The sequence below is a fragment of the Pseudorca crassidens genome, chromosome 5 (genome assembly GCF_039906515.1).
Source record: "Pseudorca crassidens isolate mPseCra1 chromosome 5, mPseCra1.hap1, whole genome shotgun sequence".
In the NCBI taxonomy this organism is placed as follows: Eukaryota; Metazoa; Chordata; class Mammalia; order Artiodactyla; family Delphinidae; genus Pseudorca; species Pseudorca crassidens.
The window spans coordinates 25859224-26003402 of record NC_090300.1 but is presented as its reverse complement, the minus strand read 5'-3'; the positions used below and the strand labels follow the sequence as shown (position 1 = coordinate 26003402).

At 37.4% G+C, this 144179-nt stretch overlaps 1 protein-coding gene and 1 long non-coding RNA gene across 4 annotated transcripts; one reads left to right on the top strand and one right to left on the bottom strand.

The window, feature by feature from the left end:
• Nucleotides 1-28908: 28908 nt before the first annotated feature.
• Nucleotides 28909-143079, bottom strand: PLOD2 (procollagen-lysine,2-oxoglutarate 5-dioxygenase 2). 2 transcript variants are annotated; one of them, XM_067737574.1, is made up of 20 exons: nucleotides 142770-143078; nucleotides 102003-102094; nucleotides 99003-99139; nucleotides 87239-87402; nucleotides 83800-83912; nucleotides 82208-82271; nucleotides 80876-80973; nucleotides 59372-59473; nucleotides 55390-55515; nucleotides 53586-53707; nucleotides 50192-50296; nucleotides 47653-47778; nucleotides 38467-38608; nucleotides 37249-37311; nucleotides 36134-36247; nucleotides 33511-33576; nucleotides 32322-32426; nucleotides 31004-31150; nucleotides 30769-30894; nucleotides 28909-30608 (listed from the first exon to the last, which is right to left on the bottom strand). In XM_067737574.1, exons 1-20 carry the CDS (start codon nucleotides 142882-142884, stop codon nucleotides 30453-30455), a joined length of 2283 nt encoding a protein of 760 aa, XP_067593675.1. In that variant the 5' UTR covers nucleotides 142885-143078; the 3' UTR covers nucleotides 28909-30452. The 2 variants fall into 2 exon arrangements, with proteins under 2 accessions (XP_067593675.1, XP_067593677.1); XM_067737576.1 differs by lacking the exon at nucleotides 37249-37311 and having other exon boundaries at nucleotides 142770-143079.
• Nucleotides 106777-134612, top strand: LOC137224733 (uncharacterized). 2 transcript variants are annotated; one of them, XR_010943484.1, is made up of 3 exons: nucleotides 106777-107080; nucleotides 108548-108652; nucleotides 134459-134612. It is a non-coding gene; the product is annotated as an uncharacterized lncRNA (long non-coding RNA). The 2 variants fall into 2 exon arrangements; XR_010943483.1 differs by lacking the exon at nucleotides 134459-134612 and adding an exon at nucleotides 110601-115471.
• Nucleotides 143080-144179: the final 1100 nt, after the last annotated feature.

The window sequence follows — 144179 nt, the reverse complement described above, 5'->3', positions numbered from 1 at the left end:
AATGGCAATACGAAGAAGATGTAATTATTGGTTTGCCCAGTGAGAATTACAGACTTTTTGAGATGAAAGAAAAGCATCACAGAGCTCACAAGCCTAAATCCCTTAGGTCACAAACCGAAATCCTTGCTGAGGTCAAGGACATGTGTGGGTAAGGGTGGCCCAGTGGGGACTGTGGCGATCAGGAACACATGCGCCCCTTGTAAAATGGCAGGACCACCACTTAGTTCTAGCTGGTTCTCCCATGTGAGGACCCAGGCTCTGCATTGCCAGGTCTTCTAATTTCTCATAAGAAACAGGAAACACAGAGTTATATGTAAAATAACCTAGTGTAGTTTGATTTGATTTGATTTGATTTATTTATTTTTAATAGACAATTTTAGAGCTGATTTCAGGTTAATGGCAAAATTGAACAGAAAGCACTAAGATTTCCCATAAACCTCTTGCTCCTACACACGTCTAGATTCAAAGGTCTGATCCCTAAGATCATGTTATTTCCAGTGTGTCAAATGGCTTCTCAATTCCAAATGCCCATCAACAATTTTTTTAATTAATAAACTTTATTTTTTTAGGGTAATTTTAGATTCACAGCAAAACTGAGCAGAAACTGAGTGGAAAGTACAGAGAGTCTCTGTCTACTCCCCAGCCCCACGCATGCATAACCTCCTCCACATCAACATCGCCCCGAAGAGTGGTACATCTGTTATGATTGGTAAACCTACATTAGCCCATCATTACACCCCAGAGTCCATAGTTTACATTAAGGTTCACTCTTGGTGTTGTACATTCTATCTGTTTAGACAAATGTATGACATATCATTATAGACACAGTGTATTTTCACTGCCCTAAAAATCCTCTGTGCTCAGCCTATTCATCCCTCCCTCCCCTCAACCCCTGGCAACCACCAATAATTTTACTGCCTCCATACATAGTTTTCCTTTTCCCGGAATGTAATATAGTTAGAAGCATCCAGTATGTAGCCTTTTCAGATTGGCTTCTTTCACTAGTAATATGCATTTAAGTTTCCTCAGTGTCTTTTCATGGCTTGACAACTCATTTCTTCTTTAGCACTGAATAACATCCCTTTGCCTGGATGGACCACAGTTAACTTATCAATTCACCCACTGAAGGACATCTTGGTTACTTCTAAGTGTTGGCAGTTGTGAGTAAAGCAGCTATAAACATCCATGTGCAGGTTTTTATGTGGATATAAGTCTTCAAGTCATTTGGTTAAATACCAAAGAACACAATTCCTGGATCACCTGCTAAGAGTGTGTTTAGTTTTGTAAGAAACCACCAAGCTGTGTTCCAAAGTGGCTGTACCATTTTGCATTCCCACCAGAAATGAATAAGGGTCCCAATTGTTCTACCTCCTCGCCAGCATTTGGTGGTGTCAGTATTCCAGATTTTGGCCATTCTAATAGGTGTGTAGTGGTATCTGTTGTTATAAGGAGTTTTTAAACGTTCAAGACTCTTTGGCTAAAAGACCAAGAAATGTTTATATTGCTTAAACCTCTGGCTTAATTTAATTAAGACAAGGAAGGAAGGAAGGGAGGGAGGGAGGGAAGGAGATGGAAGGAGGGAGAGAAGGAAGGAAGGGGAAAAGGAAAGAAGCAAAAAAGGAGGGTGAGGGCTATGTGAATCAAATAAACCACATCTATGGGCTACCAGAGTTCTAATTCCATTCAACCTGTCAGAGATAAGGAGCTTGGCCAGGAAAAGGGAAGAGCTCGGTGAAGATCACGTACTTAGTTTCTGATAGAGCAGTGATCATGTTAGGACACAGGTTTCCTTTTTCCCACCTCAGTCTTTCCTGGCTTGTGCAGTCAGATATTTTCACCAAATCACACTGAAATTCTTACTTTGGCAGCAGGCTTGCTTGTGTGCTTCTCTCTCCTTAGCAGCTTGGTTGAAAAGTCTCCAGATAAACTCCAGCTCCATAGCCGGCATTGCTCTGGTCCATCAAGTAAATCCTCTCTCAATCTGGGAGGCAAGTTGGAAAAGAAGGTTAAACCCTGATGTTTTACAGAGGTTATAAGAGTTGGAGTCAATGCAACTGAAATCTTCACTCCATGCTGGGCCTAATGTTTTGGAATCTATGTCTTTTCTTTCTGTTAAACATTTTCAAAGTGTTAGTGCTGAGCTGACTATAAAAGCTTCTCCAGGAATAAGATTTAACAAAGATCTTAGGTTTTTTAAAGTACCCTGGCTTGTGCAGGAAACTTGGAGTCAAAGATTCCCTGAAAGAAGCAAAGTTCTAAGTAGTCAGAAGCATAAAGATGCTGCGTAAAATGAAAAATTTTAAAGGTCAAAGGGATAGAAAGGTGAAAAAATTGAGAGGGAAAAATCATATGCCGGGATAAATAAGAATTTAATGCTCTTAAGGAGTGATACTATTGTACTGAATTATAAATATGGCTCAAAAGGTATTTTTTTGGGAAAGAGATCGCTTAATACACCTTCAGTCATACACAGGAAAAAGAAGTTTTAAGGCAGTATTTGAAAAGTAATTACATAAAAATAAGTGGAAAAACGTCTACAATTTGTGGTTATTTCAATGTCATAATCACCCAGTGCCATGTGTCTGCTTTTTACTCTAAAATTGGCTCTTTCACAGTATTTTGCTTGGTGGATTTCTAGAGATTCTCACACAATCACAATTATTTTTAAGAATCACGACTACTATGAATCATAAATATTTATATTATGCCTAATTTTATTTTTTAAAAAAAGATGTTTACTATCTAAATACATGAGAGAGTTGGGGAGGGCTCTGTTTTATAACACTAGAAAAAACTTGGTGATCCCTGGGAGCCCAGATTGCTATTTTTCTCTTAGGAGCTGATGTGGTTATTGTCATCAGCAGTCTCCTTCAAAAACTGGAGTTTTTGTGTGTGTGTGTGTGGTACGTGGGCCTCTCACTGTTGCGGCCTCTCCCGTTGCAGAGCACAGGCTCCGGATGCGCAGGCTCAGCGGCCATGGCTTACGGGCCCAGCCGCTCCGCGGCATGTGGGATCCTCCCGGACCAGGGCACGAACCTGCATCCCCTGCATCGGCAGGCGGACTCCCAACCACTGCGCCACCAGGGAAGCCCAAAAACTGGAGATTTTGATAAGAACAATTCAGAGCTATGCATAAATGAAAAATTCTTTCATGTGCTTTCAACCACCAGAATTTAATTAAACATGGTTCGTATGTTTTGTATTTTTTTAATCAAATCTGAAGCACTGTCTGCTGTAATTGAAAGCTTTAGTCAACAAGATCAAAATTTTGAGCGGGGGAAGACATACGTGTAGCGTTTACTATTAAAATTGAAGAAGAGAGGAAAATAAATGTCGAAGTAATTTGGCTTTGAATTATTTTTCACTTTCACTATAAGTACAGATACAAGTTTCCAATAATCAAATTCATTTTCAAAAATGTCATTACTATAGAAGAACGAATACGTGAATATATTTCAAAATTCAGGATCCCTTTCATCACATCTCTCTAGCAGAGTCTTTTCTTTCTTGCTTGCTTTCCTATTGAGGTGGCCCAAGATCCACCTGTGTGAGAAGGATGTCACTTCCTAAAATGACTACAAACATGAGGCCCTCCCCTCAGCTCCTCCATCATTGAGAAGCTTTTCGCCCCCATCCCACAATTCCTTGGCTTCTGTCATCAGCTGTAAACCCGTGGAGACTGTTTTATCTTATGCTCTAACAATCTTCCTGGTGGTGGGGTGTTACGGGGGGCAGATCTCATCTAACCCCCATGGTGGTAAATAGCACCTTTATACTGAAGATTCCCACATCCATCTCTTTTAAGGAAACCCCTCTCCCGAACATAGACTTATACATCTAACTGCCTTAAAGGCACCTCAAATTCAACATCAGTGTCTTATAATTTTCTGCATACAGGTCTTTTGTCTCCTTAGGTAGGTTTATTCCTAGATATTTTATTCTTTTTGTTGCAATGGTAAATGGGAGTGTTTTCTTGATTTCACGTTCAGATTTTTCATTATTAGTGTATAGGAATGCCAGAGATTTCTGTGCATTAATTTTGTATCCTGCTACTTCACCAAATTCATTGATTAGCCCTAGTAGTTTTCTGGTAGCATCTTTAGGATTCTCTATGTATAGTATCATGTCATCTGCAAACAGTGACAGCTTTACTTCTTCTTTTCCAATTTGGATTCCTTTTATTTCCTTTTCTTCTCTGACTGCTGTGGCTAAAACTTCCAAAACTATGTTGAATAAGAGTGGTGAGAGTGGACAACCTTGTCTTGTTCCTGATCTTGTGGAAATGGTTTCAGTTTTTCACCATTGAGGACGATGTTGGCTGTGGGTTTGTCATATATGGCCTTTATTATACCGAGGAAAGTTCCCTCTATGCCTACTTTCTGCAGGGTTTTTATCATAAATGGGTGTTGAATTTTGTTAAAAGCTTTCTCTGCATCTATTGAGATGATCATATGGTTTTTCTCCTTCAATTTGTTAATATGGTTTATCACATGACTGATTTGCGTATATTGAAGAATCCTTGCATTCCTGGAATAAACCCCACTTGATCATGGTGTATGATCCTTTTAATGTGCTGTTGGATTCTGTTTGCTAGTATTTTGTTGAGGATTTTTGCATCTATGTTCATCAGTGATATTGGCCTGTAGTTTTCTTTCTTTGTGATATCCTTGTCTGGTTTTGGTATCAAGGTGATGGTGGCCTCGTAGAATGAGTTTGGGAGTGTTCCTCCCTCTGCTATATTTTGGAAGAGTTTGAGAAGGATGGGTGTTAGCTCTTCTCTAAATGTTTGATAGAATTCACCTGTGAAGCCATCTGGTCCTGGGCTTTTGTTTGTTGGAAGATTTTTAATCACAGTTTCAATTTCAGTGCTTGTGATTGGTCTGTTCATATTTTCTATTTCTTCCTGATTCCGTCTTGGCAGGTTGTGCATTTCTAAGAATTTGTCCATTTCTTCCAGGTTGTCCATTTTATTGGCATAGAGTTGCTTGTAGTAATCTCTCATGATCTTTTGTATTTCTGCAGTGTCAGTTGTTACTTCTTTCTCATTTCTAATTCTATTGATTTGAGTTTTCTCCCTTTTTTTCTGATGAGTCTGGCTAATGGTTTATCAATTTTGTTTATCTTCTCAAAGAACCAGCTATTAGTTTTATTGATCTTTGCTATCATTTCCTTCATTTCTTTTTCATTTATTTCTGATCTGATTTTTATGATTTCTTTCCTTCTGCTAACTTTGGGGTTTTTTTGTTCTTCTTTCTCTAATTGCTTTAGGTGCAAGGTTAGGTTGTTTATTCGAGATGTTTCCTGTTTCTTAAGGTAGGATTGTATCGCTATAAACTTCCCTCTTAGAACTGCTTTTGCTGCATCCCATAGATTTTGGGTCGTCGTGTCTCCAATGTCATTTGTTTCTAGGTATTTTTTGATCTCCTCTTTGATTTCTTCAGTGATCATTTCGTTATTAAGTAGTGTATTGTTTAGCCTCCATGTGTATTTTTTACAGATCTTTTCCTGTAATTGATACCTAGTCTCATAGCATTATGGTCAGAAAAGATACTTGAAACAATTTCAATTTTCTTAAACTTACCAAGGCTTGACTTGTGACCCAAGATATGATCTATCCTGGAGAATGTTCCATGAGCACTTGAGAAAAATGTGTATTCTGTTGTTTTTGGATGGAATGTCCTATAAATATCAATTAAGTCCATCTTGTTTAATGTATCATTTAAAGTTTGTGTTTCCTTATTTATTTTCATTTTGGATGATCTGTCCATTGGTGAAAGTGGGGTGTTAAAGTCCCTTACTATGAATGTGTTACTGTCAATTTCCCCTTTTATGGCTATTAGTATTTGCCTTATGTATTGAGGTGCTCCTATGTTGGGTGCATAAATATTTACAATTGTTAAATCTTCTTCTTGGATCGATCTCTTGATCATTATGTAGTGTCCTTCTTTGTCTCTTCTAATAGTCTTTATTTTAAAGTCTATTTTGTCTGATATGAGAATTGCTACTCCAGCTTTCTTTTGGTTTCCATTTGCATGAAATATCTTTTTCCATCCCCTTACTTTCAGTCTGTATGTGTCTCTAGGTCTGAAGTGGGTCTCTTGTAGACAGCAAATATATGGGTCTTGTTTTTGTATCCATTCAGCCAATCTGTGTCTTTTGGTGGGAGCATTTAGTCCATTTACATTTAAGGTAATTATTGATATGTATGTTCCTATTCCCATTTTCTTAATTGTTTTGGGTTCGTTATTGTAGGTCTTTTCCTTCTCTTGTGCTTCTTGCCTAGAGAAGTTCCTTTAGCAGTTGTTGTAAAGCTGGTTTGGTGGTGCTGAACTCTCTCAGCTTTTGCTTGTCTGTAAAGGTTTTAATTTCTCCATCAAATCTGAATGAGATCCTTGCTGGGTAGAGTAATCTTGGTTTTAGCTTTTTCCCTTTCATCACTTTAAATATGTCCTGCCACTCCCTTCTGGCTTGCAGAGTTTCTGCTGAAAGATCAGCTGTTAACCTTATGGAGATTCCCTTGTGTGTTATTTGTTGTTTTTCCCTTGCTGCTTTTAATATGTTTTCTTTGTATTTAATTTGTGACAGTTTGATTAATATGTGTCTTGGCGTATTTCTCCTTGGATTTATCCTGTATGGGACTCTTTGTGCTTCCTGGACTTGATTAACTATTTCCTTTCCCATATTAGGGAAGTTTTCAACTATAATCTCTTCAAATATTTTCTCAGTCCCTTTCTTTTTCTCTTCTTCTTCAGGAACACCTATAATTCGAATGTTGGTGCGTTTAATGTTGTCCCAGAGGTTGTGAGACTGTCCTCAGTTTTCATTCTTTTTCTTTATTCTGCTCTGCAGTAGTTATTTCCACTATTTTATCTTCCAGGTCACTTATCCGTTCTTCTGCCTCAGTATTCTGCTATTGATCCAATCTAGAGTATTTTTAATTTCATTTATTGTGCTGTTCATCACTATTTGTTTCATCTTTAGTTCTTCTAGGTCCTTGTTAAATGTTTCTTGAATTTTGTCCATTCTATTTCCAAGATTTTGGATCATCTTTACTATCATTATTATGAATTCTTTTTCAGGTAGACTGCCTATTTCCTCTTCATTCGTTAGGTCTGGTGGGTTTTTATCTTGCTCCTTCATCTGCTGTGTGTTTTTCTGTCTTCTCATTTTGCTTATCTTACTGTGTTTGGGGTCTCCATTTTGCAGGCTGCAGGTTCGTAGTTCCTGTTGTGTTTGGTGTCTGTCCCCAGTGGCTAAGGTTGGTTCAGTGGGTTGTGTAGGCTTCCTGGTGGAGGGGACTAGTGCCTGTGTTCTGGTGGATGAGGCTGGATCTTGTCTTTCTGGTGGGCAGGTCCACGTCTGGTGGTGTGTTTTGGGGTGTTTGTGGCCTTATTATGATTTTAGGCAGCCTCTCTGCTAATGGGTGGGGTTGTGTTCCTATCTTGCTAGTTGTTTGGCATAGGATGTCCAGCACTGTAGCTTGCTGGTCATTGAGTGACGTTGGGTGCTGGTTGAGATGGAGATCTCTGGAAGATTTTCGTCATTTGATATTATGTGGAGCCAGTGTCCTGAAGTTGGCTCTCCCACCTCAGAGGCACATCACTGACTCCTGGCTGCAGCACCAAGAGCCTTTCAGACACACGGCTCAGAATAAAAGGGAGAGAAAGTAGAAAGAAAGAATTAGTAGAAATAGAAAGAAAGAAAGAAAGAAAGGAAGGAAGGAAGGAAAAAAGAAAGAAAAGAGGGAGGGAGGGAAGAAGGAAGGAAGGAGGAAGGGAAGGAAGGAAAGAAAGAAAGAAAGAAAGAAGATAAAGTAAGATAAAATATAATAAAGTTGGGCTTCCCTGGTGGCGCAGTGGTTGGGAGTCCGCCTGCTGATGCAGGGGACGTGGGTTCGTGCCCCAGTCCGGGAGGCACGTTGTGGGCTGGCTGGGCCCGTAAGCCATGGCCGCTGAGCCTGCGCATCCGGAGCCTGTGCTCTGCAACGGGAGAGGCCACAGCAGTGAGAGGCCCGTGTACCGCAAAAAATATATATATATAAATATATATATATATTTATAAAATAAAGTTATTAAAATAAAAAAATAATTATTAAGAAAAAAAATTTAAAAAAAAACCCAAAAAAACGGACAGATAGAACCCTAGGACAAATGGTGGAAGCAAAGCTATACAGACAAAATCTCACACAGAAGCATACACATACACACTCACAAAAAGAGGAAAAGAGGAAAAAATCATAAATCTTGCTCTCAAAGTCCACCTTCTTAATTTGGGATGATTCGTTGTCTCTTCATGTATTCCGCAGATGCAGGGTACATCAAGTTGATTGTGGAGCTTTAATCCGCTGCTTCTGAGGCTGCTGGGAGAGATTTCCCTTTCTCTTCTTTGTTCGCACAGCTCCCAGGGGCTCAGCTTTGGATTTCGCCCCGCCTCTGCGTGTAGGTCGCTGGAGGGCGTGTGTTTTTCGCTCAGACAGGACGGGGTTAAAGGAGCCGCTGATTCAGGGCTCTGGCTCACTGACGCCGGGGGGAGGGAGGGGCACTGCGTGCGGGGCGGGCCTGCGGCGGCAGAGGCCGGCGTGACGTTGCACCAGCCTGAGGCGCGCCGTGCGTTCCCCCGGGGGAGTTGTCCCTGGATCACGGGACCCCGGCAGTGGCGGGCTGCACAGGCTCCGCGGAAGCGGGGTGTGGCTAGTTACCTGTGCTCGCACACAGGCTTCTTGGTGGCGGCAGCAGCAGCCTTAGCGTCTCATGCCCGTCTCTGGGGTCCACGCTTTTAGCCGCGGCTCACGCCTGTCTCTGGAGCTCCTTTAAGCAGCGCTTTTAATCCCCTCTCTTGGCGCACCAGGAAACAAAAAGGGAAGGAAAAGTCTCTTGCCTCTTCGGCAGGTCCAGACTTTTCCCCGGACTCCCTCCCGGCTAGCCGTGGCGCACTAACCCCCTGCAGGCTGTGTTCACGCCGCCAACCCCAGTCCTCGCCCAGCGCTCCGACCGAAACCCGAGCCTCAACTCCCAGCCCCGTCCGCCCCGGCGGGTGAGCAGACAAGCCTCTCGGCCTAGTGAGTGCCGGTCGGCACCGGTCCTCTGTGTGGGAATCTCTCTGCTTTGCCCTCCGCACCCCTGTTGCTGTGCTCTCCTCCGCGTCTCCGAAGCTTCCCCCCTCCGCCACCCGCAGTCTCTGCCTGCGAAGGGGCTTCCTAGTGTGTGGAAAGCTTTCCTCCTTCACAGCTCCCTCCCACAGGTGCAGGTCCCGTCCCCATTCTTTTGTCTGTGTTTATTCTTTTTTCTTTAGCCCTACCCAGGTACGTGGGGGGTGGTTTCTTGCCTTTTGGGAGGTCTGAGGTCTTCTGCCAGCGTTCAGTGGGTGTTCTGTAGGAGCTGTTCCACATGTAGATGTACTTCCGGTGTATCTGTGGCGAGGAAGGTGATCTCCGTGTCTTACTCTTCCGCCATCTTCCCGGAACTCCCCTATGCATTATGTTTTATTCAACATTCCATGTGCCTGTAACTTGCCAAATTTTCTTCATACTCACATTGAAGCACACCATGATATGTTTCCTGGATCATTGCTATATCTTCTTACCTGGGAATCTCTACTCCAGTTTTTTAAACCACTAATTTTTAAACCAATAATTAATTTCTGTAAGCAGATTGACCTTTAAAAAATGTAATGCTGACCATGCGCATTTGCTAAAACAGTTCAATAGTTCCCTGTGCTCTTAAGGTAAAGTCCAAAACCTACATGGTCAATGTGACTGTCCCTACCATATACCTCTTGGATACAAGCCCATGGACAAATGTTTCAAGAAAAAAGTGCAGTAGCTTTTTTCACTTATTATCACTGTCTCAGTTACCAATTTATTTCAACAAATAAACCTTGGTGAATTTTGATTAAACTATTATGTTGTTTTAATGAGTTTATACTGTGTACATCTTAGCTGTACTGACAGGTCCAGGGGTTACTGCAACTATACATGGCTTCACAGAGGCCCCAGTACAGTTCTTCCTTCAGCAACAGAGGCCCCAAGAGGCAAATGATAGCACATGCTATTGCTAAACATCAGAAGTTCTGCTTCCATTAGTATTTCTAATCTTCACCCCACCTCACGCTACCTTTCCTTCCTTCAGAAGTTGACAGAAGATAATTAGGAACACTCACTGACCCTCTATGTAAAACACACACACACACACACACACACACACACACACACACACACACAAAGTAAATTCCCCTGTGTCTTAGTTCATTTGGCTGCTATAACAAAACACTATTGACTGGGTGGCTTATAAGCAACAAACAATTTACTTCTCACAGTTGTGAAGGCTGGGAAGTCCAGGATAAGGATGCCAGCAGATTTAGCTTGCTTTCTGATGCAGGCACTTTTTAAAACAGCTTGTATCTCTTATCACAGATGATTAGCTTTTGAAAAACAGTTTCAAATTAAAACTAAATGAGACTTCTAAAAACAGATGTAAAGAGGTTTTGTAATAAAAGAATTGCTATCTTGACTATCCAAAGAAAATACAATCTCTTCTTGATTCCGTTAATCCTGAGAGTCTAAAACCCCATGTATTTTGTTCTATAATGCATGGAGGTACAATTTTATTGGAATGCAAGGCAACTCCACAATCTTTTTTTTTTTTTTTTGCGATACGCGGCCCTCTCACTCTTGTGGCCTCTCCCGTTGCGGAGCACAGGCTCCGGACGCGCAGGCTCAGTGGCCATGGCTCACGGGCCCAGCCGCTCCACGGCATGTGGGATCTTCCCTGATCGGGGCACGAACCCATGTCCCCTGCATCGGCAGGTGGACTCTCAACCACTAGGGAAGCCCTGCACAATCTTCAAAAATTCCTTTTTTCTAAAACATAGATTTTTTTTTTTTTTTTTAAATCCAGGGGCCAGTAGTCTAGGGATGATGTGGTGTTCCAGCCAGGGAAAGTTGAGAAATTGAATATTTCCACTTTCTGGCTTTGATAGTGGAAGGAGATAAGAAATTTGAATGGCTTTTAGGCAGCCTAAGTTCACGTCTGCCCATAAACTGACATTCTGGATGACTTGATGATGAAACAAATAAGGCACCCAAACTTACTCTCTGCAGATGAAATTCTTCTGCACAAATATGGAGTGTATTAGCCTTTTGTACTGCAGCTTTTCACAAAAGTTTTAACCCCTGCTTAAAAAAAAAAAGATGAACTATGTAAATTGTTTAAATAAAAATAAGCTAGAGTATTTACAGAGTGCTTTAAGTTAGCCAGATATTGGTCAGATGCTAGATATATCCAGACTTGACCCCAAATGTGACTTTGCTCTTTCTGTGGGTAAGCTCGAATTACTGCTCTCTATGCTTTATTTAACTTAGGCTTTAAGCTTGCACGTAATGGTAGTCTGTGCTCTCAGATTGCATGAATGGGAGACCCCAGGGCTGTCTGCGTGGCACAGACTACAAGCATATGGGGCTGATACATTTCTCCAGTGAGAAGTAGTGATGAACTAGGGCCATAATTAGAATTGGATTATAATGTGATAAAATGCGTAATGATTATCTTTCAAAAAGTAAATTCTTGATCAAAGTTCAGGACATTTGTGAATGCAAATCCCTCTACTTATGATCTTTTAAAGTTCATGTACAGATAAAAAGATTAACAAATCAATGACCTATTCTAGAATTATTTTTCTTAGTAGTGAATTTGAGATTCTAAACTGATTTATAAGTTAACATCCATACATTACCTTCAAGATGTCAAATTCCTCATTGTCTAAAGTTATATTGTCTTCATTTTCTCTTTTAATGAATATAGATTCTGCTTGTACTTTTTGTTTATATAAACTTATTCACACAAAAATGTAAAGTGGAAGAGAAAAATAATTTTGAATTATGTCCAATTTTGACCGTTACAGATAGGAAACAATTAGGAGTCCAGCAAGGACAATGAGGTTACATATATATAACTTCTTACTGTGTTGTGTTCCTAAGTTCTAAAAATTATTTTTAATTTTTAAAAGTAATTTAAATAATAATAATGATTTAATATAAATTAAAAACAATATTTTAATAATAATTATTTTTAACTGAAAGAAGCAGGAGGTGTAAATACATCACAATCAATAACACTTTTCTAAAGAACTGGGTTTTGTCTCTAGTATAAGCAATAGTACAAGTACACAGCCTGGATTTTCATGGTAATACCAGATTCTAAGAGCATCTTCTAACTGCTCTCACACTAATAGACCATAGCTTGAGAACTGAAGCCACAGAACACTTTTACTTGAATGGAACTTCAGAAAGATACCAAATACACATTGTTTTGTTTTGCATCTGTGTGTTTCTTTAAAGCCTCAAATTCCCTCAAAATACCTTTCTTCCTACAGCCACATGTCTATCTGTGAGCAAGGCTCTCAGCTTGACAGGTGATTAAGAGGGGGAATCGAGGTTTTGCCAAAGCTTAAAAGACTCATTCATTTTAAAGATGCCATAGAGAAGCATTTTCTAGCATGTGCTTACAAAATATAGTTCTGCATTTAACTATATTTAAAAGATCCATAGCAAAGAAAACAGCTCACAGACAAGTACATAAATCTATTCCTTTATCTCTTGAGAGTTCAAAATGTACATTAACCTATCTGAGGCTTCAAGAAGTCCCACAGTGGGGAAATCTATCTGGCTTTGTTTAACATGGGGGGGTCTCACCTTTCCAAACACTGTAATATTTATTAATGTGGCACTGTATATTGAGGAAATTGCCAAGAATAATAAAGTTGAAATGGGAAAAATTATTTTCAAATTATGTAGAAGTATTCAAAGGTCAATATCTTACCATGATCACAATCATAAGGTACTTTACAGTTTACAAAACACTTTCATATATGCCATTTCATTTTATTCCTATATATATCTTAGGAATTAGAAAGGGCAAGTATTAATAACACTCCCTTTGAAGATGAAGTAACTGAAGTTTACAAAACTTAAGTGAGGGTTCAAGTTCCTGTGAAGATGAAGTAAGAAGCTCCTCTCTGTCTCTCCAACCACATACAACCAAAGCCCTTGGCAAAATGCATGGAGTGGGCCACATCGGAACTCCAAGTAAATGGTAGAAGGTGGCTTGGGAAGAAAAGCAGAACTCAAAGTACAAGCAATCAGTGGGAAGTTTCCTTGTTTTATTCCTTTTTCATACATATCTCCTTGTCTTTGAGTCAGCATAAATCCCAGAATAGTGTACCAGGCATGGACAAAAAGAGTTCCAAGAGAAATGCATCTTCTTTTGTTCTTAGGATTGGGAAGTGCAGCCTCTAGAAGACAGAGAGAGTAGGGGTAAATTCCTAACGTTTTCTTCTTTCTTTCTCAGCTTTGCTGCCAGCAAGCCCCACTCCTGAAGCTGCAACCCTGTGGTGGTGGTGGCAGTGGCAGTTAGGTGAGTACCTGAAAAGAGGATAATCCTGCTCTCCAACCGGAGAAACGATGTGATCCAAAGAGCATAAAGGAATATCTCCATTTTTTTCTCTCTATCCTCCTGCCACTTGCATCTAGAAGCAGAAGCAAGCTCAGGACATGCATGCAGGTTAAAAAGACTAGCAGAGGACCAGGAAGAAGGAACCTGGGGAGCAAGATTGTTTGGGGAGACACTATAGAGAAAAAGGTGCTCAAGAAAAGGATTTCAAAACATTTTATATGAACCCTTTGGCTCACCCCTGAGCTGAGCGGTAGATATGACCCTAAACATTATACCAATAAGCTTTGAGAACTGATGCATGAGGTAGACTGCACTCAGGCCTCAGACTGGCCCCCATGAAGCACACATGCAGGAGAGAGCTGAATAACATTGGGAAGACTTTGAAAAGTATACTGACATTTGAACCACAGTCCACATAAGTCATATCAGAAATTGCAGCCAGCACCTGAGTCAATTGCTTACTAAAACAAAACAATAACAACAAGAAAGCATTCTCCGTAGGATCTAATCTAGACCAAGAGCACTGTAACTTAATATTCAAAATATCCAGTCCCAAATTATTCAATATATGAAAGAATCAGAAAGGTCTCACAAATTGTCGAAGGAAAGGAAATCAACAGACATCAACCTAATTATGAATCAGATGTTGAATTATCAGACAAAGACTTTAAAGAAGCTATTATGAAATGTTTAAAGAAGTAACAAAAAAATTCTTAAAACAAATGGAAAGATAAAAATTTCATCAGATAAATAGAGGCTATAAAGGAGAAACAAATGGAAATTTTAGAACTGTAAAATACAATCACCAAAATGAAAAAAACTTTACTAGATGGGCTCAATGAAGACAAGAGAAGAGTTAATGTACTTGGAGGTAGATTAGTAGAAATTATCCAATTTGAACATTAGAGAGAAAAAAATTTGAAAGAGAATATGAACAGTTTTGAGAAACTGAAGAAAATATCAGAAGGTCTAACGTTTGTGTTTTTGAAGTTTCAGAAAGAAAAGAGAAAGATTATTGTACAGGAAAAAATGTACTTGAAGAAATAATGCCTGAAAACTTTCCAACTTTGGGTAAAGACATAAGCTTGCAGATTCAAGAAGTTCAGCAAACCCCTAACAGGATAAACTCAAAGAATTCCGTGCCAATACATATCGTGATCAAATTGTTGAAAATCACAGAGAAAAAATCTTGAAAGCCATTAGAGAAAAATAAAGCATTACACGTAGGAGAATAACTATTCAAGTGATTGTAAGTTTGTCATCAAAAAGAAGGCAGTGGGGCTTCCCTGGTGGCGCAGGGGTTGAGAGTCCGCCTGCCGATGCAGGGGACACGGGTTTGTGCCCTGGTCCAGGAAGATCCCACATGCCGCAGAGCAGCTGGGCCCGTGAGCCATGGCCGCTGAGCCTGCGCTCCTTAACGGGAGAGGCCACAACAGTGAGAGGCCCGCGCACTGCAAAAAAAAAAAAAAAGGCGGCAGTGAAGCAAAACCAATATTGCACTGTAAGAAAAGACTGTCAACCTATAATTCCCTATCCAGTAAAAATAACTTTCATTCACAAATTAAGATGAAATAAAGACATTCTCAAATGAATAAAAACTAAGATAACTTATCACCAGAAAACCTAATATACAAGAAGTGCAAAAGGAAGTGTTTCAGGTGAAAGGGAAAATATACAAGAGAAACATGGAACTTTGGGAATAAAGGAAGAGCAACACAAATGGTAAACATTGCATAAATAAACAGACTATTTTTCATTGAAGTTATTTTAAATGGTTCTTTAAATTTTTTAAATGGTTGAAAGTAAAAATTATAACATTGGTGGATTGTTCAATGAACACAGAGTTAATAAATATCACAACTAAAATATAAAGGAAGATATGGTGGTAAGGTTTCTACATTTGACTAGAAATGGTAAAATATTAACTCTAAGTAGACTGTGAAAACTTAAGTATGCATATTGTAATACCACTGGAAAAGATACGAAAAGACATATTAAAAATATAATTGATAAATTTAAAAGTAATACTTAAAATATTCAAATAACCCAAAAGAAGGCAGAAGCAGTGGAATGAAAAATAGAAGGGACAAACAGAAAACAAAAAATAAAATGGTAGACCTAACTCTAAACATGTAAGTAATTAATTTAAAGATAAATGATTTAAACATGGCAATTAAAAGACACAGTTTTCAGATTAGGAAGAGGGTAACAAATATATACGGTCTATAAGAATTCCACTTTAAATATAATAATTTAGGTAGATTAAAAAGGAAAACAATGGTAATATATAAACACTAGTCAGAGAAAAACTGGAATATATTATCAGACAGAATAAACCTCAGAGCCAAGAAAATTACCAGAAATAAAGAGGGACATTGCATAATGATAAAAGAGTCAATACATTAATAAGATATAAAAATGCTAAATATATGTAACTAACAACAGAGCTTCAAAATATTAAAGCAAAAGTGAATAGACATGGCAAGAGAAACATATCAATCACTGTACTTGGGGATTTCAACACTCCTTTCTCAGGAATCATAAAGATACAGAAGAACTGAACACCACCATCAAACAATTGGACCAATTGACATTTGTGGAACATGTCATTCAACAATAGCAGAATACTGATTCTTCTCATGTGGACGTAGAACATTCACCTTCATAGACTACATCATGAGTCATAGTACAAACCTTAACAAGTTTAAAAGAATGGTAACCACACAGTCATGTACTCTGAACACAAACATCATACACTTACCATATGGCAAAGCAATCCCACTCTTAGCTATTTACTCTAATGAGGTATAAACTTATGGTTATACAAAACATGTACATGAGTGTCTATGGACATTTTATTCATAATCACCTAAACTAGAAATAACTCAAATGTCCTTTGATAAGTCAATGGATTAAAAAGCTATAATTCTTCCATATCATGGATTACTATTGCAATTACTATTACTATTACTGTACTATTGTACACAATGAAAAGGAACATGCAATAGTATTGATGAATCCCAAAGACATTATGCTGAGTGAAAGAAGCCAGTGGCCAAAGGTAACATGCTGTATGAGTCCAATAATATGACAACCTAAAAAAGGCAAAACTATTTGGAAGAACAGATTAGCTGATGTCAGCAATTAGGAGCAGGGGGAGGTTTTAACTACAAAGGAGCAAAAAAAAAAAAAAACCATTGCTTTGCTGTGATGTTCTGTTCTATATCCTGATTATGGTGGTTGGTACAAGAATTTACACCCATGTTCAATCTTATAGAACTGTACATCAAGAAAAAGAAAAGTTTAAAAAAAAACCTTGGGCTTCCCTGGCGGCGCTGTGGTTGAGAGTCCGCCTGCCGATGCAGGGGACACGGGTTCGTGCCCCGGTCCGGGAGGATCCCGCATGCCGCGGAGCGGCTGGGCCCGTGAGCCATGGCCGCTGAGCCTGCGCGTCCGGAGCCTGTGCTCCGCAACGGGAGAGACCACAACAGTGAGAGGCCTGCGTACCGCAAAAAAAAAAAAAAAAAAAAAAGTTAAAAAAAAAAACCTTAAGTGAGTTGCCGGGGATTATGTGACATTATGTGATGAATCAGAAGAGAAGGCAGGTTAGACGCTTTTGCCCTGGGCCTTCAAATATTTATTGAAAGAAATGAATTGATAAATGAAACAGCATCCTACTAGCATATGGCGTAATAGTTATTTCGTAATACAGTGGACCCTTGAACAACACGGGTGTGAACTGCGTGGGTCCACTTATTCCTGAATTTTTTTTTTCGATATGTACTAGCGCAGTACGTGATCTGTGGTTGGTACAATCCGTGGATGCAGAACAGGGGATACAGAGGGCTGACTATAAAGTCTTACTCGGATTTTCAACTGCATGAGGGTTGGTGCCCCTAATTCCTGTGTTGTTCAAGGGGTCAACTGTACATTTTTTTTAATTGGGATAATAATTTTTTAATGTTTTAAATAACATTTCATACCTTTCAACAGTCCTTCCTGCTTCCACATTCTCAGCCATGTTTCTCTCCCTAAGGGTTCCAAGTATATTTCTTTATCCTTCAGATTAGGTTCAGCAATATGACTTGCTTTAGCAAAAGAATAATATGGAAGTGGTGATGTGCCAGTTCCAAGAGTCCTTCTATGTTTCCACTTGCCTTTCCCTCTGTCATTGCCATGGGGGAAATATGCTGGGGTGAGACCATTGGGCCTGGAAGGGAAATGAGAGATTTACAGCAGGGAAAACCCCATTAAGCTGAGCCCAGGCAACTCATAGATCCATGAAATTAAATTATTGTAATTGTAAGGCACTGTGCTGTGGGAGTGGTTTGTTATGTAATCTTTTGTTTGGCAAAAGCTAACTGGCATGTTTGTAAAGCACAAACTGACCTCTAGTCCTTGACAGGATCCCAGTCTCAGGGTAACAGCAATGAGAATCAAGGTATCCAGGAAGGTGTTCAGACAAAACGAACAAGACAGTGGCTTCCCTGGTGGCGCAGTGGTTGAGAGTCCGCCTGCCGATGCAGGGACGCAGGTTCGTGCCCTGGTCCAGGAAGATCCCACATGCTGCAAGCGGCTGGGCCCGTGAGCCATGGCCACTGAGCCTGCGTGTCCGGAGCCTGTGCTCCACAACGGGAGAGGCCACAGCAGTGAGAGGCCCGCGTACCGCAAAAAAAAAAAAAAAAAAAAAAAAAAAAAGAACAAGACAAATCCAGTTCTAATAAATGAAGAGTATGATTTCTCCACAGGCTCAAAATAAAACTTGGTTAACAAATCTGACAGGAAAAAGTCAAAGCCAAACAGGCATCAGTGTTAACTCGTTACTTGACCTACTTGGGGCCCTTGAGCACAGACAGGATTAGAACTGAGGTGAGGGCAAGCAAGACTGAATCTCTAGATGAAGGTCTAATATATACAGATATAGAAAAAAAAAAAAGGGTGAGTAACTGGGCAGTGAAAAATGTCTTTGGGCAACATCAAGAGACCTCTGTAGAGTAACCTATTGTGTTTCTTCTTTTGTCTTGGCTCTACAGAGAGAAATAATAAGTTGTGTGTGCAATTACAATAAATATCTCACCACTTCCTCTAAATGTTTTCTGACCTCTTGTATCTTCATTTTGATGGTATTAACATTATTCCTCTGGACTATCCCTAACTCATTTTAAGTGGATGTGAAAAATACTATGAACATCAATGCATGATGCCTTAGCCTAAGAACTAGGTGCTTTCAAAACTGTACATCATGATCATTATCAACAATGTATTCAATATACCAAGAACAATGGGGGATGCAATGTGAGGGCTGCTCCTGGCCTTTTAAATAAAGGGCCAATAACATGGATTTTTAAGAAATTCTAATCTATTTTACTGCAATGCTTGGGCAATCTTGACCCAGAGATGCAAATTTAAATAACTGCAGTTGTTCCTCTTAATTCTTACTCAACACTGATTAATTTCAGATGTGCCGGACTCGTTTTCTGCTGCCAAACTTTCTAAAATGACATTCCTTTTAACAGCTGAAAGATATCGAAAGTTAAAGGAATAAAAGGTAGTTTATACCAAACGTAAAATAGATAGCTAGCGGGAAGCAGCCGCATAGCACAGGGAGATCAGCTCCGTGGTTTGTGACCACCTAGAGGGGTGGGATAGGGAGGGTGGAAGGGAGGGAGACATAAGAGGGAAGAGATATGGGAACATATGTATATGTATAACTGATACACTTTGTTATAAAGCAGAAACTAACACACCACTGTAAAAAAAAAATTATTTGGATATGCCTTGAAACCTAGTGTTTCAATAGAAAAGAACTCACAGAGGATTAATGCTTGTTTTGTTTGGAAGGACCTAGAATTTGGAAAAACATTCTTGTATCCCATAAATACTGGTCTCTGTCATCTGCTAACAATGATCATCCAAGTTTATTCATAGTATGATGTAGGATGCTCTTACACACAGTACAAATTATGCATAAACCCAACAATATAAGAAATATTAAATTGAAATGAGTTCATCCTTATACTTCTTAAAATTCCTTTCCAAACTTTTCTAAACATCTTATGGACATTTTAGTAGTTTCAGTGTTCTAGCTTTGTTGAAGATTGTTGAAGACTGACCTCACAAAATTGCATTTGGAAATTATGGGACTCCTATTATCAGAGATAATTAAACTGGAACAGAGCAAAAGTCCGATATTTTACATTCAAATAAAAAATTGCATTTGCATACAGGTTGAGAGAAGCCTCATTTAAGAGCAAAACGCATTACTGCACATTAAAATCACTGAAGCACTTTAAAAAATAGCTGTATTTGGGCCTTACTCCTGGAGATCCTGGTTTCTTTGGTCAGGACTAGGACGTGAGCATCAGCATTTTTTAACTGCTCCCCCAGGTGATTTTAATGTGCAGCCTGGTTTGAAAACCACTAATCTGGTGTTTTCTTTTAAATCATTGTGGTATAACCCCCTATATAAGATGGTAAAATCTTAGGCTTTACATCTAGAAATAGAGTGACCAGACCAAAGGAGGCAATCAGAATCACTGCAGGAGCCAGGTTTCTAGGTGACACACTGTCAAGTGCGATGTTGACAATGGAGAGAGAAGCAGAGAGCCACAGAGGACAGGATGATGAGATGGCTGTGAATCCTGAAATGTTTGTCTTGGAGAGCAGATTTAGGAAAACCACAATCCATTTGCATTGCTAACACATAGAAAGGGCGTTCAACTTAGTCTGTGCTCCTTTAGAAAGCAGAACAAGAGGCGACAGGAGGAAGTTGCAAGGGCAGCTGCTATCAGCTCAATATAAGGAAAAGCATTCTGCTAACAGGAGCTTTTCAACCACAGATGAGCAATCTGCAAACCCTCAAGCAGAGGTCTAGTGATCTGTCACGGACATGGGAAGGAAGCTGGACTCTGTGACCTTTCTTTCCCATTGTACAAATAACCTGAGAGAACATCTTGCAGCTCCATGAAATTTCTCAAATTGTGTCTGTGCTTTTGGAGCTGAAGAAACAAAAGACTGAGGGAACTCAGGCTATTGGCTGGAACCAAGGCTGTCTACAATCACGAGCTCTCTCTTCTTTGCGCGATTGCACCAAATCTTACTTGGCCATCTTACCATGGGTCAAGTCTCTGGACATAGTATACCCTCGGGAGAAATTGGCTATTTTTGTCTTTCAATATAAAAGACTAGGGAAGAGTCTGATATTTTAAGTGTGGAAAAGATGAAAGGAGGAGGCATAGGGGGTTGGGGGGAGAGAGGAAACAGTTGTGATTACTGCAGTTAAATATATGAAAGAGACACCCATGTTAAAAGGCATTAACTTTTTCCTATCGTTTTCAAATGTACATGTATAAACTTTAAGTCGAAGTTACAAAAGACAGATTCTAGCACAGTTAAGAAAATGCTCTGCTGTGTCTACGTCAGGATTCAATGACTTGATCATCACTGGATTGTAATGCAAAGATGATAAATCCTATCTATTAATCTAAATCAAATCTTTAATGTCAGGTACAACGATAGGCATGTTAAGAGACGCCTAATAAACATTCACTAAATAAAGTTTTCAAGTACAGTCTGGATGATCATCGACCAGGGAAACCTGAAAGGGGTTTGTTTAGGGTGAAGGCAGGACAGAGATTGGACTGCCTAGCTTTTAAGACCACTCCAATCTTGAGATTCTGTTGTTAGATGATACAAATTAAATCACTAAAACCTAAATTAACTCTAGGTTTTCATTATTTTAAAACCAATAGATACCTAAATCTATCTTCTTCAATTAAAATATGTATCTTTTTCTCAAACGTGTGATTGGTATATTAGGTAAAAATAAGCCATCTTGCAAGCCTGGAAACCTCAGTGGCTTAACATGTAAAACTTCTTTCTTTCTCACACATAGCTGTTGTGGGTCTGATACCCCTTCATGGAAACTCCCTTCCAAAGAGTGACTCAGGATCCAGACATCTCAGTATATATATGCTTCAAGGGTCGCTATAATGGGCTTTTAAACGTTTGGCCTTGGGAGTGATCCACATTATTTCTGGTCACAGGCCAGTGGCCAAAAAACAGTCACATGGCCCCACTTAACTACGAGTGGGTGGAAAATCTGGGAAGCACAGGGATGTTCAGGGAAAATTACATGTAACTGTTACAAATGTAAACCATCATTGAAGCTTTAGATTCTGGGCTACAAACATCTGAGCGCTCCAATTAATCATGCGACATGGACAAGTACACATTCTGCACATCTCCTTCTGTCCTCATTTTAGACTTTAAAAAATAAGGAAACATTGGAATAAATATTTACAAGAAAGTCTGCTGAAGGATGAAACTGTTTGAAAAACAGTGCACACAACATGCTTCCTCCCCAAAATAGAATCTGAAATCTTAAGGCCAAAACAAACACCCCAAATTAGGAGATGAAACCTTTCTAATCATTGGCAAGTTAGGTGGGGTTTATGTCCAGTTTTCACATCCTCACTTTGGACTATAATTAGATTGATTATAACTCCTTGATTTCATTGCTCTCTCCCATATCTGTCACTTTACACACTCGAATTCACTGTTTGTTACCCTTTTAACGTCTCAGATCTGCCAAATCCTTTACCAATTTTAAACTGTTAAAGATATCTCCTCTGTATTTGTATAAAAATACTTTTTCCCTAGTCTGTTTTATTCAAACTATTACTGACATGCAGTCAAGAAGTTTCTAAATTCTGTTTTTTCTTTCTGACATCATCCACATTACAGCTCTCCTAAACAATTCATTTTTTGAACAAATTCATTCAGGTCCATACTTTTGAAATTATAAAGTTTTAATTCCATTATTGATCACATTTCTAGCACCATACTGAACAGATGTTAAAATGTTGTTTGGTTAAAATCAACAAGCCACACCCAATGAGCAGTGTAATCTGTAACTATGGTAACAACAGTAGTTCCTGTGAGAATACACCTCAAGGACACACTCTCCTTGGCATTTAGAAATCCACCGTTTTCACATTTTTCTACTTTAGAACTATTTCTTAGTTTAAAGTGGGATGATAAAATATAGATTTTTTAGTCAGTATATGGATATAATGCTTTTGCATTTTACTAAAAACTGTTTTAAGATGTGTAAAACCAAATTCATTCAATTCAAAATATTTATTTAAAGTCTAGTGATCTAGTGATCTGTGACTAGTGATCTGTCACGGACACAGGAAGGAAGCTGGACTCTGTGACCTTTCTTTCCCATTGTACAAATAACCTGAGAGAACATCTTGCAGCTCCATGAAATTTCTCAAATAGTGTCTGTGCTTTGGGAGCTGAAGAAACAAAAGACTGAGGGAACTCAGGCTATTGGCTGGACCCAAGGCCGTCTACAATCACGAGCTCTCTCTTCTTTGCGTGATTGCACCAAATCTTACTTGGCCATCTTACCATGGGTCAAGTCTCTGGACACAGTATACCCTCGGGAGAAATTGGTATTTTTGTCTTTCAATATAAAAGACTAAACCTGCCAAGCAGTTTACTCATAAACTGACCATTCCCTGTCTCGGTCCTTTCTCACAGGATATTGAGGATAACAGTGATATGGGTTTCTTTTTATAACATCTTAGTACATCACTCTATCCAACTTGGGGCTGCCTACATATTCTTTTATTCAGGAACAGATTGTACAGTCTTTCTCAAGTCTTTACCTCACACAGCACAGCCAAAGAACACATAGATTTATTTTTATTTTTGGTCTGTTAAATTCAAAACTCCTATTTCCCTCAGGGATCATTTTGATTCAAATACAACAAAATCTCAGACATAAAATCAACTCCCAATTACTCATTCACACATATGAGTGCCTACTGTATGCCAGGCTCTCTCTAAAACTGAAAAGACTGAATAAGGACCAGTCCCTTCCTTCGAGAAACATGGCTTTATTGAGGAAAATGAAAGGTAAATGAACAATCCAGTACGTTAAGTGCTCAGGAAAGCAGGCCCAATTAGAGAGGAAGTATGGGCAATTATCCCTGTTTTGGTTTCTATTGCTGCGTAATAAACTATGCAGGACTTAGTGACTCAAAACAATGTAATCTTCCTCTCTCACGGCTCTGTGGGTTGACTGGGCTCAGCTGGGTGGTTCTCGCTTGGGGACTCACATGTGATTGCAGGCAGAAGTCAACCATGGGGACAATAGTCATCTGAAGGTTCGACAGAGCTTGATGTCCAAATAATTCACTCACATGGTGCCGGATGATGTAGTAACTGAGCTTCCACTGTTGGCTGGAGTGCTTTTATGTGGCATGGGCTTTTCACAGAATGGCACCTGGATTCCAGAAGTGCCTACGAGTGAATGTTCTAGGTGATCAAAGCCACTGGGTCTCTTCTGACTCAACTTGGAAGTTATGCAGAGTAACTTCTACTGCACTCCACTGGTTACAGAAGGCCCACCCAGGTTCAAGGTGAGAGCGAAGTGTGCAGAGATACGAATCCTGGGAGGCATGGGTCATTGAGGACCATCTTTGGAGACTTGCTATCACAGACACCAAACCATTGAGGTTTTGATCATAGGTATATTTTAAAATTTCCTCTCCTCTTGGCTCACAGAAGATCAAAAGGAAAGCCACCTTAGGACAATATGAAAATCAACGAAATTGCTCTAGACTTAGATGAGCAGCACCTGAATTCAGTGAAGCAGCCAGGGTGCAAGGCAACTCAAAGGAGGGAACGATGATCAAGAAGGATGTGGGGCAACATCTGAGTACGTGAGAGCTACAGTAATTTAGAACTACTCTAGCACACCTCCCTTCAATAACTTCAGCAGGAACAAATTCCCTTAATCCTCAAAAAACCAAAAGAGAACCTGTCTTCATTGCTGCACTTTACTAGCCCTGTGCTGATTATGAGAAAAAAAAAATCGTGATTTACCTTTCCCTGCCACAAAGGAATTTTTAAAAATACATTTGTTCTTTATAATCAAACCCTATGGAAGTTTTCTAAAGTCATGTAAGTTATTTTGTTTACTCAAAACCAATTACTGTATCAGTTGTAATTGAGTCTGACCATTTCTAAACTGATTTTATCATTGGCCCCTATTACCTAGTGAAAACAGATTAGCAGTTTCCAAAGTACATAAAGTATAGAAAACAACTTCATCAGTACTAACTGGGAATATGCTAGCTACCCCTTATTTCAGAATAAGGTATCCCAATTCCTCCTTTTAAAACACTGTGTTGTATCTACAAAAATAAAAAAAGGAATTCCTGAAAAAAATCACCCAAATTTATATCATTTTTATTTATGTTAGCCTTTAAGAAACATTTTGAAAGCATGAACCTTAAAAAAAATTTAAGGCTCTTGCTTTTTGCTTAAAATTTAGACTCTATTAGTTATCTACACTGGCCACAAGGTGGGGCTCTGATGTCACAATTTGGCAAGATTTGTAAAATGTATATTTATGTAATCACAAATGAAAATAAAAAATTTAATAGAATAATCTCATTTTTTAAATATGCACATTTTCAATTAATCAATTATCTAATCATTTATGATCAGCAGAAGAAAGTTATGCTCTAATTTGTCCATTTCTCACCTGGAAGTTAAGCTCTGTCAAATTTTAAAAGTCTCCTGAGTAGGTGCAGGATTTTATATCATTATGTGCTTTCCTTAAGGATTTTTTCTGCCATTTCAGATTACATTCCTAAAGGAAAAGTAACTGAACTTAAATCAGTGTTAAGAAAAATGTCTTTTAAAATTATTTTTTAAATTATTTTATAATTAAGCACAGAGAAGTTCATTACTTATTACAAATCTACATGAATTTTGTTTTTCTCCTTCTACATCCCTGAATTCTCTTTTTGAAATCTAATAGTTACTTTGGGATGAAGATAATTTGAAAGGAACAAGATTTTCCTTAAATTGTTGATAGCATGCATGATGTTTTCCATTTCTTTTGTTAAAACCATTCTTTAAGTTGATTACTTATTTTATCTTGTTAAATAGGCAGAAATTCTTTTCTAATTTTCAAGAGTTTAATCAGATTTTTTTAAGTCAACCATTTTTCAGTAAAGATAGAATAGCATGCTAAAATAATCATTGTTACTTGATTTATCACACAAAAAAATTACAGTACCTCAAGAATCAGCAAAGAACCTACTTTTCCAAATTAATATTTTCTAATTTATTTCAATATATTAAGAATAAAACAAAAATATAATTTAAAGTTTATCTTTAAAATTAAAAAGAAACTGTCTGGAAGATTTGAAATTTATAAAGTCCACACATCCCTTGCATATATATCCATCTTTACAATTTTCTAATTCTTTTTATTAGAATAATTTAGCAATATAGTACTCTGCATTTTAAAAGCATGTCTGTGTGTACAGTTTTCTTCTCTTTTCATTAGTTATTTCTTAGTGTATTTCTCTTCAAATTTAATCCAAAATTCATTGCTTTCATTGAAGAGCTTTATACATTTCCCCGGTTTCTCCCCAATGGCTTTTTCTTAATAAAGAGTTACACTAAAAGAAGTCTGTAGCTTGCTATTCTGAAAGACACAGATAAACAGTGCAGTTTGACAAAAGCTGCTTTCATCAAGTTTAAAGACTTTAATTTTCTGAAATAGTCAACATCTAGTCAAAGTGAGGTATTTACTGAGACTGACTCTCAACTGTGACAGAAAATTTTGTTTGGCTTTCCTGCAACTTGAAGAGATCTGTTGTATAGACCACTCCATATTCCAAATGAATGACATGCCCCAAAAATGTCATACAAGATGGGCTTTAGGGCTTAGCAAGCAGGGAGATTAAGAAGTGCATATGACAGACAGGAAAGTAGGAGTGAAGGAAAATATAAAGAGATTCTGTCATTAGGATGGACCACTCAGATTGTATGTTAACTGTTTTCCATATGTTTATTCTGTCGAAGGGTACTTGATTTCTTAGGTAAGTTACCAATACAGGTAAATTACTAGTGTTTTTCAAAAATAAAGCAGAGTGAAAAAAATTAATATACTGGACTACTACTAAAGTATCCATATTAAGGGAAGATATTCACATTGATTCCTATGCACATTAAGAATGAGAAAAAATGCCACCATTAGCATTTAAAGCCCTTTGGTAATATATGTATACACACACACTCACATACATGTACCCGCAGACACCAACAGTTACTATTGACATCAATACACATCAATTTATTGTAATTAAATTACATTCTCTTTTCTTTCTACTTTTTTTTTCTTTACAATTAATACACAGATGTATTTCCATAGTAAAAGATTTTGGTTCCTCAAAAACTTAAAAATTGTGATATGATCTAGCAATTCCACTTCTGAGAATATATCTGAAGGAAACTAAATCATTATCCCCAAAAGCTGTTCACATTCCCATGTTCACTGGACCATTATTTACAACAGCCAAGACGTGGAAATAACCTAAGGGTCTATCAACGGATGAATGCATAAAGAAAAAATGATATATATAAATACACACACACACACACACACACACACGCACATGCACACACACTAGAGTATTATTGAACCATGAAGTAGAAGGAAATATTGCCATTTGTGACAACATGGATGAGGCTTAAGGGCATTGTGCTAAGTGAAATAGGACAGAGAAAGACAAATACTGTATCATCTCACATATATGTGGAATTTTAAAAAACTGAACTCACAGAAACAGAGAATAGATTAGTGATTGCCAGAGCTGAACATGTTTCAAGCTATAGCTTTCCCTATCCACCTAATCCTGCCTGAGTTCCAGCTTTCAAATTTTTGACCTACTTAGGGAATTTGTCGCACTTTCGCTCATTAATTATGAATTGTTCTTTTTTTTTGTTTGTTTGATGAAACCTCCCCGGGAACTTCAATCAACACCGATGTCCTCCCTCCTCCTTCCTGTTCATTTATAGCAATCATTGCTTGCAAAATGCACACATTTTCATTGTTCACGTTTTATATAGTATTTCCTTATCTGATAGTCTTTGTTTATTAATTTAACTCTTTCTCCTACACAGATATAATCCTATTAGAGTCAAGGACCATTCTTACAATTCAGTTTTGTTTTCAAAACACTGCGAGTTGGGCTTCCCTGGTGGCGCAGTGGTTGAGAGTCCGCCTGCCGATGCAGGGGACACGGGTTCGTGCCCCGGTCCGGGAAGATCCCACATGCCGCGGAGCGGCTGGGCCCGTGAGCCATGGCCGTTGAGCCTGCGAGTCTGGAGCCTGGGCTCCGCAACGGGAGAGGCCACAGCAGTGAGAGGCCCGCGTACCGCAAAAAAAAAAACAAAAAAAACAAAAAAAAGACTGGGAGTTAGTGGAAAAAGACAGACCTTTGGGAGCCAGACAGATCTGTGTTTACAGACAACCTCTGCTTCTGCAATTTGCCCATTGTGTGGCCTTAGGAAAGTCATTTTATCTTCTTGAGATTTCGTTTTCTTCCATAAAATGAAGAGAATAAAACTTGTACTGTGAGATTGTTGTGACAATTATAGATAACCTACATAAAGTAGCTGGCCTACAGTAGGGACTCAATAAATGGCCCCAATTATTCTAAAACGGTGCCCAGCCCATGTTATGATCAGCACTTAGTAATACTTGATGAGTAATAAGATAATGATGATAGTTGATAGGATAACAGTAGGACTAGATTTAATGTTCAGGATAAATTGTTCTATTTAAAAGTACATTTCATATCATTTCATGACGTCTGGAAAAAGAGGAAAGGTAGAAAATGTGCTCAGCTGATTGCCTTGATCCAATTTCTGGCAACATAGCATGAGATTAAAATAGCTACTATAAGTCACCACCTACTACTGGAAAGAACTAGTATCTGGTTATGTCCTTCCTCTGAAGTGTACCACAAGGGACATTAAGCTGGCTTGCACTGGTAGAACTGTTTTTCATAACCAAAGTCTGTTCTGAATGGTTGGTATCCATGACATACCAGTATTTATATTTAGAATACCATCCTGAAGTATAGTAATATAATTCACAAATAATTATTAAAATATCTCTTCAATCAAGTTGATGGATAGTAGGAGTTTACTTTGGATATTAAGTGCCAATAAAGAACAAAAAGGCGATAGAACCCAACTCCTTATTTCCTAAATCCATCTCCCAGTAATATAACATCTTATTCATCACCATACCTTCAGTGCTTGGACCAGTGCCTGGCCCACAGTAAGGACTTGAAAAACACCATTGAGTAAATCAATATATATCAAATAAATATTTTTGTCTCTGTTTTCTCACTTGTAAAATAAGTTAGATGAAATCTCTCGTCAGTCTGAAATGGAAGATACTACAATTCAATTTGGAATTCAATAACTAGAATGTTTATTAAGTTCTGATATCAGTAAATGTACCAAGCAAAATTTAAAAATCACGGCCTATTGCATCCAGATATTCTTTCAGTATACTCCACCATATATTCTCTTCTAAAGCTAAATCACCAATAATAAAGAGAACAACAGAAACTTATTTTAAATTATTTTATTTTTCATAATTTTCTAACACATGGTGTTAGAAAAATGAAATTTGGCACCATGACTTAAAACTTTTTTTCAAGTTTAACCTTTAAATTAAAAACAGTAGCTACAATAAGAATATTTAAACCTCACTCAGAGTAATGGTAAAAACTCAAGTCACAAATTTTTTGGTGTTGGGGAATTTCTTAAAGTGGGATAAAAGGAAGGTAATAAAAAGAGTAAGAAGAATAGGGGCTTCCCTGGTGGCGCAGTGGTTGAGAGTCTGCCTGCTGACGCAGGGGACACGGGTTCGTGCCCTGGTCCGGTAGGATCCCACATGCCGCGGAGCGGCTGGTCCCGTGAGCCATGGCCGCTGAGCCTGCGCGTCCGGAGCCTGCGCGTCCAGAGCCTGTGTTCCTTAACGGGAGAGGCCACAACAGTGAGAGGCCCGCGTACCGCAAAAAAAAAAAAAAAAAAGAGTAAGAATGACAAAATGGAGACTATGCTGGGAAGACAAAAATGTGAATCACCCTCCTGAAGAAAAGAATTAGGAGGAAGACAAAAGGCAAAAGCGAAGAACAAAGGCTCACCAACTTTATCTTCCTGATATAAAATTCAAGTACTTAAAAACGTAAAAAGAGTTTTTTAAAAGAAGTCATAAAGTGTTACTACTAATCTCAATGAAATTTTCTTTTTCCTCATTATTTTCTAGAATAAAAAAAACAACAACCCTGTTTTGAGTTAAGGACACTTGCTGATCTTAAGTTGATACTTGATGTACTTTAAGAAATCGAAAGGCTCAAAAGCTGTCCTAAATCTAACATCTACTTAATATAATCTACCTTGGAAAATTCATCTGAAGGAACATAAGGCTTGATTTCTACTGCAAATGTAAAAAAATCTGTCTAACAATCTAAACAGAAATGTTTTCCACTGGATATGTACCTCAGTTATACTTTGTACTAAGTTTCTTGAGGAAAAACACTGTGTAATATTGTTCTTTGTATTCCTTCAGTAACTACTGTAAAAGGTACCTATATAGGCAGTCAAAAAAGCACTTACACAATTAGTTGCGTACAAATTCAGTTAGAACTCCAGTTTTTCAGCATTTCAAAAATTAAAATTTTTGAAATTTTCATGTATATCCATTTTGTCTACATGTTGATAAATAAAACTCTTCCCAGCCTTTTAATAAGAAAATATTATTAGTCTCATTTGTCACTTGTTCATCTGTACCTGAATACTTTATCAACTGAAAAACAAATTCAGAAAGTTGTTATTATTCTCAGAGACAATAAGGCATAGAAATAAATATTTGCTTTTACATTTTTTTTTCCTTTTTCTTCTTCTTCAATCTGTGTTTTAAGGCTCAGAGCAGATATTAAGAAATATCAATTTTTTATAAAAAGTTTTTCAAATGTTTGGCCCAAAGTGAAGTTGTTCTGTGGAAGTTATTTAAATATTCTTCTCATCGTCTCAAGCACAACTTCAAAGACATGTTCATGCCAGGCATCCATTCCAAAAGAAAACTGAATTCAATGAAAAGTAAATAACTTAGGGATCTATAAATGACACAGCGATGTATCTTGTTCCATTTTTAACAGGAAGTCCTTCATGCAAATGCGTGAGTCTCCCTGGATGCATGAAACTCCAGCCTTTTCTTGGTGACTCAATAGAGCAATTGTACCTTAGAAATTTGCATCCACCTCCCTAAAAAAGATAGACCAATAAATGTATCAACTTGTTTCATTTTTAATGAGTGATAAAATTCAAATGATGATATCTAAGCAGAATCTAAAAAAAATAAGGCAAAGCCCTTTCATAATGACATATTTCTTTTGAAAAATGTAAAAAAAAAAGCCATAATTACCTGAAAATCTTCTCCCACATTATTGAGCGCAATGTTGATGGTAAATGTAGAAGCGTCATGATGAGGGCGAAGAGAGCGTTGTCTTTCAGGGGAGTATTTTACTACGAAATTCAATAGTGCAAATCCCTAAAAGAGCAAAGTAAATCAATGGATTTGCTTATCAATAACAATATAAAATAGCACATTTGTGTAAAAACTGGTAGGAGGTAGGCAGCAGGAACGGGAGGATAATTACCTTAGTATAATAGCCTGCAAAGACCTTCAGCGTAACAGGCGCAATAAATTCCCGGATAAAATGAAGCCATACATTCTCCAGACCAATTTGCTTCATGTGGATATCATCAGTTGGGACATTTTCATAACCACCAGATATACGGCTATCCTAAAAAGAGTATTCATGACATCATAAACTGTGGTCTGTGTGCAAATCACACTTACATTATCTTGGAATTTTTTCAACCACAAGATCGTAACAGACAATAAAAATAACAGTTCAATTATGGTGTACCATCTGCTTTAATTGCGAAACTATCAAAATAACTTAGATAACATGGCTTTGCACATGTATCAATGATGAAGCAAAGTATTACAGAGTAAGACTGCTTTCCTACTTATTTAATAGATATGTGAGGTATGATGAGAAAGTAAATAAGATTGATTGCCAAAGCCTTCCCGTGTCCCCTAAAAAATGAGTGTTTTTACAGTGAACCTTCAGGCAGTCTTAGCTGGTGACGGGCATAGATTCTGTCTGTCTGCCACTTGGATTACCTGTCACTGAAAATAAACTTTCCCTGCCAAGTTCCTCACTTTTATTTTGTGGCACCCAAAGTCCTTCCATGATTGCTTTTCATTATCCTACAACATGCTGACTTCAAGCTCTTCCTCATACTTTGAACTTCTATCTTCCTGATCAGCTAACTAGCTGGGGAATATATAATTGAGCAGAGGCAGTGATATTCCAGAACATTCCACGAAAATTCCTCAGTACTGTGAAGGAACTGGCATCTGTGGGTTCTCAGAGGAAAAGAAATACCTTGAACCACCTACAGTAATGCTTTCAGCCAAGTCTTTGACTCTGAATGTAAATGCAAAACTGAATTACACCAAAGGCATTCAAACAGATTCCTCCTTCCTATGTCTACACACAAAAAAATAGCTTTGGCAGTCAACCACAGAAACTTTGTCTTGGTATTTTCACTACAGCTCACTGCAAAAATGCAGAGAATAAAAAGTGACCTTGGAGAAGAGCAGTGTCACACAACAGGCATTACCTTACCATCCCCTGCCAGGAGACACTGACCCTTAAGGCCTATCCAGTATAATTGGAGATGAAACTGAGGCCCGGATAGATTAAATGTTAAATTAAACAATTAGTACCAGAATTAGGCTAAAAACAAGAGTTCTCTTGACAGCCTTGGGTAGCCCCTTCATTTAGGTCTAAGACTCAGAGATGTAAGACAAAAAGGACAAGCCTCCTCTACCTTCTCTAAATATCTACACTCCTCCTTGCCCCACATACACATTTTAGTTCTTTGTGTGAAATGACAACTTACATGATGTTTTCCCCCAGACCACTGGCCATAATGCTCCATTTCTTCCACCAATTCATCACAGGCTTTTTCAGAAAATATAGGAAACCAAAAAACATCTGGACAAGGCTATATATAAAACATGGTATCACCATTAAGAGAATAACATTTTGTGTCTTTTTACTAAGAAATGGCATTTCAAAAGTACAGAATAGTCAATATTTATCTCACTTAGATGTCTTTTTAAGAAGTTTGCCCAACATTACTGACAGTACTGTTACAAACAATACTAGTTTGGGTTTTGGTTTTTTTTAAACAATTTCTAAGACTTTAATTTTCATTTATTTACTTATTTTGTTTGCATTTTAACATCTGTGCAATGAAGACGTGTCTTAGAGACACAGTTGGCCAGGCAGCCATAGCGATGTTGTTAATGCCACAGGGCATGTACACTTGGTCAGGCATTCATTCTGTCCTCACTTTGTGTGTATCTGTGTGTGTGCACATGCACACATTTAGTTGGCACTGTTGACTTGCCTTTTGAAACATCTTTTTAAATGATTTATACTACCACTCATTGAAATGAAATGCTATTATGTATACAGTGCTCTATAACATATATGCCTTAATAAGTCTAAAATAGCTCTTCCAATATGCATAAAATTAAAAATTCTAAGTGACTAGAAAATATTGCATCATAGTTTAATTGGCAGTAGTTTTTTCCTTTCTCATGGTACACAAAATAACAGCATCTCAGAATTAAAGACATTTTAGACACGTTACATTCTCTGAAATAAGTATTAGCAATAGCTTGGAACACTAACCTCAAACAGAGTTCATTTTTTAAAAGACCTCTCTGAGAAGAGACGTTTGGAGCTCAATTTCTTTCAAAGATAAACTTTCATTGAAAGAGGCCTACACCAGAGATCTGCCAAGAATTCCTTATTTTTGAGATAGCTATAACATTTGGGAGTATGCTAAAAAAATGGCATGATCTTAAAATTATTGTTAATTCTCATTTTTCTACATGTTTACAACTGTATGACCCTTAAGGCTGTAAAACTGGTAATTAAGTCATATGAATTTTACCTAAAGGATAAAGTTTCTCCACTTTCACAACATCTGCTGCTAAAGCAGTATTGCATTAATAATATTCCCTGCTGGAAAATATAGCAAAAATGCTCTACATATCATAGTAATTATTAAAACAAACCTGTTCAACTATATTTTCAGTGAAAATCTTCGAATAATCTCGGTTTATATACTTTTCCTTCCAGTCCTACAAAAATATCAATTGCACAGATTACAGCAAAAACCTTTTCATAAATACTTTAATAGAAAATATAAAGTACATGCACTTTAGAAATTGCTCAAGCAATTTATAAATGACTACATGTAGTAGACAAAGTGGGAATTTTCAGAAACCACAGTTTATGTTTTTTAAACTTTGCCTGATTCTATGTATGTTCACATCATTTTATGAATGGCAAAATTTTTATTTACGGACTTTTATAACTCAGGATTTTAAAATTTGAGTAATCTTATAGTCACTATATTTGTATACTATATTCTATGCATATAAATAGGTGTAGGTAAATATGTGTGTTTTAAAAGTGAAAGATAAGGAACATAATCCTACCAACAAATGTTCGTAAAACTCAATCAGTAAAAATTACTAAAATTCGTAAAAATATTAATCAACTTGGCCTTACTTATAATTTTGTAGTGAATTACTCTAAAATAATTTTGATTTTTTTAAATGTATTTAAAATTTCTGCCTTCAGTTTTAGATGTGTATCAAAGAATGATCATGGGGTTACTATTTCATATCTTTTAGTTACTGAAATTAAGGTATAAGACCATATATTGAAAAATAGCTCCTCTTCATACTAATTCATGAACCTGAATCTTCTCTTAGTCCAATCACTGACACGTAAGCCACACACTAAGATACATCAATTTTTGTCAATATCAGCTAAGGAATCCTTTTCCTGGGTCAAGTGTTTTATTTAAAAGCCCAATATTTAAAGGGTATATATTAAAATATGAGTCAATATCCAAAACGATCTTTTCTTACATATATTTAGACCATTTAACAAAATTCTTAATTTTCTCCTTGCAAAGTACAAATTAAGTGAGCAAACAGGAAAGAATTGAGATATGGGCTCAAAACAATTCCAATCAAAATACGTTTCAAAAATATTTGTCTGAAATATATCTTTTCAGGCCACAATTCAGAAGGGCTCTGATAATTTATTTGCCATTCTTGGTTTTGCATATCTCTGCTTACGTGTAACTCAGAAATTTTTGATATGGAAGAATAAAAGTTATCTTCAAATTCTTTAACAAATTTAATTTATACATAGTATATAATTATAAGGATGAAATTACTGTATTATCTCATTATTCCCTTTAATATTAATTGGTTCTCTGATTCCAAAACATGGGGGAAAATTAGCAGTAAATAATCATACATAACATTTCAGAACCTTTAAATATTTTTAAGTATCCTTTCCTGGCATCATTATAGATTTTTTGAAGTTAAAGAAACAAGCTCCTAAGATTTTACATTAAAGCATTAATATTAACTTTTCATTTTAGACTGCTTTTCAAATGTCATGGAACAAAATGACTTTACTAATTTCTTAGAAGTTCTGATAATGGGATAATCATTAAATATTTTGCTATGGGATACCCCTCATGAGGCATGTCAGTCAGGCTAATTTACCAAAAACAAAGCATGGAAAGAAAAGCAGTTCCTATTATTTCTGATATATTCATTGCATATTCAAATCTCTAAAGATTTGAATTCTCACACAAATATCTACAGGATATAACTTGGGAAATTTTTTTCAGGAAACTATTTATTACCCAAGAAATCAAATAATTCTGTCTCTCAAAATACCAAGAGATTCAGTGCCAAAGTAAAATATGTAATTCTACCCTCACCATTTAAAAAATGCCTCTTTTCAATTCTACTCCTGTGAAAGATGGAGATACGCAGCTAAAATGAAACAAAAGTATTTTTAAAATACCCCAAAAAAGTCAAAAGATATTCTTTTTCCTTCAACAGAGTTCCAGAGACCATTAAATTTACTATTCTCAAAAGTCAACTACTACAAAATAAAAGACAATTCTCATCAGGTGGATTGAGTCTTTGTAATTTAAAACTTTCACTATTGGGAAGGAGAAAACCATAAATAGTAGTATTACAGAGATTAGAGAGAGTATTTTCCCTTGAATAATTGTGCCAACTTGACTAAAGAAAACCAACCCAGTAAGACAAAAAAGGAATTAATGTCTACATGATTCAAATCTTTCAGAAAAGAAATAATTTTGGACTTCAAAAGGAAATCATTTCCTCAACTTAAGACTTTATATGCTGAATCCACTTACTCTGCAATTTTCTCTAGCTATCTTTGGTGTACATTCACAAAATTGTTATAAAAAACAAACAAAATGATAAAATAAAATCCATTTTCACAAACTAACTTTTTGAATTCTTTTCCTGAAAGTCAAAATGTAATATTGTCATACATGAGCTACTTGTAAACATTTTCCTCTGAAATTGTGATTAAAAATTTGTTGGAGTTTTTGAATATATAAACAGAGATATTGGGAGAAATCAAAGAAACTGATAATTCCCTTCCCCAAACCTCATGTCTTTAAAAAGAAAGTTCTTAGTCAAGAAATATAATTATGCCTTAAAAAATATAATTAAAGATACCTTTTTAAAGCCTCTTACCATATTTTCATATTATTAACCTAACTGATTTACATCCATTTAGAGTTATAGGAAAATAAGTAATAAATGAAGCTGAGCATGAAATACATACCACAGGATTTTCAAAAATCTGCCAGAGGTCATTGTTATAATGGGAAATATTATAATTGGCAGTTGATAATAGTCTTCCAAATTCATGTCTATTAGAAATGTACATAAACACACCCTATATGCCAAAAAATAATAGTATTAATCATCTTGGAGGAAAGTACAAGAACATAAATTTAACCATAGGAAAGATATACAGAAGATATTAATTTCAACTTTTATATCTCATTCAGGAACATGCATTTTTATTTTTCATATAAAACATGCATGATTTAAAATAAAAAATAAAATTTTCATTAATTATGAATTCAGACACCACACAAAACTAATTGATAGCACTGACACTCAACTGAAAAAAAGAAGAAGAACTGTTTTTGTCCCTTTCTCACTGGTCCTAAATGTAGACATCAAGGAAAAAGAATTCCTGTTTGAAAGCAGAAATATTTTTGAGACACCAAAGTGCACTTAATTGTACCTCTTTCGGCTTCTTTCCCTTTCAAAGAAGATATCACATTTTTAAACAAGAATTCAAAGATCAATTTTATTTTGTCAGTCTATTTCATACTTTTATTGTCCTGATATTTAGAGACTGAACACAGAAATTACTCCTGCATTATGAGGCAGCTAAAGAAAATCAGTCTCCTGTCCTTGCCCCAAACCAAATAAACGTGGCAAACACCATTAAGGTAAGGTTGTTTCTTTTTGTACCTGTTTTAATAGTAAAAGAGTTAGTTAGTAATAAAAAAAAAAATGGTGAAGAGTACCCAAATCTCATTTTAATCAGGATGTACTTTATACTTACTCCTACTTCTTCTCTCCCTTAAAAAAACAAAAACTGGAAAAACTAGTTAAAGTGATTTGGATTTAACTTTCTCATTTGTCAACCATAAAATCTAAATCAGCCCAAAGAACTAAGAAGTGAATATCACACAATGTGTACCCCAACATGCAAAGCACACACATACATATACAGATTCAGAACCAATGAATACCGACCGTTTACACCAAGCTAAAAGGAAAGAAGACTCTTAAACTTTACTTCTAGACAATATCTAGTATTTTAATTAAATAAATAAAATTAAATAAACCAAAACAAGTAAAAATAAATAAAAATAACACCTTTGGGGGCCTGAGCATTTGGAATGTTTCCGGAGTAGGGGAGTCTTTTTCCCTTTGTAAAGTCTAAAATGAAGAGAAGGATTGGGTAAGTTGACCTGCACACCCACTCTCTCAGGTATTCTTAGGTAAATAAAAATAGCAGCCTTTGATCAAAAGCTGACATTCTGAAATGTCCTTCACAGACAACATGCAGAACAAGCAAAGCTTACAGCGCACACAAAGAAACAACTCCAGCCCTTTTTTTTTCTGTTGGTCAAACATAAATCCAAGCTCATTCCTTAGTAGAATTTTCATTAGATACAAAATTAAGAGAAAGGAAAAAGGTGTAAGAATGGCCATTCCAGGATGCGCTGTTGAGTCAAATTAGCCAAACATGAGCACAAATTACAATCACAAGTACTGAGTATATTCAATATAACAATGGACATAAGTTTATAGGAAAAACAAATATATTCAAACAATACATGCCTTATTAAACCAGAAAAAAAGTACTTGCCAACTTTCCTGATTTTTTCCAAAATCACATTTGCTTATATAAATTTGAATAAAATAACCCAACCATTTTAAAACAGAAAACTATAAATGTTTTAAGATGTATTAACACATTTTGAAAAACAAACTATTTTCTGCAATCACTTAAGTTTTATCAAGAAAGTACATTTGTAGAATAGCAATGTATCATTAATTTTTCACATAGATTAAATAGACTACATGTTTCGATCCTTCTCCCAGATTAGTGGTAAGGAACCTACTTTTTGAGAGTATGGGGTTAATAATGATAGAAAAATTATGGACATTGACTTCAGGACAAAAGTGTGTTTTTCTTAAATGTGTAACTGATCATTTCACCCAGGCTTCATATAGTTAACTTTAATTAGGTCAGGTTTTAACTATTGAATTTCAAATGAAAGTAAAGGCAAATTCTTAAAAATGCAAAGCTGATTCGTAATAAATCTATGTTTATTATTGAAAATCTTACTGTTGCTTATGAGTTAACCTAAGCACCAAGCCTAACTTTTTTCAAGTTGTTTCTATAGGTAAATGTTCCACAGGTAAATTATTCTCCATAATTGCTTCCAGTATTTCAATACAGAACCAAAAAAATTGGCTAGTACTACAAATTAGAAAGAAAAAGGGCACTAAAACAAATGACACATCAACTGGGAAAGCAAGCCATCTTATAGAGACATTCAAGCAAGCCATTATTGTATACCCTACCATTTCTCTAGCATTTCGGCAAAGAGCCATATCAGGATCCAATTTATCACGAACAAAATAGTTCCTTTCATTCATCTCTGATCGGAGTGTCTTTCCTTTAATTAAGTACACGTTAGCCATGTATGGGACATTCCATATCCCTCTGAAAGTAAAGATAAGATGTTCCAAAGTACCACAAATACAAAGCTTTATTTTTTTAAAATAAATGCCTTCTATGTTTTTAAATTTTGCAGATATAAACTATTGAATCAAGTTACAAATGCAAACACATTTAATGATATCTGACACATATGTACACATATATATACATGAGATTACTTGGTAAACACTACGTACTATGAGATAAATCACTATCTCCCTACATAAACTTCATTTTAAGATTGAGAGATACACCAGAAATACATCTACGCGTGGAACAACTCCTACAGAGCATCTACTGAACGCTGGCAGAAGACCTCAGACCTCCCAAAAGGCAAGAAACCCCCCACGTACCTGGGTAGGGCAAAAGAAAAAACTAAACAGAGACAAAAGGATAGGGACGCGTCCTGCACCAGCGGGAGAGAGCTGTGAAGGAGGAAAAGTGTCCACACACTAGGAAGCCCCTTCGCGGGTGGAGACTTCGGGAGGCGGAGTGGGGGAGCTTGGGAGCCGCGGAGGAGAGCACAGCAACAGGGGTGCGGAGGGCAAAGCGGACAGATTCCAGCGCAGAGGATCGGGCCGACCGGAACTTGCCAGCCGAGAGGCTTGTCTGCTCGCCCGCCGGGGCGGGCGGGACTGGGAGCTGAGGCTCCGGCTTTTGTCGGAGCGCCGGGAGAGGACTGAGGTTGGCGGCGTGAACACAGCCTGCGGGGCGTTGGTGCACCGCGGCTGGCCGGGAGAGAGTCCGGGGAGAAGTCTGGAACTGCCGAAGAGGCAAGAGACTTTTACGTCCCTCTTTGTTTCCTGGTGCACGAGGAGAGGGGATTAAGAACGCTACTTGAGAGAGCTCCAGGGACAGGCGCGGGCTGCGGCTAGGGGTGCGGAGCCCAGAGACGGACGTGGCTAGGGCCGCCCAGAGCGGCTAGGGCCGCTGCTGCCGCCACCGGGAGGCCTGTGTGCGAACACAGGTCACTGGCCACGCGCCCTTCCGGGGAGCCTGTGCAGCCCGCCACTGCCGGGGTCCCGGGATCCAGGGACAACTCCCCCGGGAGAACGCACAGGCGCGCCTCAGGCTGCAACGTCTCGCCGGCCTCTGCCGCCGCAGGCCCGCCCCACACTCCGTGCCCCTCCCTACCCCCGGGCCTGAGTGAGCCAGAGCCTCCGAATCAGCGGCTCCTTTAACCCCGTCCTGTCTGAGCAAAGAACAGACGCCCTCCAGCGACCTACACGCACAGGCGGGGCTAAATCCAAAGCTGAGCCCCTGGGAGCTGTGAGAACAAAGAAGAGAAAGGGAAATCTCTCCCAGCAGCCTCAGAAGCAGCGGATTAAAGCTCCACAATCAACTTGATATACCCTGCATCTGTGGAATACCTGAATAGACAACCAATCATCCCAAATTAAGGAGCCCTGTGGATGAAAGGCTCTTGGGGCTGCAGACAGGAGTCAGTGCTGTGCCTCTGAGGTGGGAGAGCCAACTTCAGGACACTGATCCACAAGAGACCTCCCAGCTGCACATAATATCAAACAGCAAAAATTTCCGAGAGATCTCCATCTCAACCAGCACCCAGCTTCACTCAACGACCAGCAAGCTACAGTGCTGGACATCCTATGCCAAACAACTAGCAAGACAGGAACACAACCCCACCCATTAGCAGAGAGGCGGCCCAAAATCATAATAAGTCTACAGACACCCCAAAACACACCACCAGACGTGGACCTGCACACCAGAAAGACAAGATCTAGCCTCATCCACCAGAACACAGGCACTAGTACCCTCCACCAGGAAGCCTACACAACCCACTGAACCAACCTTAGCCACTGGGGACAGACACAAAAAACAACAGGAACTACGAACCTTCAGCCTGCAAAAAAGGAGACCCCAAACACAGTAAGATAAGCAAAATGAAAAGACAGAAAAACACACCGCAGATGAAGGAGCAAGATAAAAACCCATCAGACCTAACAAATGAAGAGGAAATAGGCAGTCTACCTGAAAAAGAATTCAGAATAATGATAGTAAGGTTGATCCGAAATCTTGGAGATAGAATGGACAATAGAATGGACAAAATGCAAGAATCAGTTAACAAGGACCTAGAAGAACTAAAGATGAAACAAGCAACGATGAACAACACAATAAATGAAATGAAAAATACTCTAGGTGGGATCAATATCAGAATAACTGAGGCAGAAGAACGGATAAGTGACCTGGAAGATAAAATAGTGGAAATAACTACTGCAGAGCAGAATAAAGAAAAAAGAATGAAAAGAACTGAGGACAGTCTCAGAGACCTCTGGGACAACATTAAACGTACCAACATTCGAATTATAGGGGTTCCAGAAGAAGAAGAGAAAAAGAAAGGGACTGAGAAAATATTTGAAGAGATTATAGTTGAAAACTTCCCTAATATGGGAAAGGAAATAGTTAATCAAGTCCAGGAAGCACAGAGAGTCCTATACAGGATAAATCCAAGGAGAAATACGCCAAGACACATATTAATCAAACTGTCAAAAATTAAATACAAAGAAAACATATTAAAAGCAGCAAGGGAAAAACAACAAATAACACACAAGGGAATCCCCATAAGGTTAACAGCTGATCTTTCAGCAGAAACTCTGCAAGCCAGAAGGGAGTGGCAGGACATATTGAAAGTGTTGAAAGAGAAAAACCTGCAACCAAGATTACTCTACCCAGCAAGGATCTCATTCAGATTTGATGGAGAAATTAAAACCTTTAGAGACAAGCAAAAGCTGAGAGAGTTCAGCACCACCAAACCAGCTCTACAACAACTGCTAAAGGAACTTCTCTAGGCAAGAAACACAAAAGAAGGAAAAGACCTACAATAACAAACCCAAAACAATTAAGAAAATGGGAATGGGAACACACATATAGATAATTACCTTAAATGTAAATGGACTAAATGCTCCCACCAAAAGACACAGATTGGCTGAATGGATACAAAAACAAGACCCATATATTTGCTGTCTACAAGAGACCCACTTCAGACCTAGAGACACATACAGACTGAAAGTAAGGGGATGGAAAAAGGTATTTCATGCAAATGGAAACCAAAAGAAAGCTGGAGTAGCAATTCTCATATCAGACAAAATAGACTTTAAAACAAAGACTATTAGAAGAGACAAAGAAGGACACTACATAATGATCAAGGGATCGATCCAAGAGGAAGATATAACAATTGTAAATATTTATGCACCCAACATAGGTGCACCTCAATACATAAGGCAAATACTGACAACCATAAAAGGGGAAATTGACAGTAACACATTCATAGTAAGGGACTTTAACACCCCACTTTCACCAATGGACAGATCATCCAAAATGAAAATAAATAAGGAAACACAAGCTTTAAATGATACATTAAATGAGATGGAGTTAATTGATATTTATAGGACATTCCATCCAAAAACAACAGAATACACATTTTTCTCAAGTGCTCATGGAACATTCTCCAGGATAGATCATATCTTGGGTCACAAATCAAGCCTTGGTAAATTTAAGAAAATTGAAATTGTATCAAGTATCTTTTCCGACCACAACGCTATGAGATTAGGTATCAATCACAGGAGAAGATCTGTAAAAAATACAAACACATGGAGGCTAAACAATACACTACTTAATAACGAAGTGATCACTGAAGAAATCAAAGGGGAAATCAAAAAATAGCTAGAAACAAATGACAATGGAGACACGACGACTCAAAATCTATGGGATGCAGCAAAAGCAGTTCTAAGAGGGAAGTTTATAGCAATACAATCTTACCTTAAGAAACAGGAAACATCTCGAATAAACAACCTAACCTTGCACCTAAAGCAATTAGAGAAAGAAGAACAAAAAAACCCCAAAGTTAGCAGGAGGAAAGAAATCATAAAAATCAGATCAGAAATAAATGAAAAAGAAATGAAGGAAACGATAGCAAAGATCAATAAAACTAAAAGCTGGTTTTTTGAAAGGATAAACAAAATTGATAAACCATTAGCCAGACTCATCAAGAAAAAAAGGGAGAAGACTCAAATCAATAGAATTAGAAATGAAAAAGGACAAGTAACGACTGACACTGCAGAAATACAAAAGATCATGAGAGATTACTACAAGCAACTCTATGCCAACAAAATGGACAACCTGGAAGAAATGGACAAATTCTTAGAAAGGCACAACCTGCCAAGACTGAATCAGGAAGAAATAGAAAATATGAACAGACCAATCACAAGCACTGAAATTGAAACTGTGATTAAAAAGCTTCCAACAAGCAAAAGCCCAGGACCAGATGGCTTCACAGGCGAATTCTATCAAACATTTAGAGAAGAGCTATCACCTATCCTTCTCAGACTCTTCCAAAATATAGCAGAGGGAGGAACACTCCCCAACTCATTCTACGAGGCCACCATCACCCTGATACCAAAACCAGACAAGGATGTCACAAAGAAAGAAAACTACAGGCCAATATCACTGATGAACATAGATGCAAAGATCCTCAACAAAATACTAGCAAACAGAATCCAACAGCACATTAAACGGATCATACACCATGATCAAGTGGGGTTTATTCCAGGAATGCAAGGATTCTTCAATATACGCAAATCAATCAACGTGATACACCATATTAACAAACTGAAGGAGAAAAACCATATGATCATCTCAATAGATGCAGAGAAAGCTTTTGACAAAATTCAACACCCATTTATGATAAAAACCCTGCAGAAAGTAGGCATAGAGGGAACTTTCCTCAACATAATAAAGGCCATATATGACAAACCCACAGCCAACATCGTCCTCAATGGTGAAAAACTGAAAGCATTTCCACTAAGATCAGGAACAAGACAAGGTTGCCCACTCTCACCACTCTTATTCAACATAGTTTTGGAAGTTTTAGCCACAGCAATCAGAGAAGAAAAGGAAATAAAAGGAATCCAAATCGGAAAAGAAGAAGTAAAGCTGTCACTGTTTGCAGATGACATGATACTATACATACAGAACCCTAAAGATGCTACCAGAAAACTACTAGAGCTAATTAATGAATTTGGTGAAGTAGCAGGATACAAAATTAATGCACAGAAATCTCTGGCATTCCTATACACTAAGGATGAAAAATCTGAAAGTGAAATCAAGAAAACACTCCCATTTACCATTGCAACAAAAAGAATAAAATACCTAGGAATAAACCTACCTAAGGAGACAAAAGACCTGTATGCAGAAAATTATAAGACACTGATGAAAGAAATTAAAAATGATACAAATAGATGGAGAGATATACCATGTTCTTGGATTGGAAGAATCAACATTGTGAAAATGACTCTACTACCCAAAGCAATCTACAGATTCAATGCAATCCCTATGAAACTACCACTGGCATTTTTCACAGAACTAGAACAAAAAATCTCACAATTTGTATGGAAACACAAAAGACCCCGAATAGCCAAAGCAATTTTGAGAACGAAAAATGGAGCTGGAGGAATCAGGCTTCCTGACTTCAGACTATACTACAAAGCTACAGTAATCAAGACAGTATGGTACTGGCACAAAAACAGAAATATATATCAATGGAACAGGATAGAAAGCCCAGAGATAAACCCACGCACATATGGTCACCTTATCTTTGACAAAGGAGGCAGAAATGTACAGTGGAGAAAGGACAGCCTATTCAATAAGTGGTGCTGGGAAAACTGGACAGCTACATGTAAAAGTATGAGATTAAATCACTCCCTAACACCATACACAAAAATAAGCTCAAAATGGATTAAAGACCTAAATGTAAGGCCAGAAACTATCAAACTCTTAGAGGAAAACATAGGCAGAACACTCTATGACATAAATCACAGCAAGATCCTTTTTGACCCACCTCCTAGAGAAATGGAAATAAAAACAAAAGTAAACAAATGGGACCTAATGAAACTTAAAAGCTTTTGCGCAGCAAAGGAAACCATAAAGAAGACCAAAAGACAACCCTCAGAATGGGAGAAAATATTTGCAAATGAAGCAACTGACAAAGGATTAATCTCCAAAATTTATAAGCAGCTCATGCAGCTTAATAACAAAAGAACAAACCACCCAATCCAAAAATGGGCAGAAGACCTAAATAGACATTTCTCCAAAGAAGATATACAGGGTGCCAACAAACACATGAAAGAATGCTCAACATCACTAATCATTAGAGAAATGCAAATCAAAACTACAATGAGATATCATCTCACACCAGTCAGAATGGCCATCATCAAAAAATCTAGAAACAATAAATGCTGGAGAGGGTGTGGAAAAAAGGGAACCCTCTTACACTGTTGGTGGGAATGTAAATTGATACAGCCACTGTGGAGAACAGTATGGAGGTTCCTTAAAAAGCTACAAATAGAACTACCATATGACCCAGCAATCCCACTACTGGGCATATACCCTGAGAAAACCATAATTCAAAAAGAGTCATGTACCAAAATGTTCATTGCAGCTCTATTTACAATAGCCCAGAGATGGAAACAACCTAAGTGTCCATCATCGGATGAATGGATAAAGAAGATGTGGCACATATATACAATGGAATATTACTCGGCCATAAAAAGAGACGAAATTGAGCTATTTGTAATGAGGTGGATAGACCTAGAGTCTGTCATACAGAGTGAAGTAAGTCAGAAAGAGAGAGACAAATACCGTATGCTAACACATATATATGGAATTTAAGAAAAAAAAAATGTCATGAAAAACCTAGGGGTGAAACAGGAATAAAGACACAGACTTACTAGAGAATGGACTTGAGGCTATGGGGAGGGGGAAGGGTAAACGGTGACAAAGCAATAAAGAGGCATGGACATGTATACACTACCAAACGTAAGGTAGATAGCTAGTGGGAAGCAGCCGCATAGCACAGGGAGATCAGCTCGGTGCTGTGTGACCGCCTGGAGGGGTGGGATAGGGAGGGTGGGAGGGAGGGTGACGCAAGCGGGAAGAGATATGGGAACATATGTATATATATAACTGATTCATTTTGTTGTGAAGCTGAAACTAACATACCATTGTAAAGCAATTATGCTCCAATAAAGATGTTTAAAAAAATAAATAAATAAATAAAATGATCCTAAAAAAAAAAAAAAAAAAGATTGATATGTTTGGCATTTTGGCTGTCATCCCTCATTCTGTTGATACAGCTAGAGTATAATATTCTGTTGTACATTTAAGATTAAGCAGCCTGATAGCAAAAAATAGCACATCCAGCCAGTGGCATACTGCAGCCAGCTCACACTGGCTCCCCAGAGCATTTGGCTTCCCTTCTGACTTCACATTGGAAGCCTGAAATCAGCCGTGGTAGAACTATTCAGAACACAGAACTGGGCTAACACTACAAATCAGGGCATCCTCCAACCCAAAGAACTAGTTGTTAGACATTTACCAGCATATCACTGAATACAGCCTAAAATTCTCCTAAAATATAGCCTTTTGAAATTCATTAAGCTATCTCAATTGTCTGTAGAAAAAGGAAGATATAAAGAAACAGAGCTAGAAGTACCTGAGTGTTGGGAGACACTTTATTTTGTCCTTTATTCTTTCCCACACTTGTCTCCTTACTCTGAACATGACTCATTTCATAAAAACAATATAATAGAGGTTCACCTGAAGGGATATACCTTTGCTTTTAGAGCACAGAAAGGGAAGATCCTGACCAAGGAAATGTAGTTAATTGAAAGCAATATACGTAACAACATTTTGTCTTACTAGATGAGCCTCAAAGGAAATGGCCAATCAAAAATATACAATGTGTCCACTGAATTCAGAAATTAATCACTGGTATGGTAGAGTGTGCACTGTTTCAATTTTAAAGGAAAACACACACACACACACACACACACGTCACAAGATGTCATTCTTTCACGTAGCTTTTATACATAAGGTATGTTCTTCTATTAACTAAATCAAAAACCTCTATTTTATTCTTTTCCTTACACTTTAGACAACAATTACAGGAGGTTGGACAGAAAAACATCAGTGCTTAAAACAAATGAAATGTGAGTTCTCTATTTCTACTTCTGTGAAGCCTTATTCCCGCTATACCCACAGACAATATCGGGCATGTGGTCTATCCTGATCATTCCAGAATCAATTAACGTACTTTGAAACAACAGAATATGATCTTAATAGTATTTTCTCAGTTATCATGCTTCTTAACTGCAGCTAACAAAAGCCTTTATCGTTTACATCATTCAAATTGACTATTACTGCTTTTACACCTATTATTATTTTCACAAGCAAAACGTCTCTTTACCACTCAACTGTTCAACAAGAAGTGTGGGTTTTTTTTTTCCCCCTACATTTTAACCCTTTTTAATTGAGCTGATGTATCTGAGAAATTAGGCAAAGCACTTAATGTCTCAGTCACTCTGGTCCACCATCTGTATGAAAAACAGGATACATTCTTCCTTAATATTACCTTAGCAAAAAAACTACTTCAGGTGTGATTAATTTTTAGTTTAAAAAATATCAATTGTTGTCTCTGAAATAAATATCAGTGATGCACATACGTTGTAATAAGTATATTCTTTTCAAACTCTAGAAATGGAAATCATACTGGCAGAGCAATTTCTCTTTAAAGCAGAATATTAGCTATATTACACAGAAAATTCTTGCAAAAGGAAATGTTGGAAGGTTTGATTGTTGGTGTTTTTGTTTGCTCATTTATAAAATTTTATAAGCTATCAAACAACCTTCACCCTAGCCACTAAAGAAATTAGCTAAACTAAATTCCCTTTCCAAACTTTAAAGAATATTCCTCTTCTAACAACCATAAGATGACTACCCATGGTAATCATACATTGCCTTTTAGTATTTCCCACAACTGAGAGTTTGTGCCTTTGAAGATTTACAGCTTTAAGAACAATTTTTTAAATATTAGTTTTACACTAGTATTGCAGGATCCCAAGTGGTCTCCAGGTCTTCAAATTTCCATTTAACATAAAGAGATAAAAAATGTTTGAAAATTCAATATAATATTAACAAGACCATATCTTTAGATAAAAGTATTTTACATTAAAAGATCAAATCAAGTAACTTACACTCTATTCCCTTGAACAATATCCACATAATCTTCAGATCGAGCATAGTATCCATCAGGACTCAAGGCCCCCCAGAAGTTGGACCACAGCTTTCCATGACGAGTTACAAGAGGAGCAATGATCTTTCTAAAGAGAAGAGAGAAAAACAAATCCAGATAATTATTTACTTTTTAATTGCCACAGAATTATGTGTTTTGGGCTTAACATGACACAGAAAACAATAAAGTTCATTTAGCACACATGTAGTTAGTCCAAAACACTAAATGTAAAATAAAAGAGAGGAATTTCCTCCCCTCATTTTCTTTAAAAATAAGTACATTGATGACTTTCAATGATGTTTTTTAAAATGACTAATGAGGGCTTCCCTGGTGGCGCAGTGGTTGAGAGTCCACCTGCTGATGCAGGGGACACGGGTTCGTGCCCCGGTCCGGGAGGATCCCGCATGCCGCGGAGCGGCTGGGCCCGTGAGCCATGGCCGCTGAGCCTGCGCGTCCGGAGCCTGGGCTCCGCAACGGGAGAGGCCACAACAGTGAGAGGCCCGCGTACCGCAAAAAAAAAAAAAAAAAAAAAAGACTAATGAGAAAGGAAAAGTAATTGAAAATGCAAATGAAAGTATAAAAACAACTTTTAAAAGTATCATACTTATATCCAAAAAGTATAGCTACCTTAATTATTTAGTTATTTTAGTATTTCGAAAATTATACTAAATGAAATCAAATATTTTCATTGTTATTAGGCAGACGTAACAGTCCCTGGTGCATTAAGGTATCCAATAAATATTTGCTGAATAAAAAAATGTATGAAGATGGGCTGAGATATTTGTAAGTAGGCCAGTTTTCCTAAAGTTAAGCCTTGAATTACTTTAAAGTATGTTTCCGTTTTATTTTTTTTAACTTTTAAAATGGGTTAAAATGGGTTAAATGGGTTAAAATGGGTTAAAAATTTTAAAATGGGTGCTAGCCCTGGCAACACTAAACATTTTTCTGGTCTTTTGACTATTTTAGAAAACAAAATAAAAGGTGACTGCTATACCATGCTGTCTCACTACCTACCAGGAAAGCTGCCCCTTTAAGACAAGTATATGTTACAAATTCAAAACATGCCAGATTTCTTTTAAGGAAATCTAATTTATAATGTGTCAACATTTTCCAAATGAGGTAACAAAATCTGAAGTTCTGTTAGAATTATTTTTAAAATGAAGTAAATTGTAATGGTGTCACACAATTTTGAAGAAAATCTCACACAACTCCTCCAAGAGGAAGGTTATAGACCAACTATTTCCACAAAAAAACCTATTTCACAACCCTCCAATCTTGTGAAGACCAGGTGTGCCCTTTCTCTTACCCATGGAAAAATGACACACAGTCTGTAAATACACTTCATGCAAAATAATGATTGTAGTTTATTTTTCCTGCTTCCTATTAGAATAAAACGTTAACCAGATACATTTACATTTTGTTTTGTTTAGAATACCTACAATACTGGAAATAAAAACATAAATTAGAATCTACATATTATGCTAATCTAAGGAATGAATGATAATTCAATGTCGATAACTAACAAGATCAAATATTTAATAGAAAAAAATCTTGTAATTTATAATCTTAGCTGCCTGACAGAGCTAGGGAAAGAGACACTGAAAATCAAAATCCATCTTCTGTGTGCCTCAATGTTTTCAGTACGGAATTAGAAGATTAATACTGAGAGGTTTTAGCTTTTGAAATAATAACTGAATTCTCAAATTGACAAATTACACAAACGATGGATTAATGGAGTATAATAGACTTCTTACATATTTTATTCAGCAAAATGAAAACAGTAATTCTAACATTTCATTGCTAACCATTCTATTTGTTAAGAGAAATAATTGTGTTAATATATGTGAACATATACAGAGTAATACCTGGCACTTAATAAGCACTCACTAAAGGTGGGGTATTAGTGAGAGTATTAACAGTAGTAGCAGTAGTAGTTATAAATGAAGATTAATATCATTATAAGCCGGTATAGATGGTGCCTTTTACCCATTTCAATTCAGTTAAATGAAAACAGGTATTGCCTAGAGATAATTAGTTCAGTACTAAACAAAATCACAGATCAGGCTGTGGAATAATATGTACCTCTGAAATTTCTTTCATATTCTAAGAACTTCCAACTCTGTAATAACTTTCTAGGTCAGAAGTTTTATGAAATTCTACTTTGAAAATATCTGTGGAAAATAAGACAATTCTATTTTTAGATAGATCACAATTTCATCTAGCTTTAAATAGAAAAATAGGTCAAACATAATTGATAAACATCACATTTGTGATTGTAACTAATATTGAATATTTTGAAATTTTCATCAGGTTGTTTTCTATTTGACTTCTTTAAAAGAAAACTAATTACTTAGAATTGAAAGTTTATAAGGTGTAGAAAATAATTTCTTGTGAGTTCCCTCAATTTGCTAAACACAGACAAGTAATTATAGCATGTCCACGTAGATACAGAAAATAATTATAATTTTAAAAATAAATTGACACTGCATAATATATAGTACCTGTTTTGTTCAATCAAAATTTTTAAAGTCCTTGGATTTGTCAAAACAACATCTGCATCCACACTAAAGTAATAATCACAGTTTTCATCCTGACGGCAAAAATCCCTGTCATTGAAAAAGAAATAAAATATGCATTAAATAAAATAAATATTTGCTGGTTGAAAAATGTTAACATAAAGCTCATAAGCAAAATAAGGTTTCTCTAAAATACTTTTCTAATCAAAATAGTAAGACTATACCCAAAAGGATAAATATTATCTTAAATTTCAAAATGGTCAGTTGATCAACACAGATGTTCATGGGTAGAGTGAAACTAAAAATTTTAGGGCAAGTGAAATATATTTTCAAGTCATTAAATACTTCAAGGCATAAAACATTCAGTCAGAAGGGCAATTTATAATTCAGCATTTAATTCTCTCTAAAAAGGGAACATAATTTATACCAATGTACTTATCAACAACTTTTTTTCACAAGTCAAAATGTTTTCTGCACACACACACACACACACACACATTCACAGTGTAAGATCCTGTATATCCAACAACTCAGTTTTAATTGAATCTTGGAAATACAGGTGTATATATAACTCTTTAGGTGTTAATACTTTCAAAACTTGATTTGCGTGGAATTCTTTCTAAGATGGTCACTGCCCTGCTTCTTATCCAAGGACACGGATTGTGATGTATGCTTTCTTGGTAGAGCCTGGAGCGTTATCATCAGGAACACGAAGGAATGAACTACTTGTGATACATGATAGGCTTCCAAGTATTACGGTTTCTGCATTTGGAGCTCTCTCTTTCTGAGCCCTCCTCCCTCACTGCTGATCCGAGTTATCACTTTCTCCTACTGTCAGTGTTTAACTCCATGACACATTTGTTTCTAAGCAACTGTCAAGCAGGACAGCAGACAGGAAAGTTTGTTAAAATTGTGCAAAAAAATTAGAGGAAATTTTTTTTAAATACTGTAACTATGCACGGTGACAGATGGTAACTAGACTTATTGTGGTGATTATTTCACAATGTATACAAATATTGAAGCTGTGTTGTACACCTCAAACTAACATTATATGTCAATTATACCTCAATAAAAATGAAAATTAAATAATTTTTTAAAAACAGCTCAAATTATCTTGGAAAAAAATTTAAAAATTTATACCACATGATTTCAAGGTTAATATAAATCCCTAGTAATAAAGTGTAGCACTGATCTTAGAGTAACAAAACAGAAGTGAGAGCTCACAATCACTCATAAATACTCAGTTATCTGATTTTTGACCAAGGCCAAGTCAATTAAGTAGGAAAAGAAAAGCCTTAAATTAAAAAGGAGTATTGAAACAACTGGAATTTCATTTGCAAAGAATAAAAGTTGACCCCTACTTCACTCCAAACACAAAAATGTATTCAAGATGAATTGCAGATTGAAACATCTTAAAACATAAATGCTAGAATGATAAAGCTTATGAAAGAAAAATTCCAAAGAACGTCTTCATGACACTGGAATAAGAAAGATTTCTTAAACAGAAAATAAACCCCAAAGCACAAAGCATAAAAGAAAAAGATGAAATAGAATTTTATTAAATTAAAATTTCTTCTTATTAGAAGGCAGTATTTAAAAAGTAAAAAATCAAGTCATAGAATGGAACAAATATTCACAAAACATTATAGAGACAGACATAGAGTTTAGATAGACAGATTTTGTATACAAAATATATAAAGAATTCCTACAAATACACAACTAACAAGATAACCTAATGTAAACAAAAATGCACAAAAGACTTAGATACCTTTAGATACCTAACCACAGTAAGATACCTTTTCATACCCAGTAGGTGGCTAAAATAAAAAAGATGGGCAATATCAAATGTTGACAAACATGTGGAGCAGATGGAGGTCTATTACCTTGCTGTTACAAGTGTAAAATGTACAACCAGGGCTTCCCTGGTGGCGCAGTGGTTGAGAATCTGCCTGCTAATGCAGGGGACATGGGTTCGAGCCCTGGTCTGGGAAGATCCCACATGCCATGGAGCAACTGGGCCCGTGAGCCACAACTACTGAGCCTGCGCGTCTGGAGCCTGTGCTCCGCAACAGGAGAGGCCGCGATAGTGTGAGGCCTGTACACCGCGATGAAGAGTGGCCCCCGCTTGCCGCAACTGGAGAAAGCCCTCGCACAGAAACGAAGACCCAACACACCCAAAAATAAAAATAAATAAAATTTTAAAAAATGTACAACCATTTTGGACTATTTAGCTGTTTCTTATAAACATACATCTATCCTAACCCTATGACCTAGTTAGTCCACTCCTTGGTATTTTCCCAAAATATACTAAAGCATATGTACGCACACGCACACACACACACACAACACACATATTCACACTTCTAATAAAGAATCTTCATTAGCAGCCTTATTCATACTGGCCCCAAACTGGACACAGCCCAATGTCTATTACCAGCGGCGTGTGTAAACCACTTGCAGTATATTCATATGATAAAATACTAGTCAGCAATGAAAAGGAATGAGCTGCTGATAATTGTAATGACATGAGTGAATTAAAAAACACTGTGCTAAGGCAAAGCCAGATACAACAGAGCACATACAAAAATTTTTTAAATAGAGAAAATAAGTTCTAAATGTGGACCCAAGGTACTCTCCAATGATGAAGTTATGGAACCATTAGTAATAACATCTGTTTGGTTTTTCTAAGGCCCGTTTTCCTGCCTGTCCCTTTACCCCCATAATAGGCACTTTCCATCTCTTTGGGCCTGAAGCTTCCACAGCACAAGACAAGAACGTCTCCTGCTGAGAAATCACTGAGTCTTACGTTTTCATTACCAACTTTTAACCCACTGATGGGCATATTCAATTCACATTCACTGAATAAGTGATCGTTTTCGCTATTACCAGAATTTTATTAGTAATCTGTCTGAAGTATTAAAGGGGCTAAACAAAGGACCTAAAATATTTCTTCTGTGGTTATAGTACTATTTAGATCAATAGATAACTAGAATATCTGAAACACACATTTCTGCCACACAAAAGCTTCAGATAATGTATATTTAAATCACTGCTACATCAGTCACACTACTCATCTGTCTGGGGATTTAAATCTTGATCTGAAGTTCAGTTAATATTTTGAATAAATATATTGACTCTTAGCCATTAAAAGAAAAACGTAGATAACTTTCATGGCCCTTTAGACATAAATACACACAAACATAGATATAGTTCGAACAGCAGAGGTATGCTCATGTGTGGGCACAAACACACACAGACACACATGCACACACACAGTTGAGACATCCAAGTTTAGGACACTAATTCTGAAGAAAAGTTGTCTTTCTTTTTTAAGTTTCTTTAGTAGATACTGGTTGAATTTAAATTTGCTAAAACATACATTCCCATGTTTCTGGCTTCAGCTTGACTTAGATTTTCTTCCGGTCCTACAATTTTCATAGTAGTGATTTCATGTTTAGCTTTATCAAAAAACACCTTGATGTCCTTTTCATGATAAACTTCCTGTAACATATTTTAAAAATTGAAAATTAGTTTAAAAAAAGAAGAAAAGTAGTGAGAAAAAAGACAATAAGATGACTGAAGTATTCATATGTAGGGATGACTTCACATTCAAAATTTGTGAATTCCACCATTCACATATTCACTCACTACAGGCAAAGTGATAACTATATTAAGCATATTATATTGAAATATCATCTAAATATCACATGTAGAATCTAAAATAGATACATATCAATTTTTTTAAAAAAATATACTTCAAAATTCTTTGAACATCTACTCCTAGTCCTTGCATTAATATTTAAATCCTGAGTGCTATAAAATATTTCTGACTTGAGGGGGAAAATGGCTTGTGCCCTGAGAATCTTAGACATGTTTTGTAAAATATCCATAAAAAATATCTATTAAACCTAACAGATTAATCTGTTATAATCTTTTTTATAAAATAAATATTACAATATTATTTTAAGCAGAGAGAAAATTAATGGTCACATAAAAAGTTGTGTTTTTTACAAAAAGAAGGGAAAGTTAAAATTTTATTGATAAGAAAATATGATGAGAAAATAATCAACATGAAAAGTCATCAAATTAATGTGATTCAACTGTGCTAAAATTTAAATAAGGTGATCTAACTCTGCTAAAATTTAGATAAGGTTACCTATCGCCATCATTAGAGCATTTCAGAGCTCTTTATGTATCAAGTCTCACTAAGTATTTTTGAAAGCTTTTCACAGCTTGTTAAAACTACTTATCATACAAAAGCTGCATAGAGTTAATTTTAAATAAAAGAAGATAACTCCTGCTATCAAGAGGTTTTAGGTCCTACGAAAGGAGGAAAAATATAAATAAAAGACACAATACATAAAAACAAAATACTTTAATGTAAGTACATGTATTACAATGCATTTTACAAAGCCAATGCTCAATACATTCACCCCTTTAAACTTATCTGAGGTGGTTTTCTGCAAATATAAAATAGTCTCTGGAAAAGGCAAATGATTAGCCGATATGTACATCAGGAAGAAAGAACAATCTTAAACAAAAAGTATTAGGACAAAAGAGAGAAAAGAGCATACTTCACAGCTATTGAGCTTTTCTAGGTGATAATAAATGCCAACTGTTTTAACAGGGAAGAGACAAGCAAAATTGAAAAATATTGAGGAAAAATGTCTTTAAATTTAGACTATACGTAGGAGGTATTTGGGAGGTTCTGAATATTTTTGAGGGAAATGACAGCATCAAAATCTTTCGGGGAAGAGCATGCCATTGTGTAATTAATCAAAACAATACTGTATATGGAAGATATTTCAAGTTCTGATGTTCGGTATTATCATTAGCTGCAAACAATTTAATGATCGGTTCTATAAAAGAAAGTACCAGAACTATAGGCCCTTTGACATCTCTTCATTATAAGGTTGAACATATAAAAATGGCTGATATTCAACCATTTTTGATCTACAAAAAATTGACAGTTTCCCGTGTCTCATCCCAATAGTATGATACTAGTTTCTAAACTCTATAATCCTTAGGTCCTAAATACGCAGAGTAGTAATGACTTCAAAAATCCCCCACTGAATTTAACTCAAATTTAAAAAATTTTTTTAGACATGACTAAATAATAACAAATAGTTCCAAATAAGATCAAAACAGTTTTCCCATAAAATATTCATTTCTCAAATACTTACTTTGTTATGAATGAAGAGTTTAACTGCTTCTTTTGGGTAATCCAGTGTCAACAATGTGTCCAGAAATCGAGGTAGGAAAGGGGTTGGTTGCTCAATAAAAACACCTATTGTTACATTGGGGTGAACCTTTGTTTTGTGGCAAACATAAAAGCAAATTAGAATTAGCATGGTTTTACTTTAAATTCTATTCAAGTTTTAATCAACACAACATAAAACATAAACTAGAATATCAGTACAACTTAACCTTCTAAATTTGACTGCCCCATGACAATTCTCTAATACATTTTTGTGGACCCCCCAAAGTGATTTTACTGAATCACATCTTAACATTATGATTTAGGATGAAGAGGAAACTCACTATTGTATAACATAGGGATACTGTAATTAAGGTTACTACCTGCTTTACTATTTAATGCTTCCTTTAAGATGGTCCTAAAAGAAACTTCCTTCAGATCTAAATCTATTTGACAGTTTCATCTATGAAGCCAGAATGCTAATTGTGCTTCCATGTTTTTTTCCATGGTTTGGAAGTTTAGTGGTTAATTTGTAGCTCAAAGAAAACAATCACAGAGGACTTGAGACTTTATTTCTATCCCTGAACCTTTAATCTCATTTTACTGATAGTACTTTATTTTGCTTCATCATTATATTATATATAAGGAAAGCTACTTTCTTTCACTAATATATTTTATCTTGTATCGATTTTTAACATTTTCTTAATTTCTGTTTGGGTATGTTTCAGAGAATAGTTTCTTTCATTCATTGCATGAACAATTCTGAAATATCCACTATTAGTCCGTCCTTGTGATAAGAAACGTTTTTAAAAAGGAGTGAAAATTCCTTGCTTGGAAAACTTACAAATGATTGAGGAAGAAAGAAACATAAGTAAATGCCATGTAATAGTGTTATTACCAGAACCATATGAAAGATTTCTTTATAATGCCTTTTTTAATCAGTGTCTTAAAGCCTGACTTTAAAGATTATAGATTTTTAAATTACAAACTACATACAGATGGGTGAAGGAGGTCAAAAGGTAAAAAAATAAATAAATAAATACAGTGCATTACTGAGCAAGAAAAAAATTTTTAATAAAGATTACAGCTTTTTTTTTTTTTTTTTTTGGTACGCGGGCCCCTCATGGATGTGGCCTCTCCCGTTGCGGAGAACAGGCTCCGGACGCGCAGGCTCAGCGGCCATGGCTCACGGGCCCAGCCGCTCCGCGGCATGTGGGCTCTTCCCAGACTGGGGCACAAACCCGTGTCCCCTGCATCGGCAGGCGGACTCTCAACCACTGCGCCACCAGGGAAGCCCAAGATATTTTAAAGTACCATATATGTTAAGTGCTGAATTAGGTACCTCTCCCCCATCTTTTCACACATGATACCTCACATATTCCTCTGTTATCTGGATAATAACATTATTTGTTTGCACTGAAGTACAAGTCATACACTGTTGTCCTTCTTATCAATTCATTCAGTCACCCAAATATTTATTGCTAAATCAATAAACAAATACAAACAACTAAAGACAAAATATCTACCTTCTAGGAGTTCTCAATTTAACAGGGAAAATGAGTAAAAACTAGATGACAACTCTCCCTTATCAAATGATGTGATGCATTTCATTTAAATTTTGTAATAACCTTAGAAGTTATTTATTACCCCAAATTTACACATGAGGAAAATGGGACTTAGAAGAGTTAAGCAACTCAGAACACATAAATTAGTAGGTAAAGAACTGGGCTTCAACATGCTACATCTCCATTGTCAATCTAAGCTCATTTTTATATACTAATGATACTAAGAGTACAACAGTTAGCTATTATCAAGGCTTAGCACCTCATATATATAATTTATACATATAAAATATCATTATATATACACATCTATATAATTTCATTTAACCCTCCTACCAATCCTCTGAGATAGCCATTATCATTTTTATGTATAGAGAAACTTGCCTACGGCCCACACCTAAGTATACGGTAGCCCTAGATCTTAACTACCCACATCATTTTAATTTTTATATCCCTGTTGCATAATTACTACACATATAAGACACATAAGAAATTTATTTTGCATAATAAAATGGTTTTCCTTTCTAACAGTCTATAAGACAAAAAACTTAGCTTAAGAATTAGGTGATTTTCACCTATATGCAAAAAATAAAGATAAAAAACTATAATATAAATATTTTTCAATCTTTGCACCAGAAAGTTTATGTAAAAGGATACTAAACAGATAAAAAGCTTTAACTCTCTCTCCAGAAGACTTTGCAAAAACGATCAGGATGAATTTTTAAACATCTTCATGATGCAGCTTCAGTCAGAAAGTTCCTGGCTTTCTTTCCAGATAGGAAACATGCAGTCTGTTATTTGAGAGACTGGCCAAAAAGTCTTATTTTCAAGTAAAATAGGGTTCTATTCAGAAGGTCCTAAATGTGGACAAGTTACTCTTTATCCTCCTTTTCAGAATAGAACAGAAACTATTTAATTCAGGAGTCTGAGTGCTTTACGGTGAGAGTATTTTTGTATTTGCATGGGTACAGGAGTCACCAGAACTATATTAAGGTGAATTTTATTTCTGTCTATACTTATCTGGCATGCTGTAGATACTCAATAAACCTATGGTGAATGAAGGAAAGAATCAGCCTTAATGACAAAATCATCCCTAGAATTCAATTGTTCATACACAAGTTACAAGAGAAATTTTTTGGAAGAAAAATGTTACTATAAGATATCCTAAAACTGCTCTGGTTGATGAGAGAAGGATACATAAAATGTTTAATAGACACATAATAATTACTTTCAGTTGCTCATTTACTCTCAACGTATAAACATTAAACTATAGCTATAATTCTCTATGAAACACATGTATAAGTAGCACTGTGTCTGGCATATAATATGTACATTACATCCAGGCGAAATTGCACAGTGATCAAGATTATAGGATCTGGAGCCAGACTGCCTAAATTTAAATCCCACCCCCAACACTTAAAAAAAAAATCACATGCCTTAAGTAAGTTACTGAACGTATATATACCTTAGTTTCCTCATCTGTAAAACTCAGTCAACAGCACTACCTACTTAAGGGATTTGTGAAATTAATATAAGTTACTATCTATAAAATATTAAAACAGTCCTTAGTCATATAGTATTATTTTAAAATCATCAAATTTGAAAATCAAGCACAGATAAAATTAGTCCATATAAATAACAAAGCATTGTACCTCAACACTTTGACCAAGTTACCAGACTAAAATAAAACAAGAGCACCCAACCATAGCAAGCTAGTATATATTAACAATCAAGCCCTTTTCGCTAGGGTCAATTATTAACTGGTTTTGCTGGAAATACACAAATCCAGCAACTTTCGGAGTCATCATGTTTTAGCTTTTTAAATCCATTATCTACCATATTATCAATACTATAAAATAATGTGCTTTTTTTCTTTTACAAATTATTGTATTTCATGACAATGTACTTTTTTTGTAATAGATCTTTATTAGAGTATAATTGCTTCGCAATACTGTGTTAGTTTCTGTTGCACAACAAAGTGAATAAGCCATAAGCATATATATATATCCCCATATCCCCTCCCTCTTGAGCCTCCCTCCCACCCTCCCTATCCCACCCCTCTAGGTCATCTCAAAGAACCAAGCTGATCGCCCTGTGCTATGTTGCTGCTTCCCACCAGCTAACTATTTTACATTCAGTAGTGTATATATGTCGATGCTACTCTCACTTCGCCCCAGCTTCCCCCTACCCCCACTGTGTCCTCAAGTCCATTCTCTATGTCTATATTCCTGCCCTGCCACTAGATTCATCAGTGCCATTTTTTTTTTTTAGATTCCATATATATGTGTTAGCATATGGTATTTATTTTTCTCTTTTTCACTTACTTCACTCTGTATGACAGACTGTAGGTCCATCCACCTCACTATTTTTTATTACTACGTTTCACACAGAGTCAATTCCACTTACATCTACTGCAGACAAGTCAATTGTATCCACTTCACAAAGAGTGCAGCCATTGTCTTGTGTCCATGCATTAGGTACATAGTTTCCAAAATAATTCAGGAGAATCTAGCAAAAGAAGGAAAACTGTATTAACAAAAGTAAACCTTGGACTTCCCTGGTGGTGCAGTGGTTAAGGATCCGCCCGCCAATGCAGGGGACAGGGGTTCGATCCCTGGTCCGGGAAGATCCCACATGCTGCAGAGCAACTAAGCCTGAGAGCCACAACTACTGAGCCCACGTGCCACAACTACTGAGCCCGCACACCTAGAGCCCGTGTTCCACAACCACAGCAAGAGAAGTCACCGCAATGAGAAGCCCGTGCAGCGCAACGAAGACTAGCCCCCGCTCACCGCAACCAGAGGAAGCCTGCGTGCAGCAACAAGGACCCAATGCAGCCATTAAATAATTAATTAATTAAAAGATCCCTCTCAAAAAGAAGAAAAAAAGTAAGCCTCTCCCATCAATGTGCTTTCATTCTATAAACCTCTAACTTCAAAGCATGTTTTCTGCATTAGGTATCCCCTTAATATTCTACTAATACAGTGTACAGTGAATGGGGCAGTGCCAGTGTGTACAGTGAATGGGGCAGTGCCAGTGTGACCCCCTACCAGCCATCACCACACAAAACAAATATTGTATACACTTTATCACCAAAAGGCACTAAACTCTTCTCGGAAACTATGTTACCCACTATAACCCAGACTTCTGGGCAGTGATTCAAGGGCACCAACGTGAAGAAAAGAAAGCCTGCAGATTAAAACAGATCTAGAACAAGTCCTAATTAGAGCCACGTCACAGATCATATCAATAATAAACTAAAGTGGGGGTAGAACAAGATAGCAGAGAAGGAAGACCCTGGGCTCACCTCCTCCCAGAGATACACCAAAATTACAACTACAGATAGAGAACCGTCTCTGAGAATGACCTGAAGACTAGAAGAAAATACTTTCCACAACTGAAGATAAAAAGAAAAACCTACAATGAGACAGGTAGGAAGGGCAGAGAAGCAGTCTAATCAGAACCCATGTACCCAGTGAAGGAACCCACAAGTGGGAGGGATATCAGAGCCCCAGAGGTCTTCCCCAAGGAGCGACGGGTCCAAGCCCCACCTTGGGCCCCCCTTCCTGGGAGACCTGCACCAGAAAGATGAGCCCCCATAACATCTGGCTTTAAAACCATTGGGGTTTATGTGCAGGAGAGCAGAAGGGCTGTAGGAAACTGAGACTCTGCTCTTAAAGGGCACATGCACAGATTCACTCTTCCCAAGTCCCAGTGCAGAGGCAGCAGTTAGAAAAGTGCCTGGGTGATATAAGAAAGAAATTCATTTACTAATTTTAGGGCATGTGCTTGAGGGGCAGGGATCTGTTGCAACTTTCTCTGGGTATAAAGGGGCTGGCAGGTGCCAGTGTTTTTATTTGTTTTGTTTTTATTTGGCTCACCTTCTACCTAGCAACCTGGCACTAGCAGGTGACATTTCTGACTCTCTCCATCAAACTTAATGTACCATTTGCCCCACTCCGGTTTGCCAATGGACCTGACATAGCCAGCATTCCTCCAAAGTGGCCCCCTACCTTGCCAGTCCCAACAAGCACCCTCATCCAGCACCAGAGCCCCACTAAAGCAGCCCTTCACCCTGCCAGTCCCAGCAGGTGCCCTTGGTCAGCACCAGTGTCTCCCCAAAGAGGGTCCCATCCCATTGGCCAACCCAGTACACCAGAGTGCCCACAACTGTTGTGGCCAGGCCTTATAGCCAGTTGTACTGGGGACCAGCCCCATACACTAGTGCACCCACAGCAACTGCAGCCCAGCCACAACAGGAGGATGCAGACAGCCCACACAGAGGATGTTCCTGGAGCACCTGGCTCTGGTGACCAGGAAGGACCACACCACTGGGCCCCACAGAACACCTTCTATACAAAGCCATTCTTTGAAGACCAGGAGATATAGCTGATCTACCTAATACACAGAAACAAACACAGAGAATTAGGTAAAGTGAAGAAACAAAGGAATATGTTCCAAATGAAAGAACAAGACAAAAACCTCAGAAAAAACTAAACGAAATAGAGAAAAACCAGAAACTAGAGGGAACCACCAGCAGATTAGATGATGCAGAGGAAAGGATCAGCAATCTGGAGGACAGGGTAATGGAAATCACCCAATCAAAATAGCAAAAAAGAAAAAAGAATTTTCAAAAATGAGGATAGTTTAAGGACCCTCGGGAATAACAATAAGCATTCTAACATTTGCATTATAGGGGTCCCAGAAAGAGGAGAAAGAAAGGGAGAGAAAACCTGTTTGAGGAAACAATGGATGAAAATTCCCCTAAACTGGTGAAGGAAATACATTTGAGTCCATGAATCCCAGAGAATTCCTAAAAGATGAACCCAAGGGGATCTTCACATATACACTATCATTAAAATGTCAGAAGTTAACGATAAAGAGAGTATTAAGGGCAGCAAGAGAAAAACAACTTGACACATACAAGGTAAAACCAGTGAGGTTATCAGCTGATTTTTCAGCAGAAAACTTGCAGGCCAAAAGGTAGTGGCATGACATATTCAAAGAATTTAAAGGAAAAACACAACCAAGAACCTCTAGCTGGCAAAGTTAATGTTCAGAATTGAAGGAGAGATAAACAGTTTACCAGACAAGCAAAAAGTAAATGAGTTCATCACCACTAAACCAACCTTTTAAGAAACGTTAAAAGGACTTCTTTAAGCAGAAGAGACAAGAACATAACCAGAAATATGAAAATTATGCAAGAGAAAAATGCCACCAGTAAAGGCAAATACAAAGTAAAGGTAATGGATCAACCAACTATATAGCTAGTATGAAGATTAAAATAAAAAACTAGTAAAATCAAATATATCTACAATAATTATTTAAGGATACACAAAATTTTTTAGATGTAAAATATGACCTCAAAAACATAAAACATGGCAGAGGGGAATAAAACTGTAGTGTTTTTAGAATACACTCAAACTTAAGCAATGATCAACTTAAAATAGACTGCTATATACATAGGTTGTTACATAAGAACCTCATGGTAACCATAAACCAATTGATATTAGATACACAAAAATAAAGAGGAAGTAATACAAACATTAACTGTAAAGAAAGTAACCAAATCACAAGAGAAGAAAGGAACACAGAAGAACAACAAAAATAACCAGAATACAACTAACAAAACTGCAGTAAGTACATACTTATCAATAATTACTTTAAATGTGAATGGACTAAATGTTGCAATCCAGAAAATAGAGTGGCTGAATGGATAAAAACAACAAGATCCATATACATGCTGCCTACCAGAGACTCACTTCACATCTAATGTCACACATGGACTAAAAGTGAGGGGATGGAAAAGGGTATTCCATACCATACAAACAGACATGAAAAGAGATTGGTGATAGCAATCCTTATATCAGACAAAATAGACTTTAAAACAAAGACTGTAAAAAGAGACAAAGATATTACATAATGAGAAAGGGATCAATCCAGCAAGAAGATAGAACAACACACACATGTACATACACACACCCATAGGAGTATCTAAACATATAAAGCAAATACTAACAAACATAAAGGGAGGAACTGACAGTAACACAATAATAGTAGAAGACCTTAATGCCTCACTTACATCAGTGGACAGATCATCCAGATAGAAAACCAATAATGAAACACTGGCCTTAAATGACACATTAGACCATATGGACCTTTCTTTTTTTTTATGTTTTCCATTTTTTTTAAACATTTTTATTGGAGTATAATTGCTTTACAATGTTGTGTTAGTTTCTGCTGTATAACAAAGTGAAATGTATGTATACATATATCCCCAAATCCCCTCCCTCTTGCGTCTCCCTCCCACTCTCCCTATCCCACCCCTCTAAGTGGTCACAATGCACTGAGGTGATCTCCCTGTGCGATGCAGCTGCTTCCCACTAGCTATCTATTTTACATTTGGTAGTGTATATATATCAGTGCTACTCTCTCACTTCGTCCCAGCTTACCCTTCCCCCACCCATGTCCTCAAGTCCATTCTCTACATCTGCGTCTTTATTCCTGTCCTGCCCCTAGGTTCTTCAGAATCAATTTTTTTTTAGATTCCATATATATGTGTTAGCATATGGTATTTGTTTTTCTCTTTCTGACTTACTTCACTCTGTATGACAGACTCTAGGTCCATCCACCTCACTACAAACAACTCAATTTCACTTCCTTTTATGGCTGAGTAATATTCCATTGTATATATGTGCCACATCTTCTTTATCCATTCATCTGTCAATGGACACTTAGGTTGCTTCCATGTCCTGGCTATTGTAAATAGTGCTGCAATGAACATGGACTTAATAGATCTGTATAGAATATTCCATCCCAAAGCAGCAAAATATACTTTCTTTTCAAGTGCACATGAAACACTTCCCAGGACAGATGATGCACTAGGCCACAGAACAAGTCTCAATAAATTTAAGACTGAAATCATATCAAGCATATTTTCCAACCACAAGGGCGTGAGATTAGAAACCAACACAAGGGGAAAACAATGCAAAAAATACAAACATGTGAAGGCTAAACAACATACTAGTAACCAACCAATAGGTGACTGAAAAAACCAATGAGGAAATAAAAAATATCTCCAAATGAAAATGGAAAAACAAGGATCCAAAATCTGTGGGATGCAGCAAAAGTAGTTCTCAGAGGAAAATATACAGTGATACAGGCCGGCCTATCTGAGGAAACCAGAAAACAATAAACAATCTAACCTTACATTTACAGGAACTAGAAAAAGAAAAAACAAAACCCAAAGTTAGTAGAAGGAAGGAAATAATAATAATGAAAGTGGAAATAAATGAAATAGATAATAAAAAAAAGAAAAAAAAATCAATGAAACTAAGAGCTGGTTCTTTGAAATGATACAAAATCAACAAACCTTTAGCCAGATTAACTCAGGAAAAAAAAGAGAGCCCAAATCAATAAAACCAGAAATGAAGGAGAAGTTAAAAAGGACACCACAGAAATACAAAGGACCATAAGAAATTACTACAAACAATTATATGCCAACAAACTGGCCAACCTAGAAGAAATGGATAAATTCCTAGAAACATACAGGCATACCTCAGAGATATTACGGGTTTAGTTCCAAACTACCATAGTAAAACGTATGTCGCAATAAAGCAAGTCACAGAAATTTTTTGGCTTCCCAGTGCATATATCAGGTTTGTTTACACAATAGTGTAGTCTATTAAGTGTGCAATAGCATTGTGTCTAAAAAAAACAATGTACATACCTTACTGAAAAAATACTTTATTGCTAAAAATTGCTAACCATCATCTGAGCCTTCAGTAAGTCATAATCTTTTTGCTGGTTGTGGGTCTTGCCTCAATGCTGATGCTGCTGACTGATCAGAGTGGTGGCTGCTGGAGGGTGGGCTGACTGTGGCAATGTCTTAAAATAAGACAACAATGAAGTTGGCCACATCAACTGACTCTTCCTTTCACAAATTATTTCTCTGTAGCATGCAGTGCTGTTTAATAGCACTTTACCCACAGCAGAACTCTTTTCAAATCTGGAGTAAACCTCTCAAACCATGCCGCTGCTTTAAAACTACATTTATGTAATATTCTAAATGACTTGTCATCATTTCAATATTCGATTAAGTTTGCCATTTTATATGGGTGAGGTTCACGACACCCCAAAACAATTACATAGTAATATCAAAGATCACTTATCACCATAACCGCTAACTGGTCACAGATCACCATAACAAACAAAACAATAATGAAAAAGTTAGAAATATTATGAGAATTACCAAAATGTGACACAGACACACGAAGTGAGCAAATGCTGTTGGAAAAATGGTGCTGATAGACTACTCAACACATGGTTGCTACAAACCTTCAATTTATAAAAAACGTATGTGTGAAGTGCAATAAAACAAAGTGCAATAAAATGAAGTATGCCTATACAATCTTCCAAGAATGATCAGAAAGTTATAAAAACTCTAAACAGACTCATTACTAGAAATTGAATCAAACATCTAAAAAATCCCAACACATAAAAGTCCATGACCAGACATCTTCACAGGTGAATTCTGTCAAACATTTAGAGAAGACTTAATACCTATTCTTCTCAAACTATTTCAAAAAACTGAAGAGGAAGGAATGCTTTCAAAGTCATTCTATGTGGCCAGCATTACCCTAATACCAAAACCAAACAAAGACACTACCAAAAAGAAAATTATAGGTGATTATTACTGATGAACATAGATGCAAAAATCTTCAACAAAATACCAGCAAACCAAATGCAATAATACATTAAAAGGATCATACCTCATGATCAAGTAAGATTTACTCTAGGGATGCAAGAAGGGTTCAATATATGCAAATCACTCAATGTGATACACCTCATTAACAAAAAGAAGGATAAAAATCATATAATCATCTCAATAGATGCAGAAAGAATTCTGACAAAATTCAACACCCATTTACAACAAAAACTCTCAACAAAGTGTTATAGAGGAAACATACCTCAACATAAAGGCCACATATGACAAACCCACAGCTACTGTCATACTCAATGGTGAAAAGCTGAAAGCATTTCCTCTAAGATCAGGAGAAGACAAGGATGCCCACTCTCCCCATTTTTATTCAACAGTTTGGAAATCACTGCCAGAGAAATTAGGCAAGAGAAAGAAATAAAAGTCATCCAAGTTGGAAAGGAAGAAGTAAAAGGGCCACTGTTTGAAGATGGCATCATACTATATATAGAAAACCCTAAATACTCCACAAAAAAACTATTAGATCTACTAAATGAATTCAGAAAAGTTGCAAGATATAAACAATATACAGAAATCTGTTGCATTCCTATATAGTAATAATGATCTATCAGAAAGAGAAATTTAAAAAACAATTTCATTTACAATTGCATCGAGAAGAATAAAATACCTAGGAATAGTTTTAACCAAGGAGGTAAAAGATTTGTACTCTGGAAATTATAAGACATTGGTGAAAGAAACTGAAGAAGACACAAATAAATGAAAAGATAAACTATGCTCACAGATTGGAAGAATTAATATTGTGAAAATGTCCATACTACCCAAAGCAATCTCCATTCAACACAATTCCTATCAAAATATCCATGACATTTTTCACAGAACTAGGACAAATAATCCTAAAATTTATATGGAACCACAGAAGGTGCCAAACAGCCAAAGCAATCTTGAAAAAAGAAGAACAAAACTGGAAGTATTATGCTCCCTGATTTCAAACTGTACTACAAAGGTACAGTAATCAAAACAGTATAGTATTGGCACAAAAACAGATACATAGATGAATGGAACAAAAGAGAGAGCCCAGAAATAAAACTATGCTTATATGGTTAATAATCTATGACAAAGAAGGCAAGAATATACAATGAGAAAAGACAGCCTCTTTAATAAATGGTATTGGGAAAACTGGATAGCTACATGTAAAAGAATCAAACTGCTTTCTCATACCATATACAACAATAAACTCACAAAAGATTAAAGACCTAAATATAAGACTTGAAACCACAAAACTTCTAGAAGAAAACATAGGTAGTATACTCTTTAACACTGATCTCAGCAATATTTTTTGGATATGTCTCCTCAGGCAAGGGAAACAAAATCAAAATAAACAAATGGGACTAAATCAAACTATAAAGTTTTTGCACAGTGAAGGAAACTACTATCAACAAAACAAAAAGGTCACCCACTGAATGGGAGAAGATATTTGCAAATGATATGTCCAATAAGGGGTTAATATCCAAAACATACAAAGAACTCATACAACTCAACATCAAAAAACCAAACAACCCAATGAAATATGGGCAGAGGACCTGAATAGATATTTCACCAAAGAAGACACACAAATGGCCAACGAACACATGAAAAGATGCTCAACATAATTAATCACTCAGGGAAATGCAAATCAAAACCACACATGAGATATCATCTCACATCTATTAAAGTGGCTATTATCAAAAAAAAATAAGTGTTGGCAAGGATGTGGAAAAAGGGGAACCCTCATGCAATGTTGACGGGAATGTAAATTGGTGCATCCACTACGGAAAATAGTATGGAGGTCCCTCAAAATAATCCAGTAATTCCACTTCTGGGTATTTTTTCCAAGTAAACAAAAACACTAACTCATAAAGATACATGCACTCCTATGTTCACAGCATTATTTACAATAGCCAGGATATGGAAGCAACCTAAATGTCCACCAATATATGAATGTATTAATATACAGAAATGGTGATACATATATAAAATGGAATATTACTAAGCCATAAAAAGAAAGAAATCTTGCCATTTGCAACAACATGGATGAATCTAGAGGGTTTTATTCAAAGTGAAATAAGTCAGACAGTGAAAGAAAAATGCCATATAATTTCACTTACATGTGTAATCTAAAAAACAAAACAAATGATCAAACATAACAAATAACAGTCATAACAGAGAATGAACAGGTGGTTCCCAGAGGGGATGGGAGTGGTGAGGTGAGAGAATTAGATGAGGGAGATTAAGAGGTACAAACTTGCAGTTACAAAATAAATGAGCTATGGGCATGAAATGAACAGCGTGGAGAATATAGTCCATAATAATGTAATACCTTTTATGGTGACAAATGATACTTAGATTTATTGTGGTGATCATTTTGTAATGTATAGAAATATCGAATCGCTATGTTGTGCACCAGGAACTAACATGGTGTTTTAGGCAATACTTCAAAAACAAACAAGCGAACAAACAATCTCACAGAAAAAGAGATCAGATTTGCAGTTCCCAGAGGCAGGAGGCAGGGGAGGAGAAACTAGATGAAGGTGATCAAAAGGTAAAAACTTCAGCTATAAGATAAATAAGTACTAGGGATGTAATGTACATGATAAATATAATTAACACTGCTGTAGGTTATACATGAAAGTTGTTAAGAGAATAAATTCTAAGAGTTCTCGTTACAAGGAAAAATTGTTTTTTCTTTTATTTTGTATCTATATGAAATAATGGATGTTTACTAAATTTATTGTGGTAATCATTTCATGATATATGTAAGTCAAATCATTATGCTATACACCTTAAACTTATACAGTGCTGTATATCAATTGTAAGACTGGAAGGAAAAAAAATAAAGTACAATATTGCTTCCCCACTTACTCCTTTCAGATCTCTCAGAGCATCTCCTTCGTGACTTATCTCCCCTTCTCCTTAAGCATCTTTTGGCATTCATTTTACATGTAAAATCTGAGTCCTTGTGTATGTTTTGGGTTTAGGAGAAGGTGAGGGAAGATGGATGACAGAGAGAGGTAAACACACTGAGAGATGCTCTGAACCCTCAAAAAAAAAAATCTTGAATATATCTAGAGTGTAAATATTTTAGGGAAAATTCTGCCAATCTTCTTTAAAAAATTACTACACATTCTACTGCAATTTTAATATCTGTAGTGGTAGGAACAGTTATAGTTTTTAATTTTTTTATTATTTCTTGTCATAAACTATAATTATCTCACCTCAACACAATGAAGCTGAAGCAAACTAGCTTTGGCTGTAATTTTATATTACTGTTAAAAGGAAGCACCTAAAATCCTCACTCTGTTTATACAATCATTAACTTTTCACTGAAAATGCGAAACGAACTCAAAACAAAAAAATGTTTATACATTAAATATGATGGTCAAAAATGTACAGAAGTGCCAACTGCCTTTTTCTAGCTTCCTAAGACCCTAAAAGAGATGTTATGGTATAGAATAGATGAGGAAATTAGTCCAGTACCATTTTATCCGATTCCTCTCAAATATCTGGTATTCTATCCAAATATTTCTATTGTACTAAAACTGAAGCAAATGCTATTGAAACAAGTACCGTATTAATTACAATGAGAAAACCTTTGTGTTTTACAGATATTGTAGACAGTTCCATTATTCTGTACAGCACAATCATAAGACGTGGAAAAGATAACTCATTCACATCCTTATTGAACTACATAATTCAGGAAACAAATTATTCAATACAAGGCAGGAAATATGTAGTTATGACATTCATTAATGACATTTCAAGAGTCAATGTGGTCATCTGAATATGCCTCTATAACAAAAACAAAAATTTTACTGTTGTCAAACTAAAGTGCAAACATTAATTTAATCATTCATGTTCTATATAATATTATGGTTTTGAAGAAAATAAAAAGGTCCATGCGAAAATGGATTCTCTATTAAGCATTATTTCTAACAGGAATTTTTTAAAAGGCTAGTGAGAAATTTTTTAAAGGCTAGTGTTTTACATATCCTGGGAAAGAATTTTTTTAAAAGAAAGAAAAAAAATCCCCCACAGAGTTGGACATATCTAGAATTCCCATCTATATATAAACATTGGCACTTTCCTCATCTCAGAAATCTCATAAGAAATAAATATTTATTTCATGAATTATTGATCTGTCTCTTAGGATCCCTGTGTGAATATGAAAATGATCAATCTCTTTTTTAAAAGGTTAGAGCATAGAAGGCATTACATTTAGTTTTCTCAGAATTAAAACTATATTATAACTTTTCTACTTTTCACCTAAATTTGATTTTCATAGATAATTAAGACTGGAAACCTCCCTCTTTTAGATCTCTCATCACACAGGCAGAGGTTACCATCACCACCACCCTCCATTTACGTCTGTTTTCTTCATTAAAAATCTCAGACATTTATGCTGGCAGCTTTGGAAAGTACAGAAAACTGTTTATGTAGTTAGGCTGTTATGGGCAGTCCCCAGCTACGAGGTGGTAGTACTTTCCTGATCCTTTTTTCACAATATCAAAATGGTTCCAAGGGTGATGTCATGTCATTGGCAGAGAAACTTTTCCAACTGAATCTTTTCTTTCTTACTTTTTTCTTTATTTTTTTCAACTCATCCAATTATTCAAGGTCATAGTGACCCAAGCACTGAGGTTTATATGCACAAAATTATGATCTCTATTTAGATTGTAAATCAAATTCGTTTCAGAAATGACTTGTTTTCATGTGCAAATTAGGTGATGTGCTCTTCTTACATTTAACGTGTTTGTATAAAAATACTACCAATGGAGGACTGGCAGCGAGAACACAGCCTGAAGGGGTTAGTGCGCCACGGCTAGCAAGGAGGGAGTCCAGGGAAAAAGTCTGGACCTGCCAAAGAGGTAAGAGACTTTTTCTTCCCTCTTTGTTTCCTGGTGCCCGAGAAGAGGGGATTAAGAGCGCTGCTTAAAGGAACTCCAGAGACAGGCGCGAGCCGCGGCTAAGAGCGCGGACCCCAGAGACGGGCATGAGACGCTAAGGCTGCTGCTGCCGCCACCAAGAAGCCTGTGTGCGAGAACAGGTCACTCTCCACACACCTCCCCTCCCAGGAGCCTGTGCAGCCCGCCACTGCCAGGGTCCCGGGATCCAGGGACAACTCCCTCAGGAGAACGCACAGTGCGCCTCAGGCTGGTGCAACATCACGCCGGCCTCTGCAGCCGTAGGCTCGCCCCGCATCCGTACCCTTCCCTCCCCAGGGCCTAAGTGAGCCAGAGCCCCCAAATCAGCTACTCCTTTAACCCTGTCCTGTCTGAGCGAAGAACAGAAGCCCTCCTGCGACCTACACGCAGAGGCGGGGCCAAATCCAAAGCTGAGCCACTGGGAGCTGTGAGAACAAAGAAGAGAAAGGGAAATCTCTCCCAACAGCCTCAGAAGCAGCGGATTAAAGCTCCACAATCAACTAGATGTACCCTGCATATGTGGAATACCTGAATAGACAACAAATCATCCCAAATTGAGGAGGTGGACTTTGAGAGCAACATATATTATTTTTTCCCCTTGTCCTCTTTTTTGAGTGTGTATGTGTATGCTTCTGTGTGAGATTTTGTCTGTGAAGCTTTGCTTTCACCATTTGTCCTAGGGTTCTGTCCGTCGGTTCCTTTTTTTTTTTTTAACTTTAAAAAAAAATTTATTTCTTAATAATTATTTTTTATTTTAATACCTTTATTTTATTTTATCTTACTTTATTTTATTTTATCCTCTTCCTTTCTTTCTTTCTTTCTACTTTTTCTCCCTTTTATTCTGAGCCGTGTGGATGAAAGGCTCTTGGTGCTGAAGCCAGGAGTCAGTGCTGTGCCTCTGAGGTGGGAGAGCCAACTTCAGGACACTGGTCCACAACAGACCTCCCAGCTCCATGTAATATCAAACAGCGAAAATGTCCCAGAGATCTCCATCTCAACACCAACACCTGGCTTCAGTCAATGACCAGCAAGCTACACTGCTGGACACCCTATGCCAAACAACTAGCAAGACAGGAACACAACACAACCCATTAGCAGAGAGGCTGCCTAAAATCATAATAAGGCCACAGACAACCCAAAAAACACACCACCAGACGTGAACCTGCCCACCAGAAAGACAAAATCAAGCCTCATCCACCAAAACACAGGCACTAGTCCCCTCCACCAGGAAGCCTACACAACCCACTGCACCAACATTAGGCACTGGGGACAGACACCAAAAACGACAGGAACTACGAACCAGCAGCCTGCAAAAAGGAAAACCCGAACATAGTAAGATAAGCAAAATGAAAAGACAGAGAAGCACACAGCAGATGAAGGAGCAAGGCAAAAACCCACCAGATCTAACAAATGAAGAGGAAATAGGCAGTCTACCTGAAAAAGAATTCAGAATAATGATAAAAAAGATGATCCAAAATCTTGGAAATAGAATAGAGAAAATGCAAGAAACATTTATCAAGGACCTAGAAGAACTAAAGAGGAAACAAGCAATGATGAACAACACAATAAATGAAATAAAAAATACTCTAGAAGGGGTCAATAGCGGAATAACTGAGGCAGAAGAATGGATAAGTGACCAGGAAGATAAAATAGTGGAAATAACTACTGCAGAGTAGAAAAAAGAAAAAAGAATAAAAAGAACTGAGGACACTCTCAGAGACCTCTGGAACAACATTAAATGCATCAACATTCGAATTATAGGGGCCCCAGAAGAAGAAGAGAAAAAGAAAGGGACTGAGAAAATATTTGAAGAGATTATACTTGAAAACTTCCCTAATAAGGGAAAGGAAATAGTTAATCAAGTCCAGGAAGCACAAAGAGTCCCATAAGGATAAATCCAAGGAGAAACATGCCAAGACACATATTAATCAAACTATCAAAAATTAAATACAAAGAAAACATATTAAAAGCAGCAAGGGAAAAACAATGAATAACACAAAAGGGAATCCCCATGAGGTTAACAGCTGATCTTTCAGCAGAAACTCTGCAAGCCAGAAGGGAGTGGCAGGACATATTTAAAGTGATAAAGGAGAAAAACCTACAACCAAGATTACTCTACCCAGCAAGGATCTCATTCAGATTTGATGGAGAAATTAAAACCTTTAGAGACAAGCAAAAGCTGAGAGAGTTCAGCACCACCAAACCAGCTTTACAACAAATACTAAAGGATCTACTCTAGGCAGGAAACACAAGAGAAGGAGAAGACTTAGGATAACAAATCCAAAACAATTAAGAAAATATTTATAGGAATTTACATATCGATAATTACCTTAAATGTAAATGGATTAAATGCTCCCACCAAAAGACACAGACTGGCTGAATGGATACACAAACAAGACCCATATATATGCTGTCTACAAGAGACCCACTTAAAACCTCGGGACACATACTGACTGAAAGTGAGGGGACAGAAAAAGATATTCCATGCAAATGCAAATCAAAAGAAAGCTGGAGTAGCAATTCTCATATCAGACAAAATAGACTTTAAAATAAAGACTATTACAAGAGACAAAGAAGGACACTACATAATGATCAAGGGATCAATCCAAGAAGAAGATATAACAATTGCAAATATTTACACACCCAACATAGAAGCACCTCAATACCTAAGGCAAATACTAACAGCCATAAAAGGGGAAATTGACAGTAACATATACATAGTAGGGGACTTTAACACCCCACTTTCACCAATGGACAGATCATCCAAAATGAAAATAAATAAGAAAACACAAGCTTTAAATGACACATTAAACAAGATGGACTTAATTGATATTTATAGGACATTCCATCCAAAAACAATAGAATACACATTTTCTCAAGTGCTCATGGAACATTCTCCAGGATAGATCATATCTTGGGTCACAAGTCAAGCCTTGGTAAATTTAAGAAAACTGAAATTGTTTCAACTATCTTTTCCGACCACAACGCTATGAGATTAGGTATCAATACAGGAAAAGATCTGCAAAGAATACAAACATATGGAGGCTAAACAATACACTACTTAATAATGAAGTGATCACTGAAGAAATCAAAGAGGAAATCAAAAAATACTGAGAAACAAATGACAATGGAGACACGACGACCCAAAACCTATAGGATGCAGCAAAAGCAGTTCTATGAGGGAAGTGTATAGCAATACAATCCTACCTTAAGAAACAGGAAACATCTCAAATGAACAACCTAACCTTGCACCTAAAGCAATTAGAGAAAGAAGAACAAAAAAACCCAAAAGTTAGCAGAAGGAAAGAAATCATAAAGATCAGATCAGAAATAAATGAAAAAGAAATGAAGGAAACGATTGGAAAGATCAATAAAACTAAAAGCTGGTTCTTTGAGAAGATAAACAAAATTGATAAACCATTAGCCAGACTCATCAAGAAAAAAAGGGAGAGGACTCAAATCAACAGAATTAGAAATGAAAAAGGAGAAGTAACAACTGACACTGCAGAAATACAAAACATTATGAGAGACTACTACAAGCAACTCTATGCCAATAAAATGGACAACCTGGAAGAAATGGACAAATTCTTAGAAATGCACAACCTGCCAAGACTGAATCAGGAAGAAATAGAAAATATGAACAGACCAATCACAAGCACTGAAATTGAGACTGTGATTAAAAATCTTCCAACTAACAAAAGCCCAGGACCAGATGGCTTCACAGGCGAATTCTATCAAACATTTAGAGAAGAGCTAACACCTATCCTTCTCAAACTCTTCCGAAATATAGCAGAGGGAGGAACACTCCCAAACTCATTCTACGAGGCCACCATCACCCTGATACCAAAACCAGACAAGGATGTCATAAAGAAAGAAAACTACAGGCCAATATCACTGATGAACATAGATCCAAAAATCCTCAACAAAATGCTAGGAAACAGAATCCAACAGCACATTAAAAGGATTATACACCATGATCAAGTGGGGTTTATTCCAGGAATGCAAGGATTCTTCAATATATGCATATCAATCAATGTGATACACCATATTAACAAACTGAAGGAGAAAAACCATATGGTCATCTCAATAGATGCAGAGAAAGCTTTCGACAAAATTCAACACCGATTTATGATAAAAACCCTGCAGAAAGTAGGCATAGAGGGAACTTTCCTCAACATAATAAAGGCCATATAGGACAAACCCACAGCCAACATCGTCCTCAATGGTGAAAAACTGAAAGCATTTCCACTAAGATCAGGAACAAGACAAGGTTCTCCCCCTCACCACTCTTATTCAACATAGTTGTGAAAGTTTTAGCCACAGCAATCAAGAAGAAAAAGAAATAAAAGGAATCCAAATCAGAAAAGAAGAAGTAAAGCTGTCACTGTTTGCAGATGACATGATGCTATACATAGAGAATCCCAAAGATGCTACCAGAAAACTACTAGAGCTAATCAATGAATTTGGTAAAGTAGCAGGATACAAAATTAATGCACAGAAATCTCTGGCATTCCTATACACTAATGATGGAAAATCTGAAAGTGAAATCAAGAAAACACTCCAATTTACCACTGCAACAAAAAGAATAAAATATCTAGGAATAAACCTACCTAAGGAGACAAAAGACCTGTATGCGGAAAATTATAAGACACTGATGAAAGAAATTAAAGATGATACAAATAGATGGAGAGATATACCATGTTCTTGGATTGGAAGAATCAACATTGTGAAAATGGCTCTACTACCCAAAGCAATCTACAGCTTCAATGCAATCCCTATCACACTACCACTGGTATTTTTCACGGAACTAGAACAAAAAATTTCACAATTTGTATGGAAACACAAAAGACCCTGAATAGCCAAAGCAATCTTGAGAACGAAAAATGGAGCTGGAGGAATCAGGTTCCCTGACTTCAGACTATACTACAAAGCTACAGTAATCAAGACAGTTTCGTACTGGCACAAAAACAGAAATATAGATCAATGGATCTATATTAAATTATATTTAAAAACTACAAATCTATATTAAATTATATTTAAAAACTACAAATAGAACTACCATACGACCCAGCAATTCCACTACCTGGCATATACCCTGAGAAAACCGTAATTCAAATAGAGTCAGGTACCAAAATTTTCATTGCAGCTCTATTTACAATAGCAGGAGATGGAAGCAACCTAAGTGTCCATCATCGGATGAATGGATAAAGAAGATGTGGCACATATATACAATGGAATATTACTCAGGCATAAAAGGAAACGAAATTGAGTTATTTGTAGTGAGGTGGATGGACATAGAGTCTGTCATACAGAGTGAAGTAAGTCAGAGAAAAACAAATACCGTATGCTAACATATATATATGGAATCTAAGAAGAAGAAGAAAAAAAAGGTCATGAAGAACCTAAGGGTAAGACGGGAATAAAGACACAGAATTACTAGAGAATGGACTTGAGGATATGGGGAGGGGGAAGGGTAAGCTGTGATAAAGTGAGAGAGTGGCATGGACATATATACACTACCAAACGTCAAATAGATAGCCAGTGGGAAGCAGCTGCATAGCATAGGGAGATCAGTTTGGTGGTTTGTTACCACCTAGAGGGGTGGGATAGGAAGCGTGGGAGGGAGGGAGATGCAAGAGGGAAGAGATATGGGAACATATGTCTATATGTATAACTGATTCACTTTGTCATAAAGCAAAAACTAACACACCCTTGTAAAGTAATTATACTCCAATAAAGATGTTAAAAAAATACTACCAATCTCATAATGACTGATATTTAAAAGAAAAAGTTAGGTGTTCAAATATTCAAATCGTATGATGTGTTACTAACAGTAAATAAGTTTCAAGAATAAAAAGTAAAATTTCAAACCAGAAGTCATGGTTTCTATCTAAAAGCTGATTTATATTACATTCTATCTAGACAAGTATGAAAATACTTATGTAGAATTAAAAACGTATTTCAAATAAAATGGTAATTAAAAAGCACAAAATTGTTTATACACCATTATGAAAACAAATGAAAAATATTAATACTCATATCTATATACCACAAGGACATAAATACTGAAAGCAACTATGAATGAAAACAATATGAGAAGGTAGTGGGATTATACTTGATTTTTAAAACTGTTTATAATTTAAAAGTTGTTATTCCTAATAGCATGAGATTTAGAGAAAGTAACTAAGAAATAAACTCACCTTTACATACTTTTGTCTATAAACACATTATAAACAATTTATCATTTATAGATTATGTATATTTTTTTCCGACTATGTATACTTTTAAATGAAAAAAATGGCTTAAATATTAACATTCGCATGAAGGTTATGACTTACTGACATTATAATCATCTCTTAGTAAATAAAATAATAAGTTAAATTACAAAATATCATATAAAAATCCTTTCATCTTTTATGATGGTTAAATAAAAAGGGTATACCTAAAATGAGTAATCTGCTTTCTTTCCTCATTATCCTGAACACAGAGGAAAATATGATATTATTTAACTTTAACATATTCCTAAAGTATTAGCATTAGTTGAATGCTTATTTATATAATCCTTTCTCAAATTTTATATTATACCAAACATAATTTTTACAATAAAAAATTACTGCATTTTTACTGCCAAATAGAATGATAAAATCATGTCACAGAAAATATAATAGGATCATCATACTGCTTGAAATGCCAGAAACAGTGATAGCCCAAACTGAAAATGTTTCTTGGAAGACTTAAAATTTCTTAGTACACACAGGTCTTTCTAAATGACTGAGGACTAGAGCTTCTTTTCTTATGAGAAGTCTTTCAATCGCTTTGTAAAACTCCTATCAGCATTATCCTGGAAATTTGGAAAAAATTGGTGAAAACAATGGAATCACTGAATATCAGGCCTCACTCACAATAAGTAAATTGTGACCAAGCACCCTCTTTAAAGACATTTAAATTTCATTAAAATATTACATTACCAAGGAGAAATAGCACACTATTTAGTTATAGATGTCCAGTTGTAAAAGTCCATTTATCTGCCTAGGTACAGTTACAGGAACCCACAGAAATTTTATGACTATTTTGCCCTGCCAGAAGAAAATCTACCTCACCATTCCCAAGAATAATGCTAGGTCATTAGATTATTTATAGACTCTGACATTCAATCACAATTTATTGAAAGGCTAATATATGTGCTGGACCCTGGCAAAACAAAAAGTGAACAGGATAGATATGATTTCTGTAATTCCTAGGCTAAAGACCCAGTGAGAGACGAAAAAAAAAAAAGTTCAGTTCCATCCCTGTTCAACGTGTGGTATTATGTTCTGTGATGGACAAAGTTCCAGATATTATAAAGGCATTCAGGAGACTTAAGGAGTTAAAGCAAAGTTGACACGTAAAAGATGAACAGCACTGATAGATGGGTACAGCAAGTGGGAATTAGGTCAGAGAACTCCAGAATGAGTGAAATGCATGTACAGAAGACTTGCAGACAGAGGACACATGAAACATTTACAAAGTTCAAATTAACTCAGTATGGCAGGAGCTGAGGGAGAGAATTGAGAATGAGATATTCTGTATAGATATTACAGTATCAGGAGTGGGGGAGTAGATAGGATGGTAGACTTGGGACCCCTAAACCAGAAGCAAAATTAAAAACAAAAAAATAACCAAGTTGAGAATGTGGAACTTCATACCTAAGTCTATAGAGGGCATAACACAGGTGAGTAATGTAACTGGGTTTCTGCTTCAGCAGAATAGTCAAGTTCCAGACTGCTAGTGGGTGATTGCTACTGGTGGGAGGTTGCAGGTGGCCTGAACTAAGGAGGTTGCTCTTGACTCTAAGCAAATTAGACAAACCACCATGCATGGGAGTTAGAAAGGATGTCTTTTGGATTGGGAATGGGAGGTAAATACGGTCAAAACAAAACCCAGGTTCTGGTTAATCAAGTGGGTGGAAGGAGAGGCAGAGCTGAAGGTTCTGACCTCCAGGTCTTGTATGACACACAGATAAATCCAACAACTGGGTATTCACACCCACAGCTCAGGAAAGATAGATGCTACAGCAAGGATTTGAAAATAATCAGCGCTGCTGACTTGGGAATGAAGCAGATTACCTAAGAATGCATGTAGCTGGGAAAAAGAAAGATGTCTCAGACAGACACCTGCAGAACACTTAACTAAAACAATGCAGGAGACCTACTAGAGAATGGACTTGAGGATATGCGGAGGGGGAAGGGTGAGCTGTGACAAAGCGAGAGAGTGGCATGGACATATATACACTACCAAACGTAAGGTAGATAGCTAGTGGGAAGCAGCCGCATAGCACAGGGAGATCAGCTCGGTGCTTTGTGACCGCGTGGAGGGGTGGGATAGGGAGGGTGGGAGGGAGGGAGATGCAAGACGGAAGAGATATGGGAACATATGTATATGTATAACTGACTCACTTTGTTATAAAGCAGAAACTAACACACCATTGTAAAGCAATTATACGTCAAATAAAGATGTTTAAAAAAAACAACAACAATGCAGGAAGAGGATCACCCAACCCCTGAAACCCCCTACACACACAGAGTGTTAAATTTTAAAAATGTATATTAAAAAAAGAAAGAGAAAGAGAGAGACTGAAAAGGCCAGAAAATTATTAGAGAAACCAGCAGAGCATCATGGAAGCAAAGGGAAGTATTTCAAATTGGACCAAATGGGATGAACATCATCAAATGTTATCTTTGGATGAAAGAGAAATGAGGGCTGATGAGTGTCTGCTACTCAACAAGGATGTCACAACAGACCTTGACAGGAGCCATTCCTGGGGGTGATGGGAAGAGGAATAGTGGTAGCAGTGAGTCGTCTCTACTTTAAAGAGTGTGGCTGTGAAGGGGAGGGAAAAAGACAGGCAGGCTGGGAGGCAAGGTAGATTGAAAAGGATGTTGTAGTTTGTGTTGGCTGGGTTTCTAGGATAAGAAAGGCTTGAGGGTCTTTAAAATGCTGATGAGACTTAGAGCTGGGAAAACTGCTACCAGACAGAAAAAGGAGCCCACTGGGAAGGCTCTGTAGGAGGGCTGGAATGGGATGAAAAGCAAGGTGGAAAGATTAACTAGAGAAGGGGAATCTACTTCCTCCATTTTTATGGTGGAAAAGCTGCCAGTGTGGGCTTTTCCTTGAATGTCTTCCCATGCAGATAGCTTTTATTGGAATTCAGGCTACTCACTCCACTGAAACAGCAGACCCCATCTCCCCATCCTCTCTTCCCACAATGCAAATTTATCTGGTAATCTCTTTTCTAGGTATTTATGAGTAAGCCAGGCATCATCTTATTATCTCAGAACATTGTTTTAAGTACTGTATTACTAAACATATATGTGTATGTTTGTGTGATATATGTGTGTGTATATACGTGTATATATGCTTATATGTATATATAACAATTCATTTTCTATTTTAATTAGGTTCCGGCGATACAATCTTATTACAAATTTTGCAGTCAGTAACACTGTCAGCAAGCTCAATTATACATGTTCCAAAAGCACATAAAATTTCATTAGACAAATTATATCTTTGTCAACTATAATCCATCAACCTTGTTATAGAATAAGTGCAAGAGGAAGCATTCTGGACCTACCGTTACACCCCAACGTTAAGAGAGCTATTAACTTTGACAACGGTGACTCAGGTGAAACAAATGATCCCTTACAAACCTCAACATTTCTTATTCAGAGAGGCTACTCTGTATGAGGGAAATGTGGCTCACTCTCAAGGAAGCTGTTACATTAAACACTAAACTGAAATGTGCTACAAATAGAATAGAAAGTTATCCATCTGCTGAGGAAAAATCATCAGTTTGATTAATCTAAATGAAACCAGATAATACACTGTGTAAAAGATGAAACTAGTAAATTGTCGGCACCAAAATAAAACCTCTTAAAGATATTTTAAAATTTCTTTTTATTCAAGTGTACTTGATTTACAATGTTGTACCAATCTCTGCTGTACAGCAAAGTGACTCAGTTATACACATAGAAACATTCTTTTTTTAAAATATTCTTTTCCATTATGGTTTATCACAGGATATTGAATACAGGTTCCTGTGCTATACAGTAGGATCTTGTTGTTTACCAAGCCTCTTAAAGATATTAAAGAAGGAGGGGAAGGAGGGAAAGGGGGAGGAGAAGAAGTCATTCTATATATTGCTCCATAATCTATCTCCAAGAAATAAGGAAACAGAGAATGGTCACTGTGACTCACCTTGGTGGGTCCATTTCCATTAATTGCCACTGGTAATGTTTCATAAAACACATTCTTAGCTCTGGCTTTGCCATTTTCAAATTTCAGAACAACTTCATCTGGGTTAAAAAGACAGATTTTAGTCATTTAAAATGTGTGTGTATGTATTCATATATACATATACATGTATATCTATCTATCTATCTATACATCTTGTTTTTGTTACAAAATTTCTCATGCATGCTATTCCATGTGCTACACTTTTGGAGACTTGGCCTGCTCCAAGTCAGCAGATATCCAAAATGAAGGACAACACTGACACACACATGGATTCTGAGCACCTGACTTTCTCCAACCTGGTGCTGGCAAACTGAGGTGCTAAGACACCAAGGGGTCTTGGTGGAAGGAAAGCATCTTTGCAATACTGCCTCTGCCTTTTGAGAGTGACATAATCCCAGATGAGTTAAATTACTGTCTCAATTTATTCATCTATAAAATGGGATTCTTGCCTGCTTTTCTAGGTTATTATAAAGATAATAACAATATATGTATGGCAAATAGAAAACTGCCAGGCATAAGCTAGGTTTCTACAACTGGCCATCACTGATAGTATTTCCAGTTCTTGAAAATCAGGCCTAATATAAATTCCAGGAATATAAAAGTCACATGGGAGCAGAAACATTTTTTGTTTTGTTTTCAAGTTCCTTTCCTCACATTTCCAGAGCACTCCAAACTAAATGCCTTCCATTCTAAGAATGTTTTTACTTATGAACTGCCTTGAAGAACTGTACTGAACTGCAATGTATTTTTAATTTCTGAAATATTAATGCATTAATGTATGTTTATTTTTAATGTATCAATTAATTAAATTTAATGTGTTAATGTATTTTTATCAAGATACATGTCTATCAGGAAAACACATATAGGCATGCACACACACACACACACACACACACTCACTCCACAGTGTACATGTCTCGTTACCAGTTACCTTTAACCTAGGTTAAAATACTCTAATACTCCTGAGTAACTCACAATGTAAAGATCTGATACTGAAAACCGTGTAATAACAAAGTGTAATTAATTCAAAACTATATCTACAGTCCCCAGATGGTGAGATACTAAAGTCTAAGTTACCTAAGGGCAGAAGCATCTCTTTGTACTATTCTTAGGAAATGATTTTAACTGAACGTATTTATATCAAGCTCAGCTTGAGTACAATGTTTTTTAAAAGCTGCAATACCTACACGTCAATCTTAGTCATAGCCCCAAATGAATGTAACAAAAGACAGACAGTTGAAAACACAGGTGTTCATTTGCACACATGAGCAACCCAGTATTTAGGAAGCATACCTACAGCTCCATTTAAGGTCTGGAAAATTTTGCATTTGTGATCCAGTGTGATGTTAAGAGCTTCCTAAAAATGAGAATAGAAAAAATATTAAAAATGACAATAAAAACAGCAAACAACACTATCATGTTAATATAGTTTGTTTTTTTAGGGAATTTAAAGATCCTATACATAAATTATTATAGCAACCTTCTTCAGAAAGACCCCTGTTATGTTAAGCTGTTGAGGTTGGGGATTATTATTATGCAGCATAACCTCTCTGACTGCTACAGTAGGTTTATAATTAATCAACCTAATCATAAAGATTAATCTGCTTTACAAATCCTATTCTCAATGTAGTTTTTCAGCTACATTGCTCTGTCATAATAATACTCCTAAAATTGTCTTTGCACGCTGTTATGGATTGAATTTTTGTGTTCCCTCAAAATTCCTATGTTCAAGCCCTAACCCTCCCTCTGTCTCTGTCTCTCTTGTCTCTCAGCAAGAAGGTGGCTGCCGTCTATAAGCCAGGAAGAGAGCTCTCACCAGAAACCAACCATTCAGGCACCGTGATCTCAGACTTCTAGCCTCCAGAATGGTGAGAAAATAAAGTTCTGTTATTTTAGCCACCCAGTCTATGATATTTTGTTATGGTAAACCAAGCAGACTAAGACACATGCTAACCAGATAAAATCTTACGCTTAGAGAAAAACTTAAATAGGATTTACACAACAAAAAATATTACAGACCCAGCAGTGATATTTCAGAGGAAGCATCCTAAAGCAAAAACAATTAAATAAGACTCAGAGCACTTTCACTGTTGAATTACACTCAGAAAGACAAGCATCAAGCTGCATGGGCTAGCACTCATGCCAAGAGTAGGTTTCTGCTCTTGGATTAGAAACCAAGTCCTCAGGCTGGCAGCGCCAGGCACGTAGAGACAGTAAAAAACTGGAGAGAAGAAAAACAAACATTTAAAGAATACAGTTTCTTAAGAAGTATCTAATGAAAATATATAGATAACTGGAGTATTTATCTAAGAAAAAGCAGCAGCTACAGTTGCAAACTCACTGTAAAATATACATAAAAAAACACTTATGTTTCCTAATGACAGCACCTAGAAATACACAATTCAGTAAATTTTAGAACTGTACTGGTTATACATAGTAAACTTATGAAACATTAACTTAAACTAGTTGAATATACTAAAAATATTATCAAATTAGAGAACTTTGTTTTTACTTTTCTCCAAAGTTTCATTTAAACCAGTCAGAAATATTGTCCTTAGGGTTTACGGCAGGCTGCTATTGTCCCCAACATTTCTCCCGTTAATAAGAGAATTCAGATTTTTAGTAGGACACATGTACTTGAAATAAAGAACAAAACTCCTTTGCATATTTTATGTGGTCAAATAAATATGCTCTGGTCAAAGAAAAGTATGAGAAAGTATTTTGTAAGACTTCTAGATAAGCTACTTAGAGAGCATTGACACAACTGAAATGGCCCTTTATTTACTATTCTGCCTGTTAACTGCCCAGAATATGGATGCAATGGCTGGAGCACCAGTAGCCATTTCAACAAGGAAGTTACACTGAAAGTGAGAGCTATTACCTACCCTCTTCAATGGATCAATGTAAATTTTAGTATAAAATAACTGATCATCATCATTATCCTGGAGATTCCACTGTTGAACTATACGGTTGATATATGGAGCATAACCAATAAATCCTGCAATACAAAAGAGAAAGAATAGAAGATTCAGAATTCAAAGACCGAAACTCATGTCTATGTTAATTTTATAGACCAGTCGCACAGATTTGTAAAGCTATTAGTCCTAATCCTTAATTTTGAATTTCATAGCTCACCATGACAGAAATATGAGTTATTGGGTATCCTTTGTTTCCATATATAAACTACAAGAGAGGAAGTTTTTACTACCAATTGCAAAATCAAAGACTCTTTGAATAAACGTATTCCCCAAATTAATTGACACAAGAGGGAGAACTAATGTTTTAGAATGCTTGTAAGGGAAAAAAAGAGTTACTAGGAAAAAATTAGAATTAGACAGAAGAATTTTCTTTCTGACCTTCTAAAATGCTGTTCCTAGATCCTTTGTAAAGGATTCACTGTTTCTGGGAAAGAAAAAACAACTCTACTACAGTGGTTTTAATGTTAGTACGCAATCAAAGGAATGTTGGATATGTCACGGACTGCAAACATCCCAAAGAAATTTTATATCTAGGATATTTGGGGAATTTTTCCTTCACTGAGCTAGTCAGTAGTGTGTTTGCTAAACCATTTTCTGGCTGGGTTTTGTGTGTCATGGTCTGGAGAAAGGAAGTCTAAAATTGGATTGTTCACCTTGGCCTTAGGGCATAAGCGTTAAATATGCCAACAACAGCTGTCTGTAAAAGACACGGAAAACAGGCTCATTTTTCCTGTGTTTGAGTCTTCCCCTGAATTTCAGAAATGCAGCCAAACTGCTATGCTTCATTGACGTGCAGTGCTTTTTAAAAAGGACCAATTTTATTCCTGTGAATCGAAAGGAAACCTAGTTTGTTACCCTCAAAATTAAAATGTCCTCATAGGAATAAAAGAATTAAAAGAAATAGGTCAAGGAATATGATTGCTAACTAGAGAAAACAAGACAAAATGAAAACATGACTAAATCAATCACTGGTGGCTCATTTTTTTGTGTCATTTTTGCCAAATAAAAAAATTCCAGAACACTGAAAAAGATGTATTTCTTAATTCTTATAACCAATCTTTTGTGATAAAAAACATATTCAAGAAGGAACACGTGATATTTTCCAATGGTTTATATGACTGTTTTTCAAAAACTATGTATCCTTATCTGTTTCATAAATCCCAAGTGTCCTAAAAAGTGAAAAGGAATTACATCTATTTTCATAGTATGTGATATATATTGTATGATTTACATTTTTCTATGAAACTGTCATATCATTTCAAAAGAATTAAGTTTCTAATATTATGCAATATTCCTCATAAGGAAACATGTTTACTCTCCACGATAAAGATTTTTTTTAACCAAATGAGGTACCCACAAACAAAACTCATGTCTCTTAAATAACTCTCAATATATCATTCACAAACTTACACAAACTTTTATTGAACATACTTAGATTTTCTAGCATTTCTTTAATTATTTTGACTACAGAGGGCATAAGGATGACGTTTTGATGTCCTTGTATGATCACTTTCCCACATATAAACACCTCCTTAATTAAACTTGCTCACAAAGGCAGTCGCTAGTTTTTTGCTGTTTCCACAGTATTGTGCATCTGTTTGAGATTCACATTCTGGAGTAGATATATCGTTATCTAGATACATTTACATATGATGTATTTCGCTCTACATGTTTAGAAAAACTAATAAATACAAAGTAAAACTTATCTCAGAGTTCCATAGCTAAGCGGCTCTTAAACTACCTAGGGCTTAGGATAAGTTAAAAGGTTAGCCATGTGTCACTGAGGGTCTGACAGCTGGAGATGGAAGGTGTACTCACTCCCAATTCAATTGCTCAGAGAAGTCAAGAGTGGGCAGCCATCTCTACTGTAAATCTAAGAGGAAGGAATGCTAAAATACTGAGGACAAAGGGACCAATATGAGAAACCCTGGGTTCTGTCTTGAATATTGAAGTAAAATCCAAAGGTGGTAGATAAATTAGGAGAAAAATAGAATGGTCAGGAGATCCCCAAAACTATGAACTTTTTAAAAACATATGGAGATGAAGAGAAAAAGTGAGCTGAAACTAGGTAGTACACACTGGGATTTGAGGTTTCAAAAATGTGATATTTATCTGGATTGACAAAGTTCCAAGGTACCATATGGAAATGGGTTGCTGAAGTAAAAGGCAGGTGAGTACGGCTGTAATTGTGGCATCTCAGAGAAAGGGAATTACTTGCTGAAAGTTTCGTTGACAAAAGTAACTGATCAAAGTCTAGATTCCAGACATGATGATATCTCAAGCAGCACTTATTTGAACTGACCTGAATACAATCAGTTATTATATATAAATTACCCCAAAATCTGTTTTCCCAGTGTGGCTTGCAATTTCCACCCAACTTGTTTCTTTGACATGTCCCCCATCCTACAGCCATGTCTTCTGGCCATGTGTTTATATTATTCACAATCTAAGGAAAACATTTTGGAGTTATAATAAGGTCCAAAGTCAAATTTTATTTTATTTTTTGAAGGAAAGAGGGAAATGTGATAGTTTGTTCCTTTAATCTATGGTGGCATAGCTAATGCAGTACTTAAAGTACACCTAGACACTCAATGTTGAATTTTTTTTTGACTAGGGATTTCAAGATAAATAATTTACTCCAATATATTTAAAATATAGATAAAATTAAGTAATGCCTATTTTTTAAAGCTACATGAGTATAACTTGCACTTTTTCCTAAGTAAGGGAATTTACTAAACCCATTATTCTAGAGCCAGAAAATTCTTAATGAAATTACAGTCAGAAGACATGGATCCCTGTTGTTTTTCCTTTAATAACTAAATGTCTCTAAGAAAAGTCACTTAAATCGGGGAGACATGGGTTTTCTCACTTAAAATGCAGAAATAATAACATTTACACCGCCTAGTGTTGTTAGGAGTATCATATGATATAATAGATGAAAAAATGCTTTGTCAACTATAAAATGCACTGTGGATTTTTTTTTTTTTTTTTTTTTTTTTGCGACACGCGGGCCTCTTACTGCTGCGGCCTCTCCCGTCATGGAGCACAGGCTCCGGACGCGCAGGCCCCGCGGCCATGGCCCACGGGCCCAACCGCCCCGCGGCATGCGGGATCCTCCCGGACCGGGGCACGAACCCGCGTCCCCCGCATCGGCAGGCAGACTCCCAACCACTGCGCCACCAGGGAGCCCTGGATTTTAAACTGATATAATTTTCCCTTCGGAAAAGAAGATAATGGTTATTTCAAACCTCATGTCTACAGTTACATATTTTTAAAAAAGTTGTTTCATCAATATTTATAATTTACTATGACTTGCATTACTCTTTTCTTCCAGCACCTTACCCACCTCCCGAATTCAGGTATCGTTTCCCAATGTGCACAATGGGATACTTGTCTGCTAGTCTTTTATCCGGCCACAGAATTCCATCTGCTGCAAAGACCACTTTGTGGTTTGACTTTTGGAACTTTTTTAGAACTTCTTCTGGACCACCAGCAAATATAACATTAAAGCTGTTTGATGAGGGAAAAAAGAAGTTTTAAAATACAGTTGCCAGAATTTAGACATATAAACCAAGAAACAGTCTCTAACAAAAGTCAGAATTTAGAATCCAACACAGGATTAATACCAACTATTTACAGAGTAAACCAAACAAGCTTCCCTCAACTTAAACTATATGGATTGTATTAAATTACTAGTGTTTACATTACATTGGCAAATGAAATCCAAATAAAAGACAGCTTTTTATTTAGCATTAATCTTTTTCAATAATCACTTACTCTCCAAAATCAAAATTCTAAAACAGTGTTGAAATGTTAAAAATCAGTAACTTGCTGTATAACATAATATAAACACAATCATTGACAGAAGCTGCCATTGTAACTGTCTAATGTTTCTATCTAATTTGTACCCATCCATTACAATTTCTGAAGATTTCTTTATCTTTGACAAAATGTGTTTACCTACTAAATGTCATCAATATAAATTTATATTTGAATCACGATTTAGCCTGAAATCTGAAAATAAAAGTATATGGACAAGTGCATTTTTTAAAGCTCAATACACTTGAAAAAATATGTAAAAAATGAAATTTATAGTTTCACTGATTTTTCTGGGGATTTTATTCCTCATAGTTCATCCACAGAATCACAATGACTTATAATATGAAATTATTATAATTCTTAGAATAATTCTTATAATTCTTGCTACAACTACAATTTCTTTTGCAACTTTTTTTAACATCAGAGTACCTCAAAATCAAAGGTTTCCAAAGATAATAATTTAATGACTTGACATCCCAGGTGGCAAACAAGAAGAGTAAACTAATGCTCTTTTTTTTTTTAATTTTATTTATTTTTTTAATTTTTACTATTTATTTGGTTGCACCAGGTCTTAGTTGCGGCAGGCAGGCTCCATAGTTGCAGCTCGCCAGCTCCTTAGTTGCAGCATGCAGGCTCCTTAGTTGCGGCATGCATGTGGGATCTAGTTCCCTGAACAGGGATCGAACCCGGGCCCCCTGCATTGGGAGTGTGGTGTCTTATCCACTGCACCACCAGGGAAGTCCCACTAATGCTCTTTAATTCAGCACCAGGTCTTCCTAATAGCCAATAGTCCAAATGCGCTGCTGTGATATCTGAATTGGGGAGTAAGGAGGCTGTTCCACATGCCTTTGCCAGACTTGCTCTCAAGGAGTTTGTTAATATGCTAGGACAGTCGTAATGCATCAGGCAACATTTAATAACTTTCTATATATGAATTATTTTATCAAAATAAAAGACTATTTCTCATCTCTATAAAAGTAAAAATCCAACGAAACTTTAAAAAATTAGCTTAGCGAGAATAGCGTAAGTTTACACTTATGGCAGAGATGCTAACTGACCCCCATATGCCCCCAAAGACATTCCTATGCCTTTATTTTAATAATGGAATCCCTCATGATAACCAGGCACATGGCTAAAGATTACTCTGAAGCCATGTGGCCACATGACCAAGTCTGTCCAACAGAGTGTGAGTGGGACTGGTGTGTTCCTGCAGTCTCCAGGTCTTGTGCTTTAAAAAGGAAGCTGCCTACCCTCTGATTCCTGTCTCTTTTTTCCCTTTAAAGAACCAGACTTCACAAGTATACACGCCCTCACCAGATAGTCCATTTCTCAATCTTTTTTTTCCTAAAAAAAAGAGGATTAAAATGTTGCTAATGTGCAACTAAATTTAGTAATTATGCCTAGCCAATTTTTTAAAAGATAGTAAACGTAAAGTTGGAGTCAGAGAGATAGACTATTTTTTTCATTTTCAATTGTTCTCGAGAATTTAAATTTTATCATTGCTTTTTATTTCAGTTACAAAAAAATAACTTCAAAATTAAAACATATATTGATATATGTATACATAGATACACTTTTTGGCATATAGTTTTTTCTTTCTTCTAGGATCAATGGGCAGGAAAATTTTAATACTATTAATAACATAATCATAAAGTGACTCAGTGCGTACAATTTGAAGTCTGCCAGTTGGGTTTCTAATTCCAGCTCTGTCACTTGCTATCTGAGTAACCACAGACAAGTTAGTAATTTAAACTCTTTATGTTTTAGTTTCTTTAAGTATAAAATGAGGGGGGAAGTAGTACCTATCTCATCAAGTTATTGTTAAAAATAAAAAAGTAAGAACAATACTTGACACATTATAATCTCTCAAAACAGTTAACAAAATTAACATTATCATTACTATAGGAAAGGGACTGATGAAACAAGAGGTAGGAGAAAAACTCACTTTTAAGTTTACACCAGTCTGTAGTTTTAAACAACTTTATTTTTAGCCAAATACACATACATTTTAAGATAAATTTTAAATCAGAATAAATTTGTTCTGACTAAAACCTCAAGCCAACTCTTCCCTCCCTGTTTATTTACAAAACTGAATTAATCTGACTTCACAAAATGATATTTACATAAATACCACAAGTTTCTTTTTTTCTTATAAGTACAACTGATTTCATCAGTATGATCACTTTAGATTTTTGTCTCCTAGGATAATCCTATCTCTTCTAACAGGGATATTTTCCTCAAGACTACTAGTCACGGATATAATTTGTTTTTAATATTGAAGATTAGGAAATAAGACCAGTTTTACGCGTAAGTGAGCCATGAGCGGTGAGGCAAGCAAAGCAAACCCTCTGAGGCAGAGACCGCCTGGCAAGTTGCAGAGGAACACCAACACATTGTCTGGAGAGATGGATGAAGAGAGTTCATTATGTCAGAGAATCATATGATTGGAGACTTGGACCAAATTGATTCAGATATTTTGTAGGTAGCATCATGTATTCAAAGCTATAAATGCACAGTCGGCAAAGTGATTGTTTTGTCTTTGTAATCCCAGCGAAGGACATAGTATCTCCACAGTATAGCTCAAACTATTAGCAGACGTCAGTAGCTTGAGAAGGAGTGTTAGCAACTTGTGCTCTTATAATTTAATATTCTATAAGCAGGCATTACCTTTATAAACAGAAAGCAATTCCTGTAAAGCAAAATGTAAAAGGCAAAAATTATCTTCATGTAATTCAAATGAGGATGTGACTTTGAATAAAAATTGAAGGTTGCTGAAATGGTCCCCTTTTCTTCTAGTAGCACTGTTGTTTCTGTGTTTAAGTACTTCAGGAAAGTTCTTTGAACCAATTTAACTTTTCAAAGAGCAAGAAAGATTTTCTACTTAAAATTATTTTAGCCACAACAACCCAAAAGCTCAAACTTTCTAAAAAATGCACAACAGTCTTAAAAATAATTCTCATAGTAAATCGGTCCATTTAAATATGAAGAATAAAATAAAACTTTCCACAGCTAACTGTGGTAAATATTCCTGGGTCCTGCAAAAACCATAAGGTAGAAACCTCATGTGGTCATATTGAGTCCTCTAGCAGACACGTCAGTGTTCTATCTCTAACAGGTCATTGAAACTTTTACAAGTGTTTGTCCTTCTGTGCTCCCTGTTTCTGTGGCACCAGCAACCATACAGTCACCCAAGCTGAAAATCTTTCACTCAGCCTTCCCTCCTCCCTTTCCAAGGCTTCTCTCATCAAATCTTTTTCCAGATCCCATTGATTCCATCTACTTAATCTATGTAGAATTTAAAGCCTCTCTACTCCCACTAGAAGTCACTGGACTAGATTAATTCAAACACCCTACAAGCCTCCACATCACCCACCTTCCTCCCCACTTCTAACAAGGACTGTCTGACAAACTCTCCTGAAAACTATTCCGTGCCAGTCCCCTGACTGAATCGGTGGTTCTCTGCTATGGTCTAAAGCAGGACTCAGCAAATATTTACTATCTAGCCTTTCACAGAAAATACCTTAGGTTTTGAGGGCAACATGGTCTCTGCTGAATGACTCAACTCTGCCATTGTGGTACAAAACAGCCATAGACAATATGCAAATAATTGAGCACAGCTGTGCTCCAATAGAACTATTTACAAAAAAGAGCCTGGGCCAGTCCATAGTTTACCAAAGCCTGGCCTGTAAAATAAAATCTAAATGAATCAGTCTCACATTAATAACGTTCCGTTAAATAACCTGTTCTGATGTCACACTGAATTATTTGATCTGTCCTCACATCTTTAATCATGATGTTTTGTCTGCTTAACACGTCTTTTCCCAATCATGTCCAAACCACTCACCCTCAAGGCCCATTTCAAAGGTCACCTCCTCTACAAACCTCTACTTGAGCAGCATAAATGTAAAAGACCGTTTCCTTCCTCTTAACCTCCACAGCTCTTTTCCTCTCCTTTTTCACAGAATGTTTTCTCTTCTACTCTTCATGCTGGGATTGCCTGTTTATACTAGACTGCATGGTCTTCCTTCAGATCCACGACTTTATTCATCTGTATATTCCCCCTACTGGGGAGCCAGAGAAGAAAGCAACAGAAGTGTTCCTTAAGCGTATTTATTTGCTCCTCGCCACTGATATAAACTTAAGCCAAAAGTTATAATCACCCAAACTATTAGCAGCTAGTGTTTAAAAGCTTAAAAGCTAATGAAACTGAAGCAAGCAAGCAGCAACACACCTGATAATGCTGTCTTTATTTTTTTTATACATCTTTATTGGAGTATAATTGCTTTTCAATGGTGTGTTAGTTTCTGCTTTATAACAAAGTGAATCAGCTATACATATACTTATATCCCCATATCCCCTCCCTCTTGCATCTCCCTCCCTCCCACCCTCCCTATCCCACCCCTCTAGGTGGTCACAAAGCACCAAGTTGATCTCCCTGTGCTACGTGGCTGCTTCCTACTAGCTATCTATTTTACGTTTGGTAGTGTATGTATGTCCATGCCACTCTCTCGCTTTGTCCCAGCTTACCCTTCCCCTCCCCGTGTCCTCAAGTCCATTCTCTACATCTGCATCTTTATTCCTGTCCTGCCCCTAGGTTCTTCAGAACCTTTTTTTTTTTTTTTTTTAGATTCCATATATATGTGTTAGCATACGGTATTTGTTTTTCTCCTTCTGACTTACTTCCCTCTGTATGACAGACTCTAGGTCCTTCATGTCTTCACCTTAAACACGTATCTATATTTTCATAGCTAATTAATGCCATAAACCAATATTATGCAACCACTCTCCCCCCACACATACCTAAAGGAAAAAACAGTTGGAAATGTCCACCCAACTGAACTTGCAGAATAGATTACAATGAAATCACAATGGAAATGATTAAATTTATTGCAGAAATTTTGAAGGACGGGGAAGAAATTAGTTCAGATAAAGTGGGTTTTAAAAACTATTACTTGGGGGAGTTTTCCTCCAAATGGTATATAATTTCATTTTCTGAATATAGAATTTTTACTGAGGCTGGATAGAGGTAGGAGCCAAATAAGGACACTGGCTAGGTGGAGGGTCATTTTCTCCAGACAGTTTCCTGAGAGTAGCCTTGTGCTGGAGTAACACTAGCAGAGAGGGCAGCCAAGGAGAGAATGTGGCAAAGACCTCAAACTGCCCAAGCTGCTAGCTAACTGTCCTTATCACTTGGTGTTTCTGGATCAGTCTCTTTATTGTAAAATAAATGGTGAAATGAAAATCTCCCTCTAATTTTAAATGATAGTTAAACTTATCTCTGCAACACTAGAACTTTCAAATCGGATAACTATTTGGTGCACAATAAACATTCATTGAATCAATGAAGAAATCAAGAAGCATTTTTTTAATCCCCAGCATTTATTATGACGTAGCTACAGCATGCCAGATACAACATATACAAACCTATGGATAGAAAAATGTATCCAGGGGGCAAAATTTCTGTCCCAGTCACCTCCCTGATCCAGCCACAGCAGCTAGCACCATATTTTACACAATAACAGATGCTTAATATATGTTTACTCAAAAAAAACAAGATTCAAGGAGAGGATAATCTGGTTTGGGGGAAAAATTATATATATATATATACACACACACACATACAGACACAAAAAGTAGACAAATTACTACCATTTATCTAGATATATATAAACCACCAATGCTTCTTTTGTATACAATCTGCTTCTTCCTTATTTCAACATACCCACCAATATACTCAGTAAACACTGATAAGAACATTTGAACAATTTGAAAAAATGTCACTCATTTCCTACATAATTCCTAATCATACTTCACACTACCATGGAGGAGCCTTAAGGCACTGCATATGTCTAAGTGTCAGCTAAGGATTTCAACCTTTCCTTCAAAAAAAAGGGAAGAAATTAAAAAGCAGTGTAGAAACTGAAAACTCTGATGTGTTCTGGCTTTCTTTCATACTAATATAATGAAATGTTGTCCATCACTAATGACTAGGTTCTTTGTGTCTGCACACTTAAGCTGTCCTCACTGCCAAAAAGAAGTCCATCAAATAAATCTGCCATAGTTAGTTAAAATTTTAGCCATCATTCTTTTTTTTTTTTTTTTTTTTTGCGGTACGCAGGCCTCTCACTGCTGTGGCCTCTCCCGTTGCGGAGCACAGGCTCCGGACGCGCAGGCTCAGCGGCCATGGCTCACTGGCCCAGCCGCTCCACGGCATGTGGGATCTTCCCGGACCGGGGCACGAACCCACGTCCCCTGCATCGGCAAGCGGACTCTCAACCACTGCGCCACCAGGGAAGCCCAGCCATCATTCTTAAAAAGCTTTGCTTTTAGAAAATTTTCACTCTGCCTTCTGTATAAACTATGTAAGACAATACAAAATGTAGGCATATTGGGAATGTAACCTAAATTATGAGAGGTATAAAATGTTTATTTCATAGAATAAAATAAGATGGGATCTGGTCCCCTGTAGAATTAATATATATAAATTATACTGCTTAATAACAACAAAATCATAAAAATATTTTCACAATTAGCAAAATGATCAAATAAAACATAATCTTTCACAGTTTTCTAAAGTAAATGATTCTAAAGAGATTATGCCAACATTCAAGTTTTTTTTGAAGACACACATTTTTCTTCTAAATTTGATTGGTTCAGTTTTGTTTGCAGAATTAGTATAATACGAGAATTCCTTGAGGGTGGGATCTGTGTCGATCTCTTTTTCTATAGCGTTAAGTTCAATACCTGGGTCAAAGCTTCTGCTCAAGACATGTATTCTGAATGCAAAGTGAAAAATATGCTCACTGATGTCACTTCTAATATTTAATTAGAAGTTAAAAGAAAAAAACATTGGTTGACATGGGAAAGATCAAAAGAAGCAGCAGCAGCATTTTCATTGTTTCTAAGCAAAAATCAATTTTTAACATAATTTCTATCTTTGAGATTTAGAGAATGTGGATGCTTTCCTGCCTTTAAGTCACTTTATTTCTCCAAATGAATGAAGAAAAAAATCTTTAAAAATAGTCTCAAAACATCCACCATATTTCTGCCTCTTTCAAGATGTTTCTCCGTCTTTTAATGCAATATACTGTTACCTAGTATTTATTGATTCCTTGCTATTTACCCTGACAATATGTAAATCAGGTACAGCTCTAAGCTTCACTGTCTGAAGCATAAAAACAATTACAATTCAACATTAAAAGTGAACAAAAGCTAGCAATATACAATCAAAGTGAGATGAGGCATATACACTAACAGCAAAGATTTCTGTAACTAAGACTATCCCTCAATTTTCAACCAGTATTTGCTGGATCAATCTCCCAGAACACAGCCACCCAGAAAACTACTATAATATCAGCTTTACTTTATATTTATTTATTTTTTATTTTATTTTTTTTTGCGGTATGCGGGCCTCTCACTGTTGTGGCCTCTCCCGTTGTGGAGCACAGGCTCCGGATGCGCAGGCTCAGCGGCCATGGCTCACGGGGCCAGCCGCTCCGCGGCGTGTGGGATCTTCCCGGACCGGGGCACGAACCCATGTCCCCTGCATCGGCAGGTGAACTCTCAACCACTGCGCCACCAGGGAAGCCCTACTTTACATTCATTTTAATTCAATATCAACTTTATTTTTATATTGTGACATTGACTACCATTCTAGTTTTTAAAAAATTCAGTCTACCTTACTGCTATCATTAGTTAGCAAGAGCCTATAAATTACAAAGTCAATTCCCTTATCTTACCTCAAAGTCATAGAGCTAGTCATCTTTAAACAGATACTTTAATGAACTGGGGAGTTGCTATACTTTAATGAACTGGGGAGTTGCTATATAGCAAAATTCTTGGGTAGGTATTTTCAGAGAGGAAATACTCCTTTTGGTGAGGCCAAGAACCACCACCAAATACGTCTTTCAATTATTTCATATATTGGGAATCTTTCAAAACAAAGCACATCTGTATTCTATTTAATGGTGTTACATTCAGTGCCGCCAAAAAAATATAAATTTCTGCTCCGTCCAAATTCAAACTCAAATAATCACACCAACTGTATTTCTAACTACTTTTATTCTAAAGAATTTTCTTTAGCCTAAAAGAAAACGAATAAAACAAATGACCAAAGTTTTTATTATTTATCTGATACTCAAAAGTATTCTACAACATACTTACTTCAAGGTCTGGACTCTGCTGGTTTATGTTTTACTGTACCCAGCACAGAACAAGTTTGTGGGAATATTCAGTATGTATCGAATTTACTCACAATAACTTAAACACCTTTTGTTATATATTGGCCTACGTATTATCCTTAAAAAAAAAAAAAAAAAAAAACTGCCCACTATGTAATAATAATTAGGTCTGACCATATGTCTTCAATGTGACTAGACTAAAAGAAATACATGTTTTACTAGGTAATTCTAAAAGTAATGCAAAGTACCTTATTATAAATTCAAAATGTTCAGCTACCTTGACCCAGGTGAATTATAAAATCATTATAATTTTAATCCATAGGGAATCTTCAGCTATCATGTTACAATATTTGTCCCCAAAATCTTTATGAGCCTATTTCAAAAGAACACATCACGCTTTGTCCATGAAAGTCATTAAATCCATTATATTTACTGGTGGTTGTTCTAATTAAAGGAAGATTGTCAACTTTACAAACTTTTTTAATTGCAATAAAACACATATGCACACGCACATGCGCACACACACATTGCAGTATGAAATAACTTGAAAAAAATTCTGTGGTACTTTCTCATATGGAGAGCTTCAGTTTTCATTTTGTTTTAAGTAGAACCCAAACCCTTGCAAAATATTTTTATCTGAAATAAACATGATAAATCTTAACTTACAGAGTATATTTATAAACACCCAGTCTCTAATTTTAAAAGTTCATCCAAAAGTCAGTTTACAATATATATTCCCATGGAAACGATGTTGTAAGATTGCTTCCAAGTTAATTCACAAAAGCCTATCTAAATGAGCACAAGGAATCACTGTGGGTTATTGGAAATGTTCTAAAATTGAATAATGAAGATAACTGCATGACTCTGTAAATTTAATAAAAATTGTTGAATTTTTCACTTAAAATAAGTGTGTCACAGTATATAAATTCTACCTCAACAAAGCTGTTTTTTTAAAAAAATACTATTTAAACTATTAAGTACATAAATCTTGGTATTTTTTCATATAGTAGCAACCTATGCTTCCATAAAACTAATTAGTACAGTTAAACTGTCCTTTAAAAAAATCATATAAGAAGTAGGAATTTGTTTGATTTATTAAAATTACAATAAATTCTGAACTGTAGCCTTAACCAGAGGTAAGCTTAATTAGGAGATTAGCAATATTGTTGCAAAATGGTTTTCCTATTTCAAATAATTTACAGTCTAATTCATTTCTCCTAGACCTTGGATTACCCACAATTTCTACTGTATTGATTACTTGTACACAGTACTTTTTTAAAAGGGTGTTGTTTAAAAAAAAAAAAAAAAAGAAGAGAAAAGAGCTCTAAAGTGGCACCAGTTGTCCATCCTTCTTTATCTTGGTTACTTATTCATTATCCCTAGGTTTCTCCAGGAGGACAGATATGGCAGGTGGGGATGACAGAGAAAATGTTAACGCTTCTTCCTAGACAAGGGCTTGGCTGAGTTGGGCCTGCATGTTTTCAGTTAGCTGGCTGTTCTCACCGAGGGAGTTGTCAAGAAACTTAATCTTTGGTTCACTGATAAATCCCAAATACTAACAGTGCCCTGGCACACACTGGACCTTCCATTAAAATTTTATTGTTGTCTTTTCTGTCACATTGGATCTTAAAGTATCATCTAAACAAACAAATGCAACCTCAGGCAGTCTTCAGATATCTCACAGTGTCCCTTTTCTTATTAGAAACAAACTGGCCCCTTATTAAACCAGTTTCTTCCAAGCCTAAATCTTAGATGGGGGATAGCGGGGAGGGGCAGTCTGATAGGAGAGTAAAGGGAGAGGAAAATGAGTTCTTCCTAAAATGCAGAAAGAGGTTTGGGAATCCAAAACTATTACTGGTTCATATGTGGTAACTTCCACAAGGAGAATTTGCCTCAAAGTCAGAGTCAAAACATAGGTGTGGCAAGTTCAAGCTGACCAAAATAGTTGTTTAAAATCCATGGTAATTTTAACCCAAGCATACTCAATATTTAATCTAAACCGTTTATTATCAACTTCCTCCTCTTTTTTCTAAGGGTAAAAAATATATATAATAATAGATTCTGTAGAAAAATTCTCAGTACACAAGCTAACACCATCTATACCACATCTCATGTTGCAAGAATAAATAACTATAAGCAGAACTTTATTTTTTCCCAGGAGACAGTAGAGAAATTCTGAAGATGCAAGTACATGGACCCTTTCAAAACCTGTAAGTGTTGGTGGCACCAGGACTTCAGTATGTCCATTTCATTTCAAAATTTCTGCCTTTATTTAACATTTGCATAAAAGCATTGTTCTTACTTTCACCTGTAATAATCTGTGGTTTTGGATTTTCAAATTGAGGGAGAGATATAAAATAACTTTCCTAAGTTAAAGAGGAAAATGCAAAGGGATTTAAAATGATGACCAATGACCAAAAAATAAAAATAAAAAGGAATGAAGGGGGACTTCCCTGGTGGTCCAGTGGTTAAGACTCCACGCTTCCAAGGCAGGGGATGTGGGTTCAATCCCTGGTCAGGGAAATAAGACCCCACACTCCGCATGGCCAAAAAAAAATGTTTAAAAAAAAAAAGAATGTAGAGAAAATGGAAGAAAGAAGGCGGCAACCAATAATGGTTCATGACAACTTGACATTATTAAAACCATGTGAGAAGATGGAGACACAGCGAACACTCCAAATTTAGTAGACAAAAAGATATTTACAGATGAGAAAGGTTTTTCTTTATTATTAAACATAGGCTTTTTTATTTCTCACTTATAACTTACATGATGTATTTTCTCCCAGACAACCAGAATCCACTGAGTTGCTCTCTCAATAGAAAAATTCAATATGATCTTTATTCCGTCTCAAGTGAGGATTAAAACATGAATTTCACAAAAATTTTAGCTCATGCCCTGTTTTCCCATTGGTGTTTATGGTAACTCATCAAATTTGATCATATTACATAACTACGTCAGACCATGGTTTTATAATTGTGAGTAACATCTACTTTTTAAAACAATGATCCCATGTGAATAAAATAATTTAATATATAATCTACAAATAAGAATTTCAACTCTTTTAAAATAATTTAATACAGACTTAGAAAGCCACAGGTTCTTTCTCTTACCATTCAGTAAACAAGACAACCAGATCCTCTTGACTGGCATAATGTTCCATGACTTCTTTCATCAATCTCACTTTCTGGCCCCCTCCAATAGTATTAATTCCATCACCACCTCTCCACTCCTTTCCTTGACCAAGGACCTATAAATGAAATCAACATTTCATCCCTGGGCAAGACTCAGATTATGATAGTATTATAAAAACTGGAAGTCACCAGCAACTTGTACAGTATAACACAGTATCACTCTTTTAATGTTACACTAAATCATGATGCTAAACAGAAAAAAGTTTGATGCCTAGGTTAGGTCATAATTCTTCAATATTATTTACCCTGTGGAATGCCATTCCTAATTTTACCATTTCAAAAGTGGAGTCTAATCCAAGGAAGCTGGGGGTTGGTGGGGGAAACCCTAGAAAGTATTTCTCACATCCTATTTCTCTTTATTCAGACTGAAATGAAAAAGAAAATGAAGAAACTTTCCGTAACACTTTTCAATCCGGCTGGAAATCTGTCTGATGAACGTTGGGAGTGATTCCTGGCTGGGGCCCTTAAGCGATTTTCCTGCTGAAACCAGATGGGTTGTCCAGGGAAACACAGAGGGCATCAAGTCAAACGTCACCTTCTTTACCTTAAAAATCTTAAGTTTAGGTTATCCTCAAAAGTTTAATAATTTATCAATACAAGAAATCGCCTAAGCACAATTACTCAGAGCTAAGCCTGCAGCCATTCTCAGCTCTGCTTAGCCTCAGCAGCTGCCTCCTGAATCATATGCCTGCTGACTCACATGCCTGCTGACTCACCTGGCTGGGAGGGAGCAGGAAGCAGGGTCTACGCCCCCTGCCACCACACACACACACCTTGTATCTTAGTTTCACCAAAACAAAGGCTGAAGTTCCCAAAATAAGGATCTACTAAAAGATTTGTGAAACTCAGGGGGAATGAAATTAAGAATAAATACAAAAGAAAAAGATCAAATTAATTTAGAAAATATTATTAGTTCCAAATTTACTTAACATCGAGCCAAATACAAGAGTTCGTGGCGTTCCCAGCCTCAAATCTCTAGTGAGCACTTCATCACTACTTATGCCGAAGGGATAAATGTTAACTCAAACTGTGGCGGGCATCTGGATTCATACAGGGGCTACTCTAATAGAGTTATTTGTTTTTGCCCTAAGTGACCTCCTCTGGCCCTAAGATTTGTTACACTTCTGTTCTACAACCCTTCTGGACTTCTCCAATATTGCAGTCATACCGGGCCTAAGTGCATCTGAGCGCCTACTCTGTGCAGCACTGTGTTGATTAAGCTCTAGTCTCTGTTTTCTTTCCACAGCATCCGTGTGTCAAACTTTGGTATGCATCCGAATCACGTGGAGGGTTCGTTAAAACACAGACTGCTGGTCCCCTCTCCCAGAGTATGCGATTCAGTAAGTGAGGTTGCGCCCAAGAATCCTCATTCCTGTTTCCCAGATGATGCTGATGCTGGTGGTCTGGGTCCACATTTTGAGAACCACTGCATTTCACAACGGAAAGACAGCAGGAGGATCCAAAACTCCAGAGTCAGTCAAACGGGGCTGGGGTCCAACATTTGACGCCTTACAGGTGCGTACCCTGGAGCAAGTTTTCCTCACTAATAAGTAAAGTAATTCCTACCTTACATGGTTTATACAAAGAATCAACAGCATACCATATATGAAGGTCCTAACACAGTGCCTCACATGTAAAAAATATTCCACACTCTCCCCTTGAGATGCCCCTCATTGGATTTCAGCATTATTTTACCCTGATTTTTCTTTCATATTGCCCCCTATCAATGCATATTACAATATTTCCCTTCTAACAAACTTCTCTAACATATTTCTCATTTATCCTACATTAAACGTCTACATCTCTTTTCTAGCAAAGTTAGCCTCTTTAATAGTTATTCTGTATTAACATCTGTACCTAGTCTTCCAGTGGCTAGGTAGCAAATATTATCTTTTTTGTGCATTACGTTCTGAAATAGCTCAGTGTTCTGAAATAGCTCAGTTTTTCCCTAGGCAAAAAAGCAATTTTTCTCTCCCTTTTTTTTTTTTTTTTTGCGGTACACGGGCCTCTCACTGTTGTGGCCTCTCCCGTTGCGGAGCACAGGCTCCGGACGCGCAGGCTCAGCGGCCATGGCTCACGGGCCCAGCTGCTCCGTGGCATGTGGGATCTTCCCGGACCGGGGCACGCACCCATGTCCCGTGCATCGGCAGGCGGACTCTCAACCACTGCGCCACCAGGGAAGCTCTGCTGTTTTGTTTTGTAAATGAACTAAGTTTATTTGTTTTCCTACTTGGGATATTTCCCTATTCTCCTCTGCATGTGGGAAAGACCTGGATGACATAGCCTAATTTCTGTTAGAAAATAAATAAGTTTTTTTGTTGTTTTTTTTTTTAAAGGCAGGCCTTTCACAGCTCAGTTTACTAGTCCTACCAAATATGCCAGGTTTCCTCTGATCATTTATCAGTGAGCTATTTCCCTGGAGATAAGTCTTCTAAAACCCTTTTATACTTTTATAATGTTATTAAATTCCTCTGAAACAAACAAATAAAAAAACAGGAAAAGCACCTCTCAATACTGGAACAGAAAAGGTATCTCCTTCACAGTAATGTTTCCAAACCCATTACAATTCTTCAAAGTAAGTGAAAAAAATTACCGTCAAATCTTAGTTATGTTGTACCTGTACATGACCCCCCAAAAGAAATATAAGTATAAATATATTTTTCTGTTGTTTTATAGAACATGTTTACACAAAGCATTAGCAAATATTAAGAAATTATTGTCTGAGTGGCAGAGTATTAATAAGGCCGAAACGTATCTTTAAAACAATCAAGTATAGGTAAACTGACACCATTATGTAACCCAATTTCATCATCCTTCTGGGGATTGCAGATCATGTTGTGGTTGTTATTGTTGTTGTTATGAAAAATGTACTTCAGGCACATATTCTAAGATCTCCATGAATTAAAAGATATATCATACCTTCACAGTATAATTGAAGTATTTGGCTGACTGCATAAATCGATGGAATCCATCACTTTCTTTTGTTGCTACAGTTATGACTAATAATTTATCTGCAAAGACAGAGGGAATAACATAAGACAGTTTACCAAGAGGCTAACTCCTCACACTTTACAGATCACTGCAGTGATTAGAGACCTCATTAAACCTATGGGAATGTTCTGGTTTGTTCATCTACATGAGGCTAAACAAAGAGCTGTTGAAAAACTAGGCAATTAAAATTGGTTATATTACTGCCAAACGACAGACTGCCAAATAATGAATTATTTTAATGGTAAAAAAGTGCATTTATTTTTAAGGTAAAGCATGCCCTCAACAGAGGATTTCAACACTAAGAGAAACACTTGCATAAAACGCACAAAGTTTTTATCTGTAAAGACAAACCCTCCTAAATGTTATCTAACCAACAAGGTTCACTGTCACCTATAAACCATCACTGATTTATTACACACATCAGTGAGTCCAGAAGCACATTATATTCCTCAAAGCACATGTACAAAAAGAGATCCAATCGTGAGACTGATCCTAATTTTTTAAAATAAATTATGATGAATTGGGAACAAATATTTAGAAAGAGAATCTTAATTTTTCCTCCTATCAATGAATGTTTGTATATGGGAAGTCTATAAAATCCACATTTACACCACCTTCAGTGCTTTGTTTTTTCTTTAAAGAATAAAAGAAACTAAAATCAGCACTTCCCTGGTAAATACAGCTTTGAGTCACCATTTTATAATGAATTATTATTTTCAATCTAACAAAACACCTCTTCTTAGCAGAAGTAGATAGATTTAAGGAGTCATTTCAAAATACCTATAGAAGCTATTAAGGAAAATGCTTATCAGGAAAAGACATGTTGGAAAAATGCATAAAAGAAACAAGTGCATCAGAAAATGCCAAAGGTTAGCAGCCAGGGCATTTTTTTTTAACCTTAGGATATAAAAGGACCAAAGGACTAAGAAAACAAAATTAACATCTTTTTAACTTTCTAGGCACTGAGTTATATCATTTGACTCTCACTTGATTGTTATCAATAAGAAAAAAGACAGTGTTAAATATCCCTTAAACAGTAGACAATCATTGAAAATGAAATATATAGCATTAATGTATTCTAGGAATCAATTAAAAACAATTTCATATGACCCAAGGTAATCATCAAATTTTGAAAATACTTTAAACAAAATATACATAAGTGTAAGACACATAAAGAAAGAAATTCAAACAAGTCAACCAAAAAAAGGAAAACATTTTCATGAAAATAAATATCAACATTCTTAGATATTTTTCTAGAAATATGTATTTCTCACATAACTTTCACCATTATGAGAAATAGATATTTAAGGAAAACTAAAAGTCATTTTCATTAAAGCTGTCAGGGCTGAAGCAAATATATTTTAAGAGTACTTTTTCAATTAACTATTCTTTAAAAAACAAAATTTCATTTGTGAAGTTTCAAACAGGGCTTAACAATTAAGAAAACTTGACCTATTTATCATTTACAATAAATTTTGAAATAGGCAATACAAGATTTTATTTCATAAGAGTAAAAGGAATACTCTTTAAGTCTCTTTTCTGCATAATAAAATGACAAGATAGCTTTCCTTCTTAACTTTTTCTACACAAAAAAAGTTTATAGATTTTACCTGGGTGGATTTTTATACTTATAATTTCCAGTACAAAATTAACAGCAAGGATTTCATCATCCTTAATAGGAAAAGTAATGGGAATATATGTATACATATAGCTGATTCACTTTGTTATACAGCACAAACTAACACAGCATTGTAAAGCAATTATACTCCAATAAAGATATTAAAAAAAAAAAAAAAGTAATGTTGGCCAGACCCTTGGGCAGACAGAAATGTTATGGAATCTAATGACTCAGAAGGCAAAACTAAAAATATGTAGTCTGACTGTGTCTGGCAAGCCTATGCCAAATAAGGACTCCTGTTGCTTCAGTACTGTTGCTAATTACAAAAAAGCAAAACCAAGTAATAAATAAGTAGTTCTGTCAAAGGCAGGCCTGTTCAATAACATTACGTAGAAACTTCTGTTTCTTCTTACCTGCTATTCACTATCGTGACTATGATGAGAAATAAATCTTACTCAACTGGGGGAAGTAAAAGAAGAAAGTGCTGACATGCACCACTCACAAGTTCTTGCCAACCAGTTCAACAGTCCAACTTGTTCACCATCTACGAAGTATGCGTGTCAAAAAATTTAACCTACATTTGACACATACTTTAGATTCCACTAAAATTTATACCACAAATTTATCAGAAATATAAGGACAGAAGACAACTGATCTACAGAATCAATGGCAAAAGAGAAAAAAGGAAAGGGAAACTATTATAGTATATCGCCAGAATTAAGAGACAATTCAACCAAACATACATCACGGCCTTTATTTGGGTCCTGATCTGAAAAGTCAATTATTAAAGGGTATTTATGAGAAAACGAGGAAAATCTAAACACTAACTTGTATTTGTCAATATTACAGAATTATTGTTAATTTTTTAGCATGCTAACGGCATTGGTATTTTTTAAAGACTTCTTATAATTTAGAGACAAATAATGAAGTATTTACTCAATGAAAGGAAGTAGTGTTTGTGATTTGTTTTAAAATTATTAGGGGTAGATGGGATACAATGGAGGAGGAAGATAAAGAGTAAATAAGACTGCCCACGTATGATACTATTAAAAGTGGGTTCCATTTATATATGTTTGGAAATCCCTAAACTAAAAAAAGGGAGTTCAACTTTATGCACAATCCCCAATCTTCCAATCAGAAAAATATTCAATATAAAACTCTTTTCAACAATCTGAATCATCTAAGTAAAAGGAAAAACAGAATAGACAGCAGAAATTTTCTAACCAGACAATATTATAATTTAAACAACTATAATTAGTACCTTACCCAATCCACCCACAACAACCAAAAGGATCAAGTGAGATGATTGAAGAAATGGGCTTGAATAATGGGTACCCATCAACCACTACCAAAACCAGTCTAAGATGGTGTCAAAGAAAAGACAAATGGAAGCCCAACTGTGACCAAACATAAACTCTAGAGCCACTGCCTGACTCTGTTAGAAAACAGTTAATACAGTTTGCATGAGCAAGAAACATGTAAATCATCTATAGAGTGTGGTCTATTACAACAACCATTTATCAAATGAAAATCACATCATAGCAAAAAAAAAAAAACCTTCTGTAATCATATTTACAAAGTCCCTCAAAATACCTAGCACCATAGTAAGGTTTAATAAATATTTGTTAAGTAGCTTAATATTTAGCCCCCTACGAAAATTTACATGAATAACAGAATTTCTCCAATAATCGAAATCTTTTTTATTTAGAAAGGCAAAAAACACCCTGTTATGTTCTTTCTTACTAATGAAATTACAGCTTTGGGGAGGAAAAATGGCATTGTTAGTCTTTTTTTTCTCCAAATAGTTGTTGATACAATACCAGAATTCATCAATTTTTAGAGCTGATATAATTTTTCTTTCCAAAAACAAATCATGGCTTTAAAACAGGAAGTTTTTGGGCTAATATATCCTATCTCCAAACTGCTAAAAAAAAAAAAAAAAAAAAAAAAAAAATCAGCCCATAAATCCAGCTGAAATTCATTGTCTTAATAACAGGCATCACATTCAGTAACTCAGCGCCAGCCCAGCTGCCTTTGATCTCACTCAGAGGGATAATTCTCCCTACTTCCCAAGAAACTTTCCCTACACCCAGTCTTAATTTTAAATTTGCAAAAATCAAGAAAAATAATTCTACCACAGAAGGAGCTCTGAGTATATACTTTACTCTGCAGTAACTCATTTAATGAAAGACATGTCCTTCATCTGAAAGGATCAGTGGTGCTCAACTTTCTATTCAAGGAACGCATTTTCCTAGGAATGGTTAGTATAGGGGCCAGCAAACTTTCCCTGTAAAAGGCCACATAGTAAATATTTTAGGCTTTGTGGTCTACATACAATCTCTGTCACGATTCTCCTTTTTTCTTTCTTCTTTAAAACTTTTTTAAAATAAAAAAAATAATAATAATCCTTAGTTTTCTGGCTGGCTGTACAAAAACAGCCATGGGCCAGATTTGGCCTAAGGGTCATAGTTTGCCACTGTGGTTGGCCATAGGGATCTGACAACAAACTTCTTGGGTTCCAATCTCAGACCTACCATTTATTACTTGTTTGAAATTGGTCAGTTACTTAAACTCTGTGTCTCATCTGTTTCTCATCTATGTGTGTAATAATAGCACCTGATAGCCTTGCTGTGAGAATTAATGAGTTAATATATGTAAAGTGGATGATACACTTAAGTCCATACATAGGTCTAATGACAGTATCTTATTATTTCCACTCAACAGATAAATGTGTAAGGGAGTTGATGTGCAAATCTCAGCAAGTTATGCAACTCAATCTTTTTCTCTACCAGAGTTATTCATTCAAGAACCAAATATCTCTTCCAACCCTCAAGATTTTATGATGCCAGTACGGTACTGTCCCCTTACCCAAGGTTTCTGTTACCCACAGGGTCAATCATGGTCTGAAAATATTAAATGTAAAATTCCAAAAATAAATAACTTATAAGTTGTTTAAATGGCACGCCATTCTGAGTAGCATGGTAAAATCAATTACCATCCCGTTCTGTACTGCCTGGGATGTGAATCATCCCTCTGTCCAGTGTATCCTGTCCATTAGTCATTTAATAGCCATCTCAGTAATCAGATCCACTGTCACAGTATCACACTGCTTGTGTCCGAGTCACCCTTATTTTACTTAATAATGGCCCCAAAGCACAAGAGTAGTGATGCTGGTAATTCAAATAAGCCAAAGAAAGCTGTAAAGCGCTTCCTTTAAATGAAAAGGTGAATGTTCTTGATTTAATAAGGAAAAGGAAAGCATATGCTGAGGTTGCTAAGATCTACGCTAGGAACAAATCTATCTGTGAAACTGTGAAGAAAGAAAAAGAAGTTCATGCTAGATTTGCTGTCTTGCCTCAAACTGTAAAAGTCATGGCCACAGTGCATGGTAAGTGCTTAATTAAGATAAAAAGGCATTAACTTGATACAATAAGATATTTTGAGAGAGACCACATTCACATAACTTTCATTACAGTATATTGTTATAACTGTCTATTTTATTATTAGTTATTGTTGTTAATTTCTTACTGTGCCTGATCTATCAATTAAACTTTATCATAGATATGCATGTATAGGAAAAAACAGAGTATATATAGGATTCGGTACTATCCACAGTTTCAGGCATCCACTGGGGGTCTTGGAATTTATCTGCCGCAGATAAGGGGTGGAGGCAACTGTAATGCAGGAAAAAAATCTATGTAAAAAGTTCAATTTAAACTGTGCACTAAAATAATTTAGCATGTAACTACAGATACACTGTCTCAAATCTTTTCATTTCTCTCCATCTCCAAGCAAGCTAACTCAAATTACGATCATCACTAGCCCAGGTTTCCACAATACCCTCCTACTAGCCCAGGTTTCCACAATACCCTCCTAAATCCCACTATACCCATTCCAATCATATCTCTACAAAGCAGACTTAATCTTTTCAAAAAAATTAGATATCTAATCATGTCACCCCATTGCTAAACATCCTTAAATGACTTTCCATTGCTATTAGCACTGCGGCCAAGCTACTTTACCTTAATGTGGCCCTTGACTACCTCTATCCTCTCTAATCTCACCCACCATCTCTCTGCCCTTTGCTCTCTCTGCTCCAACTGCAGTTTTTCTTTTTTTTTTTTTCAGTTCTCCAACAATGCCTTCTCCCTCCCGCCCTGAGGAGAAGAGCCTATGCAAAACCTTTATCTAATGTCACCTCTCATCTCTTGATGCAACCACTGGCTGTTCAATTCATTGAGATTCTTACACATATGCCATTTCCTTGGGGGAAACTTCCCTGACCTACTCAAGTATGTCAGTGCCCATTATACATTTTCACTGCATTCTCTACCTCTCTTTTGGAGCACTTATGACAAATTGTAATTACATATTAATTTGCATGATTACTATTCAAGAGTCAAGTCTCTTTCTCCGACTATACTGTAAATTCCAGAAAGGCAGGATATTTTTTGCTCAGGACCTATCAAAGTGTTTAGCATATAGTAGATTCTTAATAAGTATTTGTTGAATGAGTGGATTCAGGAACAAGGGATGTTATATTTTATCTGTGTGGGTGTATAAAATAATTTGTTCCCAACAAAATCCTTATGTAGATTGCCTTATTACATCCAACTCATAGATGAAGAAAATAAGGTTGAATAGGTTGACTTAGCCAAAGTCACCCAACAAGTTACTAGCAAAGCTGGAAGTGGGACTTTGGGTATTCCTCAAAGTCCATTTCTTTCCAATGTTTCATGTGGCCTCACTTGGTGGTAAGAGGTCAAGAGGCTAGAATCTGTTTAAAATTAAAATTAAAATCTGTTTAAATGTACAGAAAAGAGATAACATAGCAAGCCTAAGACTTCGATCTTAGTTTGCAGGATTGATCCTCGGCTGGCATCTGGAAAGCTGGATTTGGAGAGGATTCCCACCATTCCCAGATAAGAACAGCTCATTGTATCTGAATTGTACAAACAAGGTATTTATGCTGAACACCAGCTTTCTTTCTAGGAGTTCGGAATTCTGGTACAGGGGTTGCCTCTATGACTAGCCCCGAATAAAAACCTTAGGCACTGAGTCTCTAATGAGCTTTCCCAACAAATAACATTTCACATGTGTTGTCACAACTAGTTGCTGGAGGAATTAAGCTAATCCTCTGTGACTCCACTGGAAAAAGACTCTTGGAAGCTGTGTCTGGTTCCCCTGGACTTTGCCTATGTGCCTTTTCCCTTTGCTGCCTTTGCTTGGTATTCTTTCAATGTAAAAAGTCATAGCTATCAACATGACGATACACTGCATCATCTGAGTCCTCCTACTGAATTGCTGAACCTGAACATTGTCTTGGGGATAGCTGACCCATTATGCTTCTAGCTACAGGCAGCATTTCTTCATCTGAAAGAGACACTATGGGCCTAATTGATTATGTCTGATACATGGCTGAGTTTTACATTCTGGGCTCAGAGGCCAGGCTAGAGACATACATAAAGGAAATATCTGGTAGATAAGACAATCATACCCTGCTCCTCCGCTGATTGAGAAGCGTTTCATTTTCACATAACATTACTCAAATACAAACTCAAAAATGAGCCAATGTGTGAACTGCTGACCGAAACAAACAAACAAAAAAAAACACAATCTTAACGAAAGAGGTGACGATCCCACTGTAACCTGTGCAGTTCAGGTACAAAAAATTATCGGACGTTTGGCATGCTACATTAAGGAGAATTTTGACAAACATGGAGTTTGACCAGCATGGTTAGAGGTTTGGCAATCATTTCACATATTGAATAATTGAGGAAGTGAGAATTTTTCTACCTGATAAAAAAGATTCACCACCTCTCTACCTCACCATATTTGAAGAGAAAAAAAAAAAAGGATTTCCTCTGTTTTATTTTCAAAGAGATAATTAGCTAGGGGAAGAATTAATGGAGAGGAGGCAAATTTTCTATCAGTACTGTCTTACTCTGTTCAGGCTGCTATAACAAAACACCACAGACGTGGTAGCTTATAAACAGCAGAAATTTATTCCTCCCAGTTCTGGAGGCCGGATGTCCAAGATCACAGCACCTGAACGAACACGTTCTGGTGAAGGCTTTTTTCTTGGCTCATAGCCAGCACCTTCTCCCTTGTGTCCTCACATGGTGGAAGGGGCCCGGGACTCCGTGGGGTCTCTTTTATAAGAACACTGATCCCATTCATGAAGGCTCTGCCCTCATGACCTAAGTGTCTCCTATAGGCTCCACTTCATCGTCTTCAGATGTTAGGATTTCAACATATGAATTTTAGGGAGACACAAACATTCAGACCATTATAGTTACCAACCTGTTGACTAAAAACTATGGCTATTTTATGAAACACTTTCATCCATGGGAACTGTTATAGTGGGCAAATAAGAATAAGCTTTGGTCTCTGGATATTTGCTTAAGTAGACCTTCTAATGAATATCCTTCTCACAAATGGGATCGAATATTTCATAGTATAAGCACCTTCATAATTTTATCATGGTGAAAGGGGATGGGGTATCTTCGGAACCTCTTTTATAAGAGCACTAACCCAATTCATGATGACTCTACCCTCATGACTTAAGGATCTGCCAAAGACCCCACCTTCTAATATCATCACCTTTGTGGGTTAGGATTTCAATATATGAATTTGGGGCGGCCACAAACATTCAGGTCGTAGCAAATACAAAGTACAGTTAAAAGCACTCAGAATGAATGTTCTGTCTTGGAAAAGCAGCATTTCCTATCTTTACAAGTATTAAAATAAATAGCACAGGACCATTTTCCAGAATTTATGACTTGGAGAGCACAACTGATCCCTTCAAAAGTTATGAGACACATACCTTGAATGTAATTTTAATGTCAAAGGAAAAAGGACCTGCCCTCTTCACAGCCAGAGCTGACTCCAATCTGTTGAATTTCAAGGGTTCAAAGGTTGCAGCAGGACTTCCCTGGTGGTGCAGTGGTTAAGAATCCACCTGTCAATGGACGGGACACAGGTTCGAGCCCTGGTCCGGGAAGATCCCACATGCCGCGGAACAACTAAGCCTGTGCGCCACAACTACTGAGCCTGCGCTCTAGAACCCGCGAGCCACAGCTGCTGAGCCTGCGTGTCACAACTACTGAAGCCCGCGCACCTAGAGCCCATGCTCCACAACAAGAGAAGCCACCACAATGAGAAGCCTGTGCACCGCAACGAAGAGTAACCCCCGCTCGCGGCAACTAAAGAAAGCCCCTATGCAGTGAAGACCCAATGCCGCCAAAAATAAATCAATTAATTTTTTTAAAAAAAGGTTGCAGCAACCTCCAAAATAGAAAGATGTACCAGTAATGAGAACCTCCTTTGAGTGGGATGATATAACCCATCTGCTGGCCAAATGCTTTAGCAGAGAGTATGACCCGCCTGCCAGAAATTTGGTCCCAAGGTTGTACGGTTTGTTCAAACAAATTATTGTGTTCGATTTACAATCTGATCTACTGCTCTTTATTCCATATTTTGCATAGGCACTGAAAGTATTTCCCAGACTCATCAGCAAAGGGCATCAATAATAAAGTTAATTACCAGAACAAAACAGCAGGGGCTGAGATCATATACTCTTGCTAATTCACCTACAAATGGAAAAAGAAAGGAAAAAAAAAAACCACAAAAAAACAGTTGTCCTAGGGCAGAGAACATCCTGAGATGCACTTGTGGTCCATGTGAGACAAAGCTGCAAGGGTGAGGTGCCTGAGCCAAGAAGACCTTTATTTCTCGATAATGGGAAACAAAAAAATCTTTTTAAAGAAGTCTGCTTAACCTAAAGGAATGAAAATAAATCAACGTGGGACGCAAAATTAAAAGCAGACCTGACAAAGTGTGCAGGGGCTGAAAGGAAACAAATGAAAAGTCGTGACTGTAACTCATCATCTTCAAGTACACGGAAACATTTGCTTCTCCCACTCCACATTGCCATGAACACATTATACTTATATATATTTTAAGAGGGCATTTTCCATTGTACCCAGGTAGCATAAAATGAGTATAATTAATCTGAGCAGCAGCCCATCCTCACCTGCTTGAGAGTTTTATGGCATCTTTGCTGGCAGTTCAGAATCCTCCCCCACAACTTGCTAGTTCCCCACAATGTCCAACAAGTTGAAGTTGCCATATAAAAGATTACTATAAAACCAAATCAGCACATTAGACATTTCAGGGACATAAAATTAAATGTAGACGATGTGACATCTACAACTATAAATACCTTCTCCTATGGAATTACTACAAGACTCCAAAAGAAAGCTTCATTATTCACTTAGTGTCATAAAATGTCATAAACTATCATCTTTATATAAGGAATGTCTTATTTTTTGGAGTATATCCCAGAAAATAAAAGAAATATTCTAGTATTCACTATGCCAAGTTAGAGATTAAAACAATATATTTGTATATACACATGACTGCTTTTTCCTTCTGCAGCCACTTTTTGTAATTTAATTTTTGGACTGGGTGACAAAGTGGGAAGTGATATTCTTTCCCAGCCCTTTCTCCCAGACATATAGCTGACTTTCCCTCAGGAGATACCAATGATATTGTTCTTATGGATGCGTCAAGAGATGTCAATGCATACAATGTCAAACACTTTATAATCTATACCCCATTTTGCTTCTTTTTCCTTTTTTCAATTTATTTACACTTAAAAAAAAACCAGTTCACCAATTTCTTCAACCCCTCAACTCCCCAACTTTTGGCAATCATGATTCTGTTCTCTGTGTCCATGAACATATATATATATGTGTACATACATATGTGTGTGTATATATATGTATATATGTATGTGTATATATATAATGTGTGTATAAATATATATATGTTTTAAGATTCCACATGTGAGAGCAAACAGTATTTGTTCCTCTCTAACTTATTTCATTTAGCACAATGCCCTCAAGGTCCATCCATGTTGTCACAAATGGGAGGATTTCATTCTTTTCTATGGCTGAGTAATAATATTTCATTGTATATATGTACCACAATTTCTTTATCTGTCCATCTATCAATGGAAACTTAGGCTGCTTCAATATCTTGGCTATGGTAAATACTGCTGTGATGAACATGACTGTGCACATAGCTTTTCGAATGAGTATTTTCATTTTCTTCATATAAATAACCAGGAGTGGAATTGCTGGATCATATGATAGTTCTATTTTTAATTTTTTGAAGAACTTCTATACTGTTTTCCATAGTGGCTGAACCAAATTTACATTCCCACCAACACTGCACAAGGGAACCTTTTCTCTATTAGAGTCTTTATTTTAAAGTCTACATTGTCTGATTTAAGTATAGCTACTCCAGCTTTCTGCTGGTTTCCATTTACATGGAATATCTTTTTCTATCCCTTCACTTTCAGTCTGTGTGTTTCCTTACATCTAAATGAGCCTCTTGTAGGCAGCACATAGATGAGTCTGGGCCTTTTTTTTAATTCATTCAGGCACTTTATGTCTTTGGATTGGAGAATTTAATCCATTTAAAGTTAATTATTGATAGCCATGTGCTTATTGCCATTTTGTTAATTTTCTGGCTATTTTTGTAGTTAAATATTTTTTTGCAACTTTTAAAAAAAAGTTACATATCTTTGAGATATTTTCAAATGGAATCCAGCAGCACAGTATTCCATTACATGGATGAACCATAATTTAATTACCACCATGCTAGTGGCAGATATTAAATTATTTCCAATCTAATACTGTACTAAAAAAATTCTGCAATTGATAACGATGTACATAAGTAATTTTTTACATGTAAGATTGTATCTGTAGGATAAATTCAAAATAGAATTTCTGAGTCAAAAATTTCCTCCCATTCATTATCACCATTATCATTTGACTTTTTTTTTTTTTTTTTTTTTTCCGGTACGTGGGCCTCTCACCGTTGTGGCCTCTCCCGTTGTGGAGCACAGGCTCAGGACACGCAGGCTCAGTGGCCATGGCTCTCGGGCCTAGCCGCTTTGTGGCATGTGGGATCTTCCCAGACCGGGGCACGAACCCATGTCCCCTGCATTGGCAGGCGGACTCTCAACCACTGCGCCACCAGGGAAGCCCTTGACTTTGTTTTGACATATGATTTCTGCCAGGCAAAATTTCTTTTCCTACAATATTGTTTTTATCAGCCATTAACTCTTACATTCCTAGGTTTGTGTTATACTTTAGAAAGTCTTTCCACGTTATAATTATAAAATAATTCTTCCATATTTTCTTCCAGTTTTTTATATAGTTCTTTCATATTTCTTTCTTTTATCATGTGGCTGAAGTGGAATAAATGAAATGCTGAACCTGTTGAGGCTTTCTCTCATATTATTCCAAACAAGGAAGTCCTTGGGTTCCATTCTGAATTTTATAGATAGATACATAGATAGGTAGGTAGATAGATAGATAGATAGATAGATTTCTTTTCTAGATAGCCCTCTCATTTTATTTTATTTTATTTCATTTCATTTCATTTCAGTCCGCTCAGCACGAGGGATCTTAGTTCCCTGACCAGGGATCAAACCCGTGCTCCCTGCAATGTTTTAAAGAGAAATAGTAATTATTTCAACTATGATTGCAAGGTGACCTATGATTTTTTAAAGACAGAAAAAAAAAATGTCTCAAAATATACAAATGCTGAGAACACTAAAAGTAACAGGAACATAATACTGTCCCGTAATTTGTTTTTCTGTAAGTAAAACTGGCTTCATAACACTATTTTGATTGGATATAAAGTCCCACATAAAAGGTTCTCTACCTGCTCCCATCTGCCACACTGACAAAAACTCCCCTAAGATGGAATTATCTCTGACCCAATCAGCTCCCTGTTGTCTAAGTGCCTGATACTCCTCCCTTCTTATATTTCTTCTTTCAGTTTTGAATAGTGACTTTCTTGAATTCTGAACCAGGTCATACGTTGAAAGAATACATGGGTGATTCTCACTGACAAGTCATTGTTGAACAAGTCTGTGGCTGGTCAACCTCAGGACCTTGAGATAACCAACCTCCCAGAATGGCCTCAGTCACATCAGTCATGGTTCATCAGAACCCCTGCACCACACTTCCAGATCTAGGTTGATTCCATAGGGTGGGGACGGTGTGGTGTGTGGGTAAGCATGCACCTCAACATGGGGCTCAGAACTCTTGAAGGACAGCAGCAGAAGAAATCTACCCAATTGACCTTTCACCCTATCTCATGCAAGACAATACAAAGCCCTGAACATGTTCACTTTTCTAAGTTCAGTGCCCATTATGACGTGTATGATAGGTCAGTTTTAACAGGAAGCCGAAGATCCTTCTGAACATGTGTTTATATTCTCCCGGTGCCTGAAGTACAGTTTAATTCAAGTTTGAAATTGGGGGAAAAAAATTCAAAAAGATTGGTATCATATAGCAAACACAATTATATGATTAAAATAAGTCCTTATAAAGAGCCAGTCATTTTAAGTGTTTGATTTCAATCCATTATCATTCAGGCAATAAAGAGATAGAAAGATGTATACTGGTACATTACCTGTGTTCAAGTAAAATATTTAATTTGATATGTAACACATAGTTGGCACTTACTTGTTGACTTTAATTGTTTCTGTGATAACTGCCCCACCCCCACCCCAGGCCTCTAAACACCCACCCCCCGAGGCCATTTAACCTCCATCCCAGAGTTCATACCAACCTCTTCTCAGTCCTCAGGTGCTTCCATGCCAAGCTCTTCTGCAGAGACAGGTTCCTTTCCTTAATAACTGGGTTGTCTGTCCTTCACTTTTCCCATCAGTGATCAGATACCTATCATGACATATTATTTCAATAGACGACTAGAATCTGGTTTTGTACCTTCTTCCTCAATTTTAGCTCCTGTCAAAATATTCCGGTCTCAGAGCCGGCACCCCAAACGCTTACCAGGAAAGGCCATACGTGCTGCCTCAGACTCTGCATGGCTCACCATTCTCAAGATTTGCCCAGTGCTAATGCTCACAACCTCCAAGTTCTCTGCTAACCTTCTACTGTCCAAAACTTACTCCACAAGAAGAAAATCTGAATCATGGACATAAGCATTCACTAACAGAGTTCCATTCCCCTGACTGTCCTTTATCCTGTAGACATGTTTCCTAGTTTCTTTTTCAGAGAAAAGTTTTTGTTTACTTCATTCTTGGAACATTCTACCTCTGGCCCTCCTACACCCATTTTAGTTTCCTCCCATCTCTGGGGATTGCTGAACTTTGAAGATTCAACTGGTTCCTTAATTCAGACACTCCCAGTCTGGTCCATCATGCTGATGTCCTTGTCCAGCAGCTCTCAAACATCAGCTTGCATCAGAAATACACAAAGCCTTATTAAAACATGCATTTCTGGACCACACCCCCAGAATTTTTGATTTGTTATGTCTTAGGAGAGGTTCAGAAATAATTTCTGTGCACCAGGCATCAACACCAGAATGCTGATAAGGCTGAACAAGGATCACATTCTAAGAACTACATCCTAGGTAGGCCGGTGAACATACACACTTCGGTATCTCTAATTCTAGATAACAGCCCAATGAAGAGGTTAAACAATGAAGAAAGAAATCAAAAGTAGTTGGGGGGCAGGTAGTGCCATAGAAGAAAAAAAATTTAGGGGGCCTCAAAGATGGGGTAAGACTTAGCTAGTCAGAAATGAGGAGGAAATAATAGTGTTTTCAGTATCCGGAACGACAGGAAATGGTTAATCGCAAATCATAATTTAGGAGTGAGAGAGACCAGCTGGCAGCCGAGATGTGGTAGACCATGGAGGCCAAGGCCAAGGGCACCGAGCTCTGTAAGGGACAGGAATGCCACAGAAGGGTTTGAGCAGAGAATTATCATTGTTAAGGTGCCATAATTTCATTCACTCCTTCAAAAAATATTTATTGTAGGCCTACTATATGCCAGACACTGTTCGAGAGTTTGGGGATTCCAGAGTGGACACAAGAGACAAAAAATAAATCTTTGCCATCATGGGGTTTACATTCTAATGCAGGGGGACAAAAACCAAAACAAAAAATAACTTCATCTAACTTACATGGCTAAAGAGAAAGGACGAAGAGGCATAGGGAGTCTTGAATTGTTTGGCATTTGGGATAGCATAATCAAGTTTCACGTACAGGGTGATGTGAAGTGAAGGAAGTGAGTTAGCTCTGCAGGTATCTGAGGGGATGCTTTCCCGTAAGTGGAAAGAACAAATACAAAGAATCTGAATGAGCCAGTTTCAGGACTCATACGTGCTTGGTGGAGAGAGGGGAGTACACTACAGGCACCAGAATACAGAGGAGGCTAAGCAAGGGAGAAAATGAGATGCATCCAGAAATCAGAGTGACTAGATTGTGCAGGGCCTAGGAGGTCATTGCAAAGATTTTGGCTTCTTCTCCGAATGCAATGGGAAGCTCTTAGAGGATTTTGAGTCAAAGGATGCCATACTAGTTGTTCAAATACTAATACTATTACTATTACAACTACCACTGTTGCTGCTACTGATACTAATACTAATAATAGTGTCTACCATGTAGTTACTATTAACTCTTTTAATCCATACACTACAGCTATTCCAATTTTATATTTAAATATGTTGCTCAAGATTAAACACACCATAAATGTCAGGACCTAGATAAGAACCCAGACAGCCTGGCTCCAGAGTCTGTGCCCATAACTGCAATACAGTACTGCATTCCAAAATCTGACTAAAGTTTAAATCTGACAAAATCTGAATAAAGTTTATTCATTCTGGTTGCTATGCCTGAAAGAGGTCAAGGGTAAAATTAGGAAGCCTGACTGGGAGGAAATTTACAACAATAGTCTAGGCCATGGCCTTTCCCTGGTGGCACAGCGGTTGAGACTTGGCACATCCAATGCAAGGGGGCCAGGTTCCATCCCTGCTCGTGGAGCTGGATCCCGCATACCTGCCGCAACTGAGAGTTCACATGCCACAACTAAGAAGCCCACATGCCGCAAATAAGGAGCCCACTTGCTGCAACTGGGACCCGGCGCAACCAAATAAATAATCTAGGCCACGGGGACATGCACCAAGGAGTAGCAGGAAAGAAGGTAAAAAGTGATCCGTCTGGATATGTTTTGATAGATTAAACAAGACTGACTGACATTAAATGTGGGATTTGAAAGAAAGGTGTGAAGGACTCCAGATTTATTTAAGAAGACTAACCTTAAAAGATTAGTCTGCTGCATGGGTAAAATGGTAAGAAAATGTTTAAATCAAAGGCGGTTACTGTGACCTTCAAGATGATAAAAAAGCTAAATGCCACACTCCCTGTCCTGAAGGAGATACAGTCCTTATAACTCCTCTTTTGTTACTTGTTTGCTCCTGGAGCAGTTATGGACCCCAACTATTGAAAACCTAAACATAAAATAAGTAGTTTATTTTAATACATAAAATAGGATCATGGCTGAGCTCACCCTAAAATGTAAAGCTTTTCTGTACTTCATAATAGTTATTTAGATTTTCACTAGTTTTAGGCAGAAATCAAAATGCAGAGGTTTTCTCTTTTTTTAAAATCTATTTTTGTAGAATAAGCAAGGCATGCTTGCACATGCCTGTATAAATGCCATCACTTTAAGTCATTAGTAAGAAGTGTCAGATTCGATTAGAACATGTACGTAGGGGATTAGAACATGTACGTAGAAAAGCAACTGGGGAAAGAAATAGCTGCTGGCAAAGAGCACTGTTAGAGGAAGGTCACTGTGAAAACGTTGATCCCTCCCTCTCTCTTTCCCCATCTCCTGAACAATCATAGTCAATTAATACCTCACCCACTGGTTCCTCAAAAAGAAGAACAAAAACACAGCAAGTCATGAAGTAGTCATAAACAACATACATATTTAAAGCAGATGTTTATAAAATAGCTGCCTTTTGAATGCAATCTAATCTCAGCAGTATAAATCCAGCTGGGGGGAGATGCTCCTGTATACTGGGTCAGGGTGTATCTGAATGAGTCAGCAGCTCAATCAGGGACCCTGTGTATCAGGGACGAAGATCCCCTAGTTGGAAAGCTTGGCCAGTGTCACATGGGGCCAGTTGCTGCAAAGACTCCTCAAAAGTCCAAGCTCTCAAGAAACCTCTACACACCAGAACCAAAGACATTCCCACTGCTGAAGGGGTCCTAGCACGACTCATCAGAGAGCTGCTCTGATGAACAGGGGTAAGCATTCAGTATTTCTTAGCATAGGGGTACCTCTCCAACATTCCTCACTCCCTCTTAATTCCAAAATTTCTCAAAGTAGAAGAAAACTCACAATAATGTCATTAACTGGTATACTGTTAAATATTCATATGCCTCAAAGAATCTGGATTAATGACACTGTGTATTTTTTCAGAAATAAACAACATAGCTTAAAACCAGAATAGAGAAGACTTCTCAAATTCACAAATTACTCTCTGTTAGCATTTTTAGTCATTGAGAATTCCACTTATTTAAGCTGTGGAGTCTCTATCTTTTTTTCTTTTTTAACATCTTTATTAGAGTTTAATTACAATGGTGTGTTAGTTTCTGCTGTATAACAAAGTGAGTCAGCTATACGTACACATATATCCCCATATCCCCTCCCTCTTGCATCTCCCTCCCACCCTCCCTACCCCACCCCTCTAGGTGGTCACAAAGCACTGAGCTGATCTCCCTGTGCTATGCGGCTGCTTCCCACTAGCTAGCTATTTTACATTTGGTAGTGTATATATGTCCATGCCACTCTCTCACTTCATCCCAGTTTACCCTTCCCCCTCCCTGTGTCCTCAAGTCCATTCTCTAGGTCTGAGTCTGTCTTTATTCCTGTCCTGACCCTAGGTTCTTCAGAATCAATTTTTTTTTATTCCATATATATATGTGTTAGCATACGGTACTTGTTTTTCTCTTTCTGACTTACTTCACTCTGTATGACAGACTGTAGGTCCATCCACCTCACTACAAATAACTCAATTTCATTTCTTTTTATGGCTGAGTAATATTCCATTGTATATACGTACCACATCTTTTTTATCCATTCATCTATCAATGGGCGCTTAGGTTGCTTCCATGTCCTGGCTATGGTAAATAGTGCTGCAATGAACATTGTGGTACATGACTCTTTTTGAGTTACGGTTTTCTCAGGGTATATGCCCAGTAGTCTAATCTTTCTCTAAATACTTTTTAATAGAAATCATTGTATAAAATACTATAATTAAGCAAAGAATTCCAAACAAATATAACCTCTTCCTGATGCTTCATGTTCATTTCTTACTGCACCTTCCAGTGATACAGTAATTCCCCAAAATGCATCTCATTCTCCACAGCCATTTATCCCCATAATGAGGGGGCTCAGACATTATTTTTCACATGCTGTTTCAGATCTTTAATTTCTTGGTCTCCATTTTGATGTCTTAGTGTCAGAATGCCTGCTTCCACCAGTAACACAGCACGTTTCTCCAGTTACCTCCCCCTTATAATTTTTATACTATATTATGTACACAGAAGTAGAAAACTCATTTGTTCATACTGTATATTAAATAAATTAAAGATGGCTTTCCCATCTTTAATTATAAGTAATATAAAGAAACAGCTGGAGGTTTAGATTAATCATGGCCAGAAAAAGAAAAGTACAAACTATATTAAAATTAAAATTGCTGTATTTTATAAGTGTCCACCAATAATAAAATGATCACTACCACACGAAGTCTTCAAAGATTTATCTTGCAGCCTGCTTAAACTATATATACTCCCCAGATGCAGTTTACAGAATAAGTTCTAACACTAAGGGGCTCCTACTTTATATTGAAAGAAAAGTCAGGCTGCCCTAAAACATTCTCAAGCTGAAGTAGTGAAAAATATCTCAGGCTTCCATGATATTTGCTGAAAATTTGTGTTGCTTTGCTATTTATTCGAGTGGTACGGAAAAAATTCAAAACTCCTTCGGGGGAAGAAAATACACACACAAACATGCACACACCCTACCTACAAATTCATCTGCCAAAATAAAACAAGTAGTATTTGATGAGAAGAGAACCCTCTAGACAAAAACTCCATACTCTTCATGCTTTAGAAGATGTAATTTTGGACACTGCATGTGTAATACAGTCACCTAAAGAGCCCAGAACTCATCTCAGACCAATTCATCATTCATAATCTCTGGGTTCTTCTTATTTCCCCTTTCAGAGAGGGAGATCACCGTGGTCAGAGAGAAACTCTTGCACATCCAAGGAGCACCACAGAGGCAGGGGGAGCTGGAAATTTCAGCCTGTGGTAGGAAAAAGGAGCCCCCAGCCTCAGAAGAAGTTTATATTCCCGAACTACAGATCTAAGCCTTGACTCCACTCTACCTCTGAGCTCTGCAAATAATCCTCAACAACTTCTACCTTCATTCTTTCAACAACTAGTTACTAACCATTCTCTGTGAACCACTCACTGTACTAAATGTTAGAGATATGATCGTAAAAAAAAAAAGACACTAGAATTGAGGATAATCTAAACTTCAGGAGCAGATGTATCCCCAACTCCTAGTTGACGCGTAGCAGGCACTCAATAAATAGCTTTGGAAGAATCGATCACTGTCTTCGTGGATCTTACAATATAGTGGGGGGTAGGGCTGGGGTGGCAGATAGTAAGTAAATAACTGCATAAATAAGTACAAGTGGAAATTGTGGTAAATGTTAAAAATGAATTCAAACAGGAATGAGGTGAGAGATTTTAACAGAGGAAGTTGTTTTAAATTGGAAGGTTAGGGAAGAACTCTGAGGAACTAGATTAAAGCTGAGACCTGAAGGAAAGATGACTCCAGGTGAAGAAATGTGCTATTTGAATATGAGGGTGGAATTCAATATTATCCAGCAATATCGACATTTCAGAGGCCCCCTCTTTGTCATCTATTCTGGGTTCTCTTACTACTGCCCCTAGAGAGTTACAGGATTGGTAACAATGTCCCTTACTGTGTCACTGACCAAATGTTCCTGTCAGAAAAGCAATTACCGAGTTACGATGTAACACCATTCCTTCCCTACTTTTCAAAAAGAGGAAGAAAATATTTATTCCTTTGAAAGTAACTGTAAATTAACCACAACTGAAGCTACCATCTACTGTTATTTAACGTTCTTCATTAAAAGAAACCATTTTTTTCTAAACAGATTTTTGTCACCTAAACCAATATGTGTACAGTGTTTTCTTTTTCCACTAAGTAGACAATTATATAAACCAACAAGTTTCCGTGTTTGATTCAATTAGCCAAAAGGTTTAGTGCCAAATTCACTGTGCAGCTGTACCAAACCACCCTCCTGATGCTTCCCTCTACTATTTTTTTCCTCCCTTTTTTGTTTCCTTTTTTTATTTTTTTTAACATCTTTAATGGAGTACAATTGCTTCACAATACTGTGTTAGTTTCTGTTGTACAACAAAGTGAATCAGCTCTATGTATACATATATCGCCACATCCTCTCCCTCTTGAGCCTCCCTCCCACCCTCCCTACCCCACCCCTCTAGATGGTCACAAACCACCAAGCTGATCTCCCTGTGCTATGCGGCTGCTTCCCACTAGCTATGTATTTTACGTTTAGTAGTGTATATATGTCCATGCCACTCTCTCACTTTGTCACAGCTTACCCGTCCCCCTCCCCGTGTCCTCAAGTCCATTCTCTAGTAGGTCTGTGTCTTTATTCCCAGCTTATCCCTAGGTTCTTCATGACCTTTTTTTTTTTTTCTTAGATTCCATATATATGTGTTAGCATACAGTATTTGTTTTTCTCTTTCTGACTTACTTCACTCTGTATGACAGACTCTAGGGTCCATCCACCTCACTATAAATAACTCAATTTCGTTTCTTTTCATGGCTGAGTAATACTCCATTGTATATACGTACCACATCTTCTTTACCCATTCATTTGACCCACCTCCTAGAGAAATGGAAATAAAAACAAAAATAAACAAATGGGACCTAATGAAACTTAAAAGCTTTTGCATAGCAAAGGAAACCATGAACAAGACCAAAAGACAACCCTCAGAATGGGAGAAAATATTTGCAAATGAAGCAACTGACAAAGGATTAATCTCCAAAATTTACAAGCAGCTCATGCAGCTCAATAACAAAAAAACAAACAACCCCATCCAAAAATGGGCAGAAGACCTAAAGAGACATTTCTCCAAAGATATACAGATTGCCAACAAACACATGAAAGAATGCTCAACATCACTAATCATTAGAGAAATGCAAATCAAAACTACAATGAGTTATCATCTCACACCGGTCAGAATGGCCATCATCAAAAAATCTAGGAACAATAAATGCTGGAGAGGGTATGGAGAAAAGGGAACACTCTTGCACTGTTGGTGGGAATGCAAATTGATACAGCCACTATGGAGAACAGTATGGAGGTTCCTTAAAAAACTACAAATAGAACTACCATACGACCCAGCAATCCCAGTACTGGGCATATACCCTGAGAAAACCATAATTCAAAAAGAGTCATGTACCACGATGTTCACTGCAGCTCTATGTACAATAGCCAGGACGTGGAAGCAACCTAAGTACCCTCCCTTTGCCTATTCATTTTCAGTCTCTTTTTCCTGTGTTTCTTCCTCCATCTGCTTCTGAAAACTAAGAGTGGCACATATCAGAATCTCTAGGGACCATTTTTCCAAGTACAGGGTAGCTGCATTTTTATGCAAAGTATAATCAGTGAAAAGCCAACAAAACCCAAACCTCTCATCTCACAAGATTAATTTTCCCACCGAACTAAAAGGACAGCAGAGGGAGAGGGGAGGACTTTCCGGTCACATATATCTCCCAGTGCTTGTCTTTAAACATAATTTAAGCATAAAAAAATAACAACAAACACTAAATTCACAATAAAGCTTTTTGGTTAATAGACTGCATCAAAGTATAAGACAAGGCCATGGTGAACACATTCTGCTCTCCTGCCAAATCAAATGCACCGATGCCTTGGTACAAACCACAGCTGACTCGGGGGTGCACTGCAGCAGTATTAAGCCTATAGTCATGAAGCTACATTCCCCCCACACTATTTGTTCCCATCTTACTTGCTTTGGTTACATGACAATTCCTGTAAACTTAAAATTCTGCTTCAAGCTGCTCTGTAATTTTTCAGCACTTGACCGTTTTGCAGAGTGCTGGTTTCCAAACTCACAGCTCAGTGAATCACAGCAGCTGTTTTGGCTTTCTTCCTAGAGCTTAACATTCGGACTCTTCCCTTGCAAAGTCTCTGTTGTGGTGGCCTGTTTCTCAGCACTCACACTCTACTGAATAAACACCTCGGTACCAACAGCAGAGGCACAAAAAAGACTAAAAATTTAATAACAGTGATTATTAAGATAACTCTAAAATAGTCACCAAAATCCTTCACAAGGAAGTTTTAATCCAAGAGGGAGAATATAAAGCATGGCTGGTAGAGTTATTCCTAATTGATGCAGGCTTCAGCAAATTTAAACTTTTTTTTTTTCTTTTTGGCCGTGCCGCGCAGCTTGCAGGGATCTTAGCTCCCCGACCAGGGATCGAACCCATGCCCCCTGCAGTGGAAGTGAGTAGTCTTAACCACTGGACTACCAGGGAATTCCCAAATTTAAACTTTTAACATGTAAAGTGTTAACTCCTCTGTTCCTCTCACATTCCCCATCCAATCAATCAATCTGCAAGTTCTACCAGCGGGAGAGAATCCAGCCTCACATACCCACCTTTTCTGTGACCAGCCTCTGGGACTGGGCACCATCATCTCCTCCCTGGACAATGAAATGGCCTCCTAAGGGATCTCCCCTCATTCACCCATGCCCACTTCAATCTTCTCTACATGGCCACCAACCAAGACAACACATCTACAATTCTGTCCCTTGAGGGCCGCAGTGTACAGCTGTGCAGTTGCACTGCACCCAGCCACCCAACAGAGAAGTCAAAGGGGAGATGGGGCTGAAATCCAGCCCCACTCCATTCACAGGTGGTAACTTATTCTAATTCACACAGATCTTGTGTCTTTTTGACTCAAAATAGTTCAACAGTTTCCTTCTTGTTCTCCATAAAATCCAAACTCCACACCATAGTCCCCAAGTCCCTAAGCAATCTGGTCCTATCATTCTGATCTCCTCTTGGAGCACCAGCCCCTTCCTGTCGCACTGCAGGCACGTGGGAAAATGTGCTGTTCCAGGAACACATCAAGCACATTCTACACTCAAGGCATTTGCCCTTGTGATCCCTGCTGCCTGTAAGTCTCGCTCTTCTCCTAGCAAAATCCCCTCCCATCAGGTCCGTGCTCAAATGTAACCAGTATGAAAAGTCTTCCCTGAAAGCAGCACCTAAAATGGCATTTCTGACCTCAGCATTCTTGCCCCTAGTCTCATTTTACTTTTCTTCTTAGTACTTGAATCCGCTAGATGCATCTATTTATTGTCCCTTCTCGTTCCACTAAGATGTACACTCCGTTGATATGAATATGCGGCTCATAGAAGAAACAGCAGTGACTAAAATAATGAATGAAAGCTTCTAGTTTGGCAAGGAAAGAAATAAGTCACCATAAATTTAAGAAATTTAAAAAGGAGGATAAAGAGAAGCAAAACTTATTTTTCCCTAAAAATTAGAAGAGATTCTTTAAAAAGTAATGCTGCTGAGAATTTCATACTGCAGACCATCTGGTACCGTTAGGGGAGATGCCAATCCGTACAACCTTCTGGAAAGTGACTCAAGGATATATAAGAGAGATATAAGAGTTCATATCCTTTGATTTCAGTGTCTTGTTTCTTGGACCTATCCTGTAAAAACAGAAACCAAAACTCATTTTTGAGAACATCCCTACAATATTACTTCTGTTAGCACAAAATTGCAAACTATATATCCAATATTGTTACATATTGAATATTGTTATGTACCTAATAACAGGATAGTGGCTCTAAAAATTATGGTATAATCTCATGACAGTTACCAAAATGTTACTTAAAATTCATGACTTGAAGATTATTCAAAGCCATGGGAAAATACTTAGAATATAGTGTTTTGTGAATAACATAGAATAAAAAATTAGCTCTTTATGTTTGTCAATATGTGTATGTATCCTGATTTTATAAAGAAAATATATGAGGACATATGAACAGGAAAAAAATACTATCACAATATTTTACATTGTTTGCTAATGATAGTGAGATCAAGAACAAATTTAATCTCCTTAAGTGTCTTTATTTTCAGTTATAAGCACTTATTTTCATTGTAACCAAAAATGCAAACTTTTAAGTGAAGTTATACCATTTTCATGAAGTTTGTTATATCCTAGTTCTTAGGGATTCCTACTGGTGTTTCACCATTTCTTACAAAAGATTTGTCATTTCTTACTAACGCTTTCAGAATGATTTATAATAAAAACATTATGAGAGAAGGTTAAACTGACTGCATACTGGGCACATGTTACAGTATTGGGCACATGTCATCAAAATAAATCCAGATTCGCCAAAGGTTTATTTTTATCTTCATCAAAACAAAAGTGAAAATTTTGGAGGTGTTTCATTTAAACACACACACACACAAAACCAAAAAGCTAAAATTCCCATGGCAGCATATTAAACCTATATAGGTAATTATTAACCAAATCCATCCATTTCCAAACTAGTTCTGTCTGCTTATTCATTTTAACATTGAGGTGCATGTATTTATCACCTGGAATTATCACAAACAATAAGCAAAACAAATGTAATTTAAAAATAAATAAATGTGTAGTTGGGAAGAACCTAGAAAAGTCAAATAAAATGAAACACATTTGCATGTCCCAACTCTAAGAAATTTTAAGGAAAACCAACATTCAAAGTCTAATGCAAGATAATCTTCTGTAGATTTGCTCAGCAGAAGTTTCAGCCACAAGCTTATTTATAGTTTCTGCTATGAGCAGAGAAACTACAAAGGTAAAAAAAGTGTTACCTGAAAACCAAGCTTTCAAATAAAAATCACTAAAAATAAATGTATAAGTATGAAGTGTAGTTATGGTGATCCACAAAGGTTTTGAGTTTTGTTTTGTTTTGTACTTTTGCTTCCATGAATACTTAAGAAGTGGAGTCAAATAAAATCCTTCCTTCCTAAATGAGCCAGAATTTTTCCATTATCTCTTGACCTTCTCAAATTCCAGAAGCCTTGGGTAAGCCCCAGTCATGTCATCTCAGAAAAGTCGCTTTAGCCAGCTAAGTACTTACTGAAATTAATAGGGTGTTGTATAAGATGAAAGGACTAGAAAATAAAATTTTAAAATAGCTGAAAAAAAAAAGAAAAAAAACAGCTGAAAGTCAAACAAACACTACAAAATGGTAATTAGAGATAAGCTGCACTACATACTGGAGGGCAAGGCGAGGTAAATTCCTCTATTTTATGGTTTTATTTCATTTTTCCATGACTGTCTTCAGTAATTGTTGAAATTTGGGCAAGTATTCAATAATCTTTAAACTTTATAACAGAGTCCATGTTAACATTCAGAGCACGTGTTTCACGTAATGCTGAGCCCATACTTGCATTCCTACTGTCAAAAAGACTTATAAATGTCCAAAATTATTGAATGATTTATCAAGCTGCAAGGAGAACAATTACTGAAGAAAGTCATGGGAAAAATAAATATTAAAGCTACATTTCCCCAACTCCTTTGGAGCTAAGCTTCTCGATGAAAATCATGCCCCTCCTTTTCAGATGCATTCCTATGAAATTTGGAAGACAGGTGGTCTTCCCACACTGCTGGCCGATTCCATTGGTAAATACGGTCAGGAAGGCACTTCAGTGTTCCAGTCTTCCACTTTGTGGAGGGAGGGATGGAGGGCAGGAGGGAGACACACAGACAGATATGCAGCAGAGGCAGTGGTTGAATTCTGCTTTCTAGAGTCCAGTCACCAGCTTCCGGTGCAGAAGAAGTCAATGGAGAAAGCTTCCTGATCCCGGAATTACATTTACAGCATCATATACTCGTGTGGCTGTAGTTCTAATGGAGGCCTCCTGATTCCCCCCAGTTGGGACTGAGGTCGTAACCTCCGAGCCTGGTTAGCTCTCTCCGCTGTTCTAGGAATCAATGCTGGAGGCTCAGCCTAAAGCCTCCTCTTCCAGCCTTTCCAACAATTTCATAAACCCATAATTACTTTTGTTAAATAATCCCCTTCTGCTCAAGATATCTAGAATGGTCTCTCTTTCCTGAATGGAATGGAGAAACACAGGTGCCCACTCACCTTGTTAGTTGTGACTGGGGTGACATGGGTTATCTGACTACCCCTCTGTAGGGCCTACAGGCAAAGAAAGGTCTGAGGCACGGCAAATCACAGACTTGGTACCAACAGTAAGAGATACTGTCTCTGTCCTATTGCGGTTTAAAATCCAGCAGAGAATATGAAGTTAATTCACATGAAAAGTCTGAAAATAACATACTAAATCCCTAATTAAGTAACAGATTATAAGCTAGCAAATAATGTTGCAGGAGTCCAGCATGGAGGGGAAAAACAAAGAACTAGGAGATACCTTGCATATACCATGTAATACCTCCAGATGCAGTTTCTTGGTTTGGAGAAGCAGAAACAGTATTGAGGGAAAGATCATCTTTAAGAAAGTTTAAAGATCATCTTTAAGAAAGTTTCCAGTTCTAATAAGATGATTTTTAGAGAATAATGTGGAAAAGTGTCATAAAAAAAACAGTTTCATGAACGGGCAAAACAGAGGACTTAAAAATGTTAAGTAGGGGGGACCTCCCCGGTGGTCCAGTGGTTAAGACTTCATGCTTCCACTGTAGGGAGCACGGGCTCGATCCCTGGTTGAGGAACTAAGATCCTGCATGCCACGCGGCGAGACCAAAAAATTAAATTTTTTTTTAAAAAAATGTTAAGTAGGATTTTGACAGTGAGAAGAAACTGGAAAAACAGATATTACTAAAAAAAAGATAAAATTGTGGTATCTTGGCTGGATAAGGAGTCCAGTATGCATTATCAAGTGAAAATTGGGAAACAGTGATAAATACATTTGAAAATAGGGAAGGCACAGAAAGTTTCTAAACAGGGCAGTGAAATTGGAAATGTGCCATCAGACAAGAGCAGAGTTTCTCAATCTTAGCTCTACTGACGTTTGGGACCAAATAATTCTTGTGCTGTGCATTGTCAGATGTTTTAGCAGCATCCCTGGTCTCTACCCATAGAATGCCAGGAGCACCCACCACTCACGACAATCAAAAAGGTCTCCAGATGTTACCAAACATGCCATGGAGGGCAAAAAACCACTCCCAGTTAAAAGCCACTAGACTCGAGAAACATTAGTATGGAAAGATGAGGCAAGATAATTTAACAATTTAAGAAGCAAGTATAACTGTCTTATTCTGTGATGTGTGCCCAGACCAGGAGTTGTAACACACAATAAACAGTGAAGAGGTGGGGCGGTGCAGGGAGAGTATGGCGAACAGGAGTACACAAGTACCACCCACAGGGGGAACACCACTCAGCAACAGCCAGCTGTGGCTGCCACGTGGGAGGGCAAATCCAGGGTCTCCAGGCCTCCTCCCCACCCCACCCCACCCCAAGAGAAATAAATTCCAGACTCTTCAGTAAATTTTCCTAATTTTAAAAACACAGGGGCTTTCCCTGGTGGCGTAGTGGTTGAGAGCCCGCCTGCCGATGCAGGGGACACGGGTTCGTGCCCTGGTCCGGGAAGATCACACACGCCGCGGAGCGGCGGGCCTGTGAGCCATGGCCGCTGAGCCTGCGTGTCCGGAGCCTGTGCTCCACAACGGGAGAGGCCACAGCGGTGAGAGGCCCGCGTACTGCAAAAAAAAAAAAAAAAAAACACAGGACTTAGTTCAAGTTTTCTGAAAAACAATAAGCAGGCTGAATTTGACCCTCAAGCTGCCAGAGATCAGTAGCGTAGACTACGGTGATGACAGCTTGAAGGGGTGTTTAGGAGAAACTGATGGATCTTGATCAAATAAACTAACTGTTAAAAGTCAGTTTTGAGAACAGGGGGCAAAAGTGAACTTGAATAAGTATTAGATGATATGAAGGAATTACTATTGAGTGTGATAACAGTCTTAAGACTATGTTTAAAAAAAGACAGGCCTTATCTGTTTGTGGTATGTAATCATATATATATATATATATATATATATATATATATATATATATATGCTTTCCACTATAGATGAAACAAAAAACAGGGAGAGAGAAAAAATAATGGGTAAAACTCAACATATCTGAATATTAAGAGTAAATAAGAGGAATGAGGAAAAGTGACTTCAAAATTTTGAATTCGAATAAGCAATCAAAGAGCATCACCGAAGAGGCTGCACTACTAAACTTATTATTTCCTTTGGGTTCCCCTGGAAAAAGTTGTCTTTATATCTTAACTTGTCAAAACTTATTTTCTAGAATTCATTGACAGCCCACACTTTCCTCTCCATTATCAATCAGAACACAAGAATTAATTCCATACCTTATATGCTCCACTTTAGAATAATGCTAACTGGAATTCTACTCTTTAAAATTATACTCTAACTAAATGACAAATTTAGTTAGTAGCACTTATTGAGCAATTTCCGTTTGCAGACTCTGTGCTAAGCCTTTTACTGGCATTATCATATTTAATCCTCAAGTCAAACCCAGGAGGCAATTACTGTTATAAAGAAACTATGATTCAAAGAGGTTAACTAACTTGTTCCCAGGACAATCAGCAAATAAGTGGCAGAGATGGGATTTAAATGCAGGCTGTCTGATTCCATAATCCCATCTCCTTAGCATTATCCTATACTGTCTTCCACGGGGCATCTTTCATAATTAGCACACAAGCAGTTTATGAACATCTGGCCTTAAAATAAATCATGTATCACAGTAAGACAGGCAAGCTCATACAATACATACCTTTAATTCGCACTTAGAGGGGTCTAGCCCCCTTCCTGTATGGTGAACCCTCTCTGGCTATATCTAGAAAGCAAGCATCCCCTTCTGTACTGCCTTTGCAGTTGCCCTAATGTGTCAAGAGCAAAGTAGCATCTTGCTCAAATTCTTAATAATGTATTCAGGATGAAAGCAGGAACAATACAGCTTTCCAGATAATTCAAAGCACAACGGACTTGCACCTTAATTTATCAGAAACACCAAGAAATGTGACGTGACCTCTTCCACCATGGAACACATCCATGGTTGGCATCATAGAGTCACAGTGTCTAGGTTTCTGAACCTCTGCTGATTACCACAGCAACCGGCTAATTCCCCGTAACCAAACGAAAAGCAAATCCAGTACTGCATACTGTCTCAGCGTGCATGTCCCACCAGGATCCATGCACCCGGGCCTGCAGCCTGGGAGTCACTGCATGGCAAGAATGGCTGGGACGTACAGTTTATTATGGTTAAAACAAAATGCTACACTATCAGTTAGCACAAACCAGGGAAAGAAATTCCTCATGTGAAACTATTCAAACCAAATTTCTGCTTAGGGAGTGTCTAGTTTTACATAAGCAAACTTGCTCTCTGCCAGCATTTGAGGCAGTGGCACTTTCAGGTATTTCTGAATTAATTGCCTGAACCCATTCGAATCACATATTGTATAATTTTCTAACAGGCTTGCAAGCAATTTCAGCTCCTCTCCTCCACTTCACCTCTACCTCCCATCACCTCTTCACACTGAGTAAGACTCGTTTTTCAAAAGAATCTTCTACAATTCAGATATGCTTTAAACTCATTCAAATGTGGGCTATTCTGACACTTATTAAGAAAAAGTCATACCTTACATCAACGAAGAATTTAAATCCAGTTTTAGAAAAGGAGCTAGAACTGTCAAGTGTGGACATTTCTTAAGTTTACGTGTACGATTTAAAATAAGCTTCTTAGTTTATCTCTTACCTCAACCTAAAAAAATCCCACTCTGCCATAAACTGTAACCCGCTGTAACTGCAACCCGTGATGCTGCTGTCACTCGTGTAACAGAGCCATTCAGCGACTTGCTATGGAGAAGAGGAGCTTGACTATTTAGGATTATATACCCTATGAAAACAACCCATGCTTACACTTGAGGGACATAAACGTATCAACTATTTTATAGTAATACAAAAGTAATTATTTTATTGAAACAGATTTTTCTTCAACCTTACCGACGCTACAGGAGAAACATCTGCTAATGTTTACTTGCTTATTCAATAAATCACAGTTAATCTCCAAAAACAACACCCAGACTAAATGGTTCTGTGATTTCTTTGTAATCTTATACTGGAAAAAGTTAACAACTGTATGTTTTCAAAACTAAGCCACCCTCTTTCCCATCCCATTGTTTTCTTTGAACTGCTTCCTTCAATTTACATAAAATCCATCTGCAGCAGTAGGAAAAATAGTCCGAAGAGAAAAGCACCACCACCTCTTCCAAGGCCTGGGTCTAAGACTATACCATTTACTAGATATGTTTCACTCCAGGGGTGCAAACACATGCAGAATAAATGTTACTGTGACAATGAATGAAAAATATATCCAAGAAAAGTCCAGATCGAAAGGCATCCCAAATTTCTACTCCACTCTCAAGGCTTAACAGTTATCTCTGTGGGTAGCAAACACTATGCATACACACACACAATGCACACAAACACTTTTCTCCCATGAGCTGATTTTCTTTTTCTTTACCATGTTTCTAGTTTACTAAATGCAATCATATTTTACAAATATTTAATGACTCTAAAAAGTAGATCTGGGTGATTTGATAAGTGTTTCAGAACAATCTGGAGGAGGGCTTCCAATTTTTAAACAGCACATTTCATTAAAAAAATTCTTTAACTTCGAAAGAGTTATCAGCATCATTTTTGTTAACCAACAGGCCTTAAACAGGGTGGAAACAGAGGAATATACAGTTATTTTTAAAAACAGCTTACAAAAAAAAACCTTACAATATTTAAATGTACTGAAGAGTATATGATTCCTCTCAGGAGATGGAAAATAGCTTCATATAAACACCAGATTGTTTTCTCCTCTCACATTAAAACACTTGAAATATTTTTAAATGTAAATTTAATTATTCTTGGCCCTATTTTCTTACCTCTAAATCAAAAGTTAATTAGGAAAAAAAAAAAAATCAAAGCCTAAGTCCAGCTTCTGATAGAATAACTAGAATATTAAAATACAAAACAACTTTGTATCTATGCTTTCTTTGGCCTAACAAAATCATCAGTAGTAAATTTCCTTGAGACCTCATTTCTGATTCCTGCAGCACTTTGTCTCCACTACACATCCTGACATTTAGAATTCAAGGAACATCAAATAACAGAGCTAGAGAGATCATAAATTACAAAGAAGTCGGGTGAGGCAAGGTAATTGACTCAAGGTTAGTGAGTGGAAGGGTTAAAACTTAGATGTAAGTTTCCCGACGCCCAGATGTCTATCGTCTTCCCCACAGGCCAGGCTTCATCATAAGTGCTCTTTCGATTTGTTCAGTTTTATATATGCACTATTTTCTATGTAAGAATCTCAGAATTTCAATGTGGAACAGGAATTGAGCCTAACACATTTTTGGTTTGTCATGTTTTTTCTCTTTTTCCTCCACATAAGGCAACTTGGAACACAGACTAGCCATTCAATAAATACTCATAGAATTAAATTTTGAAATATTAATTGTGACACTTCAGAATATTACACAGTAGGAATTGTTCTTAGCGTGCATTTGTATCTAAGAAGTTACAAAACTGCTAATTACCTCTAGAAAAAGTGTATTCTGGGAGAATTTTTAAAGTTATTTAAATAAGTGTAGATTTATTGAAGAGTGTAGATTCATATAAGCCAATGTAAATTACTACTCAAAACCAAGAAAAAAGCACTATCAGAAGAGCTGTGAGCAAAAATGCATTCAAAACTTACCCACTGAAGAAAATAAATGACTAGGGTTAGGCTGATAGGTCCCTACGAAACTATAAAAATATCTCGTCCACCGATGTCTAGAGAAAACACTATGGTGTTCTCCTCTACTATATACACACACAATACTTCTGACACCCATGTGTGGGTTTTTTCCCCACACAGACCCTTTCTCCCACATCAGCTGGGTGTTCTGCAATTCAGTTCAATTTAACCAGAATTACCACAGACCCGACAGGTTAAGGGCTCAGTCCCATAAGGCTGCCCCCACTTCAGATGCCCGTCGCAAGTAGTAGGTCCCCAGGTTACCCACAACTTCTGTGTGACTTGGCTACAAATCAGAAGTTCCCAAGACCCCCCCTTCTCAGGTTCAATAATTTTCTAGAGTGGCCGACAGAACCAAGGAAAACAGCTGACTTACTATTGCCAATTTATTACAAAAATATTTTAAAGGATACAAATGAACAGCAAGATGAAGAGATACATAGGTCAAGGTCTAGAAGGGTCCCCAGGGCAGGAGTTCCTGTCCCCTCTGGAGTTGGGGTGTACTACCTTCCTGGCTTGTAGATGCATTCCAAGACTCAGAAGCTCTCCAAAACCTGAACTTTAGGGATCTCTGTAGAGGCTTCATCACATAGGCGTGGTCGATTATTAACTTAGTTTCAAATCCCTCTCCCTCCGTGGAATACGGGGGTAGGGCTGAAAGCTCCAAGTTTCTAATCACGGCTTGGTCTTTCTAGTGACCAGACTCCGTCCAAGAGCCCACCAAGAGTTGTCTCATTAGAACAAAAGATGCTCCTATCACCTAGGAAATTCCAAGGGATAGAGGAGCTCTGTGTCAGACACTCCTATCACTCAGGAAATTACAAGGGTTTTAGGAGCTCTGTGTCAGGAGCAAGGCTCAAAGGCCAAATATTAGCAGGAATGGGGCGAGGGGGGCGGCTGTTGAGATCAAAATAAACATATTTTTTATTATTTCACAACCTAGTAACACTTATCTATCTATGAACTTCATGGACTCCAATGCTGGAGAAGAAAGAGCTGTCTGTGTAAAAGAAGCTGGTGAAGAGAAGTAGGACGGAAGAGAGGAGAAAGAAAAGCTGCACACAGACACAGAACCTATGAATCCCCGAGGATGTGCAGGTAGGCAGGTCTTTAAGTAAAGTCACAGTAGAGTAAGAACTCTGAGTCTCTAATTTGTAAGTCTGTTCATTGCTTTGCTTTGGTGCTTTTCCAGTTTGGGGTTTTGTTTTGTTTTGCCCTTGGTTACCCAGTAAAGTCACTGTTTAAAAAATTCCACCCCTGTTTAAACTCAACTAAGAAGAAAAGGAGAATTGTCCCTCTCTAGACGTGGCCGACAGGAATTTCAGAGGCTCTGGATGACCAAGGCACCCTGGTCACAGTTGTGATGCCAGCTGGAGGCCAGGAGAGGTCTGCAAGGTTAGCGCAGGAGAGCAAGGAGCCCTCGGAAGACAAGGGGCCTCGGAGCTGGCTTGGGCAAGACTGGAAAATCCCATCAGAGAGCCAGTTTGCCCTCTGCATGATGGCTCTGTAAGACTTCCCTAGGCAATTGAATTAGGGAGGTCATTTTAATCTGCCTACAAACTGTTAGCCAGTTTCCTCCAAAAAAAAAAAAATTTTAATTCTACATTTGCTTTGTTGTTGTTGTTGTTGTTGTTTGGCATGCTAAAAGCTGCTCGTGTTAGTATACTGCTAGACCCAGGAAGAAAAGGATCAAATATTTAAAGAACCAGTTTTGAGAATGAATTTTAAAAATCCAAAAGTAACTGGCTCCCTTCCTAGCCAGGTGTGTAGCACCTAAAAGTAATTAGCACCCTAAGGCCCAATAAAAGTTGTAGCTTCAAACCAGTGAAACAGACTAGTCAATGAAAGAGGCTTGCTGATGGGACACTGGCTCTGTGTTGGGGCTCTGTGGTCACTGGAACTGAGATGCAGAGTTTCTGGGCTTTTCCTGGACAGTGTCCAAGAATGAGGAACTCAAGACTGCCTGGACCTCACGTCCTTCTTCCACTTGCTTCTGTGCCTGCAGACAGTGAAGCTGGGTGGCATGATGCATATTCAGTGTCTCCTCAGTACCTCTGAATGTCTGGGTCTGACTAGGGCTGGTGATGAGAGCGATAAAAATTACATGTGCTTGCAAGTTCCTTCCTGCCATAAGAATCTTTACCATGTGATGTCCACAGCGTTAGAAGAACAGAACCACAGCATTTTAATCAGAGGAAAATCCCCTCTCTCTTTCTCTTTGGAAGAAATGTTGAAACAGATTAGCAGTAACTAGAAAAATAAATAGAATTCCTTTTAAAAATTTTAGTATGTAACCCTAAAGTAAATGAGCAGATGATCAGTTAATGTAATAACACCAGGATGTCTTATACATCCAAAGTAATAAAAGCAATGTTAAAATCAATATAACAAATGAGATTTAATTATAACCCTAGCCCATTTTGGAAACTCAACCATGTTTTTTAGAAGCACTTTCCCTGACCATTTAGCCCCCTCATTTTAGCTGTATGTCCTCAAAAACTCTTTTTGTATTAAAAATTTCACAGAATATATTAATAGCAACAAGCATGTTCCTCCAATTGTATGAAATTAAAGTTTTTTTTCCATTTCTAATGAAGATTTTCATTATAAAGCAAAGATAGTCTACTCACTATTCAAAGTTTTCTCCCTAACTACATAAAATGCAAGTCCAACCCTATACAAACTAAACTTTAAACCAAAATTTTTACATTAGAATATAAACAGTAAACGAAGTATATGTCCACACTAGCAAATCAAGCATTTTCTCATATAATCACATCTTTTTTTAAGAAATAAATTTAAGGGGGGAGATATACCCACATTTCAATTGGAATAAAAAATGATTGTTATTTTCCCATAACTGCTACAGTATGCTACTAATACAACCAAGGCCTGAAAAATACTTATGAATCAATCTAGTAACTAAGTACGTAAATGCACTAACCTGAATTAGTTTATTTTTTTAATAAAGAGATTTATATTTAAAAACTAAATCAAAATCATTAACAGAAGTTGATGTGCCTCTTTTAACACACAAAAGAAAATATGTAATGGAAATCTTTCCTCTGGGTATAAAAATAACATATCTTCACTCTTTAAATTTTGTTTTAAATAAAGTTATCCTGAATGGGAAACATTAAAACGTATTTAAAGTTTCTGTATTTTTTAATTATAAACAGCATTTTTTGACGGAGCTTTCTTGTGACACAGTTAATAGCGTAGTGATAAATTCAGTAGCACCATTACCAAACAAAGTTGCAACATAATACGCCGTAAGACAGTAAGTAGCAAATCAAGTGTATTTCAATTTTAAAAAGATAGTAGGTAGCATAAGGACAACAAATCATAATGCACTGTTTATAATTCTACTACTCTGGATAACTATTTCTTGGCTAATTAAAATCTCAATAGTTCTGAAAATGAGTTGTTATTTAAGTTTAGTGAGGCAAACATATCGCAGCAAATGCAAAGGGGTAAAATGTAAAAGAAAAAGATCTGTCATTTTAAAAGCACCAATTTCTCAGTTCAGCTTAAGTTTTACAGCAAAGGTTGAAGAAGAATAAAAATAGTCATTGATAAATGTGCTAATCATTTCCTCCCAGGAATCAAGCCACAGATTCACAGTCGAGTTTCTAGACCAAATTTCTAGAACACACACAAGCTCTGAAAAAGAAATATGCATCTCGTTTACAATCGGCCACCAGGGTGTTTTATTCTTTTTGTTTTTTAACATCTTTATTGGAGTATAATTGCTTTACAATGGTGTGTTAGTTTCTGCTTTATAACAAAGTGAATCAGTTATACATATACATATGTCCCCATATCTCTTCCCTCTTGCATCTCCCTCCCTACCCCACCCCTCTAGGTGGTCACAAAGCACCGAGCTGATCTCCCTGTGCTATGCGGCTGCTTCCCACTAGCGATCTACTTTACATTTGGTAGTATATATAAATCCATTTTTTATCCTAAGCACACTATTTACACCAAAGTACATGTCTAGTTAGCATCAAGCACCAGGTTTAAAAAGATGTAACAGAGAAGCTCTATGTTTGAATTCAAAATGCCACAGGAATCACTGGCAAAGGCTAAAATGAAAAACAGCTCTCTCAAGTGCCCAGAGCCAGCTGCTACTGTCCAGAATGTGTCTCCTTCCAAGAGAGCAGCAGATCTGCAGGAGACATGGCTTAAGAGGGAATACCATCTCCTAAGGCCAAAGTCGGCAAAGGGTTTCTGTACAGGGCCAGAGAGCAAATAATTTAGACTTTGCAGGACATATAGCCTCTGTGACAACTAATCGACTCTGCCTTGTAGCACCAAAGCAGCCACAGATGATATGTTAACGAACGATTGTGGTTGTGAGCCAATAAAACTTTACGGACCCTGAATACTGGATTTCATATAACTTTCATATGTCACGAGACATATATATATATATTTATAGTTTTCAGTCATTTAAAAATGTAAAACTCATCATTAGCTCACTGGCTGTACAAAAACAGGTAGCTGTTTATAGTCTGCCGGATTTGGCCCATGGGCTGTAGCTTGTCATCCCTGACCAGGGGCCAAGCTTTCCTTCAGCCCCTGCCTATCCCTTTCCCCTCCATTTATATAAACCTACAAAATTAGTGCTCTTTAGCAAAGCAGCCCTTTTGCTTCTTTAGATCTCTGATGCCCAGTCTCTATTTCTTTCCCATCGGTACTGAAAGTCCAAAAGCATAAAGGGGTCAGGGAAGACACAGAGCATGGCCTGAAGAAAGGGCACAAGTCCCTCTTGTGTTGCTTTCAGCTATCTGATCTTCAAGTAACAAACCATCTAAATGTCCATTTCACCATCTATAAAAAAAGGATCATGGTATCCAACCACGTGAAAGTATTTCTGAAGGTATGATTTTATATTGAGAAAGCTAGGTAGAGCAGAAAATATAACTTCTGGAGAAGAACTGCCAACAACTGGACTTCCCTGGTGGCGCAGTGGTTGAGAATATGCCTGCCAATGCAGGGGACGCAGGTTCGATCCCTAGACCAGGAAGATCCCACATGCCGTGGAGCAACTAAGGCCGTGCACAACTACTGAGCCTGCGCTCTAGAGCCCGCGAGCCACAACTACTGAGCCCACACGCTGCAACTACTAAAGCCCACACACCTGGAGCCCGTGCTCTGCAACAAGAGAAGCCACTGCAATGAGAAGCCTGCGCACGCAGCGAACAGTAACCCCCGCTCACCACGACAAGAGGAAGTCCTCACGCAGAAACGAAGACCCAACATAGCCAAGGGAAAAAAAAAAAAAAAAGAGTTGCCAACAACTTGTTCAGAAACAAAGCCTTGCCTGATGTTTCATGGGTAAGTTCCTTGATCATGGTAGTGCATGGGTACCCTGGTAGAGAAAGGAAACTCAGTGAACTTAGTTAAAACACTAGGAAAAGGAGCAGCTAGAAATCTCATTGACTGCATGCCACTTTTCATAATTCTCCGAGGCAGCCAGAAACTCAACAAACATAAACTGAGAATCTTCTTTGTGTTAAAAGAACAGGGAAGGTACTGTGAGGGGCACAAAAATGAATAACACTCAGTCCTTTACTCCAAAAAATTTATAATTTATTAAACATGAACATCTATCATACAAAGCAGATATGATCGTATAAACCAACTGCATTAAGCAGTTAGAAAGAGAGCCAAACAAAAGGCAGGATGGAGAAGAATTTCTTAGGAGCTAGATATAAACAAAGAATATAATTTCAAGGAGAAGAGACAGAAGTAGAAATTTGAGAGACCTGTACATGTGTATCTAGGATGGCAGGGTATGCGGATTCTCCATTCCACTAGACATTACTAAATTGTTCTCCAAAGGTGGTGTGCTTCCTGAGACTTCTCACCCTCACAACAGTTGGTATGATCAGAGTTTATTTTTTTAATGCTTTAGTCAATGTGATGGGTAGAAAAGGGTATCTCAATTTAATTTTCATTTCTGGTCCTCACATTCTCTAGAATTGTTTTGTATGTCTATTTTTACACGAACAAAAGGCAGAGACTGGTCATTCTGTGTGGCTGCAGCCCAGGACACACAAAGTACACAAAGCACAAGCCTCCCTCTCTTCTTCTCGAGGTTTTTCCAGGACCTTGGTTTTTTCCTCTCCACCCCGTAAATTGTCAGTTTGCATCAGCAGATAGGGACAGACCTTTCCTTTCCTCCTTGAATGTGCCAGGGTAAATTAAAGAGTTTATAAATGAACATGGTTGAAAAATACTGGTCTTGACAGAAACATCTGAAACCATTTCCTCCATTTTTGTGCAAAGCTTGGTTTCTGCCCAATTTAGATCATGGAATAGGCAAGGTACCTTAGAAAACACACCAAATGTTGATCTAGGTCTGGAGACTTAGTTACAAATTCTTGGCAGGAATACACCTTCTCTCATTGAGAAGGGAAAAAGTGGAGGAAACATAAATCAGGGTATGAACTTGATTTGTTGATGCTTGTTAGGAGGGTTTTGCCTCGAAAGCTCCCATGGAGATAAAAGTTTAAGGCAAAATTCCTATAAATGATTCTAGGAGAAAATGATTGTTTTTAACCAAATTCTTATTTAGAGTCTTTCCATGCTGAGAATAAAGTGGCAACCGAAAAGGAATGAATGCAGTACACAGTAGAACTCTCAGCAAAGAAAACAAAAAGCAGTGTTCTCAACTCTGGTTAATGCACAGCATCAAAGCTAGGAAAAACTATATTTCAAAAATTGATTAATGTAATGTGATTCAAACAACACATTCCCTACTACAGTGGAAAAATGGAAAAATCACTATAAATATTTGTTTCGAAAAAAGAGTAGCCATTATCATTCCAGTACACTATAACGCCACATTGCCTCAAATACACATAGATTTGTCTAATCCAGTGATTTCCAACCCTGGGTAATTTTGTCCCTCAGGAGACATATGGCCATTTTTAATTTTGAGACATATTTCATTTTCACTCCTGGAGGAGGGTCCTCCTGGCTTCTAGTGGGTAGAGGCCAAGGATGCTGCTAAACATCGTAAAATGCACTGGATAGTCTCCCACAATAAATAATTATCTAGCTCAAAATGTAAATACAGCCACAAAACCCTGGTCTAATCTATTTCTTCATGTTTAGCTGGGACATGGTGACAAAAATAGCGGGTTAGAGATGATAAGCACTCTTCTTAAAGACCTCCTATTAGCAAGGAACAACTTAGAGTTCTAAAGTTTGCTTGATATTTACATAGATAAGTTTCCAATTTAGCAATTTTCAGTTGTAGTAGTTTAGAGAGAAAATGGAACATATTCCATGATTCTCCCCATGTTATCAAGCACTGTACCATCTATATTTAATAGCTTATCACATCTACCTATACACAGTTCATAATCAAACTGACTACTGCTGGCTCCATCTATGACAAATCAATATTTTTCTGCATTTAAATGATATCTGAATTCCCCATGCCCAACCACCAAAATCAGTCCTCAGTTGTCAGCAGTGGGTTTTACGTGTCATTTTCTGAGAAAAGCATTTATATCTGAAATTCCCTTCTCTGATGTTACAATCCACTAAAACTTTACTGTCCAGCTCCATGAAACTTAAAAGTCAGATTAGGAAAGAAAGATAATTTTGAATGTAAACCTAAACGCAGCCACAAAGAGATGTCTTCTATAAGGGGTGTTGATAATGAAGTGAAATAAAATATACAAAGGCTGAAGAGGTCCCTCTAAAAGTGGCAAAGTCCTTAGAGGTTATTTTATTTCCCAGTAAGTTTCCTTGGGTGTTTCAACAAAGAAAGTCATTTTTCTGGGAATTTTTTTTTAATGTCTCCTTTTCCAGGTTTGCTGAAGGCATTTTCTTGTCTATTTTCTAGATGTTACAGTAAAAGATAATTTTAAAATAATGAAAAAAATTCAGTTCAAATTTAAAGAAACCACAAAGGGTTGAGAAACTCAATTTGAAGCCATCACATATATCTGAGAGAAAGAAAAGTATACTGTAACTGACAAAAATCTATCCAAATGCTGAAGTTTCTCAAACTAACAAAGCAAGTACTGTTTGGCAGGAATGTAGAAAGATGGGCAACTTAGTCCACTGAAGTTTTCTGAAACAAACCCTAGGAAACAAACCCTACGAAAGGTTTGTTTCAGATGAAAACAAAAGTATTGCTTACATGGATTTGACTGGGTTCTACAGCAAATGTCAACTTCTGGATGTAAACTTAAAATAGAAGTTTCTGTCCTTGTGCTTAAGTAAAGTTCAAAAAGAAAAGTGCCCTATTTTCTCCCCCCCCAAAAAAAATGACAGAATGATTTTAATTTTTAAACAAAAGTGGTACAGCAGAAGGACATTTAAATGCAAGATCTAATCTCAGAGAACACAGAGTTAGAGCACAAAAGTGGAACACTCGAAGGATATCTATCGCATGTGCAGCAAATGGCAGCAAAGTATGTTTCGACAAACATGTGGTGAGGCTCCCTTTAATCTTGCTAAATGTAAAAAGTTTTATTTTACATGAACTTGACTATTTGCTGCAGTTCCAGCTTCTGAAAACAAGGAAGGGCACCAGGCTTACGAACAGGGTGGCTAAGCGGAAAAGCTGTGGACAGCTTCCCCTCCATAATCCCCAAAGAGGAAAGCTACCTCCTGGAGGTATTGGGTAGCCAAGCAGCCTTACTGAAAACAACCACGGTTTTGAGCGTTGTTTCTGGCAGGAGGTAGGTGTTACCAGCTACTTCCTGGGGCGCTGGAAGGAATGTGTCACCATCAATCAGAAAGTACACTAGCCCAGTGTTTAGGTCACAGAGGGAGTACTGCTTCGTCCAAAACAGATAAATCATGCCAACTCCAGCAAAGGAGGAGAAAGCAAAGTTGCAGGAAAGGTGTTGGTGCCCACCGACCTGCAAGACCAAAAGGAAACCCCAACTCTTGCTGAAGAAAACTTCGTGCGCTCTCGGGTTACGGAGAACTCCGAGAGCCCACGAGGGCGGATGCGCCCACATTCCCCCGGGGATCAGCACAGCCCGAGCGCAGTTCTGGGGAAGACCTGGGCGGTTCTGAGGAGGATGGACAGCCCACCCCCACTCACCTCGGTGGTCCTGCGGAAGGACAGGCTCCCACCAAATCACCTCTGTGGACCTCGGAGGGACGGGCGCCTCCCTCCACCAACTCACCCGGCCGACCCCACGCGAAGGACCGGTGGATGAATGAACTGCCCATCCGGCCGAGCCTCGCGGGACAGGGCGGCCCGCGGGAGTGCTCACCTGTGGGGATGCTGGAGGACTTCCCCGAGTCTGCACCCAGGCAGGGATCCCAGGGCTGGAGGACGAGCGCCAGCAGCAGCAGCCGCAGCCGCGGCTGCACCGCGCACCGCCCCATCTTCGGCCCGTCGAGGGCCCGCGCGGGCTCCGGCGCCCCTGACACCCTGCAGCGGCCCACTTCTCGCGAGAGTGGGGACCCCTGATCCGCCCCGGGCCGACGAAGGCGGGCGGAGGCGGCCGGGCAGAGTGGGCGCAGGGTAACCGCAGCCGGCAGGTCAAGCGGCGTGGAGAGGGGCGGGAGTCAGGTGGTCTGGAAGGCGCAGAGCGGCGGGCGACTTATAGGCTCCCCGAGGGGGAGGTGACGGGGCGGGCCGCGCCCCGGCTATTGGCCGCCGGCTGACCCGTCGCGCTGCTGAGTGCACCGTGCGGTTGCCTGCGCTCGCCTGCCTGCGCGCCTGTCCCAGCCCCACGTCTGGGATTGTTTGCTCAACTCCGACCTATTTAAGGAGCCGTCTGCCGCTACGTGTGGAGGCTCACGCAGGGCTTCTGGCTGGAACCCGGAAGCGTGCAGTTAAGTTTGGGAGTGGGCCCGAGACAGGGGGAGGAGACGCTGGGAGTCTGGCTGACGGGCGGCGCTCCCCGCTCCCTCCTCTCGGCTTCCCCAGCGCCCTGAGCTTCCCGGTAGCCTCTAAGGGTGCGAATCTGCTCTTCTCTACATTTAGATGCTACCCCAGAGCAGAAGCGACGTCAAATTCACAGCAATCCTGGTTGAATGGGACCTCGCCCGACAATGAACGATGGAAATGTGGACACATCCCGCACCCCCGTTAACTCAGGGGCAAATTTCTAAACCCTGTAAAAGGAAGACCCTGTTTTTAGTTTACTCTATAAACAGAAAGTTTTTATTGTCCATTGAACATTTCTTCCTCCTCTGCCTGTGCCAGGAGAGCCTTAGACTCTCTCCAGTAATGGCTTGTAAATCCTGCGGAATCGGAGTCCAGCATGTGTAACCCGGTGCTTTGCCTTACAAGATCTTCCTTCAGTCTACATGGAAAATTACTCCCAGAGATGCTGTCAGAGCGAGCGATCTCTCAGCTCCCTGGCGCGTCCTCCCCTGCTTCCAGTTTTGACTCATGTCTGAGAAAATTCCTTTTAATGTATTACTTCTCAGCACATTTTAGCTAGCCCAGTGTTTAATCTGTTGGGATGAGCAGGGGCAAAAGCACAAATTAAGGCCAAAGCCTGACAATCTGCCTCGTATATTTCATGACACGAGCTATCCTATGGGAGAAAAAAAATCATATTGTTAGTATGGCAATATTCGATAATGTTCTACCTCTATCTTCCTAAAATGCAGGGGCGGGGGAGGGGAGTGGAGCTGATTTGAGCCAATACCCTTTCCAACTCTGAGCC

Bases quoted from the DNA above. Each gene is read 5' to 3' on its own strand.
- PLOD2 (XM_067737574.1), bottom strand. From the start codon at position 142,884: ATGGGGCGGTGCGCGGTGCAGCCGCGGCTGCGGCTGCTGCTGCTGGCG. The intron at 83,913-87,238 runs GTGGGTAAGGTG...TTTGTATTGCAG, and splicing joins ACGATACCTGAATTCGGGAG to GATTTATTGGTTATGCTCCA. The intron at 55,516-59,371 runs GTAAGTGGAATT...CACAAAACAAAG, and splicing joins TTGACTTGTCTGCAGTAGAT to GTTCACCCCAATGTAACAAT.